The sequence below is a fragment of the Amblyomma maculatum genome, chromosome 1 (assembly GCF_055883805.1).
Source record: "Amblyomma maculatum isolate TAMU_Amacu chromosome 1, ASM5588380v1, whole genome shotgun sequence".
Classification (NCBI taxonomy): Eukaryota; Metazoa; Arthropoda; class Arachnida; order Ixodida; family Ixodidae; genus Amblyomma; species Amblyomma maculatum.
The window spans coordinates 274,440,426-274,584,604 of record NC_139344.1 but is presented as its reverse complement, the minus strand read 5'-3'; positions in this window follow the sequence as shown (position 1 = coordinate 274,584,604).

The window sequence follows — 144,179 nt, the reverse complement described above, 5'->3', positions numbered from 1 at the left end:
GTCGGGTTATTTTTTTTTTCTCTTATCATTTATTTCTTTGTCTTTATCAATATCTTGTCGTGGCGTTGTATTCTCTTTCATTGTACTCTATTATTATCAGTGTAATTTTGGTCTGCTATTTATAAACCTTCAATTGTTTGTAAAAGAAAGTGACCTATTTGTACTTATTCCTCAATCGCACACCGACACACGTGCTTCACGGGTTGACCGGCCTAACTTTTAAATGTGTTCACAACCCTCATAGAGGAACGACGAGTAATCGTAAAGAGGATCCCGCACCTCTTGTGACCGTAAAGGCGGGGGTTTGTGACATAATTGGCGTCCGCGAACAGGACTGGTCAACCAAGTGTCGGTGAGGGAGAGAGGAGTAGGTGCAATTTTTTTAGTGTTGTATCCTAGCACTGCATAATGCTTTCCACCTAACATGGCTGATGCAGAGTTAGAACGGCTTGTTGAGTATGGCCGAACTTTTGGCTTTGAGGGTCAAGAGCTGCTCAAATGGGTAGATCAGGAGCGAGCTCGTCGCAGAGAAGAACGCAATGAGGAACGTACGCGGCGGAAAGAGGAGGCAGAACTAGAATCTAAACTCCGGATGGCGGAGATGGAGAAAGAAAAGGAGTTACGGATGGCGGAGATGGAAAAAGAAAAGGAGTTACTGATACTCCGACGAGACCTACCTAATAATCCGGCAACTGACGCTAACAGCACCGGAGAGACAAGGTCAGAAACGGGGGAGAGTCAAGCTGCTCGGCCCGAACGCATAAGCCCGCACAAGCTGATGCCGGTTTTTAATGAGGGCAGGGACGACCTTGACGCTTACCTCATGCGTTTCGAACGCGTCGCTGAGAGTCAGAATTGGCCTCGCGACCAGTGGGCTACAGCCCTTAGTCTATGTTTAAGCGGCGAAGCGCTCAGCGTTTTTAGTCGCATGTCTGCGTCCGAGTGCTTGGACTACAACAAGCTCCGGCAGGCACTCATGATTCGCTTCCGTATGACAGAGGAAGGGTTCAGAGAAAAATTCAGGTCTGCTAGTCCCCGGAACGAGGAAACGTGTTCACAGTTCGTGACGCGTCTTCAGAACTTCCTAGACAGATGGATAGAGCTGTCGGACACAAAGAAAGAGTACGCAGATCTCTTTGACCTGATTCTAAAGGAACAGTTCCTTTCTAACTGCGCCACTCCGCTACAAATGTTTTTGAAAGAAAAGAAGGACACATCCTTCTCTGAAACAGTAGCAAGGGCAGAAAAGTATGTGGAGGCCCATGGCTGGTCAAACTTCGGAAAGCGAAGCACCCCGAAGAATAAGGCAGAAAACGCCGTCTCCAAGACGACCGAGAGAAGGGAAACTTTGCTTCAATCATCGGATGCGAAGAGCAGCGATGAAAAGAAATGTTTTATTTGTTCACGCACGGGACACCGCCCCGAAAATTGCCGGGCCGCCCCATCCGACGGATCGGGACCGCCCAAGAAATGCCACAAATGCGGAAAACCAGGTCATCCAAGCTGGAGATGCTGGGCAAATGGGGCCCCGAAACAGAGAGAAGAAAATCGGGAGTCCGCTGCAGTATGTGTTGAGAACGGATACCTCGAACTTAAGGATGGAGGGAAGATCCCCGTCATCAACGCTGGGTTCACCAGTAAAGAATGCGCCGTCAGGGAATGCCCAGACGGCCATAGACGTCCGACGGTCGACCGACGGACGTCCTTTTTCGGACCTTCGGACATCCGACGGAAGTCCGGTTATGTTCGATATACGTACAGCGGACGTCCGTCGGACTATCGTTCGTGGATCCGGATCGCGTCCCACGGACGTCCGACGGGCAGCCGGAGGCGGACATTCGGACGTTTCCCGGAACATGCTTGCAGGGCCCGCTATTGGTGTAAAAACTTGCCAATAACATTCGTGTAAAGCTCAGCAAGCATGTGCCATGGAAATTTCAGTCACATACTAGTGCTCAATGCCTTTGTCGTGAGAGTAAAGCAGACAATAGAATATGCAACAGGTTCAAGTTTCCTGTTGTCTGCTTTACTTTCACACACAAAGCACTGAACAGTAGTGTGCAATTAAAACTTCCATCAAAGAGGCACATATGCTAGCTGAGCTTTACACAAATGCACCATTCCTGAAAACATGCTAAGTGCATAGGCATACCAGCATGCGTGGTTGTAAAAACAGCATTTTTTTTTTGCTTTATTGCAAAAACTGCATGCATAAATAGTCTACACTAAAAAAATATCGATGTTAAGGAATGGCATGGTAAAATGCAGACCGACTGGAGTATTAAGAATCTGCTTGAATAATTTTTTTTAATTATCCTTGGCCGTGACAGCTCTTCCCTTGGGGAGGTGGTGGAGGAAAAGGTATTTATTGAAACCTAATATTTCGGAATTAGCGAGGAGATGATCGAGTTCTCTGTGGGCGGCCTCCGCAGGCCGGGATTCCAGGAGCAGTTACTATCCTGTGCATTTGCTCGATCAGCTGTTGCTGGTCTTTCAGGCCTAAGATGGAAAGAGCAGGCTGGGCTCCTCCTGCAATAGAAGGGAAAATGAAATTCAAGTTATCTGTGCTGAACTTTGATTACACATCTCCAAGGGCAACTGCCAGTTTCTTTCAATTGCTTTTTCCAGGTGGCACTGTACGCATGCATCTCCATTCAGAACTGTCACATACTATATAGAAAGGTCATATAACTGCAGCAAAACCCATGCAGAATAACAAAAGATACAAACGTAGTTTGACCAGAACCTGGCATTCAGTATTTTAATGTTTTTATGTCGTCTTTTTGAACATGCCACTCTGACCAAACATGGCATGTTATGCTTGCTGCTATGCGCCCTCAGCAATGCCCAAGACATGGAGTGCACATGCAGAGAAACTAAGCATAAAGGATGCTGTATATGAACATAAAGCACAGCCAGAGCTTTGCAGTATTACACAGGTACGCACTGGCGGCAGAAACCTGCATTTTGAGCGGTTTAACAGGCAGATTTCTAAAGTCATTGTTCCTGCTCTGAAAAGAAGTGATCAATAATAACATCATTTAAAATTGTTACCTTTTTGTTCTGTAAACTGCACATTTCGCTGGTTTCCATGTGCCCTCTACCGAAGACATTCCCTGGGCGTGTCGGGGGTATATCGACACCAACATCTAGGCTACAAGCGTCTAGAAAGCGTCTCCTTAGAGCAGCTGCGACGAAGTAACTTATCTGATAACATGCAAGCTGCTGCAGCAGAATAAAGATAGACATTTGACATGTGGCTAAAGCCCAATGTGGATGCATAGCCCGCGGCAGTGATTGCGCAGTGTTCATGCTTCTACAAGAGTTAAAAGTAAAGTTAAAAGTAAAGTTATTTGTTTACCCACAGCGCTATATGTGACATTAAAATAGCAAGGCTTATAGTCACACAAAACACAAAAAGCTGACAACCACAAGCTCCTGATGTATTACCGGAAGCATGCAGCATGGATGTTAGTTACTGAAATATGGCTGCACAATTCTGGCAACCAGCTGTGCATGTATGTCATGGATTTCTCAACTACGCACAACAAATTACAAAAAAAATAATGGTATTTATAAATGGAGCCAGCTGTTCACAAGAAACACTGTAGCTTATTTATGGGGAAGGTAGTGGGCGCCAAAGAAACTGCCCCTGTAAAGGCGCCTAATTTGCCCCTATGTAATATCGGGGACAAGTGTATGGACTACACAAACTGCAATCAAAGCACATAACTTTCACATCGACCAGGAAACTCTGATCATACTTGTCGATGTGAAAGTTGAACGTTAGTTCTTTCATGTGTGCAAGAGAAATAAGGTCACAATTCGTTTACATCGCGATTCTAGTCCAAAATCTACACATACTGTCCAGAGACTTTCACCCCCGCAGTATAAGCCACCACTTGGGTAAGAGATTAGTAAAAGAAGTGTATAAAAGACATTAGTGCTGTTGGACAGCCTTAGCTATAAAAATGGTATTGACATTGGAGTACTGCCTTAAGGCGGGGCCTAGGGCATTACAAAAGCAAGAGTTAGTGTCCGCTGGTCCTCATTTGAACGAACAAAAAGAGGGGGGGGGGGGGGAAGAAATCTACCTCAACTACATGTTGTGAGTGACACCAAGCCGCAGTTAGTATTAAAGATATCACACAGTTTTGTGGAAGATTTGGGAGCGCTTTGCTGCTTTCTTACAGGATTGGACAAAAGAGCTCACCATCTTCAGAAAGGCACGTTATATAGAAATGAAAATAGTGAATTTACTGCATCTGGCCACAACAACTTGCACACGGAGAGGAAGATGAACTGAAAATTTTATACATGAATGTACGTATTTACAACAGGTGAAAAAATGACCATGATCTATGCCGAAGAGGAAAGAGATCAAAATTTAGCTCAGAATGAGTTCTCCAGGCCGCGGGGCCGTTTCATTAACTTCGGGACTCCGCCCACATTTCTCATCCCCAATGACAACGAACTCACACATGACTGGCTAACAAACATTTTGGCATGTCTTTCCACTTTCATAAGTTCTTCACCCTCTCCCTAATTACAAGCAATGCAAAAGGGACAACAAATTCATTTCACAACAAACAGAATTTAGAGAATGGACCTCGAAATGATTGGCTCACTAGGTCACATGCCAAACTCTCTCCCCTAGGAAAAAAAAAAAATTAGAACCCATCAAAACGGCGTCCCACGTGCGCAACCATTGCCCAAAGCTTGCATCCTTGGCGGCTCCTTTTACAGGGCAATTATTGCAATTATTGGCGTCCGAGTCAGCACCATTGCGGACCAAATCAGAAGAGCCAACCCACATCCTCCCGCTCCGCATCATACCGTCACTGTTACACACTTGCCCTTTTTCAACGCCGCCATCTCCCACCATTGTTGACATCCAGGGTTGGAATCCTCAACGAGACCCCACTCAGCGCGCCTGCACTGAATAATTGTCACTTTTATGGGCTCCCCAATAAGGAAGCGGGCCTTACACCCTTCAACCTGACAGTGTTTTTTCTTTGAACGATAAGCAGTTCTTCCAAAAGAGGTGCTCGTTTCAAAGCTGTGCTGCCTTCGGGTGATGGGTCCAGTCAGCGTACTAAGGACCCCTTAGTACGCTTAGTACTAAGGACCCCTTAGTTGTATACTGTTCGTCAGTTCAGTTCAGGCGTTCAGTCGTGTCCGACTCTTCGTGACCCTGTGGACCATGTCACGCCACGCTTTCCGGTCTCTCACTATCTTCTTAACATCACATAGCTTCATCTGCAATGCCTCGAGAACGCCATCTAACCATCGCGTTCGCTGCCTACCCCTTCTCCGGCGACCCTCAACCTTTCCCAACATCAAATCTTTCTCCAGCGACTCCTCTCTTCTCATCAGATGACCAAAGTAGCTGAGCTTTAACTTTAGAATTTGACCCTCCAATGAGCAGTCAGGGTTTATGGTCGACAATATCGACTGATTTGATCTTCTGGCAGTCCAAGGAACTCTTAAGAGTCTTCGCCAGCACCACAATTCAAACGCGTCAATTCTTCGGCGGTCAGCCTTTTTCACAGTCCAACTAAAGCTCCTTAAATAAAAATGAGCCCCCTACATGACACAGCAACGAGAACAAACTGCCTGTCCCCGCGTCTTCGAGTGCGACAGCAAAGTCCTCGGAAGAGGGGACTTCTTTCCCTCTCTGCCTACGTTTCCGTTAAGCACTGTAGCTGCCTCTCTGTGCGCGTCTCTCCGCCTCCTGTCCGAGGGCAAGTGGGAGACGGCCGCAGCTGGGCATTGAACAGGTGACTCAAAAAGAGCAGACTAATAATGGTGCCTAGCATACCCACCGATACCTTACAGAAATCATTAAAGAAATGAAAGCAACACATCAGATAACGCTACAATGTTTCTAAGTGCAAAGTCGACAACTCCAAGCCATATAAATATATGTACATCTCCGCACATTAACTAGACAGAAACAGTGCAGAGTAAACTAATAATTCAGTGTCTAGCAACACTATTAAAAGGGGATAAAGGCCATGGGGGGCTGCGATTATTAGTACCGTTTTGCCTTTAAACTACAATAACATACTTGTTGCAAGCTTAAAATCAAAGATTCACACCTGTCCCACCCACAGCAATGGAACACACATCTGACTCAAGTCTGCAGAGAAAGAGCAAGCTAGACTATTGCAGATGCACCCTTGGTTATTTTTCTGGCATTTCTGAGGGTGAAGAATCTGACTTGTCAGTAGCATGTATATGAATAAGAATCCTATGACAGTAAATGCATCAGATTTTCTGGAGTGGCTTTTTTTTGCTGACCACATATGAGGTGAGCTATAATTTATCCAACTTGGCCTAGGTTTATTCTATGAATAACAAAGCTATAGCAGGTACACAGTCGTCCACTCAGGCTGAACATGCGAGTGCGTGGCATGCACTTTTTGAGATGCCACTGCATCCATCGCAGCTGCGCACCATAGCGAAGAGGCAGACAGCGTGAAGTACCAGCCTCTAGTCCCTCTACCACCACTGGGGTCCCAAACTAGGGACCCCTTGTTTTTGTCAGGACAGGCCCCCTCAGGGTCAGCTAGTGAGTAACCTCCTGTATTTGTATCTGACGGCAATGTTTTCCACCACCACCCACAATACGCAGCTGCGCATCATAGCAGATGTGAAGCAACAGTTCCTGGTCCTTCTATGCATAAGCTAGTTTGCCTTGATGCATGTCTGCGCACGATAGTAAAGAGGCAGACGACATGACGCAGCAGCTCATGGTACCTTTACACATGAGCCCCCCCCACTGTACTTCAATATGCACCATAGCAAATATACAGACTACGCCACACAGCAGCTCCTGGTCCCTCTATGCATAAGCCATTTTGCCTCAATACGCACCTGCATACCTGAGCGAAGAGGCAGACGTGAAGCTGCAGCTCCTGGGCCCTCCATGCACAAGCCACTTAGCATCAATGCACGGCTGTGCACTGTAGTAAAGAGGCGAAGAACGTTAAGCAGCAGCTCCTAGTCCCTCTACACATCAGCCATTTTGCCTCAATGTGCATCTGCACACCGTAACAAACAGCCAGATGTGACAAAGAAGCTCCTGGTTTCTCTACACATAAACCACTTTGCCTCAATGCACGTCTGCACACCGGAGCAAAGAGGCAGATGACGTGAAGCTGGAGCGGCTAGTCCCTCTACGCACAAGCCACTTAGCCTTGATGCATGGCTGCGACGGATGCATTGCTATTTTGCAAACTGCATGCCACACATTCCCATTCAAGCTAAGAGTGGACGACTGTGTAAACGTAAAATACTGGTTATTTACTTCTCCCTCCTCCAGTCACCGAACGGACAATGACAAAAAGTAACATGGTGGACAATGTAAAAAGAATTTGCTGCATAAAGTTTGTTGAAACCAGTTCTACATCCTACATGTAAACAAGCTAAAACCTTAATGTCGAAGGGATGTCCTGTGTGTTTAAAATCATCACGCTCAAACAACTTCAACACTGACAATCATGATTCAATATTAATAATATAGATAATGATACTATACTCACTTTTAGCCATACCAAAGAAATGAGAATGCAAAGGGATGTTGCTGTTTTTCCCCCGTGGATGACAGTTTTCCATGTTCAAAGTGCTGCTTCCTGTTGGCTTACGAAATCGGCTACAGCAAATGGCATCTGAAAAATTTTTGGAAGCCTCATGCTAGTCTTCAACGAGAAAAACATTGCCATACAGAAGCAGAACACAAATACTTTTACAACACACTAAAAGCACCAACTGCGGTGCTGTTTTTAGGATGACTAGGTAGAGGTTTTGCTGTAGCAAGCCAAATGTTAGCCTTCAATAAGGAAAGCATTCCCATACAGAAACAGAACACAAAAACTTTTACAACACATTAAAAGCATCAATTGCACAAATGCTTGTAAGATGACCAGGTACAGGTTTCTGCTATAGCCCACATCATGTGACCAGCGGTTATCAGAAGCCTTGTATGTGAGCATGATGCCCTAGATTCAATTTATGGCTATCACTGTATTAACAAGCATGGGTTTAAAGCTACTTTAATATGATAATCTAAGAACATGGTAAGAGCTTTCAGTGCGAGACATAAGCTCAGTACCATGCACTATAAGGTGCTGCATGGCTCTAGTGTAGCTTTGGCATTATCTTGCTGTCAATAATGCAATGAAGTTCTGAGGAGCCTTTGAATATCTGTAAGGACAAAGCAACAACAATTTTGTTTTCATCTCACTTTTGCTCAACTCGTTTGTTTTTGTTTTTTTTTTTCTTTTGAGCCCGCGGCTTGCATGGCCTCCCAGTATGCCTGTTTTGCATAAAAGAAGGCGTTGCAGGCACCAGAGCTCACAGCCCAACTGTGTCGCGGCGGCGGTATGTCAAATTCCTGCCAGAACCGCGCAGAACAACGGGTCAAGAAAAAGACAAGTGCTGACTTTTTTTTTTCTCTCATCTCCTTGTCCGGTTGTTCTGCGCGGTTCGGTCCCACATGCATAACCAACATGCGCAAGGTGCTGTCCTGGTTTGTCAAAGCTGAAGAAGAGTACTAAACCTTTAGTTATTTAGTAGCTACAGCCGTTCCTTCTAGAAACTGTAGTTGCCGTAAAGCTCGAGAGAAAGATGAGCGGCTGTCCATAAAAAAAAAAAAAAAAAAAAAAAAAAAAAAAAAAAAAAAAAACGCGCGACGTTTTCACAAGTGTAGGCATGTCGCACGATAGGCTCGCGGAGTGCAAAAGTTTTCTCGTATAGTTTTTACAACTCAGCACGTTGTGCATGGTTAACAAATTAACTCCTTTAAAGCTCGGGCAGGCACTCCTTTATCAGAGACAGAGAAGTTGCGCGGCTTACTGGCGCAGCGTCCAGTAATGCCGAGAAAGATGGCCCTCAGACTTGAGGCTGCAATTTAGTTAGTCGGCGCGGAGCCATCCTGTCAGTCTCGCCTAAAACACTCGACCGTTCGGCTGCTGTACAGAGCTGTTTCCTTATCCAAAAGCTCAGCACCATTGGTGCATCGAAAAGTTCCACTAAAGAAACAAAAGTTCGGTGAAATACTTACTTTGGAATCGGCGGGTGAACAAAGTGTGCCAGCCGCACCAAGCCACAGCAAAAACAATGCTAGCAGTGCATTACAGCCGTAGGTATTTGTAACTGCGCAGAAAATGCAGAACACGGAAACGTGAAGCCATCTCCCATGACTAAACTTCAACTTGTCAGGTGGATTGGATTGGCTCATTTCAGATTTTTTTGAGGATAGGTTCGGTTTCGTTCTTTTTGAGCTTGCTGCTTGCTGCGTCTATTCAGCCACTGATTAAAATTTCACTGAAGCATCATGATAGAAAAATGTTTAATGGTCATCTAACTTTTCATCAAAAATTTTTGATGGAAAAATTCAACGATGAAACATGCGGAAAATAAAAAAAAAGCTGTTTAATGGAAACGCTTTCTATCGCATCGATTCGCTCTGGCATCATATAATGGACTTGACGGCATTACTGATTTATACGCAGTTCAGATGAGCACGACGACTACAAACTATATCATAGCTGTGTAAAAGCAAATCCAGTGGCGGACGTACGGCGGCTGTCCGCTGGGCGAACGGATTCGACCATCCGCTTTCGTACGTACGCCGGAATTCCGGCGGACGTCCGAAATCGGCCGCCGAGTTGAGGCCGAGTTCGGTTGTCCGTCGGACGTCAGTGGCCGTCTGGGTGCTTACCTGTCGTAGCCGGCATGATCGGAGGCCAGACAGTCCGAGTCCTGAGAGACACAGGCTGCAACACGGTGGTGGTAAGAAAGGACTTGGTACGGAAAGAAGATATCACCGATACGAAGTCTCCAGTTTACCTACTTGACCGCTCAGTCCTAATGCTCCCAGAAGCTTGGGTCGATGTCGACACCCCGTACTTTCAGGGACGACTTCTCGCTAAGTGTATGGAGAATCCCTTGTACGATTTGGTGCTGGGAAATGTGGAAGGTGCTAGGCCAGCAGACGACCCCGATCCGAACTGGCACAAGACAACAGAAAGCGAGACTACGAAGTCCACTGCAGTAAAAGTTGAAGAGCTAGCGCCTGACACCGAGAGCCCCGCACCCATTTCGGATGCCGTTGAAGCTTGTCCGGTAGTGACTAGAGCGCAGGCGTGCAGGGATAAAACGCTGAAAAAGCTTAAAGTCCTACAAGGCCTCCCTAGTGTATGCCGCGAAGAGTTGGTTCAAGAGCAAGAGAATGACGCGACCCTACGTTCGTGTTTCGATCGCGTAGGCCCGCCGCAAGCGAAGAAAGGAAAGGGTAGCCACCAGTTTTTCATTGCTAACGGCGTCCTTCAAAGGAAATACGTCGCCGAGTCGGGCGGGGAGTACACTCAAGTTGTTGTGCCCCAAAAGTACAGATCAGCTATTCTCAAGCTGGCACATGATGGGTTGATGGGAGGCCACCAAGGCGCGAAGAAAACCCTACTGAAGCTTCAGACAGAATTCTTCTGGCCAGCAATGCAGGCTGACGCTAAGCGGTTCGTTGCCTCTTGCGATCTGTGCCAACGCACAACTCCGAAGGGTCACACCACACGAGCGCCTTTGGTTCGAGTGCCCGTCATTGAGACACCGTTTCAAAGGGTGGCGATCGACATCGTTGGTCCACTCAACCCGAAGTCCGCTCAAGGCAATCGGTACATCCTGACCATGGTGGACTATGCCACTCGGTACCCTGATGCAGTCGCACTTCCTAGCGTCGAGACCGAAAGGGTAGCCGAAGCACTTGTCGAAATGTTTTCCCGTGTAGGAGTGCCCAGAGAGGTCCTCAGTGACAGGGGCACGAATTTTACGTCCGAAGTAATGAAGGAGGTTAGCCGTCTGTTGTCAGTAAAACAGCTGCATACCTCTCCCTACCACCCGATAGCGAACGGCCTAGTCGAACGGTTTAACGGCACGCTTAAACAAATGCTCAAGCGCATGTGTCAAGAGAGACCAACCGATTGGGATCGCTACCTGGCTCCACTTTTGTTTGCATACAGGGAAGTGCCCCAAGAAAGCCTCGGCTTTTCCCCATTCGAACTGTTATATGGGCGAAATGTGCGTGGACCCCTGGCTGTACCTAGAGAGCTTTGGACGAATGCAACCATCCCTAACGAGTTGCGAACGACGTACGAGTATGTGCTTGCTCTACGGGACAGACTGGAAAATACCTGTAAACTTGCCCACGAAGAGCTAGAGCGCGCAGGAGAGCGTTACAGCCGCTACTACAACATCAAGAGCCGCAAACGCTCACTCAAACCGGGAGAGAAGGTTCTTATTCTTCTTCCCACAGAGCACAATAAGCTGCTCATGCAATGGAAGGGTCCCTTTTCGGTCATCAGCCGCAGGGGCGATGTCGACTATGAAGTGGATTTGGGCCATGCCACAAAAATATTCCACATCAATATGCTGAAGAGATACCAGCAAAGGAAAGACGACCCCATTGTTGCAGCTGTCGGTGCAGTAATATCGGCAGAAGAAGACACAGACGCTGGAGAGATTGAGCTTCCTAAGCCCTCCCAGACACAGTCTATCGGGGATGTACACATTTCCGAGAGATTGAGCCACGTACAGCAGAATGAAGCCAAGAAACTTCTGCAACAGTACGAAGGTATATTTTCGGACCTTCCGGGAAAGACCACGCTAATCGAGTGCCAACTGAAGTTACAGAGCGACCGGCCGATAAATGTAAAACAATATCCGCTACCGTACGCTTTGAGACAGGCAATTGCATCAGAAGTGGACGACTTGCTCCGATTAGACATCATTGAGCCATCGGAGTCGCCCTACAATTCCCCTGTGATCGCCGTACGCAAGCCCGACGGGACGCATCGGCTATGCATTGACTTTCGGAAGTTAAACGAAGTCATCGCAGACGACGCCGAGCCCTTACCACGTGCGGACGACCTTATCGCCTCGGTAGGCCGCAAGAAATTCTTTTCCAAGCTGGACTTATCCAAGGGATATTGGCAAGTACCGTTGTCACCCGATTCAAAGGCGATGACTGCTTTCACGGTTGGCACGGGGCGCTTTCAATTCCGATATATGCCCTTCGGTATTAAGACGGCGCCAGCCATTTTTACGAAGCTGATGCGGAACGTCTTGGCCGATATTCCCGACGTGGCGTACTACTTCGACGATGTTCTCATTGCCAGTGCGACATGGGAACAGCATCTCCAAACATTGTACGAGGTCTTTGCGCGAATTGAAGCGGCTGGTCTCACCATCAAACCGCTGAAATGCGAGATCGGAATGGAAACCGTCGCATTCCTGGGCCACCAAATTGCGTCCGGAGAATTGTCACCCCTCACCAAGACCCTACAGAAGATACAAGAAGCTTCACGGCCGACAACAAAGAAGCAGGTCCGATCCTTCTTAGGACTCACGGGTTACTACCGTGATTTCATCCCAAACTATGCTGACCTAACCTGTCCTCTGTCAGATCTAACACGGAAAGGTCAACCTTCAGTCGTGAGCTGGGGCCCCGAGCAAGAACGGGCTTTCAAGAACTTGCGGGAAAAACTGGCTGAGGCACCAATTCTGAAATTGCCAGACTTTGACCGGGAATTCGTCCTGCGAACAGATGCTTCTGATAGAGGTGTTGGAGCCGTTCTGCTTCAATCGCATGACGGAATCCTGCACCCAGCTTCCTATGCGAGCCGCAAGTTGCTCCCTCGAGAGGTAGCCTATTCAACCACTGAGAAAGAGGCTTTAGCGCTCGTTTGGGGAATCGAGAAATTTCAAGTCTGCCTCTAAGGGAGAAGGTTTCTCGTCCAGACGGATCACCAGCCTTTGAAGTTCATAAAAGAAACAAAATCTGCAAACAGCCGCGTTCTTCGCTGGAGTATTAAGCTTCAGGAATACAACTTCCGTGTCGAGTATATTAAAGGCAGCGAGAACGTGGGAGCAGATTACATTAGCCGGCTGGAATAGTTGTTAAGCTTGCACTACTGCATAGCTGCATTGTGTTGATTGTGTAATGAAAATCGTACACGATGTGCCTGTATATATGTGCACTTGATTGTTATCAGTGATCCGTGACTTGTGAAATGTGTGCAAGACATGACTGAAGAACTACAGTGTTGTGGTGTGTGCGGGTTCAGATCAGTGCGTATATGGTGCGCGTCATGAACGGTAGTGAGTGACGAACGATCTTCAGTGCACTGAACGGACCCAATCTACTGCACCCCTCTATAGGGGCGTAATAACATCGTTCTCGGCGCTTGTGGAGTTCTAGAATATTCCGAGGCAATATTCTTCAGTGGGGGGCAGTGTCACAAGCTGCCTCACCTATTATACAGCGGAAGATGCGGGAGCTTATGGCTGGAATATAGAGCGAAATTCACGGGACTCCGTCGCTCCTCTGGACAAGATTCGACAAGCCGATGGGGCAGTGACCGCCTGTCCTTGACGCGGCTGCTGCGTAGTCGGCCGAGGGTATAAAATAACCGACAGCAGAACGCCCTCACCAGTGCGTTTGGGAAGATTCAAACTTCCGGCCACTCCGCGGTGCTCCGAAAGCGTATTGTGTTCTTCGGGCCCGCGATCGACGCATCGTCCTCTGCACCTGTACGGCCGCCGCTACCGAGCAACACAGCCTTCGACGCCTCAGCAAACAAGAAAGACGTGAGAACTTCGGACTGTTGTTCAATCGAACATTATTTTCGCTTTGTTAACTTTTGACCTAACTTAGTAGTATTTTACGCTGTGTTCTTATGTAACTTTTGCTCATACTTATAATATCTGAAATACCTGCTTTATTATCTTTATAGTCTTCATATTTTTATCACAGTGTTTTGTTCATTGTCGGGTTATTTTTTTTTCTCTTATCATTTATTTCTTTGTCTTTATCAATATCTTGTCGTGGCGTTGTATTCTCTTTCATTGTACTCTATTATTATCAGTGTAATTTTGGTCTGCTATTTATAAACCTTCAATTGTTTGTAAAAGAAAGTGACCTATTTGTACTTATTCCTCAATCGCACACCGACACACGTGCTTCACGGGTTGACCGGCCTAACTTTTAAATGTGTTCACAACCCTCATAGAGGAACGACGAGTAATCGTAAAGAGGATCCCGCACCTCTTGTGACCGTAAAGGCGGGGGTTTGTGACATAGACCCAGCTGGAGCTTAAAGAGTTGTACAATGCATGCATGTTTATAACCAGCGCTCGGTCAGGTTTACAGACATTGCCTGCGTTGCAGAGAGCACGGAGCCATCATGCACAGCAGCAGGTTTTTTTTTTACTTCTAGACCCAGCTGGAGCTTAAGGAGTTGTACTATGCATGCATGTTTATAACCAGCGCTCGGTCAGGTTTACAGACATTGCCTGTGTTGAAGAGAGCACAGAGTCTTCATGCACAGCAGGAGGTTTTTTTTGTTTATTTACTTCAAGACCCAGCTGGAGCTCCAAGAGTTGTACTATGCATGCATGTTTATAACCAGCGCTCGGTCAGGTTTACAGACATTGCCTGTGTTGCAGAGAGCACAGAGCCTTCATGCACAGCAGAAGATTTTCTTTTTTACGTCTAGATCCAGTTGCAGCTCCAATAGTTGTACTATGCAAGCATGTTTATAACCAGCGCTCGGCTGGATTACGGACATTGCCTGTGTTGCAGAGAGCACGGAGCCTTCATGCACAGAAGGAGGATTTTTCCTTTTTTTTTCCTTCTAGACCCAGCTGGAGCTCCAAGAGTTGTACTATGCATGCATGTGTATAACCAGCGCTCGGTCAGGTTTACAGACATTGCGTGTGTTGCAGAGGGCACAGAGTATTCATGCACTGCTGCAGGTTTTTTTTTTTACTTCTTGACCCAGCTTGAGCTCCAAGAGTTGTACTATGCATGCATGTTTATAACCAGCGCTCGGTCAGGTTTACAGACATTGCCTGTGTTGCAGAGAGCACGGAGCCTTCATGCACAGCAGCAGGTTTTTTTTTACTTCTAGACCCAGCTCGAGCTTAAAGAGTTGTACAATGCATGCATGTTTATAACCAGCGCTCGGTCAGGTTTACGGACATTGCCTGTGTTAGAGAGAGCACGGAGCCTTCATGCAGTGCAGGAGGTTTCTTTTTTTTTACTTCTAGACCCGTCTGGAGCTTAAGGAGTTGCACTATGCATGCATGTTTATAACTAGTGCTCGGTCAGGTTTACAGACATTGCCTGTGTTGCAGAGATCACGGAGCCTTAATGCACTGCAGCAGGTTTTTTTTTTTACTTCTAGACCCAGCTGGAGCTTAAGAGTTGTACTATGCATGCATGCTTATAACCAGCGCTCGGTCAGGTTTACAGACATTACCTGTGTTGCAGAGAGCACGGAGCCTTCATGCACAGCAGCAGGGTTTTTTTTACTTCTAGACCCAGCTGGAGCTTAAAGAGTTGTAGAATGCATGCATGTTTATAACCAGCGCTCGGTCAGGTTTACGGACATTGCCTGTGTTAGAGAGAGCACGGAGCCTTCATGCACAGCAGGAGGTTTCTTTTTTTTTACTCCTAGACCCAGCTGGAGCTTAAGGAGTTGTACTATGCATGCATGTTTATAACTAGCGCTCGGTCAGGTTTACAGACAATCCCTTTGTTGCAGAGAGCGCGGAGTATTCTACACAGCAGCAGGTTTTTTTTTTACTTCTAGACCCAGCTGGAGCTTAAAGAGTTGTACTATGCATGCATGTTTATAACCAGCGCTCGGTCAGGTTTACAGACATTACCTGTGTTGCAGAGAGCACGGAGCCTTCATGCACAGTAGGAGTTTTTTTTTTACTTCTAGACCCAGCTGGTGCTTAAGGAGTTGTACTATACATGCATGTTTATAACTAGCGCTCGGTAAGGTTTAGACATTGCCTGTGTTGCAGAGAGCACGGAGCCTTCGTGCACAGCAGCAGGTTTTTTTTTTTTACTTCTAGACCCAGCTGGAGCTTAAAGAGTTGTACTATGCATGCATGTTTATAACCAGCGCTCGGTCAGGTCTACGGACATTGCCTGTGTTAGAGAGAGCACGGAGCCTTCATGCACAGCAGGAGGTTTCTTTTTTTTTACTCCTAGACCCAGCTGGAGCTTAAGGAGTTGTACTATGCATGCATGTTTATAACCAGCGCTCGGTCAGGTTTACAGACATTACCTGTGTTGCAGAGAGCACGGAGCCTTCATGCACAGCAGGAGGTTTTTTTTTCTTTACTTCTTGACCCAGCTGGAGCTTAAAGAGTTGTACTATGCATGCATGTTTATAACCAGCGCTCGGTCAGGTCTACGGACATTGCCTGTGTTAGAGAGAGCACGGAGCCTTCATGCACAGCAGGTGGTTTTTTTTTACTTCTAGACCCAGCTGGAGCTTAAGGAGTTGTACTATGCATGCATGTTTATAACTAGCGCTCGGTCAGGTTTACAGACATTACCTGTGTTGAAGACAGCACGGAGTCTTCATGCACAGCAGGAGGTTTTTTTTGTTTATTTACTTCAAGACCCAGCTGGAGCTCCAAGAGTTGCACTATGCATGCATGTTTATAACCAGTGCTCGGTCAGGTTTACAGACATTGCCTGTGTTGCAGAGAGCATGGAGCCTTCATGCACAGCAGGAGGTTTTTTTTACTTCTAGACCCAGATGGAGCTCCAAGAGTTGTACTATGCATGCATGTTTATAACCAGCGCTCGGTCAGGTTTACAAACATTGGCTGTGTTGCAGAGAGCACGGAGCCTTCATGCACAGAAGGAGGATTTTTCCTTTTTTTTCCTTCTAGACCCAGCTGGAGCTCCAAGAGTTGTACTATGCATGCATGTGTATAACCAGCGCTCGGTCAGGTTTAGACATTGCCTGTGTTGCAGAGAGCACAGAGTATTCATGCACTGCTGCAGGTTTTTTTTTTACTTCTTGACCCAGCTGGAGCTTCAAGAGTTGTACTATGCATGCATGTTTATAACCAGCGCTCGGTCAGGTTTACAGACATTGCCTGCGGTGCAGAGAGGAAAGGAAATAACAAGAAGAATAAGATTGGGATGGTGCGCATTTGGCAAGCACTCCCAGATTATGACTAGCAGCTTACCGGTATCGCTCAAGAGGAAAGTATACAACAGTTGCATCTTGCCTGTACTCACCTATGGGGCTGAAACGTGGAGGCTAACCAAGAGAGTTCTACTTAAGTTGAGGACAACCCAGAGGGCTATGGAACGAAAAATGGTAGGGGTAACATTAAGAGATAGAAAGCTGTGCAGAGTGGGTCAGAGAAATAACTCAAGTTACCGACATTCTAGTGGAAATTAAGAAGAAGAAATGGACATGGGCAGGACACGTAGGGCGAAGAGAGGATAACCGATGGTCGCTGAGGGTAACAAACTGGATTCCAAGGGAAGGAAAGCGTAGCAGGGGGCGGCAGAAAGTTAGGTGGGCGGATGAGATTAAGAAGTTCGCAGGGGTCAAGTGGATGCAGCTAGCACAGAACCGGGTTAAGTGGAGAAATATGGGAGAGGCCTTCGCCCTGCAGTGGGTATAATATGGCTGATGATGATGATGATGATGCAGAGAGCATGGAGCCTTCATGCACAGCAGGTGGTTTTTTTTTACTTTTAGACCCAGCTGGAGCTTTAGGAGTTGTACTATGCATGCATGTTTATAACTAGCGCTCGGTCAGGTTTACAGACATTACCTGTGTTGCAGAGGGCATGGAGCCTTCATGCGCAGCAGCACTTTTTTTTACATCTAGACCCACCTGGAGCTTAAGAGTTGTACAATGCATGCATGTTTATAACCAGCGCTCGGTCAGCTTTACAGACATTGCCTGTGTTGCAGAGAGCACAGGGCCTTCATGCACAGCAGCAGGTTTTTTTTTTACTTCTAGACCCAGCTGGAGCTTAAAGAGTTGTACAATGCATGCTTGTTTATAACCAGCGCTCGGTCAGGTTTACAGACATTGCCTGCGTTGCAGAGAGCACGGAGCCATCATGCACAGCAGCAGGTTTCTTTTTTTACTTCTAGACAAAGCTAGAGCCTAAGGAGTTGTACTATGAATGCATGTTTATAACCAGCGCTCGGCCAGGTTTACAGACATTGCCTGCGTTGCAGAGAGCATGGAGCCTTCATGCACAGCAGGACGTTTTTTTTGTTTTTTACTTCCAGACCCAGCTGGAGCTTAAGGAGTTGTACAATGCATGCATGTTTATAACCAGCGCTCGGTCAGGCTTACAGACATTGCCTGCGTTGCAGAGAGCACGGAGCCATCATGCACAGCAGCCGGTTTCTTTTTTTACTTCTAGACAAAGCTAGAGCCTAAGGAGTTTTACTATGCATGCATGTTTATAACCAGCGCTCGGTCAGGTTTACAGACATTGCCTGCGTTGCAGAGAGCACTGAGCCATCATGCACAGCAGCAGGTTTCTTTTTTTACTTCTAGACAAAGCTAGAGCCTAAGGAGTTGTACTATGCATGCTTGTTTATAACCAGCGCTCGGTCAGGTTTACAGACATTGCCTGTGTTGCAGACAGCGCGGAGCCTTCATGCACAGTAGGAGTTTTTTTTTCTTTTTACTTCTAGACCCAGCTGGAGCTTAAGGAGTTGTACTATGCATGCATGTTTATAACCAGCGCACGGTGAGGTTTACAGACATTGCCTGTGTTGGAGAGAGCACGGAGTATTCATGCACAGCAGCAGGTTTTTTTTTACTTCTAGACCCAGCTGGAGCTTAAAGAGTTGTACTATGCATGCATGTTTATAACCAGCGCTCGCTCAGGTTTATGGACATTGCCTGTGTTAGAGAGAGCATGGAGCCTTCATGCACAGCAGGAGGTTTTTTTTTACTTCTAGACCCAGCTGGTGCTTAAGGAGTTGTACTATGCATGCATGTTTATAACTAGCGCTCGGTAAGGTTTAGACATTGCCTGTGTTGCAGAGAGCACGGAGCCTTCATGCACAGCAGCAGGTTTTTTTTACTTCTAGACCCAGCTGGAGCTTAAAGAGTTGTACAATGCATGCATGTTTATTACCAGTGCTCGGTCAGGTTTACGGACATTGCTTGTGTTAGATAGAGCACGGAGCCTTCATGCACAGCAGGAGGTTTCTTTTTTTTTTTACTTCTAGACCCAGCTGGAGCTTAAAGAGTTGTACAATGCATGCATGTTTAAAACCAGCGCTCGGTCAGGTTTAAGGACACTGCCTGTGTTGCAGAGAGCATGGAGCCTTCATGCACAGAAGGAGGTTTTTTTTTCTTTTTACTTCTAGACCCAGCTGGAGCTTAAGGAGTTGTACTATGCATGCATGTTTATAACCAGCGCTCTGTCAGGTTTACGGACATTGCCTGTGTTAGAGAGAGCACGGAGCCTTCATACACAGCAGGAGGCTTTTTTTTTACTTCTAGACCAAGCTGGAGCTTGTACTATGCATGCATGTTTATAACTAGCGCTCGGTCAGGTTTACAGACAATGCCTGTGTAGCGCACGTAGCCTTCATGCACAGCAGCAGGTTTTTTTCTTACTTCTAGACCCAGTGAGATTAAAGAGTTGTACAATGCATGCATGTTTATAACCAGCGCTCGGTCAGGTTTAAGGACACTGCCTGTGTTAGAGAGAGCACGGAGCCTTCATGCACAGCAGGAGGTTTTTTTTCTTTAATTCTAGACCCAGCTGGAGCTTAAAGAGTTGTACTATGCATGCATGTTTATAACCAGTGCTCGGTCAGGTTTACGGACATTGCCTGTGTTAGAGAGAGCATGGAGCCTTCATGCACAGCAGGAGGTTTTTTTTACTTATAGACCCAGCTGGTGCTTAAGGAGTTGTACGATGCATGCATGTTTATAACTAGCGCTCGGTCAGGTTTAGACATTGCGTGTGTTGCAGAGAGCATGGAGCCTTCATGCACAGCAGGAGGTGTTTTTTCTTTACTTCTAGACCCAGCTGGAGCATAAAGAGTTGTAATATGCATGCATGTTTATAACCAGCGCTCGGTCAGGTTTACGGACATTGCCTGTGTTAGAGAGAGCATGGAGCCTTCATGCACAGCAGGAGGTTTTTTTTTTACTTATAGACCCAGCTGGTGCTTAAGGAGTTGTACTATGCATGCATGTTTATAACTAGCGCTCGGTCAGGTTTAGACATTGCCTGTGTTGCAGAGAGCATGGAGCCTTCATGCACAGCAGGAGGTGTTTTTTCTTTACTTCTAGACCCAGCTGGAGCATAAAGAGTTGTAATATGCATGCATGTTTATAACCAGCGCTCGGTCAGGTTTATGGACATAGCCTGTGATAGAAAGAGCACAGAGCCTTCATGCACAGCAGGAGGTATTTTCTTTTTTTTTACGCCTAGGCCCAGTTGGAGCTCCAAGAGTTGTACTATGCATGCATGTTTATAACCAGCGCTCGGTCAGGTTTACGGACATTGCCTGTGTTAGAGAGAGCACGGAGCCTTCATGCACAGCAGGTGGTTTTTTTTTTTACTTCTAGACCCAGCTGGAGCTTAAGGAGTTGTACTATGCATGCATGTTCATAACTAGCGCTCGGTCAGGTTTACAGACGTTTCCTGTGTTGCAGAGGGCACGGAGCCTTCATGCACAGCAGGAGGTTTTTTTTTTCTTTTTTACGTCTAGGCCCAGTTGGAGCTCCAGGAGTTGTACTATACATTCATGTTTATAACCAGCGCTCGGACAGGTTTGCAGACATTGCCTGTGTTGCAGAGAGCATGGAGCCTTCATGCACAGCAGGAGGTTATTTTTTTTTTACTTCTATACCCTGCTGGAGCTCCAAGAGTTTTACTATGCATGCATGTTTATAACCAGCGCTTGGTAAGGTTTACAGACATTGCCTGTGTTGCAGAGAGAGCGGAGCCTTCATGCACAGCAGCAGGTTTTTTTTTTACTTCCAGACCCAGCTGGAGCTTAAAGAGTTGTACTATGCATGCATGTTTATAACCAGCGCTCGGTCAGGTTTACAGACATTGACTTTGTTGCAGAGAGCACGGAGCCTTCATGCAGTGCAGGAAGTTTTCTTTTATTAACCTTCTAGACACAGCTGGAGCTCCAAGAGTTGTACTGTGCATGCACATTTATAACCAGCACTCGCTTAGGTTTAAGACATTGCCTGTGTTGGAGAGAGCACGGAGCCTTCATGCACAGCAAGAGTTTTTTTTTCTTTTACTTCTAGACCCAGCTGGAGCTCCAAGAGTTGTACTATGCATGCATGGTTATAACCAGCGCTCGGACAGGTTTACAGACATTGCCTGTGTTGCAGAGAGCACGGAGCCTTGATGCACAACAGCAGGTTTTTTTTTACTTCTAGACCCAGCTGGAGCTTAAGAGTTGTACAATGCATGCATGTTTATAACCAGCGCTCGGTCAGCTTTACAGACATTGCCTGTGTTGCAGAGAGCACGGAGCCTTCATGCACAGCAGCAGGTTTTTTTTTTACTTCTAGACCCAGCTGGAGCTTAAAGAGTTGTACAATGCATGCATGTTTATAACCAGCGCTCGGTCAGGTTTACAGACATTGCCTGCGTTGCAGAGAGCACGGAGCCTTCATGCACAGCAGGACGCTTTTTTGTTTTTTACTTCTAGACCCAGCTGGAGCTTAAGAAGTTGTACTATGCATGCATGTTTATAACCAGCGCTCGGTCAGGTTTAAGGACACTGCCTGTGTTGCAGAGAGCATGGAGCCTTCATGCACAGAAGGAGGTTTTTTTTTTCTTTTTACTTCTAGACCCAGCTGGAGCTTAAGGAGTTGTACTATGCATGGATGTTTATAACCAGCGCTCGGTCAGGTTTGCGGACATTGCCTGTGTTAGAGAGAGCACAGAGCCTTCATACACAGCAGGAGGCTTTTTTTTACTTCTAGACCCAGATGGAGCTTGTACTATGCTTGCATGTTTATAACTAGCGCTCGGTCAGGTTTACAGACAATGCCTGTGTTGCAGAGAGCACGGAGACTTCATGCACAGCAGCAGGTTTTTTTTTTTACTTCTTGACCCAGCTGGAGCTTAAAGAGTTGTACAATGCATGCATGTTTATAACCAGCGCTCGGTCAGGTTTAAGGACATTGCTTGTGTTAGAGAGAGCACGGAGCCTTCATGAACAGCAGGAGGTTTTTTTTTCTTTACTCCTAGACCCAGCTGGAGCTTAAAGAGTTGTACTAAGCATGCATGTTTATAACCAGCGCTCGGCCTGGTTCACAGACATTGCCTGTTTTGGAGAGAGCACGGAGTATTCATGCACAGCAGCAGGTTTTTTTTACTTCTAGACCCAGCTGGAGCTTAAAAAGTTGTACTATGCATGCATGTTTATAACCAGCGCTCGCTCAGGTTTACGGACATTGCCTGTGTTAGAGAGAGCATGGAACCTTCATGCACAGCAGGAGGTTTTTTTTTACTTCTAGACCCAGCTGGTGCTTAAGGAGTTGTACTATGCATGCATGTTAATAACTAGCGCTCGGTCAGGTTTAGACATTGCCTGTTTTGTAGAGAGCACGGAGCCTTCATGCACAGCAGCAGGTTTTTATTTTACTTCTAGACCGAGCTGGAGCTTAAAGAGTTGTACAATGCATGCATGTTTATAACCAGCGCTCGGTCAGGTTTACAGACATTGCCTGTGTTGCAGAGAGCACGGAGCCTTCATGCACAGCAGCAGGTTTTTTTTACTTCTAGACCCAGCTGGAGCTTAAAGAGTTGTACAATGCATGCATGTTTATAACCAGCGCTCGGTCAGGTTTACGGACATTGCCTGTGTTAGAGAGAGCACGGAGCCTTCATGTACAGCAGGAGGTTTTCTTCATTTTTTTTACGCCTAGGCCCAGTTGGAGCTCCAAGAGTTGTACTATGCATGCATGTTTATAACCAGCGCTCGGTCAGGTTTACGGACATTGCCTGTGTTAGAGAGAGCACGGAGCCTTCATGCACAGCAGGTGGTTTTTTTTTACTTCTAGACCCAGCTGGAGCTTAAGGATTTGTACTATGCATGCATGTTTATAACTAGCGCTCGGTCAGGTTTACAGACATTGCCTGTGTTGCAGAGAGCACGGAGCCTTAATGCACAGCAGCAGGTTTTTTTTACTTCTAGACCACGCTGGAGCTTAAGAGTTGTACAATGCATGCATGTTTATAACCAGCGCTCGGTAAGCTTTACAGACATTGCCTGTGTTGCAGAGAGCACGGAGCCTTCATGCACAGCAGCAGGTTTTTTTTTACTTCTAGACCCAGCTGGAGCTTAAAGAGTTGTACAGTGCATGCATGTTTATAACCAGCGCTCGGCCAGGTTTACAGACATTGCCTGCGTTGCAGAGAGCACGGAGTATTCATGCACTGCTGCAGGTTTTTTTTTGCTTCTTGACCCAGCTGGAGCTCCAAGAGTTGTACTATGCATGCATGCTTATAACCAGCGCTCGGTAGTTTACAGACATTGCCTTTGTTGCAGAGAACACGGAGCCTTCATGCACAGCAGCAGGTTTTTTTTTTACTTCTAGACCCACCTGGAGCTTAAAGAGTTGTTCAATGCATGCATGTTTATAACCAGCGCTCGGTCAGGTTTACGGACATTGCCTTTGTTAGAGAGAACACGGAGCATTCATGCACAGCAGGAGGTTTCTTTTTTTACTTATAGACCCAGCTGGAGCTTAAGGAGTTGTACTATGCATGCATGTTTATAACTAGCGCTCGGTCAGGTTTACAGACATTGCCTGTGTTTCAGAGAGCACGGAGCCTTAATGGACAGCAGCAGTTTTTTTTACTTCTAGACCCAGCTGGAGCTTAAGAGTTGTACAATGCATGCATGTTTATAACCAGCGCTCGGTCAGCTTTACAGACATTGCCTGTGTTGCAGAGAGCACGGAGCCTTCATGCACAGCAGGAGGTTTTCTTTCCCTTTCTTTACTTCTAGACCCAGCTGGAGCTCCAAGAGTTGTACTATGTATGCATGTTTATAACCAGCGCTCGGTCAGGTTTACAGACATTGCCTGTGTTGCAGAGAGCACAGAGCCTTCATGCACAGCAGAAGATTTTCTTTTTTACGTCTAGATCCAGTTGCAGCTCCAATAGTTGTACTATGCATGCATGTTTATAACCAGCGCTCGGCTGGTTTACGGACATTGCCTGTGTTGCAGACAGCACGGAGCCTTCATGCACAGAAGGAGGATTTTTCCTTTTTTTTCCTTCTAGACCCAGCTGGAGCTCCAAGAGTTGTACTATGCATGCATGTGTATAACCAGCGCTCGGTCAGGTTTACAGACATTGCCTGTGTTGCAGAGAGCACAGAGTATTCATGCACTGCTGCAGGTTTTATTTTAAACTTCTTGACCAAGCTGGAGCTCCAAGAGTTTTACTATGCATGCATGTTTATAACCAGCGCTCGTTCAGGTTTACAGACATTGCCTGTGTTGCAGAGAGCACGGAGCCTTCATGCACAGCAGCAGGATTTTTTTACTTCTAGACCCAGCTGGAGCTTAAAGAGTTGTACAATGCATGCATGTTTATAACCACCGCTCGGTCAGGTTTACGGACATTGCCGCTGTTAGAGAGAGCACGGAGCCTTCATGCAGTGCAGGAGGTTTCTTTTTTTTTTTACTTCTAGACCCGTCTGGAGCTTAAGGAGTTGTACTATGCATGCATGTTTATAACCAGCGCTCGGTCAGGTTTACAGACATTGCCTGCGTTGCAGAGAGCACGGAGCCTGCATGCACAGCAGGACGTTTTTTTTTGTTTTTTACTTCTAGACCCAGCTGGAGCTTAAGGAGTTGTACTATGTATGCATGTTTATAACCAGCGCTCGGTCAGGTTTACAGACATTGCCTGTGTTGCAGAGAGCACGGAGCCTTCATGCACAGTAGGAGGTTTTTTTTTTCTTTTTACTTCTAGACCCAGCTGGAGCTTAAGGAGTTGTACTATGCATGAATTTTTAGAACCAGCGCTCGGTCAGGTTTGCGGACATTGCCTGTGTTAGAGAGAGCACAGAGCCTTCATACACAGCAGGAGGCTTTTTTTTACTTCTAGACCCAGATGGAGCTTGTACTATGCTTGCATGTTTATAACTAGCGCTCGGTCAGGTTTACAGACAATGCCTGTGTTGCAGAGAGCACGGAGACTTCATGCACAGCAGCAGGTTTTTTTTTACTTCTTGACCCAGCTGGAGCTTAAAGAGTTGTACAATGCATGCATGTTTATAACCAGCGCTCGGTCAGGTTTAAGGACATTGCCTGTGTTAGAGAGAGCACGGAGCCTTCATGAACAGCAGGAGGTTTTTTTTTCTTTACTCCTAGACCCAGCTGGAGCTTAAAGAGTTGTACTAAGCATGCATGTTTATAACCAGCGCTCGGCCTGGTTCACAGACATTGCCTGTTTTGGAGAGAGCACGGAGTATTCATGCACAGCAGCAGGTTTTTTTTACTTCTAGACCCAGCTGGAGCTTAAAAAGTTGTACTATGCATGCATGTTTATAACCAGCGCTCGCTCAGGTTTACGGACATTGCCTGTGTTAGAGAGAGCATGGAACCTTCATGCACAGCAGGAGGTTTTTTTTTACTTCTAGACCCAGCTGGTGCTTAAGGAGTTGTACTATGCATGCATGTTAATAACTAGCGCTCGGTCAGGTTTAGACATTGCCTGTTTTGTAGAGAGCACGGAGCCTTCATGCACAGCAGCAGGTTTTTATCTTACTTCTAGACCGAGCTGGAGCTTAAAGAGTTGTACAATGCATGCATGTTTATAACCAGCGCTCGGTCAGGTTTACAGACATTGCCTGTGTTGCAGAGAGCACGGAGCCTTCATGCACAGCAGCAGGTTTTTTTTTACTTCTAGACCCAGCTGGAGCTTAAAGAGTTGTACAATGCATGCATGTTTATAACCAGCGCTCGGTCAGGTTTACGGACATTGCCTGTGTTAGAGAGAGCACGGAGCCTTCATGCACAGCAGGAGGTTTTCTTCATTTTTTTTACGCCTAGGCCCAATTGGAGCTCCAAGAGTTGTACTATGCATGCATGTTTATAACCAGTGCTCGGTCAGGTTTACGGACATTGCCTGTGTTAGAGAGAGCACGGAGCCTTCATGCACAGCAGGTGGTTTTTTTTTACTTCTAGACCCAGCTGGAGCTTAAGGATTTGTACTATGCATGCATGTTTATAACTAGCGCTCGGTCAGGTTTACAGACATTGCCTGTGTTGCAGAGAGCACGGAGCCTTAATGCACAGCAGCAGGTTTTTTTTACTTCTAGACCACGCTGGAGCTTAAGAGTTGTACAATGCATGCATGTTTATAACCAGCGCTCGGTAAGCTTTACAGACATTGCCTGTGTTGCAGAGAGCACGGAGCCTTCATGCACAGCAGCAGGTTTTTTTTTTACTTCTAGACCCAGCTGGAGCTTAAAGAGTTGTACAGTGCATGCATGTTTATAACCAGCGCTCGGCCAGGTTTACAGACATTGCCTGCGTTGCAGAGAGCACGGAGTATTCATGCACTGCTGCAGGTTTTTTTTTTGCTTCTTGACCCAGCTGGAGCTCCAAGAGTTGTACTATGCATGCATGCTTATAACCAGCGCTCGGTAGTTTACAGACATTGCCTTTGTTGCAGAGAACACGGAGCCTTCATGCACAGCAGCAGGTTTTTTTTTTACTTCTAGACCCACCTGGAGCTTAAAGAGTTGTTCAATGCATGCATGTTTATAACCAGCGCTCGGTCAGGTTTACGGACATTGCCTTTGTTAGAGAGAACACGGAGCATTCATGCACAGCAGGAGGTTTCTTTTTTTACTTATAGACCCAGCTGGAGCTTAAGGAGTTGTACTATGCATGCATGTTTATAACTAGCGCTCGGTCAGGTTTACAGACATTGCCTGTGTTTCAGAGAGCACGGAGCCTTAATGGACAGCAGCAGTTTTTTTTTACTTCTAGACCCAGCTGGAGCTTAAGAGTTGTACAATGCATGCATGTTTATAACCAGCGCTCGGTCAGCTTTACAGACATTGCCTGTGTTGCAGAGAGCACGGAGCCTTCATGCACAGCAGGAGGTTTTCTTTCCCTTTCTTTACTTCTAGACCCAGCTGGAGCTCCAAGAGTTGTACTATGCATGCATGTTTATAACCAGCGCTCGCTCAGGTTTACAGACATTGCCTGTGTTGCAGAGAGCACAGAGCCTTCATGCACAGCAGAAGATTTTCTTTTTTACGTCTAGATCCAGTTGCAGCTCCAATAGTTGTACTATGCATGCATGTTTATAACCAGCGCTCGGCTGGTTTACGGACATTGCCTGTGTTGCAGACAGCACGGAGCCTTCATGCACAGAAGGAGGATTTTTCCTTTTTTTTCCTTCTAGACCCAGCTGGAGCTCCAAGAGTTGTACTATGCATGCATGTGTATAACCAGCGCTCGGTCAGGTTTACAGACATTGCCTGTGTTGCAGAGAGCACAGAGTATTCATGCACTGCTGCAGGTTTTATTTTAAACTTCTTGACCAAGCTGGAGCTCCAAGAGTTTTACTATGCATGCATGTTTATAACCAGCGCTCGTTCAGGTTTACAGACATTGCCTGTGTTGCAGAGAGCACGGAGCCTTCATGCACAGCAGCAGGATTTTTTTACTTCTAGACCCAGCTGGAGCTTAAAGAGTTGTACAATGCATGCATGTTTATAACCACCGCTCGGTCAGGTTTACGGACATTGCCGCTGTTAGAGAGAGCACGGAGCCTTCATGCAGTGCAGGAGGTTTCTTTTTTTTTTACTTCTAGACCCGTCTGGAGCTTAAGGAGTTGTACTATGCATGCATGTTTATAACCAGCGCTCGGTCAGGTTTACGGACATTGCCTGCGTTGCAGAGAGCACGGAGCCTGCATGCACAGCAGGACGTTTTTTTTTTGTTTTTTACTTCTAGACCCAGCTGGAGCTTAAGGAGTTGTACTATGTATGCATGTTTATAACCAGCGCTCGGTCAGGTTTACAGACATTGCCTGTGTTGCAGAGAGCACGGAGCCTTCATGCACAGTAGGAGGTTTTTTTTTTCTTTTTACTTCTAGACCCAGCTGGAGCTTAAGGAGTTGTACTATGCATGAATTTTTAGAACCAGCGCTCGGTCAGGTTTGCGGACATTGCCTGTGTTAGAGAGAGCACAGAGCCTTCATACACAGCAGGAGGCTTTTTTTTTACTTCTAGACCCAGATGGAGCTTGTACTATGCTTGCATGTTTATAACTAGCGCTCGGTCAGGTTTACAGACAATGCCTGTGTTGCAGAGAGCACGGAGACTTCATGCACAGCAGCAGGTTTTTTTTTACTTCTTGACCCAGCTGGAGCTTAAAGAGTTGTACAATGCATGCATGTTTATAACCAGCGCTCGGTCAGGTTTAAGGACATTGCCTGTGTTAGAGAGAGCACGGAGCCTTCATGAACAGCAGGAGGTTTTTTTTTCTTTACTCCTAGACCCAGCTGGAGCTTAAAGAGTTGTACTAAGCATGCATGTTTATAACCAGCGCTCGGCCTGGTTCACAGACATTGCCTGTTTTGGAGAGAGCACGGAGTATTCATGCACAGCAGCAGGTTTTTTTTACTTCTAGACCCAGCTGGAGCTTAAAAAGTTGTACTATGCATGCATGTTTATAACCAGCGCTCGCTCAGGTTTACGGACATTGCCTGTGTTAGAGAGAGCATGGAACCTTCATGCACAGCAGGAGGTTTTTTTTTACTTCTAGACCCAGCTGGTGCTTAAGGAGTTGTACTATGCATGCATGTTAATAACTAGCGCTCGGTCAGGTTTAGACATTGCCTGTTTTGTAGAGAGCACGGAGCCTTCATGCACAGCAGCAGGTTTTTATTTTACTTCTAGACCGAGCTGGAGCTTAAAGAGTTGTACAATGCATGCATGTTTATAACCAGCGCTCGGTCAGGTTTACAGACATTGCCTGTGTTGCAGAGAGCACGGAGCCTTCATGCACAGCAGCAGGTTTTTTTTTACTTCTAGACCCAGCTGGAGCTTAAAGAGTTGTACAATGCATGCATGTTTATAACCAGCGCTCGGTCAGGTTTACGGACATTGCCTGTGTTAGAGAGAGCACGGAGCCTTCATGCACAGCAGGAGGTTTTCTTCATTTTTTTTACGCCTAGGCCCAGTTGGAGCTCCAAGAGTTGTACTATGCATGCATGTTTATAACCAGTGCTCGGTCAGGTTTACGGACATTGCCTGTGTTAGAGAGAGCACGGAGCCTTCATGCACAGCAGGTGGTTTTTTTTTACTTCTAGACCCAGCTGGAGCTTAAGGATTTGTACTATGCATGCATGTTTATAACTAGCGCTCGGTCAGGTTTACAGACATTGCCTGTGTTGCAGAGAGCACGGAGCCTTAATGCACAGCAGCAGGTTTTTTTTACTTCTAGACCACGCTGGAGCTTAAGAGTTGTACAATGCATGCATGTTTATAACCAGCGCTCGGTAAGCTTTACAGACATTGCCTGTGTTGCAGAGAGCACGGAGCCTTCATGCACAGCAGCAGGTTTTTTTTTACTTCTAGACCCAGCTGGAGCTTAAAGAGTTGTACAGTGCATGCATGTTTATAACCAGCGCTCGGCCAGGTTTACAGACATTGCCTGCGTTGCAGAGAGCACGGAGTATTCATGCACTGCTGCAGGTTTTTTTTTTGCTTCTTGACCCAGCTGGAGCTCCAAGAGTTGTACTATGCATGCATGCTTATAACCAGCGCTCGGTAGTTTACAGACATTGCCTTTGTTGCAGAGAACACGGAGCCTTCATGCACAGCAGCAGGTTTTTTTTTTACTTCTAGACCCACCTGGAGCTTAAAGAGTTGTTCAATGCATGCATGTTTATAACCAGCGCTCGGTCAGGTTTACGGACATTGCCTTTGTTAGAGAGAACACAGAGCATTCATGCACAGCAGGAGGTTTCTTTTTTTACTTATAGACCCAGCTGGAGCTTAAGGAGTTGTACTATGCATGCATGTTTATAACTAGCGCTCGGTCAGGTTTACAGACATTGCCTGTGTTTCAGAGAGCACGGAGCCTTAATGGACAGCAGCAGTTTTTTTTTACTTCTAGACCCAGCTGGAGCTAAAGAGTTGTACAATGCATGCATGTTTATAACCAGCGCTCGGTCAGCTTTACAGACATTGCCTGTGTTGCAGAGAGCACGGAGCCTTCATGCACAGCAGGAGGTTTTCTTTCCCTTTCTTTACTTCTAGACCCAGCTGGAGCTCCAAGAGTTGTACTATGCATGCATGTTTATAACCAGCGCTCGCTCAGGTTTACAGACATTGCCTGTGTTGCAGAGAGCACAGAGCCTTCATGCACAGCAGAAGATTTTCTTTTTTACGTCTAGATCCAGTTGCAGCTCCAATAGTTGTACTATGCATGCATGTTTATAACCAGCGCTCGGCTGGTTTACGGACATTGCCTGTGTTGCAGACAGCACGGAGCCTTCATGCACAGAAGGAGGATTTTTCCTTTTTTTTCCTTCTAGACCCAGCTGGAGCTCCAAGAGTTGTACTATGCATGCATGTGTATAACCAGCGCTCGGTCAGGTTTACAGACATTGCCTGTGTTGCAGAGAGCACAGAGTATTCATGCACTGCTGCAGGTTTTATTTTAAACTTCTTGACCAAGCTGGAGCTCCAAGAGTTTTACTATGCATGCATGTTTATAACCAGCGCTCGTTCAGGTTTACAGACATTGCCTGTGTTGCAGAGAGCACGGAGCCTTCATGCACAGCAGCAGGATTTTTTTACTTCTAGACCCAGCTGGAGCTTAAAGAGTTGTACAATGCATGCATGTTTATAACCACCGCTCGGTCAGGTTTACGGACATTGCCGCTGTTAGAGAGAGCACGGAGCCTTCATGCAGTGCAGGAGGTTTCTTTTTTTTTTACTTCTAGACCCGTCTGGAGCTTAAGGAGTTGTACTATGCATGCATGTTTATAACCAGCGCTCGGTCAGGTTTACAGACATTGCCTGCGTTGCAGAGAGCACGGAGCCTGCATGCACAGCAGGACGTTTTTTTTTTGTTTTTTACTTCTAGACCCAGCTGGAGCTTAAGGAGTTGTACTATGTATGCATGTTTATAACCAGCGCTCGGTCAGGTTTACAGACATTGCCTGTGTTGCAGAGAGCACGGAGCCTTCATGCACAGTAGGAGGTTTTTTTTTTTCTTTTTACTTCTAGACCCAGCTGGAGCTTAAGGAGTTGTACTATGCATGAATTTTTAGAACCAGCGCTCGGTCAGGTTTGCGGACATTGCCTGTGTTGCAGAGAGCACGGAGTATTCATGCACTGCTGCAGGTTTTTTTTTTGCTTCTTGACCCAGCTGGAGCTCCAAGAGTTGTACTATGCATGCATGCTTATAACCAGCGCTCGGTAGTTTACAGACATTGCCTTTGTTGCAGAGAACACGGAGCCTTCATGCACAGCAGCAGGTTTTTTTTTTACTTCTAGACCCACCTGGAGCTTAAAGAGTTGTTCAATGCATGCATGTTTATAACCAGCGCTCGGTCAGGTTTACGGACATTGCCTTTGTTAGAGAGAACACGGAGCATTCATGCACAGCAGGAGGTTTCTTTTTTTACTTATAGACCCAGCTGGAGCTTAAGGAGTTGTACTATGCATGCATGTTTATAACTAGCGCTCGGTCAGGTTTACAGACATTGCCTGTGTTTCAGAGAGCACGGAGCCTTAATGGACAGCAGCAGTTTTTTTTTACTTCTAGACCCAGCTGGAGCTTAAGAGTTGTACAATGCATGCATGTTTATAACCAGCGCTCGGTCAGCTTTACAGACATTGCCTGTGTTGCAGAGAGCACGGAGCCTTCATGCACAGCAGGAGGTTTTCTTTCCCTTTCTTTACTTCTAGACCCAGCTGGAGCTCCAAGAGTTGTACTATGCATGCATGTTTATAACCAGCGCTCGCTCAGGTTTACAGACATTGCCTGTGTTGCAGAGAGCACAGAGCCTTCATGCACAGCAGAAGATTTTCTTTTTTACGTCTAGATCCAGTTGCAGCTCCAATAGTTGTACTATGCATGCATGTTTATAACCAGCGCTCGGCTGGTTTACGGACATTGCCTGTGTTGCAGACAGCACGGAGCCTTCATGCACAGAAGGAGGATTTTTCCTTTTTTTTCCTTCTAGACCCAGCTGGAGCTCCAAGAGTTGTACTATGCATGCATGTGTATAACCAGCGCTCGGTCAGGTTTACAGACATTGCCTGTGTTGCAGAGAGCACAGAGTATTCATGCACTGCTGCAGGTTTTATTTTAAACTTCTTGACCAAGCTGGAGCTCCAAGAGTTTTACTATGCATGCATGTTTATAACCAGCGCTCGTTCAGGTTTACAGACATTGCCTGTGTTGCAGAGAGCACGGAGCCTTCATGCACAGCAGCAGGATTTTTTTACTTCTAGACCCAGCTGGAGCTTAAAGAGTTGTACAATGCATGCATGTTTATAACCACCGCTCGGTCAGGTTTACGGACATTGCCGCTGTTAGAGAGAGCACGGAGCCTTCATGCAGTGCAGGAGGTTTCTTTTTTTTTTTACTTCTAGACCCGTCTGGAGCTTAAGGAGTTGTACTATGCATGCATGTTTATAACCAGCGCTCGGTCAGGTTTACAGACATTGCCTGCGTTGCAGAGAGCACGGAGCCTGCATGCACAGCAGGACGTTTTTTTTTGTTTTTTACTTCTAGACCCAGCTGGAGCTTAAGGAGTTGTACTATGTATGCATGTTTATAACCAGCGCTCGGTCAGGTTTACAGACATTGCCTGTGTTGCAGAGAGCACGGAGCCTTCATGCACAGTAGGAGGTTTTTTTTTTCTTTTTACTTCTAGACCCAGCTGGAGCTTAAGGAGTTGTACTATGCATGAATTTTTAGAACCAGCGCTCGGTCAGGTTTGCGGACATTGCCTGTGTTAGAGAGAGCACAGAGCCTTCATACACAGCAGGAGGCTTTTTTTTTACTTCTAGACCCAGATGGAGCTTGTACTATGCTTGCATGTTTATAACTAGCGCTCGGTCAGGTTTACAGACAATGCCTGTGTTGCAGAGAGCACGGAGACTTCATGCACAGCAGCAGGTTTTTTTTTACTTCTTGACCCAGCTGGAGCTTAAAGAGTTGTACAATGCATGCATGTTTATAACCAGCGCTCGGTCAGGTTTAAGGACATTGCCTGTGTTAGAGAGAGCACGGAGCCTTCATGAACAGCAGGAGGTTTTTTTTTCTTTACTCCTAGACCCAGCTGGAGCTTAAAGAGTTGTACTAAGCATGCATGTTTATAACCAGCGCTCGGCCTGGTTCACAGACATTGCCTGTTTTGGAGAGAGCACGGAGTATTCATGCACAGCAGCAGGTTTTTTTTACTTCTAGACCCAGCTGGAGCTTAAAAAGTTGTACTATGCATGCATGTTTATAACCAGCGCTCGCTCAGGTTTACGGACATTGCCTGTGTTAGAGAGAGCATGGAACCTTCATGCACAGCAGGAGGTTTTTTTTTACTTCTAGACCCAGCTGGTGCTTAAGGAGTTGTACTATGCATGCATGTTAATAACTAGCGCTCGGTCAGGTTTAGACATTGCCTGTTTTGTAGAGAGCATGGAGCCTTCATGCACAGCAGCAGGTTTTTATTTTACTTCTAGACCGAGCTGGAGCTTAAAGAGTTGTACAATGCATGCATGTTTATAACCAGCGCTCGGTCAGGTTTACAGACATTGCCTGTGTTGCAGAGAGCACGGAGCCTTCATGCACAGCAGCAGGTTTTTTTTTACTTCTAGACCCAGCTGGAGCTTAAAGAGTTGTACAATGCATGCATGTTTATAACCAGCGCTCGGTCAGGTTTACGGACATTGCCTGTGTTAGAGAGAGCACGGAGCCTTCATGCACAGCAGGAGGTTTTCTTCATTTTTTTTACGCCTAGGCCCAGTTGGAGCTCCAAGAGTTGTACTATGCATGCATGTTTATAACCAGTGCTCGGTCAGGTTTACGGACATTGCCTGTGTTAGAGAGAGCACGGAGCCTTCATGCACAGCAGGTGGTTTTTTTTTACTTCTAGACCCAGCTGGAGCTTAAGGATTTGTACTATGCATGCATGTTTATAACTAGCGCTCGGTCAGGTTTACAGACATTGCCTGTGTTGCAGAGAGCACGGAGCCTTAATGCACAGCAGCAGGTTTTTTTTACTTCTAGACCACGCTGGAGCTTAAGAGTTGTACAATGCATGCATGTTTATAACCAGCGCTCGGTAAGCTTTACAGACATTGCCTGTGTTGCAGAGAGCACGGAGCCTTCATGCACAGCAGCAGGTTTTTTTTTACTTCTAGACCCAGCTGGAGCTTAAAGAGTTGTACAGTGCATGCATGTTTATAACCAGCGCTCGGCCAGGTTTACAGACATTGCCTGCGTTGCAGAGAGCACGGAGTATTCATGCACTGCTGCAGGTTTTTTTTTTTGCTTCTTGACCCAGCTGGAGCTCCAAGAGTTGTACTATGCATGCATGCTTATAACCAGCGCTCGGTAGTTTACAGACATTGCCTTTGTTGCAGAGAACACGGAGCCTTCATGCACAGCAGCAGGTTTTTTTTTTACTTCTAGACCCACCTGGAGCTTAAAGAGTTGTTCAATGCATGCATGTTTATAACCAGCGCTCGGTCAGGTTTACGGACATTGCCTTTGTTAGAGAGAACACGGAGCATTCATGCACAGCAGGAGGTTTCTTTTTTTACTTATAGACCCAGCTGGAGCTTAAGGAGTTGTACTATGCATGCATGTTTATAACTAGCGCTCGGTCAGGTTTACAGACATTGCCTGTGTTTCAGAGAGCACGGAGCCTTAATGGACAGCAGCAGTTTTTTTTTACTTCTAGACCCAGCTGGAGCTTAAGAGTTGTACAATGCATGCATGTTTATAACCAGCGCTCGGTCAGCTTTACAGACATTGCCTGTGTTGCAGAGAGCACGGAGCCTTCATGCACAGCAGGAGGTTTTCTTTCCCTTTCTTTACTTCTAGACCCAGCTGGAGCTCCAAGAGTTGTACTATGCATGCATGTTTATAACCAGCGCTCGCTCAGGTTTACAGACATTGCCTGTGTTGCAGAGAGCACAGAGCCTTCATGCACAGCAGAAGATTTTCTTTTTTACGTCTAGATCCAGTTGCAGCTCCAATAGTTGTACTATGCATGCATGTTTATAACCAGCGCTCGGCTGGTTTACGGACATTGCCTGTGTTGCAGACAGCACGGAGCCTTCATGCACAGAAGGAGGATTTTTCCTTTTTTTTCCTTCTAGACCCAGCTGGAGCTCCAAGAGTTGTACTATGCATGCATGTGTATAACCAGCGCTCAGTCAGGTTTACAGACATTGCCTGTGTTGCAGAGAGCACAGAGTATTCATGCACTGCTGCAGGTTTTATTTTAAACTTCTTGACCAAGCTGGAGCTCCAAGAGTTTTACTATGCATGCATGTTTATAACCAGCGCTCGTTCAGGTTTACAGACATTGCCTGTGTTGCAGAGAGCACGGAGCCTTCATGCACAGCAGCAGGATTTTTTTACTTCTAGACCCAGCTGGAGCTTAAAGAGTTGTACAATGCATGCATGTTTATAACCACCGCTCGGTCAGGTTTACGGACATTGCCGCTGTTAGAGAGAGCACGGAGCCTTCATGCAGTGCAGGAGGTTTCTTTTTTTTTTACTTCTAGACCCGTCTGGAGCTTAAGGAGTTGTACTATGCATGCATGTTTATAACCAGCGCTCGGTCAGGTTTACAGACATTGCCTGCGTTGCAGAGAGCACGGAGCCTGCATGCACAGCAGGACGTTTTTTTTGTTTTTTACTTCTAGACCCAGCTGGAGCTTAAGGAGTTGTACTATGTATGCATGTTTATAACCAGCGCTCGGTCAGGTTTACAGACATTGCCTGTGTTGCAGAGAGCACGGAGCCTTCATGCACAGTAGGAGGTTTTTTTTTTTCTTTTTACTTCTAGACCCAGCTGGAGCTTAAGGAGTTGTACTATGCATGAATTTTTAGAACCAGCGCTCGGTCAGGTTTGCGGACATTGCCTGTGTTAGAGAGAGCACAGAGCCTTCATACACAGCAGGAGGCTTTTTTTTACTTCTAGACCCAGATGGAGCTTGTACTATGCTTGCATGTTTATAACTAGCGCTCGGTCAGGTTTACAGACAATGCCTGTGTTGCAGAGAGCACGGAGACTTCATGCACAGCAGCAGGTTTTTTTTAACTTCTTGACCCAGCTGGAGCTTAAAGAGTTGTACAATGCATGCATGTTTATAACCAGCGCTCGGTCAGGTTTAAGGACATTGCCTGTGTTAGAGAGAGCACGGAGCCTTCATGAACAGCAGGAGGTTTTTTTTTCTTTACTCCTAGACCCAGCTGGAGCTTAAAGAGTTGTACTAAGCATGCATGTTTATAACCAGCGCTCGGCCTGGTTCACAGACATTGCCTGTTTTGGAGAGAGCACGGAGTATTCATGCACAGCAGCAGGTTTTTTTTACTTCTAGACCCAGCTGGAGCTTAAAGAGTTGTACTATGCATGCATGTTTATAACCAGCGCTCGCTCAGGTTTACGGACATTGCCTGTGTTAGAGAGAGCATGGAACCTTCATGCACAGCAGGAGGTTTTTTTTTACTTCTAGACCCAGCTGGTGCTTAAGGAGTTGTACTATGCATGCATGTTAATAACTAGCGCTCGGTCAGGTTTAGACATTGCCTGTTTTGTAGAGAGCACGGAGCCTTCATGCACAGCAGCAGGTTTTTATTTTACTTCTAGACCGAGCTGGAGCTTAAAGAGTTGTACAATGCATGCATGTTTATAACCAGCGCTCGGTCAGGTTTACAGACATTGCCAGTGTTGCAGAGAGCACGGAGCCTTCATGCACAGCAGCAGGTTGTTTTTTAATTCTAGACCCAGCTGGAGCTTAAAGAGTTGTACAATGCATGCATGTTTATAACCAGCGCTCGGTCAGGTTTACGGACATTGCCTGTGTTAGAGAGAGCACGGAGCCTTCATGCACAGCAGGAGGTTTTCTTCATTTTTGTTACGCCTAGGCCCAGTTGGAGCTCCAAGATTTGTACTATGCATGCATGTTTATAACCAGCGCTCGGTCAGGTTTACGGACATTGCCTGTGTTAGAGAGAGCACGGAGCCTTCATGCACAGCAGGTGGTTTTTTTTTTACTTCTAGACCCAGCTGGAGCTTAAGGATTTGTACTATGCATGCATGTTTATAACTAGCGCTCGGTCAGGTTTACAGACATTGCCTGTGTTGCAGAGAGCACGGAGCCTTAATGCACAGCAGCAGGTTTTTTTTACTTCTAGACCACGCTGGAGCTTAAGAGTTGTACAATGCATGCATGTTTATAACCAGCGCTCGGAAAGCTTTACAGACATTGCCTGTGTTGCACAGAGCACGGAGCCTTCATGCACAGCAGCAGGTTTTTTTTACTTCTAGACCCAGCTGGAGCTTAAAGAGTTGTACAGTGCATGCATGTTTATAACCAGCGCTCGGCCAGGTTTACAGACATTGCCTGCGTTGCAGAGAGCACGGAGTATTCATGCACTGCTGCAGGTTTTTTTTTTGCTTCTTGACCCAGCTGGAGCTCCAAGAGTTGTACTATGCATGCATGCTTATAACCAGCGCTCGGTAGTTTACAGACATTGCCTGTGTTGCAGAGAACACGGAGCCTTCATGCACAGCAGCAGGTTTTTTTTTTACTTCTAGACCCACCTGGAGCTTAAAGAGTTGTTCAATGCATGCATGTTTATAACCAGCGCTCGGTCAGGTTTACGGACATTGCCTTTGTTAGAGAGAACACGGAGCATTCATGCACAGCAGGAGGTTTCTTTTTTTTACTTATAGACCCAGCTGGAGCTTAAGGAGTTGTACTATGCATGCATGTTTATAACTAGCGCTCGGTCAGGTTTACAGACATTGCCTGTGTTTGAGAGAGCACGGAGCCTTAATGGACAGCAGCAGTTTTTTTTTACTTCTAGACCCAGCTGGAGCTTAAGAGTTGTACAATGCATGCATGTTTATAACCAGCGCTCGGTCAGCTTTACAGACATTGCCTGTGTTGCAGAGAGCACGGAGCCTTCATGCACAGCAGGAGGTTTTCTTTCCCTTTCTTTACTTCTAGACCCAGCTGGAGCTCCAAGAGTTGTACTATGCATGCATGTTTATAACCAGCGCTCGGTCAGGTTTACAGACATTGCCTGTGTTGCAGAGAGCACAGAGCCTTCATGCACAGCAGAAGATTTTCTTTTTTACGTCTAGATCCAGTTGCAGCTACAATAGTTGTACTATGCATGCATGTTTATAACCAGCGCTCGGCTGGTTTACGGACATTGCCTGTGTTGCAGACAGCACGGAGCCTTCATGCACAGAAGGAGGATTTTTCCTTTTTTTTCCTTCTAGACCCAGCTGGAGCTCCAAGAGTTGTACTATGCATGCATGTGTATAACCAGCGCTCGGTCAGGTTTACAGACATTGCCTGTGTTGCAGAGAGCACAGAGTATTCATGCACTGCTGCAGGTTTTATTTTAAACTTCTTGACCAAGCTGGAGCTCCAAGAGTTTTACTATGCATGCATGTTTATAACCAGCGCTCGTTCAGGTTTACAGACATTGCCTGTGTTGCAGAGAGCACGGAGCCTTCATGCACAGCAGCAGGATTTTTTTACTTCTAGACCCAGCTGGAGCTTAAAGAGTTGTACATGCATGCATGTTTATAACCACCGCTCGGTCAGGTTTACGGACATTGCCGCTGTTAGAGAGAGCACGGAGCCTTCATGCAGTGCAGGAGGTTTCTTTTTTTTTACTTCTAGACCCGTCTGGAGCTTAAGGAGTTGTACTATGCATGCATGTTTATAACCAGCGCTCGGTCAGGTTTACAGACATTGCCTGCGTTGCAGAGAGCACGGAGCCTGCATGCACAGCAGGACGTTTTTTTTTTGTTTTTTACTTCTAGACCCAGCTGGAGCTTAAGGAGTTGTACTATGTATGCATGTTTATAACCAGCGCTCGGTCAGGTTTACAGACATTGCCTGTGTTGCAGAGACCACGGAGCCTTCATGCACAGTAGGAGGTTTTTTTTCTTTTTACTTCTAGACCCAGCTGGAGCTTAAGGAGTTGTACTATGCATGCATGTTTATAACCAGCGCTCGGTCAGGTTTACGGACATTGCCTGTGTTAGAGAGAGCATGGAGCCTTCAGACACTGCAGGAGGCTTTTTTTTTACTTCTAGACCAAGCTGGAGCTTGTACTATGCATGCAAGTTTATAACTAGCGCTCGGTCAGGTTTACAGACAATGCCTGTGTTGCAGAGAGCACGGAGCCTTCATGCACAGCAGCAGGTTTTTTTTGCTTCTACACCCAGGTGGAGCTTAAAGAGTGTTACAATGCATGCATGTTTATAACCAGCGCTCGGTCAGGTTTAAGGACATTGCCTGTGTTAGAGAGAGCACGGAGCCTTCATGCACAGCAGGAGGTTTTATTTTCTTTACTTCTAGACCCAGCTGGAGCTTAAAGAGTTACTATACATGCATGTTTATAACCAGCGCTCGGTCAGGTTTACAGACATTGCCTGTGTTTAGACAGCACGGAGTATTCATGCACAGCAGCAGGTTTTTTTTTACTTCTAGACCCAGCTGGAGCTTAAAGAGTTGTACTATGCATGCATATTTATAACCAGCGCTCGGTCAGGTTTACGGACATTGCCTGTGTTAGAGAGAGCATGGAGCCTTCACACAGCTGGTCCTTAAGGAGTTGTACTATACATGCATGCTTATAACCAGCGCTCGGTCAGGTTTAGACATTGCCTGTGTTGCGGAGAGAACGGAGCCTTCATGCACAGCAGCAGGTTTTTTCTTTACTTCTAGACCCAGCTGGAGCTCCAAGAGTTGTAATATGCATGCATGGTTATAACCAGCGCTCGGACAAGTTTACAGACATTGCCTGTGTTGCAGAGAGCACGGAGCCTTCATGCACAACAGCAGGTTTTTTTTTTTACTTCTAGACCCAGCTGGAGCTTAAGAGTTGTACAATGCATGCATGTTTATAACCAGCGCTAGGTCAGCTTTACAGACATTGCCTGTATTGCAGAGAGCACGGAGCCTTCATGCACAGCAGCAGGTTTTTTTTTTACTTCTAGACCCAGCTGGAGCTTAAAGAGTTGTACAATGCATGCATGTTTATAACCAGCGCTCGGTCAGGTTTGCAGACATTGCCTGCGTTGCAGAGAGCACGGAGCCATCATGCACAGCAGCAGGTTTTTTTTTACTTCTAGACCCAGCTGGAGCTTAAGGAGTTGTACTATGCATGCATGTTTATAACCAGCGCTCGGTCAGGTTTACAGACATTGCCTGCGTTGCAGAGAGCACGGAGCCTTCATGCACAGCAGGACGCTTTTTTGTTTTTTTTCTGCTAGACCCAGCTGGAGCTTAAGAAGTTGTACTATGCATGCATGTTTATAACCAGCGCTCGGTCAGGTTTACAGACATTGCCTGTGTTGCAGACAGCACGGAGCCTTCATGCACAGTAGGAGGTTTTTTTTTCTTTTTACTTCTAGACCCAGCTGGAGCTTAAGGAGTTGTACTATGCATGGATGTTTATAACCAGCGCTCGGTCAGGTTTGCGGACATTGCCTGTGTTAGAGAGAGCACAGAGCCTTCATACACAGCAGGAGGCTTTTTTTTTACTTCTAGACCCAGGTGGAGCTTGTACTATGCATGCATGTTTATAACTAGCGCTCGGTCAGGTTTACAGACAATGCCTGTGTTGCAGAGAGCACGGAGACTTCATGCACAGCAGCAGGTTTTTTTTACTTCTAGACCCAGCTGGAGCTTAAAGAGTTGTACTATGCATGCATGTTTATAAACAGCGCTCGCTCAGGTTTACGGACATTGCCTGTGTTAGAGAGAGCATGGAGCCTTCATGCACAGCAGGAGGTTTTTTTTTACTTCTAGACCCAGCTGGTGCTTAAGGAGTTGTACTATGCTTGCATGTTTATAACCAGCGCTCGGTCAGGTTTACGGACATTGCCTGTGATAGAAAGAGCACGGAGCCTTCATGCACAGCAGGAGGTTTTTTTCTTTTTTTTTATGCCTAGACCCAGCTGGAGCTTAAGGAGTTGTACTATGTATGCATGTTTATAACCAGCGCTTGGTCAGGTTTACAGACATTGCCTGTGTTGCAGAGACCACGGAGCCTTCATGCACAGTAGGAGGTTTTTTTTCTTTTTACTTCTAGACCCAGCTGGAGCTTAAGGAGTTGTACTATGCATGCATGTTTATAACCAGCGCTCGGTCAGGTTTACGGACATTGCCTGTGTTAGAGAGAGCATGGAGCCTTCAGACACTGCAGGAGGCTTTTTTTTACTTCTAGACCAAGCTGGAGCTTGTACTATGCATGCAAGTTTATAACTAGCGCTCGGTCAGGTTTACAGACAATGCCTGTGTTGCAGAGAGCACGGAGCCTTCATGCACAGCAGCAGGTTTTTTTTGCTTCTACACCCAGGTGGAGCTTAAAGAGTGTTACAATGCATGCATGTTTATAACCAGCGCTCGGTCAGGTTTAAGGACATTGCCTGTGTTAGAGAGAGCACGGAGCCTTCATGCACAGCAGGAGGTTTTATTTTCTTTACTTCTAGACCCAGCTGGAGCTTAAAGAGTTACTATACATGCATGTTTATAACCAGCGCTCGGTCAGGTTTACAGACATTGCCTGTGTTTAGACAGCACGGAGTATTCATGCACAGCAGCAGGTTTTTTTTTACTTCTAGACCCAGCTGGAGCTTAAAGAGTTGTACTATGCATGCATGTTTATAACCAGCGCTCGGTCAGGTTTACAGACATTGCCTGTGTTAGAGAGAGCATGGAGCCTTCACACAGCTGGTCCTTAAGGAGTTGTACTATACATGCATGCTTATAACCAGCGCTCGGTCAGGTTTAGACATTGCCTGTGTTGCGGAGAGAACGGAGCCTTCATGCACAGCAGCAGGTTTTTTCTTTACTTCTAGACCCAGCTGGAGCTCCAAGAGTTGTAATATGCATGCATGGTTATAACCAGCGCTCGGACAAGTTTACAGACATTGCCTGTGTTGCAGAGAGCACGGAGCCTTCATGCACAACAGCAGGTTTTTTTTTTACTTCTAGACCCAGCTGGAGCTTAAGAGTTGTACAATGCATGCATGTTTATAACCAGCGCTAGGTCAGCTTTACAGACATTGCCTGTATTGCAGAGAGCACGGAGCCTTCATGCACAGCAGCAGGTTTTTTTTTACTTCTAGACCCAGCTGGAGCTTAAAGAGTTGTACAATGCATGCATGTTTATAACCAGCGCTCGGTCAGGTTTGCAGACATTGCCTGCGTTGCAGAGAGCACAGAGCCATCATGCACAGCAGCAGGTTTTTTTTTTACTTCTAGACCCAGCTGGAGCTTAAGGAGTTGTACTATGCATGCATGTTTATAACCAGCGCTCGGTCAGGTTTACAGACATTGCCTGCGTTGCAGAGAGCACGGAGCCTTCATGCACAGCAGGACGCTTTTTTGTTTTTTTTCTTCTAGACCCAGCTGGAGCTTAAGAAGTTGTACTATGCATGCATGTTTATAACCAGCGCTCGGTCAGGTTTACAGACATTGCCTGTGTTGCAGACAGCACGGAGCCTTCATGCACAGTAGGAGGTTTTTTTTTCTTTTTACTTCTAGACCCAGCTGGAGCTTAAGGAGTTGTACTATGCATGGATGTTTATAACCAGCGCTCGGTCAGGTTTGCGGACATTGCCTGTGTTAGAGAGAGCACAGAGCCTTCATACACAGCAGGAGGCTTTTTTTTACTTCTAGACCCAGGTGGAGCTTGTACTATGCATGCATGTTTATAACTAGCGCTCGGTCAGGTTTACAGACAATGCCTGTGTTGCAGAGAGCACGGAGACTTCATGCACAGCAGCAGGTTTTTTTACTTCTAGACCCAGCTGGAGCTTAAAGAGTTGTACTATGCATGCATGTTTATAAACAGCGCTCGCTCAGGTTTACGGACATTGCCTGTGTTAGAGAGAGCATGGAGCCTTCATGCACAGCAGGAGGTTTTTTTTACTTCTAGACCCAGCTGGTGCTTAAGGAGTTGTACTATGCTTGCATGTTTATAACCAGCGCTCGGTCAGGTTTACGGACATTGCCTGTGATAGAAAGAGCACGGAGCCTTCATGCACAGCAGGAGGTTTTTTTCTTTTTTTTTATGCCTAGACCCAGTTGGAGCTCCAAGAGTTGTACTATGCATGCATGATTATAACCAGCGCTCTGTCAGGTTTACAGACATTGCCTGTGTTGCAGAGAGCACGGAGCCTTCATGCACAGCAGCAGGTTTTTTTTCCTTTACTTCTAGACCCAGCTGGAGCTCCAAGAGCTGTACTATGCATGCATGGTTATAACCAGCACTCGGACAGGTTTACAGACATTGCCTGTGTTGCAGAGAGCACGGAGCCTTCATGCACAGCAGCAGGTTTTTTTTTACTTCTAGACCCAGCTGGAGCTTAAAGAGTTGTACTATGCATGCATGTTTATAACCAGCGCTCGGTCAGCTTTACAGACATTGCCTGTGTTGCAGAGAGCAGAGAGCCTTCATGCACAGCAGCAGGTTTCTTTTTTTACTTCTAGACAAAGCTAGAGCCTAAGGAGTTGTACTATGCATGCATGTTTATAACCAGCGCTCGGTCAGGTTTACAGACATTGCCTGTGTTGCAGACAGCACGGAGCCTTCATGCACAGTAGGAGGTTTTTTTTCTTTTTACTTCTAGACCCAGCTGGAGCTTAAGGAGTTGTACTATGCACGCATGTTTATAACCAGCGCTCGGTGAGGTTTACAGACATTGCCTGTGTTGGAGAGAGCACGGAGTATTCATGCACAGCAGCAGGTTTTTTTTTACTTCTAGACCCAGCTGGAGCTTAAAGAGTTGTACTATGCATGCATGTTTATAACCAGCGCTCGCTCAGGTTTACGGACACTGCCTGTGTTAGAGAGAGCATGGAGCCTTCATGCACAGCAGGAGGTTTTTTTTTTACTTCTAGACCCAGCTGGTGCTTAAGGAGTTGTACTATGCATGCATGTTTATAATTAGCGCTCGGTAAGGTTTAGACATTGCCTGTGTTGCAGAGAGCACGGAGCCTTCATGCACAGTAGCAGGTTTTTTTTACTTCTAGACCCAGCTGGAGCTTAAAGAGTTGTAGAATGCATGCATGTTTATTACCAGTGCTCGGTCAGGTTTGCGGACATTGCCTGGGTTAGATAGAGCACGGAGCCTTCATGCACAGCAGGAGGTTTCTTTTTTTTCTTACTTCTAGACCCAGCTGGAGCGTAAGGAGTTGTACTATGCATGCATGTTTATAACTAGCGCTCGGTCAGGTTTACAGACATTGCCTGTGTTGCAGAGAGCACGGAGCCTTAATGCACAGCAGCAGGTTTTTTTTTTTACTTCTAGACCCAGCTGGAGCTTAAGAGTTGTACATTGCATACATGTTTATAACAAGCACTCGGTCAGCTTTACAGACATTGCCTGCGTTGCACAGAGCACGGAGCCATCATGCACAGCAGCAGGTTTTTTTTTTACTTCTAGACCCAGCTGGAGCTTAAGGAGTTGTACTATGCATGCATGTTTATAACCAGCGCTCGGTCAGGTTTACAGACATTGCCTGCGTTACAGAGAGCACGGAGCCTTCATGCACAGAAGGACGTTTTTTTGTTTTTTACTTCTAGACCCAGCTGGAGCTTAAGGAGTTGTACTATGCATGCATGTTTATAACCAGCGCTCGGTCAGGTTTACGGACATTGCCTGTGTTAGATAGAGCACGGAGCCTTCATACACAGCAGGAGGCTTTTTTTTACTTCTAGACCCAGCTGGAGCTTGTACTATGCATCATGTTTATAACTAGCGCCCGGTCAGGTTTACAGACAATACCTGTGTTGCAGAGAGCACGGAGCCTTCATGCACAGCAGCAGGTTTTTTGCTTACTTCTAGACCCAGCTGGAGCTTAAAGAGTTGTACTATGCATGCATGTTTATAACCAGCGCTCAGTCAGGTTTACGGACATTGCCTGTGTTAGAGAGAGCACGAAGCCTTCATGCACAGCAGCAGGTTTTTTTTTTTACTTCTAGACCCAGCTGCAGCTTAAAGAGTTGTACAATGCATGCATGTTTAAAACCAGCGCTCGGTCAGGTTTACAGACATTGCCTGTGTTTAGACAGCACGGAGTATTCATGCACAGCAGCAGGTTGTTTTTACTTCTAGACCCAGCTGGAGCTTAAAGAGTTGTACTATGCATGCATGTTTATAACCAGCGCTCGGTCAGGTTTACGGACATTGCCTGTGTTAGAGAGAGCATGGAGCCTTCACACAGCTGGTCCTTAAGGAGTTGTACTATACATGCATGTTTATAACCAGCGCTCGGTCAGGTTTAGACATTGCCTGTGTTGCGGAGAGCACGGAGCCTTCATGCACAGCAGCAGGTTTTTTCTTTACTTCTAGACCCAGCTGGAGCTTAAAGAGTTGTACTATGCATGCATGTTTATAACCAGCGCTCGGTCAGGTTTACGGACATGGCCTTTGTTAGAGAGAGCACGGAGCCTTCATGCACAGCAGGTGGTTTTTTTTTTACTTCTAGACCCAGCTGGAGCTTAAGGAGTTGTACTATGCATGCATGTTTATAACCAGCGCTCGGTCAGGTTTACAGACATTGCCTGCGTTGCAGAGAGCACGGAGCCTGCATGCACAGCAGGACGTTTTTTTTTGTTTTTTACTTCTAGACCCAGCTGGAGCTTAAGGAGTTGTACTATGTATGCATGTTTATAACCAGCGCTCGGTCAGGTTTACAGACATTGCCTGTGTTGCAGAGAGCACGGAGCCTTCATGCACAGTAGGAGGTTTTTTTTTCTTTTTACTTCTAGACCCAGCTGGAGCTTAAGGAGTTGTACTATGCATGAATTTTTAGAACCAGCGCTCGGTCAGGTTTGCGGACATTGCCTGTGTTAGAGAGAGCACAGAGCCTTCATACACAGCAGGAGGCTTTTTTTTACTTCTAGACCCAGATGGAGCTTGTACTATGCTTGCATGTTTATAACTAGCGCTCGGTCAGGTTTACAGACAATGCCTGTGTTAGAGAGAGCACGAAGCCTTCATGCACAGCAGCAGGTTTTTTTTTTTACTTCTAGACCCAGCTGCAGCTTAAAGAGTTGTACAATGCATGCATGTTTAAAACCAGCGCTCGGTCAGGTTTACAGACATTGCCTGTGTTTAGACAGCACGGAGTATTCATGCACAGCAGCAGGTTGTTTTTACTTCTAGACCCAGCTGGAGCTTAAAGAGTTGTACTATGCATGCATGTTTATAACCAGCGCTCGGTCAGGTTTACGGACATTGCCTGTGTTAGAGAGAGCATGGAGCCTTCACACAGCTGGTCCTTAAGGAGTTGTACTATACATGCATGTTTATAACCAGCGCTCGGTCAGGTTTAGACATTGCCTGTGTTGCGGAGAGCACGGAGCCTTCATGCACAGCAGCAGGTTTTTTCTTTACTTCTAGACCCAGCTGGAGCTTAAAGAGTTGTACTATGCATGCATGTTTATAACCAGCGCTCGGTCAGGTTTACGGACATGGCCTTTGTTAGAGAGAGCACGGAGCCTTCATGCACAGCAGGTGGTTTTTTTTTTACTTCTAGACCCAGCTGGAGCTTAAGGAGTTGTACTATGCATGCATGTTTATAACCAGCGCTCGGTCAGGTTTACAGACATTGCCTGCGTTGCAGAGAGCACGGAGCCTGCATGCACAGCAGGACGTTTTTTTTTGTTTTTTACTTCTAGACCCAGCTGGAGCTTAAGGAGTTGTACTATGTATGCATGTTTATAACCAGCGCTCGGTCAGGTTTACAGACATTGCCTGTGTTGCAGAGAGCACGGAGCCTTCATGCACAGTAGGAGGTTTTTTTTTCTTTTTACTTCTAGACCCAGCTGGAGCTTAAGGAGTTGTACTATGCATGCATGTTTATAACCAGCGCTCGGTCAGGTTTAAGGACATTGCCTGTGTTAGAGAGAGCACGGAGCCTTCATGCACAGCAGGAGGTTTTATTTTCTTTACTTCTAGACCCAGCTGGAGCTTAAAGAGTTACTATACATGCATGTTTATAACCAGCGCTCGGTCAGGTTTACAGACATTGCCTGTGTTTAGACAGCACGGAGTATTCATGCACAGCAGCAGGTTTTTTTTTACTTCTAGACCCAGCTGGAGCTTAAAGAGTTGTACTATGCATGCATATTTATAACCAGCGCTCGGTCAGGTTTACGGACATTGCCTGTGTTAGAGAGAGCATGGAGCCTTCACACAGCTGGTCCTTAAGGAGTTGTACTATACATGCATGCTTATAACCAGCGCTCGGTCAGGTTTAGACATTGCCTGTGTTGCGGAGAGAACGGAGCCTTCATGCACAGCAGCAGGTTTTTTCTTTACTTCTAGACCCAGCTGGAGCTCCAAGAGTTGTAATATGCATGCATGGTTATAACCAGCGCTCGGACAAGTTTACAGACATTGCCTGTGTTGCAGAGAGCACGGAGCCTTCATGCACAACAGCAGGTTTTTTTTTTTACTTCTAGACCCAGCTGGAGCTTAAGAGTTGTACAATGCATGCATGTTTATAACCAGCGCTAGGTCAGCTTTACAGACATTGCCTGTATTGCAGAGAGCACGGAGCCTTCATGCACAGCAGCAGGTTTTTTTTTTACTTCTAGACCCAGCTGGAGCTTAAAGAGTTGTACAATGCATGCATGTTTATAACCAGCGCTCGGTCAGGTTTGCAGACATTGCCTGCGTTGCAGAGAGCACGGAGCCATCATGCACAGCAGCAGGTTTTTTTTTACTTCTAGACCCAGCTGGAGCTTAAGGAGTTGTACTATGCATGCATGTTTATAACCAGCGCTCGGTCAGGTTTACAGACATTGCCTGCGTTGCAGAGAGCACGGAGCCTTCATGCACAGCAGGACGCTTTTTTGTTTTTTTTCTGCTAGACCCAGCTGGAGCTTAAGAAGTTGTACTATGCATGCATGTTTATAACCAGCGCTCGGTCAGGTTTACAGACATTGCCTGTGTTGCAGACAGCACGGAGCCTTCATGCACAGTAGGAGGTTTTTTTTTCTTTTTACTTCTAGACCCAGCTGGAGCTTAAGGAGTTGTACTATGCATGGATGTTTATAACCAGCGCTCGGTCAGGTTTGCGGACATTGCCTGTGTTAGAGAGAGCACAGAGCCTTCATACACAGCAGGAGGCTTTTTTTTTACTTCTAGACCCAGGTGGAGCTTGTACTATGCATGCATGTTTATAACTAGCGCTCGGTCAGGTTTACAGACAATGCCTGTGTTGCAGAGAGCACGGAGACTTCATGCACAGCAGCAGGTTTTTTTTACTTCTAGACCCAGCTGGAGCTTAAAGAGTTGTACTATGCATGCATGTTTATAAACAGCGCTCGCTCAGGTTTACGGACATTGCCTGTGTTAGAGAGAGCATGGAGCCTTCATGCACAGCAGGAGGTTTTTTTTTACTTCTAGACCCAGCTGGTGCTTAAGGAGTTGTACTATGCTTGCATGTTTATAACCAGCGCTCGGTCAGGTTTACGGACATTGCCTGTGATAGAAAGAGCACGGAGCCTTCATGCACAGCAGGAGGTTTTTTTCTTTTTTTTTTATGCCTAGACCCAGCTGGAGCTTAAGGAGTTGTACTATGTATGCATGTTTATAACCAGCGCTTGGTCAGGTTTACAGACATTGCCTGTGTTGCAGAGACCACGGAGCCTTCATGCACAGTAGGAGGTTTTTTTTCTTTTTACTTCTAGACCCAGCTGGAGCTTAAGGAGTTGTACTATGCATGCATGTTTATAACCAGCGCTCGGTCAGGTTTACGGACATTGCCTGTGTTAGAGAGAGCATGGAGCCTTCAGACACTGCAGGAGGCTTTTTTTTACTTCTAGACCAAGCTGGAGCTTGTACTATGCATGCAAGTTTATAACTAGCGCTCGGTCAGGTTTACAGACAATGCCTGTGTTGCAGAGAGCACGGAGCCTTCATGCACAGCAGCAGGTTTTTTTTGCTTCTACACCCAGGTGGAGCTTAAAGAGTGTTACAATGCATGCATGTTTATAACCAGCGCTCGGTCAGGTTTAAGGACATTGCCTGTGTTAGAGAGAGCACGGAGCCTTCATGCACAGCAGGAGGTTTTATTTTCTTTACTTCTAGACCCAGCTGGAGCTTAAAGAGTTACTATACATGCATGTTTATAACCAGCGCTCGGTCAGGTTTACAGACATTGCCTGTGTTTAGACAGCACGGAGTATTCATGCACAGCAGCAGGTTTTTTTTTACTTCTAGACCCAGCTGGAGCTTAAAGAGTTGTACTATGCATGCATGTTTATAACCAGCGCTCGGTCAGGTTTACAGACATTGCCTGTGTTAGAGAGAGCATGGAGCCTTCACACAGCTGGTCCTTAAGGAGTTGTACTATACATGCATGCTTATAACCAGCGCTCGGTCAGGTTTAGACATTGCCTGTGTTGCGGAGAGAACGGAGCCTTCATGCACAGCAGCAGGTTTTTTCTTTACTTCTAGACCCAGCTGGAGCTCCAAGAGTTGTAATATGCATGCATGGTTATAACCAGCGCTCGGACAAGTTTACAGACATTGCCTGTGTTGCAGAGAGCACGGAGCCTTCATGCACAACAGCAGGTTTTTTTTTTACTTCTAGACCCAGCTGGAGCTTAAGAGTTGTACAATGCATGCATGTTTATAACCAGCGCTAGGTCAGCTTTACAGACATTGCCTGTATTGCAGAGAGCACGGAGCCTTCATGCACAGCAGCAGGTTTTTTTTTACTTCTAGACCCAGCTGGAGCTTAAAGAGTTGTACAATGCATGCATGTTTATAACCAGCGCTCGGTCAGGTTTGCAGACATTGCCTGCGTTGCAGAGAGCACAGAGCCATCATGCACAGCAGCAGGTTTTTTTTTTACTTCTAGACCCAGCTGGAGCTTAAGGAGTTGTACTATGCATGCATGTTTATAACCAGCGCTCGGTCAGGTTTACAGACATTGCCTGCGTTGCAGAGAGCACGGAGCCTTCATGCACAGCAGGACGCTTTTTTGTTTTTTTTCTTCTAGACCCAGCTGGAGCTTAAGAAGTTGTACTATGCATGCATGTTTATAACCAGCGCTCGGTCAGGTTTACAGACATTGCCTGTGTTGCAGACAGCACGGAGCCTTCATGCACAGTAGGAGGTTTTTTTTTCTTTTTACTTCTAGACCCAGCTGGAGCTTAAGGAGTTGTACTATGCATGGATGTTTATAACCAGCGCTCGGTCAGGTTTGCGGACATTGCCTGTGTTAGAGAGAGCACAGAGCCTTCATACACAGCAGGAGGCTTTTTTTTACTTCTAGACCCAGGTGGAGCTTGTACTATGCATGCATGTTTATAACTAGCGCTCGGTCAGGTTTACAGACAATGCCTGTGTTGCAGAGAGCACGGAGACTTCATGCACAGCAGCAGGTTTTTTTACTTCTAGACCCAGCTGGAGCTTAAAGAGTTGTACTATGCATGCATGTTTATAAACAGCGCTCGCTCAGGTTTACGGACATTGCCTGTGTTAGAGAGAGCATGGAGCCTTCATGCACAGCAGGAGGTTTTTTTTACTTCTAGACCCAGCTGGTGCTTAAGGAGTTGTACTATGCTTGCATGTTTATAACCAGCGCTCGGTCAGGTTTACGGACATTGCCTGTGATAGAAAGAGCACGGAGCCTTCATGCACAGCAGGAGGTTTTTTTCTTTTTTTTTATGCCTAGACCCAGTTGGAGCTCCAAGAGTTGTACTATGCATGCATGATTATAACCAGCGCTCTGTCAGGTTTACAGACATTGCCTGTGTTGCAGAGAGCACGGAGCCTTCATGCACAGCAGCAGGTTTTTTTTCCTTTACTTCTAGACCCAGCTGGAGCTCCAAGAGCTGTACTATGCATGCATGGTTATAACCAGCACTCGGACAGGTTTACAGACATTGCCTGTGTTGCAGAGAGCACGGAGCCTTCATGCACAGCAGCAGGTTTTTTTTTTACTTCTAGACCCAGCTGGAGCTTAAAGAGTTGTACTATGCATGCATGTTTATAACCAGCGCTCGGTCAGCTTTACAGACATTGCCTGTGTTGCAGAGAGCAGAGAGCCTTCATGCACAGCAGCAGGTTTCTTTTTTTACTTCTAGACAAAGCTAGAGCCTAAGGAGTTGTACTATGCATGCATGTTTATAACCAGCGCTCGGTCAGGTTTACAGACATTGCCTGTGTTGCAGACAGCACGGAGCCTTCATGCACAGTAGGAGGTTTTTTTTCTTTTTACTTCTAGACCCAGCTGGAGCTTAAGGAGTTGTACTATGCACGCATGTTTATAACCAGCGCTCGGTGAGGTTTACAGACATTGCCTGTGTTGGAGAGAGCACGGAGTATTCATGCACAGCAGCAGGTTTTTTTTTACTTCTAGACCCAGCTGGAGCTTAAAGAGTTGTACTATGCATGCATGTTTATAACCAGCGCTCGCTCAGGTTTACGGACACTGCCTGTGTTAGAGAGAGCATGGAGCCTTCATGCACAGCAGGAGGTTTTTTTTTTACTTCTAGACCCAGCTGGTGCTTAAGGAGTTGTACTATGCATGCATGTTTATAATTAGCGCTCGGTAAGGTTTAGACATTGCCTGTGTTGCAGAGAGCACGGAGCCTTCATGCACAGTAGCAGGTTTTTTTTACTTCTAGACCCAGCTGGAGCTTAAAGAGTTGTAGAATGCATGCATGTTTATTACCAGTGCTCGGTCAGGTTTGCGGACATTGCCTGGGTTAGATAGAGCACGGAGCCTTCATGCACAGCAGGAGGTTTCTTTTTTTTCTTACTTCTAGACCCAGCTGGAGCGTAAGGAGTTGTACTATGCATGCATGTTTATAACTAGCGCTCGGTCAGGTTTACAGACATTGCCTGTGTTGCAGAGAGCACGGAGCCTTAATGCACAGCAGCAGGTTTTTTTTTTTACTTCTAGACCCAGCTGGAGCTTAAGAGTTGTACATTGCATACATGTTTATAACAAGCACTCGGTCAGCTTTACAGACATTGCCTGCGTTGCACAGAGCACGGAGCCATCATGCACAGCAGCAGGTTTTTTTTTTACTTCTAGACCCAGCTGGAGCTTAAGGAGTTGTACTATGCATGCATGTTTATAACCAGCGCTCGGTCAGGTTTACAGACATTGCCTGCGTTACAGAGAGCACGGAGCCTTCATGCACAGAAGGACGTTTTTTTGTTTTTTACTTCTAGACCCAGCTGGAGCTTAAGGAGTTGTACTATGCATGCATGTTTATAACCAGCGCTCGGTCAGGTTTACGGACATTGCCTGTGTTAGATAGAGCACGGAGCCTTCATACACAGCAGGAGGCTTTTTTTTACTTCTAGACCCAGCTGGAGCTTGTACTATGCATCATGTTTATAACTAGCGCCCGGTCAGGTTTACAGACAATACCTGTGTTGCAGAGAGCACGGAGCCTTCATGCACAGCAGCAGGTTTTTTGCTTACTTCTAGACCCAGCTGGAGCTTAAAGAGTTGTACTATGCATGCATGTTTATAACCAGCGCTCAGTCAGGTTTACGGACATTGCCTGTGTTAGAGAGAGCACGAAGCCTTCATGCACAGCAGCAGGTTTTTTTTTTTACTTCTAGACCCAGCTGCAGCTTAAAGAGTTGTACAATGCATGCATGTTTAAAACCAGCGCTCGGTCAGGTTTACAGACATTGCCTGTGTTTAGACAGCACGGAGTATTCATGCACAGCAGCAGGTTGTTTTTACTTCTAGACCCAGCTGGAGCTTAAAGAGTTGTACTATGCATGCATGTTTATAACCAGCGCTCGGTCAGGTTTACGGACATTGCCTGTGTTAGAGAGAGCATGGAGCCTTCACACAGCTGGTCCTTAAGGAGTTGTACTATACATGCATGTTTATAACCAGCGCTCGGTCAGGTTTAGACATTGCCTGTGTTGCGGAGAGCACGGAGCCTTCATGCACAGCAGCAGGTTTTTTCTTTACTTCTAGACCCAGCTGGAGCTTAAAGAGTTGTACTATGCATGCATGTTTATAACCAGCGCTCGGTCAGGTTTACGGACATGGCCTTTGTTAGAGAGAGCACGGAGCCTTCATGCACAGCAGGTGGTTTTTTTTTTACTTCTAGACCCAGCTGGAGCTTAAGGAGTTGTACTATGCATGCATGTTTATAACCAGCGCTCGGTCAGGTTTACAGACATTGCCTGCGTTGCAGAGAGCACGGAGCCTGCATGCACAGCAGGACGTTTTTTTTTGTTTTTTACTTCTAGACCCAGCTGGAGCTTAAGGAGTTGTACTATGTATGCATGTTTATAACCAGCGCTCGGTCAGGTTTACAGACATTGCCTGTGTTGCAGAGAGCACGGAGCCTTCATGCACAGTAGGAGGTTTTTTTTTCTTTTTACTTCTAGACCCAGCTGGAGCTTAAGGAGTTGTACTATGCATGAATTTTTAGAACCAGCGCTCGGTCAGGTTTGCGGACATTGCCTGTGTTAGAGAGAGCACAGAGCCTTCATACACAGCAGGAGGCTTTTTTTTACTTCTAGACCCAGATGGAGCTTGTACTATGCTTGCATGTTTATAACTAGCGCTCGGTCAGGTTTACAGACAATGCCTGTGTTGCAGAGAGCACGGAGACTTCATGCACAGCAGCAGGTTTTTTTTTACTTCTTGACCCAGCTGGAGCTTAAAGAGTTGTACAATGCATGCATGTTTATAACCAGCGCTCGGTCAGGTTTAAGGACATTGCCTGTGTTAGAGAGAGCACGGAGCCTTCATGAACAGCAGGAGGTTTTTTTTTTCTTTACTCCTAGACCCAGCTGGAGCTTAAAGAGTTGTACTAAGCATGCATGTTTATAACCAGCGCTCGGCCTGGTTCACAGACATTGCCTGTTTTGGAGAGAGCACGGAGTATTCATGCACAGCAGCAGGTTTTTTTTACTTCTAGACCCAGCTGGAGCTTAAAAAGTTGTACTATGCATGCATGTTTATAACCAGCGCTCGCTCAGGTTTACGGACATTGCCTGTGTTAGAGAGAGCATGGAACCTTCATGCACAGCAGGAGGTTTTTTTTTACTTCTAGACCCAGCTGGTGCTTAAGGAGTTGTACTATGCATGCATGTTAATAACTAGCGCTCGGTCAGGTTTAGACATTGCCTGTTTTGTAGAGAGCACGGAGCCTTCATGCACAGCAGCAGGTTTTTATTTTACTTCTAGACCGAGCTGGAGCTTAAAGAGTTGTACAATGCATGCATGTTTATAACCAGCGCTCGGTCAGGTTTACAGACATTGCCTGTGTTGCAGAGAGCACGGAGCCTTCATGCACAGCAGCAGGTTTTTTTTTTACTTCTAGACCCAGCTGGAGCTTAAAGAGTTGTACAATGCATGCATGTTTATAACCAGCGCTCGGTCAGGTTTACGGACATTGCCTGTGTTAGAGAGAGCACGGAGCCTTCATGCACAGCAGGAGGTTTTCTTCATTTTTTTTACGCCTAGGCCCAGTTGGAGCTCCAAGAGTTGTACTATGCATGCATGTTTATAACCAGCGCTCGGTCAGGTTTACGGACATTGCCTGTGTTAGAGAGAGCACGGAGCCTTCATGCACAGCAGGTGGTTTTTTTTTACTTCTAGACCCAGCTGGAGCTTAAGGATTTGTACTATGCATGCATGTTTATAACTAGCGCTCGGTCAGGTTTACAGACATTGCCTGTGTTGCAGAGAGCACGGAGCCTTAATGCACAGCAGCAGGTTTTTTTTCCTTCTAGACCACGCTGGAGCTTAAGAGTTGTACAATGCATGCATGTTTATAACCAGCGCTCGGTAAGCTTTACAGACATTGCCTGTGTTGCAGAGAGCACGGAGCCTTCATGCACAGCAGCAGGTTTTTTTACTTCTAGACCCAGCTGGAGCTTAAAGAGTTGTACAGTGCATGCATGTTTATAACCAGCGCTCGGCCAGGTTTACAGACATTGCCTGCGTTGCAGAGAGCACGGAGTATTCATGCACTGCTGCAGGTTTTTTTTTTGCTTCTTGACCCAGCTGGAGCTCCAAGAGTTGTACTATGCATGCATGCTTATAACCAGCGCTCGGTAGTTTACAGACATTGCCTTTGTTGCAGAGAACACGGAGCCTTCATGCACAGCAGCAGGTTTTTTTTTTACTTCTAGACCCACCTGGAGCTTAAAGAGTTGTTCAATGCATGCATGTTTATAACCAGCGCTCGGTCAGGTTTACGGACATTGCCTTTGTTAGAGAGAACACGGAGCATTCATGCACAGCAGGAGGTTTCTTTTTTTACTTATAGACCCAGCTGGAGCTTAAGGAGTTGTACTATGCATGCATGTTTATAACTAGCGCTCGGTCAGGTTTACAGACATTGCCTGTGTTTCAGAGAGCACGGAGCCTTAATGGACAGCAGCAGTTTTTTTTTACTTCTAGACCCAGCTGGAGCTTAAGAGTTGTACAATGCATGCATGTTTATAACCAGCGCTCGGTCAGCTTTACAGACATTGCCTGTGTTGCAGAGAGCACGGAGCCTTCATGCACAGCAGGAGGTTTTCTTTCCCTTTCTTTACTTCTAGACCCAGCTGGAGCTCCAAGAGTTGTACTATGCATGCATGTTTATAACCAGCGCTCGGTCAGGTTTACAGACATTGCCTGTGTTGCAGAGAGCACAGAGCCTTCATGCACAGCAGAAGATTTTCTTTTTTACGTCTAGATCCAGTTGCAGCTCCAATAGTTGTACTATGCATGCATGTTTATAACCAGCGCTCGGCTGGTTTACGGACATTGCCTGTGTTGCAGACAGCACGGAGCCTTCATGCACAGAAGGAGGATTTTTCCTTTTTTTTCCTTCTAGACCCAGCTGGAGCTCCAAGAGTTGTACTATGCATGCATGTGTATAACCAGCGCTCGGTCAGGTTTACAGACATTGCCTGTGTTGCAGAGAGCACAGAGTATTCATGCACTGCTGCAGGTTTTATTTTAAACTTCTTGACCAAGCTGGAGCTCCAAGAGTTTTACTATGCATGCATGTTTATAACCAGCGCTCGTTCAGGTTTACAGACATTGCCTGTGTTGCAGAGAGCACGGAGCCTTCATGCACAGCAGCAGGATTTTTTTACTTCTAGACCCAGCTGGAGCTTAAAGAGTTGTACAATGCATGCATGTTTATAACCACCGCTCGGTCAGGTTTACGGACATTGCCACTGTTAGAGAGAGCACGGAGCCTTCATGCAGTGCAGGAGGTTTCTTTTTTTTTACTTCTAGACCCGTCTGGAGCTTAAGGAGTTGTACTATGCATGCATGTTTATAACCAGCGCTCGGTCAGGTTTACAGACATTGCCTGCGTTGCAGAGAGCACGGAGCCTGCATGCACAGCAGGACGTTTTTTTTTTGTTTTTTACTTCTAGACCCAGCTGGAGCTTAAGGAGTTGTACTATGTATGCATGTTTATAACCAGCGCTCGGTCAGGTTTACAGACATTGCCTGTGTTGCAGAGAGCACGGAGCCTTCATGCACAGTAGGAGGTTTTTTTTTTTCTTTTTACTTCTAGACCCAGCTCGAGCTTAAGGAGTTGTACTATGCATGAATTTTTAGAACCAGCGCTCGGTCAGGTTTGCGGACATTGCCTGTGTTAGAGAGAGCACAGAGCCTTCATACACAGCAGGAGGCTTTTTTTTACTTCTAGACCCAGATGGAGCTTGTACTATGCTTGCATGTTTATAACTAGCGCTCGGTCAGGTTTACAGACAATGCCTGTGTTGCAGAGAGCACGGAGACTTCATGCACAGCAGCAGGTTTTTTTTAACTTCTTGACCCAGCTGGAGCTTAAAGAGTTGTACAATGCATGCATGTTTATAACCAGCGCTCGGTCAGGTTTAAGGACATTGCCTGTGTTAGAGAGAGCACGGAGCCTTCATGAACAGCAAGGGGTTTTTTTTTCTTTACTCCTAGACCCAGCTGGAGCTTAAAGAGTTGTACTAAGCATGCATGTTTATAACCAGCGCTCGGCCTGGTTCACAGACATTGCCTGTTTTGGAGAGAGCACGGAGTATTCATGCACAGCAGCAGGATTTTTTACTTCTAGACCCAGCTGGAGCTTAAAGAGTTGTACTATGCATGCATGTTTATAACCAGCGCTCGCTCAGGTTTACGGACATTGCCTGTGTTAGAGAGAGCATGGAACCTTCATGCACAGCAGGAGGTTTTTTTTTACTTCTAGACCCAGCTGGTGCTTAAGGAGTTGTACTATGCATGCATGTTAATAACTAGCGCTCGGTCAGGTTTAGACATTGCCTGTTTTGTAGAGAGCACGGAGCCTTCATGCACAGCAGCAGGTTTTTATTTTACTTCTAGACCGAGCTGGAGCTTAAAGAGTTGTACAATGCATGCATGTTTATAACCAGCGCTCGGTCAGGTTTACAGACATTGCCAGTGTTGCAGAGAGCACGGAGCCTTCATGCACAGCAGCAGGTTGTTTTTTAATTCTAGACCCAGCTGGAGCTTAAAGAGTTGTACAATGCATGCATGTTTATAACCAGCGCTCGGTCAGGTTTACGGACATTGCCTGTGTTAGAGAGAGCACGGAGCCTTCATGCACAGCAGGAGGTTTTCTTCATTTTTTTTACGCCTAGGCCCAGTTGGAGCTCCAAGATTTGTACTATGCATGCATGTTTATAACCAGCGCTCGGTCAGGTTTACGGACATTGCCTGTGTTAGAGAGAGCACGGAGCCTTCATGCACAGCAGGTGGTTTTTTTTTACTTCTAGACCCAGCTGGAGCTTAAGGATTTGTACTATGCATGCATGTTTATAACTAGCGCTCGGTCAGGTTTACAGACATTGCCTGTGTTGCAGAGAGCACGGAGCCTTAATGCACAGCAGCAGGTTTTTTTTACTTCTAGACCACGCTGGAGCTTAAGAGTTGTACAATGCATGCATGTTTATAACCAGCGCTCGGTAAGCTTTACAGACATTGCCTGTGTTGCACAGAGCACGGAGCCTTCATGCACAGCAGCAGGTTTTTTTTACTTCTAGACCCAGCTGGAGCTTAAAGAGTTGTACAGTGCATGCATGTTTATAACCAGCGCTCGGCCAGGTTTACAGACATTGCCTGCGTTGCAGAGAGCACGGAGTATTCATGCACTGCTGCAGGTTTTTTTTTTGCTTCTTGACCCAGCTGGAGCTCCAAGAGTTGTACTATGCATGCATGCTTATAACCAGCGCTCGGTAGTTTACAGACATTGCCTGTGTTGCAGAGAACACGGAGCCTTCATGCACAGCAGCAGGTTTTTTTTTACTTCTAGACCCACCTGGAGCTTAAAGAGTTGTTCAATGCATGCATGTTTATAACCAGCGCTCGGTCAGGTTTACGGACATTGCCTTTGTTAGAGAGAACACGGAGCATTCATGCACAGCAGGAGGTTTCTTTTTTTTACTTATAGACCCAGCTGGAGCTTAAGGAGTTGTACTATGCATGCATGTTTATAACTAGCGCTCGGTCAGGTTTACAGACATTGCCTGTGTTTCAGAGAGCACGGAGCCTTAATGGACAGCAGCAGTTTTTTTTTACTTCTAGACCCAGCTGGAGCTTAAGAGTTGTACAATGCATGCATGTTTATAACCAGCGCTCGGTCAGCTTTACAGACATTGCCTGTGTTGCAGAGAGCACGGAGCCTTCATGCACAGCAGGAGGTTTTCTTTCCCTTTCTTTACTTCTAGACCCAGCTGGAGCTCCAAGAGTTGTACTATGCATGCATGTTTATAACCAGCGCTCGGTCAGGTTTACAGACATTGCCTGTGTTGCAGAGAGCACAGAGCCTTCATGCACAGCAGAAGATTTTCTTTTTTACGTCTAGATCCAGTTGCAGCTCCAATAGTTGTACTATGCATGCATGTTTATAACCAGCGCTCGGCTGGTTTACGGACATTGCCTGTGTTGCAGACAGCACGGAGCCTTCATGCACAGAAGGAGGATTTTTCCTTTTTTTTCCTTCTAGACCCAGCTGGAGCTCCAAGAGTTGTACTATGCATGCATGTGTATAACCAGCGCTCGGTCAGGTTTACAGACATTGCCTGTGTTGCAGAGAGCACAGAGTATTCATGCACTGCTGCAGGTTTTATTTTAAACTTCTTGACCAAGCTGGAGCTCCAAGAGTTTTACTATGCATGCATGTTTATAACCAGCGCTCGTTCAGGTTTACAGACATTGCCTGTGTTGCAGAGAGCACGGAGCCTTCATGCACAGCAGCAGGATTTTTTTACTTCTAGACCCAGCTGGAGCTTAAAGAGTTGTACAATGCATGCATGTTTATAACCACCGCTCGGTCAGGTTTACGGACATTGCCGCTGTTAGAGAGAGCACGGAGCCTTCATGCAGTGCAGGAGGTTTCTTTTTTTTTACTTCTAGACCCGTCTGGAGCTTAAGGAGTTGTACTATGCATGCATGTTTATAACCAGCGCTCGGTCAGGTTTACAGACATTGCCTGCGTTGCAGAGAGCACGGAGCCTGCATGCACAGCAGGACGTTTTTTTTTGTTTTTTACTTCTAGACCCAGCTGGAGCTTAAGGAGTTGTACTATGTATGCATGTTTATAACCAGCGCTCGGTCAGGTTTACAGACATTGCCTGTGTTGCAGAGACCACGGAGCCTTCATGCACAGTAGGAGGTTTTTTTTCTTTTTACTTCTAGACCCAGCTGGAGCTTAAGGAGTTGTACTATGCATGCATGTTTATAACCAGCGCTCGGTCAGGTTTACGGACATTGCCTGTGTTAGAGAGAGCATGGAGCCTTCAGACACTGCAGGAGGCTTTTTTTTTACTTCTAGACCAAGCTGGAGCTTGTACTATGCATGCAAGTTTATAACTAGCGCTCGGTCAGGTTTACAGACAATGCCTGTGTTGCAGAGAGCACGGAGCCTTCATGCACAGCAGCAGGTTTTTTTTGCTTCTACACCCAGGTGGAGCTTAAAGAGTGTTACAATGCATGCATGTTTATAACCAGCGCTCGGTCAGGTTTAAGGACATTGCCTGTGTTAGAGAGAGCACGGAGCCTTCATGCACAGCAGGAGGTTTTATTTTCTTTACTTCTAGACCCAGCTGGAGCTTAAAGAGTTACTATACATGCATGTTTATAACCAGCGCTCGGTCAGGTTTACACACATTGCCTGTGTTTAGACAGCACGGAGTATTCATGCACAGCAGCAGGTTTTTTTTTACTTCTAGACCCAGCTGGAGCTTAAAGAGTTGTACTATGCATGCATATTTATAACCAGCGCTCGGTCAGGTTTACGGACATTGCCTGTGTTAGAGAGAGCATGGAGCCTTCACACAGCTGGTCCTTAAGGAGTTGTACTATACATGCATGCTTATAACCAGCGCTCGGTCAGGTTTAGACATTGCCTGTGTTGCGGAGAGAACGGAGCCTTCATGCACAGCAGCAGGTTTTTTCTTTACTTCTAGACCCAGCTGGAGCTCCAAGAGTTGTAATATGCATGCATGGTTATAACCAGCGCTCGGACAAGTTTACAGACATTGCCTGTGTTGCAGAGAGCACGGAGCCTTCATGCACAACAGCAGGTTTTTTTTTTTACTTCTAGACCCAGCTGGAGCTTAAGAGTTGTACAATGCATGCATGTTTATAACCAGCGCTAGGTCAGCTTTACAGACATTGCCTGTATTGCAGAGAGCACGGAGCCTTCATGCACAGCAGCAGGTTTTTTTTTACTTCTAGACCCAGCTGGAGCTTAAAGAGCTGTACAATGCATGCATGTTTATAACCAGCGCTCGGTCAGGTTTGCAGACATTGCCTGCGTTGCAGAGAGCACGGAGCCATCATGCACAGCAGCAGGTTTTTTTTTACTTCTAGACCCAGCTGGAGCTTAAGGAGTTGTACTATGCATGCATGTTTATAACCAGCGCTCGGTCAGGTTTACAGACATTGCCTGCGTTGCAGAGAGCACGGAGCCTTCATGCACAGCAGGACGCTTTTTTGTTTTTTTTCTGCTAGACCCAGCTGGAGCTTAAGAAGTTGTACTATGCATGCATGTTTATAACCAGCGCTCGGTCAGGTTTACAGACATTGCCTGTGTTGCAGACAGCACGGAGCCTTCATGCACAGTAGGAGGTTTTTTTTTCTTTTTACTTCTAGACCCAGCTGGAGCTTAAGGAGTTGTACTATGCATGGATGTTTATAACCAGCGCTCGGTCAGGTTTGCGGACATTGCCTGTGTTAGAGAGAGCACAGAGCCTTCATACACAGCAGGAGGCTTTTTTTTTACTTCTAGACCCAGGTGGAGCTTGTACTATGCATGCATGTTTATAACTAGCGCTCGGTCAGGTTTACAGACAATGCCTGTGTTGCAGAGAGCACGCAGACTTCATGCACAGCAGCAGGTTTTTTTTACTTCTAGACCCAGCTGGAGCTTAAAGAGTTGTACTATGCATGCATGTTTATAAACAGCGCTCGCTCAGGTTTACGGACATTGCCTGTGTTAGAGAGAGCATGGAGCCTTCATGCACAGCAGGAGGTTTTTTTTTTACTTCTAGACCCAGCTGGTGCTTAAGGAGTTGTACTATGCTTGCATGTTTATAACCAGCGCTCGGTCAGGTTTACGGACATTGCCTGTGATAGAAAGAGCACGGAGCCTTCATGCACAGCAGGAGGTTTTTTTCTTTTTTTTTATGCCTAGACCCAGCTGGAGCTTAAGGAGTTGTACTATGTATGCATGTTTATAACCAGCGCTTGGTCAGGTTTACAGACATTGCCTGTGTTGCAGAGACCACGGAGCCTTCATGCACAGTAGGAGGTTTTTTTTCTTTTTACTTCTAGACCCAGCTGGAGCTTAAGGAGTTGTACTATGCATGCATGTTTATAACCAGCGCTCGGTCAGGTTTACGGACATTGCCTGTGTTAGAGAGAGCATGGAGCCTTCAGACACTGCAGGAGGCTTTTTTTTTTACTTCTAGACCAAGCTGGAGCTTGTACTATGCATGCAAGTTTATAACTAGCGCTCGGTCAGGTTTACAGACAATGCCTGTGTTGCAGAGAGCACGGAGCCTTCATGCACAGCAGCAGGTTTTTTTTGCTTCTACACCCAGGTGGAGCTTAAAGAGTGTTACAATGCATGCATGTTTATAACCAGCGCTCGGTCAGGTTTAAGGACATTGCCTGTGTTAGAGAGAGCACGGAGCCTTCATGCACAGCAGGAGGTTTTATTTTCTTTACTTCTAGACCCAGCTGGAGCTTAAAGAGTTACTATACATGCATGTTTATAACCAGCGCTCGGTCAGGTTTACAGACATTGCCTGTGTTTAGACAGCACGGAGTATTCATGCACAGCAGCAGGTTTTTTTTTACTTCTAGACCCAGCTGGAGCTTAAAGAGTTGTACTATGCATGCATGTTTATAACCAGCGCTCGGTCAGGTTTACGGACATTGCCTGTGTTAGAGAGAGCATGGAGCCTTCACACAGCTGGTCCTTAAGGAGTTGTACTATACATGCATGCTTATAACCAGCGCTCGGTCAGGTTTAGACATTGCCTGTGTTGCGGAGAGAACGGAGCCTTCATGCACAGCAGCAGGTTTTTTCTTTACTTCTAGACCCAGCTGGAGCTCCAAGAGTTGTAATATGCATGCATGGTTATAACCAGCGCTCGGACAAGTTTACAGACATTGCCTGTGTTGCAGAGAGCACGGAGCCTTCATGCACAACAGCAGGTTTTTTTTTTACTTCTAGACCCAGCTGGAGCTTAAGAGTTGTACAATGCATGCATGTTTATAACCAGCGCTAGGTCAGCTTTACAGACATTGCCTGTATTGCAGAGAGCACGGAGCCTTCATGCACAGCAGCAGGTTTTTTTTTACTTCTAGACCCAGCTGGAGCTTAAAGAGTTGTACAATGCATGCATGTTTATAACCAGCGCTCGGTCAGGTTTGCAGACATTGCCTGCGTTGCAGAGAGCACGGAGCCATCATGCACAGCAGCAGGTTTTTTTTTACTTCTAGACCCAGCTGGAGCTTAAGGAGTTGTACTATGCATGCATGTTTATAACCAGCGCTCGGTCAGGTTTACAGACATTGCCTGCGTTGCAGAGAGCACGGAGCCTTCATGCACAGCAGGACGCTTTTTTGTTTTTTTTCTTCTAGACCCAGCTGGAGCTTAAGAAGTTGTACTATGCATGCATGTTTATAACCAGCGCTCGGTCAGGTTTACAGACATTGCCTGTGTTGCAGACAGCACGGAGCCTTCATGCACAGTAGGAGGTTTTTTTTTCTTTTTACTTCTAGACCCAGCTGGAGCTTAAGGAGTTGTACTATGCATGGATGTTTATAACCAGCGCTCGGTCAGGTTTGCGGACATTGCCTGTGTTAGAGAGAGCACAGAGCCTTCATACACAGCAGGAGGCTTTTTTTTTACTTCTAGACCCAGGTGGAGCTTGTACTATGCATGCATGTTTATAACTAGCGCTCGGTCAGGTTTACAGACAATGCCTGTGTTGCAGAGAGCACGGAGACTTCATGCACAGCAGCAGGTTTTTTTTACTTCTAGACCCAGCTGGAGCTTAAAGAGTTGTACTATGCATGCATGTTTATAAACAGCGCTCGCTCAGGTTTACGGACATTGCCTGTGTTAGAGAGAGCATGGAGCCTTCATGCACAGCAGGAGGTTTTTTTTACTTCTAGACCCAGCTGGTGCTTAAGGAGTTGTACTATGCTTGCATGTTTATAACCAGCGCTCGGTCAGGTTTACGGACATTGCCTGTGATAGAAAGAGCACGGAGCCTTCATGCACAGCAGGAGGTTTTTTTCTTTTTTTTTATGCCTAGACCCAGTTGGAGCTCCAAGAGTTGTACTATGCATGCATGATTATAACCAGCGCTCTGTCAGGTTTACAGACATTGCCTGTGTTGCAGAGAGCACGGAGCCTTCATGCACAGCAGCAGGTTTTTTTTCCTTTACTTCTAGACCCAGCTGGAGCTCCAAGAGCTGTACTATGCATGCATGGTTATAACCAGCACTCGGACAGGTTTACAGACATTGCCTGTGTTGCAGAGAGCACGGAGCCTTCATGCACAGCAGCAGGTTTTTTTTTTACTTCTAGACCCAGCTGGAGCTTAAAGAGTTGTACTATGCATGCATGTTTATAACCAGCGCTCGGTCAGCTTTACAGACATTGCCTGTGTTGCAGAGAGCAGAGAGCCTTCATGCACAGCAGCAGGTTTCTTTTTTTACTTCTAGACAAAGCTAGAGCCTAAGGAGTTGTACTATGCATGCATGTTTATAACCAGCGCTCGGTCAGGTTTACAGACATTGCCTGTGTTGCAGACAGCACGGAGCCTTCATGCACAGTAGGAGGTTTTTTTTCTTTTTACTTCTAGACCCAGCTGGAGCTTAAGGAGTTGTACTATGCACGCATGTTTATAACCAGCGCTCGGTGAGGTTTACAGACATTGCCTGTGTTGGAGAGAGCACGGAGTATTCATGCACAGCAGCAGGTTTTTTTTTACTTCTAGACCCAGCTGGAGCTTAAAGAGTTGTACTATGCATGCATGTTTATAACCAGCGCTCGCTCAGGTTTACGGACATTGCCTGTGTTAGAGAGAGCATGGAGCCTTCATGCACAGCAGGAGGTTTTTTTTTTACTTCTAGACCCAGCTGGTGCTTAAGGAGTTGTACTATGCATGCATGTTTATAATTAGCGCTCGGTAAGGTTTAGACATTGCCTGTGTTGCAGAGAGCACGGAGCCTTCATGCACAGTAGCAGGTTTTTTTTACTTCTAGACCCAGCTGGAGCTTAAAGAGTTGTAGAATGCATGCATGTTTATTACCAGTGCTCGGTCAGGTTTGCGGACATTGCCTGGGTTAGATAGAGCACGGAGCCTTCATGCACAGCAGGAGGTTTCTTTTTTTTCTTACTTCTAGACCCAGCTGGAGCGTAAGGAGTTGTACTATGCATGCATGTTTATAACTAGCGCTCGGTCAGGTTTACAGACATTGCCTGTGTTGCAGAGAGCACGGAGCCTTAATGCACAGCAGCAGGTTTTTTTTTTACTTCTAGACCCAGCTGGAGCTTAAGAGTTGTACAATGCATACATGTTTATAACAAGCACTCGGTCAGCTTTACAGACATTGCCTGCGTTGCACAGAGCACGGAGCCATCATGCACAGCAGCAGGTTTTTTTTTTACTTCTAGACCCAGCTGGAGCTTAAGGAGTTGTACTATGCATGCATGTTTATAACCAGCGCTCGGTCAGGTTTACAGACATTGCCTGCGTTACAGAGAGCACGGAGCCTTCATGCACAGAAGGACGTTTTTTTGTTTTTTACTTCTAGACCCAGCTGGAGCTTAAGGAGTTGTACTATGCATGCATGTTTATAACCAGCGCTCGGTCAGGTTTACGGACATTGCCTGTGTTAGATAGAGCACGGAGCCTTCATACACAGCAGGAGGCTTTTTTTTACTTCTATACCCAGCTGGAGCTTGTACTATGCATCATGTTTATAACTAGCGCCCGGTCAGGTTTACAGACAATACCTGTGTTGCAGAGAGCACGGAGCCTTCATGCACAGCAGCAGGTTTTTTGCTTACTTCTAGACCCAGCTGGAGCTTAAAGAGTTGTACTATGCATGCATGTTTATAACCAGCGCTCAGTCAGGTTTACGGACATTGCCTGTGTTAGAGAGAGCACGAAGCCTTCATGCACAGCAGCAGGTTTTTTTTTTTACTTCTAGACCCAGCTGCAGCTTAAAGAGTTGTACAATGCATGCATGTTTAAAACCAGCGCTCGGTCAGGTTTACAGACATTGCCTGTGTTTAGACAGCACGGAGTATTCATGCACAGCAGCAGGTTTTTTTTACTTCTAGACCCAGCTGGAGCTTAAAGAGTTGTACTATGCATGCATGTTTATAACCAGCGCTCGGTCAGGTTTACGGACATTGCCTGTGTTAGAGAGAGCATGGAGCCTTCACACAGCTGGTCCTTAAGGAGTTGTACTATACATGCATGTTTATAACCAGCGCTCGGTCAGGTTTAGACATTGCCTGTGTTGCGGAGAGCACGGAGCCTTCATGCACAGCAGCAGGTTTTTTCTTTACTTCTAGACCCAGCTGGAGCTTAAAGAGTTGTACTATGCATGCATGTTTATAACCAGCGCTCGGTCAGGTTTACGGACATGGCCTTTGTTAGAGAGAGCACGGAGCCTTCATGCACAGCAGGTGGTTTTTTTTACTTCTAGACCCAGCTGGAGCTTAAGGAGTTGTACTATGCATGCATGTTTATAACCAGCGCTCGGTCAGGTTTACAGACATTGCCTGCGTTGCAGAGAGCACGGAGCCTGCATGCACAGCAGGACGTTTTTTTTTGTTTTTTACTTCTAGACCCAGCTGGAGCTTAAGGAGTTGTACTATGTATGCATGTTTATAACCAGCGCTCGGTCAGGTTTACAGACATTGCCTGTGTTGCAGAGAGCACGGAGCCTTCATGCACAGTAGGAGGTTTTTTTTTCTTTTTACTTCTAGACCCAGCTGGAGCTTAAGGAGTTGTACTATGCATGAATTTTTAGAACCAGCGCTCGGTCAGGTTTGCGGACATTGCCTGTGTTAGAGAGAGCACAGAGCCTTCATACACAGCAGGAGGCTTTTTTTTACTTCTAGACCCAGATGGAGCTTGTACTATGCTTGCATGTTTATAACTAGCGCTCGGTCAGGTTTACAGACAATGCCTGTGTTGAAGAGAGCACGGAGACTTCATGCACAGCAGCAGGTTTTTTTTACTTCTTGACCCAGCTGGAGCTTAAAGAGTTGTACAATGCATGCATGTTTATAACCAGCGCTCGGTCAGGTTTAAGGACATTGCCTGTGTTAGAGAGAGCACGGAGCCTTCATGAACAGCAGGAGGTTTTTTTTTCTTTACTCCTAGACCCAGCTGGAGCTTAAAGAGTTGTACTAAGCATGCATGTTTATAACCAGCGCTCGGCCTGGTTCACAGACATTGCCTGTTTTGGAGAGAGCACGGAGTATTCATGCACAGCAGCAGGTTTTTTTTACTTCTAGACCCAGCTGGAGCTTAAAAAGTTGTACTATGCATGCATGTTTATAACCAGCGCTCGCTCAGGTTTACGGACATTGCCTGTGTTAGAGAGAGCATGGAACCTTCATGCACAGCAGGAGGTTTTTTTTTACTTCTAGACCCAGCTGGTGCTTAAGGAGTTGTACTATGCATGCATGTTAATAACTAGCGCTCGGTCAGGTTTACAGACATTGCCTGTGTTGCAGAGAGCACGGAGCCTTCATGCACAGCAGCAGGTTTTTTTTTACTTCTAGACCCAGCTGGAGCTTAAAGAGTTGTACAATGCATGCATGTTTATAACCAGCGCTCGGTCAGGTTTACGGACATTGCCTGTGTTAGAGAGAGCACGGAGCCTTCATGCACAGCAGGAGGTTTTCTTCATTTTTTTTACGCCTAGGCCCAGTTGGAGCTCCAAGAGTTGTACTATGCATGCATGTTTATAACCAGCGCTCGGTCAGGTTTACGGACATTGCCTGTGTTAGAGAGAGCACGGAGCCTTCATGCACAGCAGGTGGTTTTTTTTTACTTCTAGACCCAGCTGGAGCTTAAGGATTTGTACTATGCATGCATGTTTATAACTAGCGCTCGGTCAGGTTTACAGACATTGCCTGTGTTGCAGAGAGCACGGAGCCTTAATGCACAGCAGCAGGTTTTTTTTACTTCTAGACCACGCTGGAGCTTAAGAGTTGTACAATGCATGCATGTTTATAACCAGCGCTCGGTAAGCTTTACAGACATTGCCTGTGTTGCAGAGAGCACGGAGCCTTCATGCACAGCAGCAGGTTTTTTTTACTTCTAGACCCAGCTGGAGCTTAAAGTGTTGTACAGTGCATGCATGTTTATAACCAGCGCTCGGCCAGGTTTACAGACATTGCCTGCGTTGCAGAGAGCACGGAGTATTCATGCACTGCTGCAGGTTTTTTTTTTTTGCTTCTTGACCCAGCTGGAGCTCCAAGAGTTGTACTATGCATGCATGCTTATAACCAGCGCTCGGTAGTTTACAGACATTGCCTTTGTTGCAGAGAACACGGAGCCTTCATGCACAGCAGCAGGTTTTTTTTTTACTTCTAGACCCACCTGGAGCTTAAAGAGTTGTTCAATGCATGCATGTTTATAACCAGCGCTCGGTCAGGTTTACGGACATTGCCTTTGTTAGAGAGAACACGGAGCATTCATGCACAGCAGGAGGTTTCTTTTTTTACTTATAGACCCAGCTGGAGCTTAAGGAGTTGTACTATGCATGCATGTTTATAACTAGCGCTCGGTCAGGTTTACAGACATTGCCTGTGTTTCAGAGAGCACGGAGCCTTAATGGACAGCAGCAGTTTTTTTTTACTTCTAGACCCAGCTGGAGCTTAAGAGTTGTACAATGCATGCATGTTTATAACCAGCGCTCGGTCAGCTTTACAGACATTGCCTGTGTTGCAGAGAGCACGGAGCCTTCATGCACAGCAGGAGGTTTTCTTTCCCTTTCTTTACTTCTAGACCCAGCTGGAGCTCCAAGAGTTGTACTATGCATGCATGTTTATAACCAGCGCTCGGTCAGGTTTACAGACATTGCCTGTGTTGCAGAGAGCACAGAGCCTTCATGCACAGCAGAAGATTTTCTTTTTTACGTCTAGATCCAGTTGCAGCTCCAATAGTTGTACTATGCATGCATGTTTATACCCAGCGCTCGGCTGGTTTACGGACATTGCCTGTGTTGCAGACAGCACGGAGCCTTCATGCACAGAAGGAGGATTTTTCCTTTTTTTTCCTTCTAGACCCAGCTGGAGCTCCAAGAGTTGTACTATGCATGCATGTGTATAACCAGCGCTCGGTCAGGTTTACAGACATTGCCTGTGTTGCAGAGAGCACAGAGTATTCATGCACTGCTGCAGGTTTTATTTTAAACTTCTTGACCAAGCTGGAGCTCCAAGAGTTTTACTATGCATGCATGTTTATAACCAGCGCTCGTTCAGGTTTACAGACATTGCCTGTGTTGCAGAGAGCACGGAGCCTTCATGCACAGCAGCAGGATTTTTTTACTTCTAGACCCAGCTGGAGCTTAAAGAGTTGTACAATGCATGCATGTTTATAACCACCGCTCGGTCAGGTTTACGGACATTGCCGCTGTTAGAGAGAGCACGGAGCCTTCATGCAGTGCAGGAGGTTTCTTTTTTTTTTTACTTCTAGACCCGTCTGGAGCTTAAGGAGTTGTACTATGCATGCATGTTTATAACCAGCGCTCGGTCAGGTTTACAGACATTGCCTGCGTTGCAGAGAGCACGGAGCCTGCATGCACAGCAGGACGTTTTTTTTTTGTTTTTTACTTCTAGACCCAGCTGGAGCTTAAGGAGTTGTACTATGTATGCATGTTTATAACCAGCGCTCGGTCAGGTTTACAGACATTGCCTGTGTTGCAGAGAGCACGGAGCCTTCATGCACAGTAGGAGGTTTTTTTTTTCTTTTTACTTCTAGACCCAGCTGGAGCTTAAGGAGTTGTACTCTGCATGAATTTTTAGAACCAGCGCTCGGTCAGGTTTGCGGACATTGCCTGTGTTAGAGAGAGCACAGAGCCTTCATACACAGCAGGAGGCTTTTTTTTTACTTCTAGACCCAGATGGAGCTTGTACTATGCTTGCATGTTTATAACTAGCGCTCGGTCAGGTTTACAGACAATGCCTGTGTTGCAGAGAGCACGGAGACTTCATGCACAGCAGCAGGTTTTTTTTTACTTCTTGACCCAGCTGGAGCTTAAAGAGTTGTACAATGCATGCATGTTTATAACCAGTGCTCGGTCAGGTTTAAGGACATTGCCTGTGTTAGAGAGAGCACGGAGCCTTCATGAACAGCAGGAGGTTTTTTTTTCTTTACTCCTAGACCCAGCTGGAGCTTAAAGAGTTGTACTAAGCATGCATGTTTATAACCAGCGCTCGGCCTGGTTCACAGACATTGCCTGTTTTGGAGAGAGCACGGAGTATTCATGCACAGCAGCAGGTTTTTTTTACTTCTAGACCCAGCTGGAGCTTAAAGAGTTGTACTATGCATGCATGTTTATAACCAGCGCTCGCTCAGGTTTACGGACATTGCCTGTGTTAGAGAGAGCATGGAACCTTCATGCACAGCAGGAGGTTTTTTTTTACTTCTAGACCCAGCTGGTGCTTAAGGAGTTGTACTATGCATGCATGTTAATAACTAGCGCTCGGTCAGGTTTAGACATTGCCTGTTTTGTAGAGAGCACGGAGCCTTCATGCACAGCAGCAGGTTTTTATTTTACTTCTAGACCGAGCTGGAGCTTAAAGAGTTGTACAATGCATGCATGTTTATAACCAGCGCTCGGTCAGGTTTACAGACATTGCCAGTGTTGCAGAGAGCACGGAGCCTTCATGCACAGCAGCAGGTTTTTTTTTACTTCTAGACCCAGCTGGAGCTTAAAGAGTTGTACAATGCATGCATGTTTATAACCAGCGCTCGGTCAGGTTTACGGACATTGCCTGTGTTAGAGAGAGCACGGAGCCTTCATGCACAGCAGGAGGTTTTCTTCATTTTTTTTACGCCTAGGCCCAGTTGGAGCTCCAAGATTTGTACTATGCATGCATGTTTATAACCAGCGCTCGGTCAGGTTTACGGACATTGCCTGTGTTAGAGAGAGCACGGAGCCTTCATGCACAGCAGGTGGTTTTTTTTTACTTCTAGACCCAGCTGGAGCTTAAGGATTTGTACTATGCATGCATGTTTATAACTAGCGCTCGGTCAGGTTTACAGACATTGCCTGTGTTGCAGAGAGCACGGAGCCTTAATGCACAGCAGCAGGTTTTTTTTACTTCTAGACCACGCTGGAGCTTAAGAGTTGTACAATGCATGCATGTTTATAACCAGCGCTCGGTAAGCTTTACAGACATTGCCTGTGTTGCACAGAGCACGGAGCCTTCATGCACAGCAGCAGGTTTTTTTTACTTCTAGACCCAGCTGGAGCTTAAAGAGTTGTACAGTGCATGCATGTTTATAACCAGCGCTCGGCCAGGTTTACAGACATTGCCTGCGTTGCAGAGAGCACGGAGTATTCATGCACTGCTGCAGGTTTTTTTTTGCTTCTTGACCCAGCTGGAGCTCCAAGAGTTGTACTATGCATGCATGCTTATAACCAGCGCTCGGTAGTTTCCAGACATTGCCTGTGTTGCAGAGAACACGGAGCCTTCATGCACAGCAGCAGGTTTTTTTTTTACTTCTAGACCCACCTGGAGCTTAAAGAGTTGTTCAATGCATGCATGTTTATAACCAGCGCTCGGTCAGGTTTACGGACATTGCCTTTGTTAGAGAGAACACGGAGCATTCATGCACAGCAGGAGGTTTCTTTTTTTTACTTATAGACCCAGCTGGAGCTTAAGGAGTTGTACTATGCATGCATGTTTATAACTAGCGCTCGGTCAGGTTTACAGACATTGCCTGTGTTTCAGAGAGCACGGAGCCTTAATGGACAGCAGCAGTTTTTTTTTACTTCTAGACCCAGCTGGAGCTTAAGAGTTGTACAATGCATGCATGCTTATAACCAGCGCTCGGTCAGCTTTACAGACATTGCCTGTGTTGCAGAGAGCACGGAGCCTTCATGCACAGCAGGAGGTTTTCTTTCCCTTTCTTTACTTCTAGACCCAGCTGGAGCTCCAATAGTTCTACTATGCATGCATGTTTATAACCAGCGCTCGGCTGGTTTACGGACATTGCCTGTGTTGCAGACAGCACGGAGCCTTCATGCACAGAAGGAGGATTTTTCCTTTTTTTTCCTTCTAGACCCAGCTGGAGCTCCAAGAGTTGTACTATGCATGCATGTGTATAACCAGCGCTCGGTCAGGTTTACAGACATTGCCTGTGTTGCAGAGAGCACAGAGTATTCATGCACTGCTGCAGGTTTTATTTTAAACTTCTTGACCAAGCTGGAGCTCCAAGAGTTTTACTATGCATGCATGTTTATAACCAGCGCTCGTTCAGGTTTACAGACGTTGCCTGTGTTGCAGAGAGCACGGAGCCTTCATGCACAGCAGCAGGATTTTTTTACTTCTAGACCCAGCTGGAGCTTAAAGAGTTGTACAATGCATGCATGTTTATAACCACCGCTCGGTCAGGTTTACGGACATTGCCGCTGTTAGAGAGAGCACGGAGCCTTCATGCAGTGCAGGAGGTTTCTTTTTTTTTACTTCTAGACCCGTCTGGAGCTTAAGGAGTTGTACTATGCATGCATGTTTATAACCAGCGCTCGGTCAGGTTTACAGACATTGCCTGCGTTGCAGAGAGCACGGAGCCTGCATGCACAGCAGGACGTTTTTTTTTTGTTTTTTACTTCTAGATCCAGCTGGAGCTTAAGGAGTTGTACTATGTATGCATGTTTATAACCAGCGCTCGGTCAGGTTTACAGACATTGCCTGTGTTGCAGAGACCACGGAGCCTTCATGCACAGTAGGAGGTTTTTTTTCTTTTTACTTCTAGACCCAGCTGGAGCTTAAGGAGTTGTACTATGCATGCATGTTTATAACCAGCGCTCGGTCAGGTTTACGGACATTGCCTGTGTTAGAGAGAGCATGGAGCCTTCAGACACTGCAGGAGGCTTTTTTTTTACTTCTAGACCAAGCTGGAGCTTGTACTATGCATGCAAGTTTATAACTAGCGCTCGGTCAGGTTTACAGACAATGCCTGTTGCAGAGAGCACGGAGCCTTCATGCACAGCAGCAGGTTTTTTTTGCTTCTACACCCAGGTGGAGCTTAAAGAGTGTTACAATGCATGCATGTTTATAACCAGCGCTCGGTCAGGTTTAAGGACATTGCCTGTGTTAGAGAGAGCACGGAGCCTTCATGCACAGCAGGAGGTTTTATTTTCTTTACTTCTAGACCCAGCTGGAGCTTAAAGAGCTACTATACATGCATGTTTATAACCAGCGCTCGGTCAGGTTTACGGACATTGCCTGTGTTAGAGAGAGCATGGAGCCTTCACACAGCTGGTCCTTAAGGAGTTGTACTATACATGCATGCTTATAACCAGCGCTCGGTCAGGTTTAGACATTGCCTGTGTTGCGGAGAGAACGGAGCCTTCATGCACAGCAGCAGGTTTTTTCTTTACTTCTAGACCCAGCTGGAGCTCCAAGAGTTGTAATATGCATGCATGGTTATAACCAGCGCTCGGACAAGTTTACAGACATTGCCTGTGTTGCAGAGAGCACGGAGCCTTCATGCACAACAGCAGGTTTTTTTTTTTACTTCTAGACCCAGCTGGAGCTTAAGAGTTGTACAATGCATGCATGTTTATAACCAGCGCTAGGTCAGCTTTACAGACATTGCCTGTATTGCAGAGAGCACGGAGCCTTCATGCACAGCAGCAGGTTTTTTTTTACTTCTAGACCCAGCTGGAGCTTAAAGAGTTGTACAATGCATGCATGTTTATAACCAGCGCTCGGTCAGGTTTGCAGACATTGCCTGCGTTGCAGAGAGCACGGAGCCATCATGCACAGCAGCAGGTTTTTTTTTACTTCTAGACCCAGCTGGAGCTTAAGGAGTTGTACTATGCATGCATGTTTATAACCAGCGCTCGGTCAGGTTTACAGACATTGCCTGCGTTGCAGAGAGCACGGAGCCTTCATGCACAGCAGGACGCTTTTTTGTTTTTTTTCTTCTAGACCCAGCTGGAGCTTAAGAAGTTGTACTATGCATGCATGTTTATAACCAGCGCTCGGTCAGGTTTACAGACATTGCCTGTGTTGCAGACAGCACGGAGCCTTCATGCACAGTAGGAGGTTTTTTTTCTTTTTACTTCTAGACCCAGCTGGAGCTTAAGGAGTTGTACTATGCATGGATGTTTATAACCAGCGCTCGGTCAGGTTTGCGGACATTGCCTGTGTTAGAGAGAGCACAGAGCCTTCATACACAGCAGGAGGCTTTTTTTTTACTTCTAGACCCAGGTGGAGCTTGTACTATGCATGCATGTTTATAACTAGCGCTCGGTCAGGTTTACAGACAATGCCTGTGTTGCAGAGAGCACGGAGACTTCATGCACAGCAGCAGGTTTTTTTTACTTCTAGACCCAGCTGGAGCTTAAAGAGTTGTACTATGCATGCATGTTTATAAACAGCGCTCGCTCAGGTTTACGGACATTGCCTGTGTTAGAGAGAGCATGGAGCCTTCATGCACAGCAGGAGGTTTTTTTTTACTTCTAGACCCAGCTGGTGCTTAAGGAGTTGTACTATGCTTGCATGTTTATAACCAGCGCTCGGTCAGGTTTACGGACATTGCCTGTGATAGAAAGAGCACGGAGCCTTCATGCACAGCAGGAGGTTTTTTTCTTTTTTTTTTATGCCTAGACCCAGCTGGAGCTTAAGGAGTTGTACTATGTATGCATGTTTATAACCAGCGCTCGGTCAGGTTTACAGACATTGCCTGTGTTGCAGAGACCACGGAGCCTTCATGCACAGTAGGAGGTTTTTTTTCTTTTTACTTCTGGACCCAGCTGGAGCTTAAGGAGTTGTACTATGCATGCATGTTTATAACCAGCGCTCGGTCAGGATTACGGACATTGCCTGTGTTAGAGAGAGCATGGAGCCTTCAGACACTGCAGGAGGCTTTTTTTTACTTCTAGACCAAGCTGGAGCTTGTACTATGCATGCAAGTTTATAACTAGCGCTCGGTCAGGTTTACAGACAATGCCTGTGTTGCAGAGAGCACGGAGCCTTCATGCACAGCAGCAGGTTTTTTTTGCTTCTACACCCAGGTGGAGCTTAAAGAGTGTTACAATGCATGCATGTTTATAACCAGCGCTCGGTCAGGTTTAAGGACATTGCCTGTGTTAGAGAGAGCACGGAGCCTTCATGCACAGCAGGAGGTTTTATTTTCTTTACTTCTAGACCCAGCTGGAGCTTAAAGAGTTACTATACATGCATGTTTATAACCAGCGCTCGGTCAGGTTTACAGACATTGCCTGTGTTTAGACAGCACGGAGTATTCATGCACAGCAGCAGGTTTTTTTTTACTTCTAGACCCAGCTGGAGCTTAAAGAGTTGTACTATGCATGCATGTTTATAACCAGCGCTCGGTCAGGTTTACGGACATTGACTGTGTTAGAGAGAGCATGGAGCCTTCACACAGCTGGTCCTTAAGGAGTTGTACTATACATGCATGCTTATAACCAGCGCTCGGTCAGGTTTAGACATTGCCTGTGTTGCGGAGAGAACGGAGCCTTCATGCACAGCAGCAGGTTTTTTCTTTACTTCTAGACCCAGCTGGAGCTCCAAGAGTTGTAATATGCATGCATGGTTATAACCAGCGCTCGGACAAGTTTACAGACATTGCCTGTGTTGCAGAGAGCACTGAGCCTTCATGCACAACAGCAGGTTTTTTTTTTACTTCTAGACCCAGCTGGAGCTTAAGAGTTGTACAATGCATGCATGTTTATAACCAGCGCTAGGTCAGCTTTACAGACATTGCCTGTATTGCAGAGAGCACGGAGCCTTCATGCACAGCAGCAGGTTTTTTTTTACTTCTAGACCCAGCTGGAGCTTAAAGAGTTGTACAATGCATGCATGTTTATAACCAGCGCTCGGTCAGGTTTGCAGACATTGCCTGCGTTGCAGAGAGCACGGAGCCATCATGCACAGCAGCAGGTTTTTTTTTTACTTCTAGACCCAGCTGGAGCTTAAGGAGTTGTACTATGCATGCATGTTTATAACCAGCGCTCGGTCAGGTTTACAGACATTGCCTGCGTTGCAGAGAGCACGGAGCCTTCATGCACAGCAGGACGCTTTTTTGTTTTTTTTCTTCTAGACCCAGCTGGAGCTTAAGAAGTTGTACTATGCATGCATGTTTATAACCAGCGCTCGGTCAGGTTTACAGACATTGCCTGTGTTGAAGACAGCACGGAGCCTTCATGCACAGTAGGAGGTTTTTTTTTCTTTTTACTTCTAGAACCAGCTGGAGCTTAAGGAGTTGTACTATGCATGGATGTTTATAACCAGCGCTCGGTCAGGTTTGCGGACATTGCCTGTGTTAGAGAGAGCACAGAGCCTTCATACACAGCAGGAGGCTTTTTTTTTACTTCTAGACCCAGGTGGAGCTTGTACTATGCATGCATGTTTATAACTAGCGCTCGGTCAGGTTTACAGACAATGCCTGTGTTGCAGAGAGCACGGAGACTTCATGCACAGCAGCAGGTTTTTTTTACTTCTAGACCCAGCTGGAGCTTAAAGAGTTGTACTATGCATGCATGTTTATAAACAGCGCTCGCTCAGGTTTACGGACATTGCCTGTGTTAGAGAGAGCATGGAGCCTTCATGCACAGCAGGAGGTTTTTTTTTACTTCTAGACCCAGCTGGTGCTTAAGGAGTTGTACTATGCTTGCATGTTTATAACCAGCGCTCGGTCAGGTTTACGGACATTGCCTGTGATAGAAAGAGCACGGAGCCTTCATGCACAGCAGGAGGTTTTTTTCTTTTTTTTTATGCCTAGACCCAGCTGGAGCTTAAGGAGTTGTACTATGTATGCATGTTTATAACCAGCGCTCGGTCAGGTTTACAGACATTGCCTGTGTTGCAGAGACCACGGAGCCTTCATGCACAGTAGGAGGTTTTTTTTCTTTTTACTTCTGGACCCAGCTGGAGCTTAAGGAGTTGTACTATGCATGCATGTTTATAACCAGCGCTCGGTCAGGTTTACGGACATTGCCTGTGTTAGAGAGAGCATGGAGCCTTCAGACACTGCAGGAGGCTTTTTTTTTTACTTCTAGACCAAGCTGGAGCTTGTACTATGCATGCAAGTTTATAACTAGCGCTCGGTCAGGTTTACAGACAATGCCTGTGTTGCAGAGAGCACGGAGCCTTCATGCACAGCAGCAGGTTTTTTTTGCTTCTACACCCAGGTGGAGCTTAAAGAGTGTTACAATGCATGCATGTTTATAACCAGCGCTCGGTCAGGTTTAAGGACATTGCCTGTGTTAGAGAGAGCACGGAGCCTTCATGCACAGCAGGAGGTTTTATTTTCTTTACTTCTAGACCCAGCTGGAGCTTAAAGAGTTACTATACATGCATGTTTATAACCAGCGCTCGGTCAGGTTTACAGACATTGCCTGTGTTTAGACAGCACGGAGTATTCATGCACAGCAGCAGGTTTTTTTTTACTTCTAGACCCAGCTGGAGCTTAAAGAGTTGTACTATGCATGCATGTTTATAACCAGCGCTCGGTCAGGTTTACGGACATTGACTGTGTTAGAGAGAGCATGGAGCCTTCACACAGCTGGTCCTTAAGGAGTTGTACTATACATGCATGCTTATAACCAGTGCTCGGTCAGGTTTAGACATTGCCTGTGTTGCGGAGAGAACGGAGCCTTCATGCACAGCAGCAGGTTTTTTCTTTACTTCTAGACCCAGCTGGAGCTCCAAGAGTTGTAATATGCATGCATGGTTATAACCAGCGCTCGGACAAGTTTACAGACATTGCCTGTGTTGCAGAGAGCACTGAGCCTTCATGCACAACAGCAGGTTTTTTTTTTACTTCTAGACCCAGCTGGAGCTTAAGAGTTGTACAATGCATGCATGTTTATAACCAGCGCTAGGTCAGCTTTACAGACATTGCCTGTATTGCAGAGAGCACGGAGCCTTCATGCACAGCAGCAGGTTTTTTTTTTACTTCTAGACCCAGCTGGAGCTTAAAGAGTTGTACAATGCATGCATGTTTATAACCAGCGCTCGGTCAGGTTTGCAGACATTGCCTGCGTTGCAGAGAGCACGGAGCCATCATGCACAGCAGCAGGTTTTTTTTTTACTTCTAGACCCAGCTGGAGCTTAAGGAGTTGTACTATGCATGCATGTTTATAACCAGCGCTCGGTCAGGTTTACAGACATTGCCTGCGTTGCAGAGAGCACGGAGCCTTCATGCACAGCAGGACGCTTTTTTGTTTTTTTTCTTCTAGACCCAGCTGGAGCTTAAGAAGTTGTACTATGCATGCATGTTTATAACCAGCGCTCGGTCAGGTTTACAGACATTGCCTGTGTTGCAGACAGCACGGAGCCTTCATGCACAGTAGGAGGTTTTTTTTTCTTTTTACTTCTAGAACCAGCTGGAGCTTAAGGAGTTGTACTATGCATGGATGTTTATAACCAGCGCTCGGTCAGGTTTGCGGACATTGCCTGTGTTAGAGAGAGCACAGAGCCTTCATACACAGCAGGAGGCTTTTTTTTTACTTCTAGACCCAGGTGGAGCTTGTACTATGCATGCATGTTTATAACTAGCGCTCGGTCAGGTTTACAGACAATGCCTGTGTTGCAGAGAGCACGGAGACTTCATGCACAGCAGCAGGTTTTTTTTACTTCTAGACCCAGCTGGAGCTTAAAGAGTTGTACTATGCATGCATGTTTATAAACAGCGCTCGCTCAGGTTTACGGACATTGCCTGTGTTAGAGAGAGCATGGAGCCTTCATGCACAGCAGGAGGTTTTTTTTACTTCTAGACCCAGCTGGTGCTTAAGGAGTTGTACTATGCTTGCATGTTTATAACCAGCGCTCGGTCAGGTTTATGGACATTGCCTGTGATAGAAAGAGCACGGAGCCTTCATGCACAGCAGGAGGTTTTTTTCTTTTTTTTTATGCCTAGACCCAGTTGGAGCTCCAAGAGTTGTACTATGCATGCATGATTATAACCAGCGCTCTGTCAGGTTTACAGACATTGCCTGTGTTGCAGAGAGCACGGAGCCTTCATGCACAGCAGCAGGTTTTTTTTCCTTTACTTCTAGACCCAGCTGGAGCTCCAAGAGCTGTACTATGCATGCATGGTTATAACCAGCACTCGGACAGGTTTACAGACATTGCCTGTGTTGCAGAGAGCACGGAGCCTTCATGCACAGCAGCAGGTTTTTTTTTTACTTCTAGACCCAGCTTGAGCTTAAAGAGTTGTACTATGCATGCATGTTTATAACCAGCGCTCGGTCAGCTTTACAGACATTGCCTGTGTTGCAGAGAGCAGAGAGCCTTCATGCACAGCAGCAGGTTTCTTTTTTTACTTCTAGACAAAGCTAGAGCCTAAGGAGTTTTACTATGCATGCATGTTTATAACCAGCGCTCGGTCAGGTTTACAGACATTGCCTGTGTTGCAGACAGCACGGAGCCTTCATGCACAGTAGGAGGTTTTTTTTCTTTTTACTTCTAGACCCAGCTGGAGCTTAAGGAGTTGTACTATGCACGCATGTTTATAACCAGCGCTCGGTGAGGTTTACAGACATTGCCTGTGTTGGAGAGAGCACGGAGTATTCATGCACAGCAGCAGGTTTTTTTTTACTTCTAGACCCAGCTGGAGCTTAAAGAGTTGTACTATGCATGCATGTTTATAACCAGCGCTCGCTCAGGTTTACGGACATTGCCTGTGTTAGAGAGAGCATGGAGCCTGCATGCACAGCAGGAGGTTTTTTTTTTACTTCTAGACCCAGCTGGTGCTTAAGGAGTTGTACTATGCATGCATGTTTATAATTAGCGCTCGGTAAGGTTTAGACATTGCCTGTGTTGCAGAGAGCACGGAGCCTTCATGCACAGTAGCAGGTTTTTTTTACTTCTAGACCCAGCTGGAGCTTAAAGAGTTGTAGAATGCATGCATGTTTATTACCAGTGCTCGGTCAGGTTTGCGGACATTGCCTGGGTTAGATAGAGCACGGAGCCTTCATGCACAGCAGGAGGTTTCTTTTTTTTCTTACTTCTAGACCCAGCTGGAGCGTAAGGAGTTGTACTATGCATGCATGTTTATAACTAGCGCTCGGTCAGGTTTACAGACATTGCCTGTGTTGCAGAGAGCACGGAGCCTTGATGCACAGCAGCAGGTTTTTTTTTTACTTCTAGACCCAGCTGGAGCTTAAGAGTTGTACAATGCATACATGTTTATAACAAGCACTCGGTCAGCTTTACAGACATTGCCTGCGTTGCACAGAGCACGGAGCCATCATGCACAGCAGCAGGTTTTTTTTTTACTTCTAGACCCAGCTGGAGCTTAAGGAGTTGTACTATGCATGCATGTTTATAACCAGCGCTCGGTCAGGTTTACAGACATTGCCTGCGTTACAGAGAGCACGGAGCCTTCATGCACAGAAGGACGTTTTTTTGTTTTTTACTTCTAGACCCAGCTGGAGCTTAAGGAGTTGTACTATGCATGCATGTTTATAACCAGCGCTCGTTCAGGTTTACGGACATTGCCTGTGTTAGATAGAGCACGGAGCCTTCATACACAGCAGGAGGCTTTTTTTTACTTCTAGACCCAGCTGGAGCTTGTACTATGCATCATGTTTATAACTAGCGCCCGGTCAGGTTTACAGACAATACCTGTGTTGCAGAGAGCACGGAGCCTTCATGCACAGCAGCAGGTTTTTTGCTTACTTCTAGACCCAGCTGGAGCTTAAAGAGTTGTACTATGCATGCATGTTTATAACCAGCGCTCAGTCAGGTTTACGGACATTGCCTGTGTTAGAGAGAGCACGAAGCCTTCATGCACAGCAGCAGGTTTTTTTTTTACTTCTAGACCCAGCTGCAGCTTAAAGAGTTGTACAATGCATGCATGTTTAAAACCAGCGCTCGGTCAGGTTTACAGACATTGCCTGTGTTTAGACAGCACGGAGTATTCATGCACAGCAGCAGGTTTTTTTTACTTCTAGACCCAGCTGGAGCTTAAAGAGTTGTACTATGCATGCATGTTTATAACCAGCGCTCGGTCAGGTTTACGGACATTGCCTGTGTTAGAGAGAGCATGGAGCCTTCACACAGCTGGTCCTTAAGGAGTTGTACTATACATGCATGTTTATAACCAGCGCTCGGTCAGGTTTAGACATTGCCTGTGTTGCGGAGAGCACGGAGCCTTCATGCACAGCAGCAGGTTTTTTCTTTACTTCTAGACCCAGCTGGAGCTTAAAGAGTTGTACTATGCATGCATGTTTATAACCAGCGCTCGGTCAGGTTTACGGACATGGCCTTTGTTAGAGAGAGCACGGAGCCTTCATGCACAGCAGGTGGTTTTTTTTTTACTTCTAGACCCAGCTGGAGCTTAAGGAGTTGTACTATGCATGTATGTTTATAACTAGCGCTCGGACAGGTTTACAGACATTGCCTGTGTTGCAGAGAGCACGGAGCCTTCATGCACAACAGCAGGTTTTTTTTTTACTTCTAGACCCAGCTGGAGCTTAAGAGTTGTACAATGCATGCATGTTTATAACCAGCGCTCGGTCAGCTTTACAGACATTGCCTGTGTTGCAGAGAGCACGGAGCCTTCATGCACAGCAGCAGGTTTTTTTTACTTCTAGACCCAGCTGGAGCTTAAAGAGTTGTACAATGCATGCATGTTTATAACCAGCGCTCGGTCAGGTTTGCAGACATTGCCTGCGTTGCAGAGAGCACGGAGCCATCATGCACAGCAGCAGGTTTTTTTTTACTTCTAGACCCAGCTGGAGCTTAAGGAGTTGTACTATGCATGCATGTTTATAACCAGCGCTCGGTCAGGTTTACAGACATTGCCTGTGTTGCAGACAGCACGGAGCCTTCATGCACAGTAGGAGGTTTTTTTTTCTTTTTACTTCTAGACCCAGCTGGAGCTTAAGGAGTTGTACTATGCATGGATGTTTATAACCAGCGCTCGGTCAGGTTTGCGGACATTGCCTGTGTTAGAGAGAGCACAGAGCCTTCATACACAGCAGGAGGCTTTTTTTTTACTTCTAGACCCAGGTGGAGCTTGTACTATGCATGCATGTTTATAACTAGCGCTCGGTCAGGTTTACAGACAATGCCTGTGTTGCAGAGAGCACGGAGACTTCATGCACAGCAGCAGGTTTTTTTACTTCTAGACCCAGCTGGAGCTTAAAGAGTTGTACTATGCATGCATGTTTATAAACAGCGCTCGCTCAGGTTTACGGACATTGCCTGTGTTAGAGAGAGCATGGAGCCTTCATGCACAGCAGGAGGTTTTTTTTTACTTCTAGACCCAGCTGGTGCTTAAGGAGTTGTACTATGCTTGCATGTTTATAACCAGCGCTCGGTCAGGTTTACGGACATTGCCTGTGATAGAAAGAGCACGGAGCCTTCATGCACAGCAGGAGGTTTTTTCTTTTTTTTTATGCCTAGACCCAGTTGGAGCTCCAAGAGTTGTACTATGCATGCATGATTATAACCAGCGCTCTGTCAGGTTTACAGACATTGCCTGTGTTGCAGAGAGCACGGAGCCTTCATGCACAGCAGCAGGTTTTTTTTCCTTTACTTCTAGACCCAGCTGGAGCTCCAAGAGCTGTACTATGCATGCATGGTTATAACCAGCACTCGGACAGGTTTACAGACATTGCCTGTGTTGCAGAGAGCACGGAGCCTTCATGCACAGCAGCAGGTTTTTTTTTTACTTCTAGACCCAGCTGGAGCTTAAAGAGTTGTACTATGCATGCATGTTTATAACCAGCGCTCGGTCAGCTTTACAGACATTGCCTGTGTTGCAGAGAGCAGAGAGCCTTCATGCACAGCAGCAGGTTTCTTTTTTTACTTCTAGACAAAGCTAGAGCCTAAGGAGTTGTACTATGCATGCATGTTTATAACCAGCGCTCGGTCAGGTTTACAGACATTGCCTGTGTTGCAGACAGCACGGAGCCTTCATGCACAGTAGGAGATTTTTTTTCTTTTTACTTCTAGACCCAGCTGGAGCTTAAGGAGTTGTACTATGCACGCATTTTTATAACCAGCGCTCGGTGAGGTTTACAGACATTGCCTGTGTTGGAGAGAGCACGGAGTATTCATGCACAGCAGCAGGTTTTTTTTTACTTCTAGACCCAGCTGGAGCTTAAAGAGTTGTACTATGCATGCATGTTTATAACCAGCGCTCGCTCAGGTTTACGGACATTGCCTGTGTTAGAGAGAGCATGGAGCCTTCATGCACAGCAGGAGGTTTTTTTTTTACTTCTAGACCCAGCTGGTGCTTAAGGAGTTGTACTATGCATGCATGTTTATAATTAGCGCTCGGTAAGGTTTAGACATTGCCTGTGTTGCAGAGAGCACGGAGCCTTCATGCACAGTAGCAGGTTTTTTTTACTTCTAGACCCAGCTGGAGCTTAAAGAGTTGTAGAATGCATGCATGTTTATTACCAGTGCTCGGTCAGGTTTGCGGACATTGCCTGGGTTAGATAGAGCACGGAGCCTTCATGCACAGCAGGAGGTTTCTTTTTTTTCTTACTTCTAGACCCAGCTGGAGCGTAAGGAGTTGTACTATGCATGCATGTTTATAACTAGCGCTCGGTCAGGTTTACAGACATTGCCTGTGTTGCAGAGAGCACGGAGCCTTAATGCACAGCAGCAGGTTTTTTTTTTACTTCTAGACCCAGCTGGAGCTTAAGAGTTGTACAATGCATACATGTTTATAACATGCACTCGGTCAGCTTTACAGACATTGCCTGCGTTGCACAGAGCACGGAGCCATCATGCACAGCAGCAGGTTTTTTTTTTTACTTCTAGACCCAGCTGGAGCTTAAGGAGTTGTACTATGCATGCATGTTTATAACCAGCGCTCGGTCAGGTTTACAGACATTGCCTGCGTTACAGAGAGCACGGAGCCTTCATGCACAGAAGGACGTTTTTTTGTTTTTTACTTCTAGACCCAGCTGGAGCTTAAGGAGTTGTACTATGCATGCATGTTTATAACCAGCGCTCGGTCAGGTTTACGGACATTGCCTGTGTTAGATAGAGCACGGAGCCTTCATACACAGCAGGAGGCTTTTTTTTACTTCTAGACCCAGCTGGAGCTTGTACTATGCATCATGTTTATAACTAGCGCCCGGTCAGGTTTACAGACAATACCTGTGTTGCAGAGAGCACGGAGCCTTCATGCACAGCAGCAGGTTTTTTGCTTACTTCTAGACCCAGCTGGAGCTTAAAGAGTTGTACTATGCATGCATGTTTATAACCAGCGCTCAGTCAGGTTTACGGACATTGCCTGTGTTAGAGAGAGCACGAAGCCTTCATGCACAGCAGCAGGTTTTTTTTTTTACTTCTAGACCCAGCTGCAGCTTAAAGAGTTGTACAATGCATGCATGTTTAAAACCAGCGCTCGGTCAGGTTTACAGACATTGCCTGTGTTTAGACAGCACGGAGTATTCATGCACAGCAGCAGGTTTTTTTTACTTCTAGACCCAGCTGGAGCTTAAAGAGTTGTACTATGCATGCATGTTTATAACCAGCGCTCGGTCAGGTTTACGGACATTGCCTGCGTTGCAGAGAGCACGGAGCCTTCATGCACAGCAGGACGCTTTTTTTGTTTTTTACTTCTAGACCCAGCTGGAGCTTAAGAAGTTGTACTATGCATGCATGTTTATAACCAGCGCTCGGTCAGGTTTACAGACATTGCCTGTGTTGCAGACAGCACGGAGCCTTCATGCACAGTAGGAGGTTTTTTTTTCTTTTTACTTCTAGACCCAGCTGGAGCTTAAGGAGTTGTACTATGCATGGATGTTTATAACCAGCGCTCGGTCAGGTTTGCGGACATTGCCTGTGTTAGAGAGAGCACAGAGCCTTCATACACAGCAGGAGGCTTTTTTTTTACTTCTAGACCCAGGTGGAGCTTGTACTATGCATGCATGTTTATAACTGGCGCTCGGTCAGGTTTACAGACAATGCCTGTATGTTTATAACCAGCGCTCGGTCAGGTTTACAGACATTGCCTGTGTTGCAGAAAGCACGGAGCCTTCATGCACTGCAGGAGGATTTTTTTTTTTTTACTCCAAGAGTTGTACTATGCATGCATGTTTATAACCAGCGCTCGGTCAGGTTTACAGACATTGCCTGTGTTGCAGAAAGCACAGAGCCTTCATGCACTGCAGGAGGATTTTTTTTTTTACTCCAAGAGTTGTACTATGCATGCATGTTTATAACCAGCGCTCGGTCAGGTTTACAGACATTGCCTGTGTTGCAGAAAGCACGGAGCCTTCATGCACTGCAGGAGGATTTTTTTTTTTACTCCAAGAGTTGTACTATGCATGCATGTTTATAACCAGCGCTCGGTCAGGTTTACAGACATTGCCTGTGTTGCAGAAAGCACGGAGCCTTCATGCACTGCAGGAGGGTTTTTTTTTTTACTCCAAGAGTTGTACTATGCATGCATGTTTATAACCAGCGCTCGGTCAGGTTTACAGACATTTCCTGTGTTGCAGAAAGCACGGAGCCTTCATGCACTGCAGGAGGGTTTTTTTTTTTTTACTCCAAGAGTTGTACTATGCATGCATGTTTATAACCAGCGCTCGGTCAGGTTTACAGACATTTCCTGTGTTGCAGAAAGCACGGAGCCTTCATGCACTGCAGGAGGGTTTTTTTTTTACTCCAAGAGTTGTACTATGCATGCATGTTTATAACCAGCGTTCGGTCAGGTTTACAGACATTTCCTGTGTTGCAGAAAGCACGGAGCCTTCATGCACTGCAGGAGGGTTTTTTTTTTTACTCCAAGAGTTGTACTATGCATGCATGTTTATAACCAGCGCTCGGTCAGGTTTACAGACATTTCCTGTGTTGCAGAAAGCACGGAGCCTTCATGCACTGCAGGAGGATTTTTTTTATATTACTCCAAGAGTTGTACTATGCATGCATGTTTATAACCAGCGCTCGGTCAGGTTTACAGACATTGCCTGTGTTGCAGAAAGCACAGAGCCTTCATGCACTGCAGGAGGATTTTTTTTTTTTACTCCAAGAGTTGTACTATGCATGCATGTTTATAACCAGCGCTCGGTCAGGTTTACAGACATTGCCTGTGTTGCAGAAAGCACGGAGCCTTCATGCACTGCAGGAGGATTTTTTTTTTTTACTCCAAGAGTTGTACTATGCATGCATGTTTATAACCAGCGCTCGGTCAGGTTTACAGACATTGCCTGTGTTGCAGAAAGCACGGAGCCTTCATGCACTGCAGGAGGGTTTTTTTTTTTTACTCCAAGAGTTGTACTATGCATGCATGTTTATAACCAGCGCTCGGTCAGGTTTACAGACATTTCCTGTGTTGCAGAAAGCACGGAGCCTTCATGCACTGCAGGAGGGTTTTTTTTTTACTCCAAGAGTTGTACTATGCATGCATGTTTATAACCAGCGCTCGGTCAGGTTTACAGACATTGCCTGTGTTGCAGAAAGCACGGAGCCTTCATGCACTGCAGGAGGGTTTTTTTTTTTACTCCAAGAGTTGTACTATGCATGCATGTTTATAACCAGCGCTCGGTCAGGTTTACAGACATTTCCTGTGTTGCAGAAAGCACGGAGCCTTCATGCACTGCAGGAGGATTTTTTTTTATATTACTCCAAGAGTTGTACTATGCATGCATGTTTATAACCAGCGCTCGGTCAGGTTTACAGACATTGCCTGTGTTGCAGAAAGCACGGAGCCTTCATGCACTGCAGGAGGGTTTTTTTTTTTACTCCAAGAGTTGTACTATGCATGCATGTTTATAACCAGCGCTCGGTCAGGTTTACAGACATTTCCTGTGTTGCAGAAAGCACGGAGCCTTCATGCACTGCAGGAGGGTTTTTTTTTTACTCCAAGAGTTGTACTATGCATGCATGTTTATAACCAGCGCTCGGTCAGGTTTACAGACATTTCCTGTGTTGCAGAAAGCACGGAGCCTTCATGCACTGCAGGAGGGTTTTTTTTTTTTACTCCAAGAGTTGTACTATGCATGCATGTTTATAACCAGCGCTCGGTCAGGTTTACAGACATTTCCTGTGTTGCAGAAAGCACGGAGCCTTCATGCACTGCAGGAGGGTTTTTTTTTTTACTCCAAGAGTTGTACTATGCATGCATGTTTATAACCAGCGCTCGGTCAGGTTTACAGACATTTCCTGTGTTGCAGAAAGCACGGAGCCTTCATGCACTGCAGGAGGATTTTTTTTTATATTACTCCAAGAGTTGTACTATGCATGCATGTTTATAACCAGCGCTCGGTCAGGTTTACAGACATTTCCTGTGTTGCAGAAAGCACGGAGCCTTCATGCACTGCAGGAGGGTTTTTTTTTTTTACTCCAAGAGTTGTACTATGCATGCATGTTTATAACCAGCGCTCGGTCAGGTTTACAGACATTTCCTGTGTTGCAGAAAGCACGGAGCCTTCATGCACTGCAGGAGGGTTTTTTTTTTTACTCCAAGAGTTGTACTATGCATGCATGTTTATAACCAGCGCTCGGTCAGGTTTACAGACATTTCCTGTGTTGCAGAAAGCACGGAGCCTTCATGCACTGCAGGAGGGTTTTTTTTTTTTACTCCAAGAGTTGTACTATGCATGCATGTTTATAACCAGCGCTCGGTCAGGTTTACAGACATTTCCTGCGTTGCAGAAAGCACGGAGCCTTCATGCACTGCAGGAGGGTTTTTTTTTTTTACTCCAAGAGTTGTACTATGCATGCATGTTTATAACCAGCGCTCGGTCAGGTTTACAGACATTGCCTGTGTTGCAGAAAGCACGGAGCCTTCATGCACTGCAGGAGGGTTTTTTTTTTTTACTCCAAGAGTTGTACTATGCATGCATGTTTATAACCAGCGCTCGGTCAGGTTTACAGACATTTCCTGTGTTGCAGAAAGCACGGAGCCTTCATGCACTGCAGGAGGATTTTTTTTTATATTACTCCAAGAGTTGTACTATGCATGCATGTTTATAACCAGCGCTCGGTCAGGTTTACAGACATTGCCTGTGTTGCAGAAAGCACGGAGCCTTCATGCACTGCAGGAGGGTTTTTTTTTTTTTACTCCAAGAGTTGTACTATGCATGCATGTTTATAACCAGCGCTCGGTCAGGTTTACAGACATTGCCTGTGTTGCAGAAAGCACGGAGCCTTCATGCACTGCAGGAGGGTTTTTTTTTTTTACTCCAAGAGTTGTACTATGCATGCATGTTTATAACCAGCGCTCGGTCAGGTTTACAGACATTGCCTGTGTTGCAGAAAGCACGGAGCCTTCATGCACTGCAGGAGGGTTTTTTTTTTTTACTCCAAGAGTTGTACTATGCATGCATGTTTATAACCAGCGCTCGGTCAGGTTTACAGACATTGCCTGTGTTGCAGAAAGCACGGAGCCTTCATGCACTGCAGGAGGGTTTTTTTTTTTTACTCCAAGAGTTGTACTATGCATGCATGTTTATAACCAGCGCTCGGTCAGGTTTACAGACATTGCCTGTGTTGCAGAAAGCACGGAGCCTTCATGCACTGCAGGAGGGTTTTTTTTTTTTTTACTCCAAGAGTTGTACTATGCATGCATGTTTATAACCAGCGCTCGGTCAGGTTTACAGACATTGCCTGTGTTGCAGAAAGCACGGAGCCTTCATGCACTGCAGGAGGGTTTTTTTTTTTTTACTCCAAGAGTTGTACTATGCATGCAAGTTTATAACCAGCGCTCGGTCAGGTTTACAGACATTTCCTGTGTTGCAGAAAGCACGGAGCCTTCATGCACTGCAGGAGGATTTTTTTTTATATTACTCCAAGAGTTGTACTATGCATGCATGTTTATAACCAGCGCTCGGTCAGGTTTACAGACATTGCCTGTGTTGCAGAAAGCACGGAGCCTTCATGCACTGCAGGAGGGTTTTTTTTTTTACTCCAAGAGTTGTACTATGCATGCATGTTTATAACCAGCGCTCGGTCAGGTTTACAGACATTTCCTGTGTTGCAGAAAGCACGGAGCCTTCATGCACTGCAGGAGGATTTTTTTTTTTTTACTCCAAGAGTTGTACTATGCATGCATGTTTATAACCAGCGCTCGGTCAGGTTTACAGACATTGCCTGTGTTGCAGAAAGCACAGAGCCTTCATGCACTGCAGGAGGGTTTTTTTTTTTACTCCAAGAGTTGTACTATGCATGCATGTTTATAACCAGCGCTCGGTCAGGTTTACAGACATTGCCTGTGTTGCAGAAAGCACGGAGCCTTCATGCACTGCAGGAGGGTTTTTTTTTTTTACTCCAAGAGTTGTACTATGCATGCATGTTTATAACCAGCGCTCGGTCAGGTTTACAGACATTTCCTGTGTTGCAGAAAGCACGGAGCCTTCATGCACTGCAGGAGGATTTTTTTTTTTTTACTCCAAGAGTTGTACTATGCATGCATGTTTATAACCAGCGCTCGGTCAGGTTTACAGACATTTCCTGTGTTGCAGAAAGCACGGAGCCTTCATGCACTGCAGGAGGATTTTTTTTTTTTACTCCAAGAGTTGTACTATGCATGCATGTTTATAACCAGCGCTCGGTCAGGTTTACAGACATTGCCTGTGTTGCAGAAAGCACAGAGCCTTCATGCACTGCAGGAGGGTTTTTTTTTTTTACTCCAAGAGTTGTACTATGCATGCATGTTTATAACCAGCGCTCGGTCAGGTTTACAGACATTGCCTGGGTTGCAGAAAGCACGGAGCCTTCATGCACTGCAGGAGGGTTTTTTTTTTTTTACTCCAAGAGTTGTACTATGCATGCATGTTTATAACCAGCGCTCGGTCAGGTTTACAGACATTGCCTGTGTTGCAGAAAGCACAGAGCCTTCATGCACTGCAGGAGGGTTTTTTTTTTTTTACTCCAAGAGTTGTACTATGCATGCATGTTTATAACCAGCGCTCGGTCAGGTTTACATACATTGCCTGTGTTGCAGAAAGCACGGAGCCTTCATGCACTGCAGGAGGGTTTTTTTTTTTTACTCCAAGAGTTGTACTATGCATGCATGTTTATAACCAGCGCTCGGTCAGGTTTACAGACATTGCCTGTGTTGCAGAAAGCACGGAGCCTTCATGCACTGCAGGAGGGTTTTTTTTTTTACTCCAAGAGTTGTACTATGCATGCATGTTTATAACCAGCGCTCGGTCAGGTTCACAGACATTGCCTGTGTTGCAGAAAGCACGGAGCCTTCATGCACTGCAGGAGGGTTTTTTTTTTTTTACTCCAAGAGTTGTACTATGCATGCATGTTTATAACCAGCGCTCGGTCAGGTTTACAGACATTGCCTGTGTTGCAGAAAGCACGGAGCCTTCATGCACTGCAGGAGGGTTTTTTTTTTTTTTACTCCAAGAGTTGTACTATGCATGCATGTTTATAACCAGCGCTCGGTCAGGTTTACAGACATTGCCTGTGTTGCAGAAAGCACGGAGCCTTCATGCACTGCAGGAGGTTTTTTTTATATTACTCCAAGAGTTGTACTATGCATGCATGTTTATAACCAGCGCTCGGTCAGGTTTACAGATTCCTGTGTTGCAGAAAGCACGGAGCCTTCATGCACTGCAGGAGGGTTTTTTTTTTTTACTCCAAGAGTTGTACTATGCATGCATGTTTATAACCAGCGCTCGGTCAGGTTTACAGACATTGCCTGTGTTGCAGAAAGCACGGAGCCTTCATGCACTGCAGGAGGGTTTTTTTTTTTTACTCCAAGAGTTGTACTATGCATGCATGTTTATAACCAGCGCTCGGTCAGGTTTACAGACATTTCCTGTGTTGCAGAAAGCACGGAGCCTTCATGCACTGCAGGAGGGTTTTTTTTTTTTTTACTCCAAGAGTTGTACTATGCATGCATGTTTATAACCAGCGCTCGGTCAGGTTTACAGACATTGCCTGTGTTGCAGAAAGCACGGAGCCTTCATGCACTGCAGGAGGGTTTTTTTTTTTTACTCCAAGAGTTGTACTATGCATGCATGTTTATAACCAGCGCTCGGTCAGGTTTACAGACATTTCCTGTGTTGCAGAAAGCACGGAGCCTTCATGCACTGCAGGAGGGTTTTTTTTTTTTTACTCCAAGAGTTGTACTATGCATGCATGTTTATAACCAGCGCTCGGTCAGGTTTACAGACATTTCCTGTGTTGCAGAAAGCACGGAGCCTTCATGCACTGCAGGAGGGTTTTTTTTTTTACTCCAAGAGTTGTACTATGCATGCATGTTTATAACCAGCGCTCGGTCAGGTTTACAGACATTTCCTGTGTTGCAGAAAGCACGGAGCCTTCATGCACTGCAGGAGGGTTTTTTTTTTTTACTCCAAGAGTTGTACTATGCATGCATGTTTATAACCAGCGCTCGGTCAGGTTTACAGACATTGCCTGTGTTCCAGAAAGCACGGAGCCTTCATGCACTGCAGGAGGGTTTTTTTTTTTTACTCCAAGAGTTGTACTATGCATGCATGTTTATAACCAGCGCTCGGTCAGGTTTACAGACATTTCCTGTGTTGCAGAAAGCACGGAGCCTTCATGCACTGCAGGAGGGTTTTTTTTTTTTACTCCAAGAGTTGTACTATGCATGCATGTTTATAACCAGCGCTCGGTCAGGTTTACAGACATTGCCTGTGTTGCAGAAAGCACGGAGCCTTCATGGACTGCAGGAGGGTTTTTTTTTTTACTCCAAGAGTTGTACTATGCATGCATGTTTATAACCAGCGCTCGGTCAGGTTTACAGACATTTCCTGTGTTGCAGAAAGCACGGAGCCTTCATGCACTGCAGGAGGGTTTTTTTTTTTTTACTCCAAGAGTTGTACTATGCATGCATGTTTATAACCAGCGCTCGGTCAGGTTTACAGACATTGCCTGTGTTGCAGAAAGCACGGAGCCTTCATGCACTGCAGGAGGGTTTTTTTTTTTACTCCAAGAGTTGTACAATGCATGCATGTTTATAACCAGCGCTCGGTCAGGTTTACAGACATTGCCTGTGTTGCAGAAAGCACGGAGCCTTCATGCACTGCAGGAGGGGTTTTTTTTTTTACTCCAAGAGTTGTACTATGCATGCATGTTTATAACCAGCGCTCGGTCAGGTTTACAGACATTTCCTGTGTTGCAGAAAGCACGGAGCCTTCATGCACTGCAGGAGGGTTTTTTTTTTTACTCCAAGAGTTGTACTATGCATGCATGTTTATAACCAGCGCTCGGTCAGGTTTACAGACATTGCCTGTGTTGCAGAAAGCACGGAGCCTTCATGCACTGCAGGAGGGTTTTTTTTTTTTACTCCAAGAGTTGTACTATGCATGCATGTTTATAACCAGCGCTCGGTCAGGTTTACAGACATTTCCTGTGTTGCAGAAAGCACGGAGCCTTCATGCACTGCAGGAGGGTTTTTTTTTTTACTCCAAGAGTTGTACTATGCATGCATGTTTATAACCAGCGCTCGGTCAGGTTTACAGACATTGCCTGTGTTGCAGAAAGCACGGAGCCTTCATGCACTGCAGGAGGGTTTTTTTTTTTTACTCCAAGAGTTGTACTATGCATGCATGTTTATAACCAGCGCTCGGTCAGGTTTACAGACATTTCCTGTGTTGCAGAAAGCACGGAGCCTTCATGCACTGCAGGAGGGTTTTTTTTTTTTTACTCCAAGAGTTGTACTATGCATGCATGTTTATAACCAGCGCTCGGTCAGGTTTACAGACATTGCCTGTGTTGCAGAAAGCACGGAGCCTTCATGCACTGCAGGAGGGTTTTTTTTTTTTTACTCCAAGAGTTGTACTATGCATGCATGTTTATAACCAGCGCTCGGTCAGGTTTACAGACATTTCCTGTGTTGCAGAAAGCACGGAGCCTTCATGCACTGCAGGAGGGTTTTTTTTTTTTTTCTCCAAGAGTTGTACTATGCATGCATGTTTATAACCAGCGCTCGGTCAGGTTTACAGACATTTCCTGTGTTGCAGAAAGCACGGAGCCTTCATGCACTGCAGGAGGGTTTTTTTTTTTACTCCAAGAGTTGTACTATGCATGCATGTTTATAACCAGCGCTCGGTCAGGTTTACAGACATTTCCTGTGTTGCAGAAAGCACGGAGCCTTCATGCACTGCAGGAGGGTTTTTTTTTTTTTACTCCAAGAGTTGTACTATGCATGCATGTTTATAACCAGCGCTCGGTCAGGTTTACAGACATTTCCTGTGTTGCAGAAAGCACGGAGCCTTCATGCACTGCAGGAGGGTTTTTTTTTTTTACTCCAAGAGTTGTACTATGCATGCATGTTTATAACCAGCGCTCGGTCAGGTTTACAGACATTTCCTGTGTTGCAGAAAGCACGGAGCCTTCATGCACTGCAGGAGGGTTTTTTTTTTTTTACTCCAAGAGTTGTACTATGCATGCATGTTTATAACCAGCGCTCGGTCAGGTTTACAGACATTGCCTGTGTTGCAGAAAGCACGGAGCCTTCATGCACTGCAGGAGGGTTTTTTTTTTTTTACTCCAAGAATTGTACTATGCATGCATGTTTATAACCAGCGCTCGGTCAGGTTTACAGACATTTCCTGTGTTGCAGATAGCACGGAGCCTTCATGCACTGCAGGAGGGTTTTTTTTTTTTTACTCCAAGAGTTGTACTATGCATGCATGTTTATAACCAGCGCTCGGTCAGGTTTACAGACATTTCCTGTGTTGCAGAAAGCACGGAGCCTTCATGCACTGCAGGAGGGTTTTTTTTTTTTTTTTTACTCCAAGAGTTGTACTATGCATGCATGTTTATAACCAGCGCTCGGTCAGGTTTACAGACACTTCCTGTGTTGCAGAAAGCACGGAGCCTTCATGCACTGCAGGAGGGTTTTTTTTTTTTTACTCCAAGAGTTGTACTATGCATGCATGTTTATAACCAGCGCTCGGTCAGGTTTACAGACATTTCCTGTGTTGCAGAAAGCACGGAGCCTTCATGCACTGCAGGAGGGTTTTTTTTTTTTACTCCAAGAGTTGTACTATGCATGCATGTTTATAACCAGCGCTCGGTCAGGTTTACAGACATTGCCTGTGTTGCAGAAAGCACGGAGCCTTCATGCACTGCAGGAGGGTTTTTTTTTTTTACTCCAAGAGTTGTACTATGCATGCATGTTTATAACCAGCGCTCGGTCAGGTTTACAGACATTTCCTGTGTTGCAGAAAGCACGGAGCCTTCATGCACTGCAGGAGGGTTTTTTTTTTTTACTCCAAGAGTTGTACTATGCATGCATGTTTATAACCAGCGCTCGGTCAGGTTTACAGACATTTCCTGTGTTGCAGAAAGCACGGAGCCTTCATGCACTGCAGGAGGGTTTTTTTTTTTTTACTCCAAGAGTTGTACTATGCATGCATGTTTATAACCAGCGCTCGGTCAGGTTTACAGACATTGCCTGTGTTGCAGAAAGCACGGAGCCTTCATGCACTGCAGGAGGGTTTTTTTTTTTTACTCCAAGAGTTGTACTATGCATGCATGTTTATAACCAGCGCTCGGTCAGGTTTACAGACATTTCCTGTGTTGCAGAAAGCACGGAGCCTTCATGCACTGCAGGAGGATTTTTTTTTTTTACTCCAAGAGTTGTACTATGCATGCATGTTTATAACCAGCGCTCGGTCAGGTTTACAGACATTGCCTGTGTTGCAGAAAGCACGGAGCCTTCATGCACTGCAGGAGGGTTTTTTTTTTTTACTCCAAGAGTTGTACTATGCATGCATGTTTATAACCAGCGCTCAGTCAGGTTTACAGACATTGCCTGTGTTGCAGAAAGCACGGAGCCTTCATGCACTGCAGGAGGATTTTTTTTTTTTACTCCAAGAGTTGTACTATGCATGCATGTTTATAACCAGCGCTCGGTCAGGTTTACAGACATTGCCTGTGTTGCAGAAAGCACGGAGCCTTCATGCACTGCAGGAGGATTTTTTTTTTTACTCCAAGAGTTGTACTATGCATGCATGTTTATAACCAGCGCTCGGTCAGGTTTACAGACAGTGCCTGTGTTGCAGAAAGCACGGAGCCTTCATGCACTGCAGGAGGGGTTTTTTTTTTTTTTTACTCCAAGAGTTGTACTATGCATGCATGTTTATAACCAGCGCTCGGTCAGGTTTACAGACATTGCCTGTGTTGCAGAAGGCACGGAGCCTTCATGCACTGCAGGAGGATTTTTTTTTTTTTACTCCAAGAGTTGTACTATGCATGCATGTTTATAACCAGCGCTCGGTCAGGTTTACAGACATTGCCCGTGTTGCAGAAAGCACGGAGCCTTCATGCACTGCAGGAGGGTTTTTTTTTTATATTACTCCAAGAGTTGTACTATGCATGAATGTTTATAACCAGCGCTCGGTCAGGTTTACAGACATTGCCTGTGTTGCAGAAAGCACGGAGCCTTCATGCACTGCAGGAGGGTTTTTTTTTTTTACTCCAAGAGTTGTACTATGCATGCATGTTTATAACCAGCGCTCGGTCAGGTTTACAGACATTGCCTGTGTTGCAGAAAGCACGGAGCCTTCATGCACTGCAGGAGGGTTTTTTTTTTTTACTCCAAGAGTTGTACTATGCATGCATGTTTATAACCAGCGCTCGGTCAGGTTTACAGACATTGCCTGTGTTGCAGAAAGCACGGAGCCTTCATGGACTGCAGGAGGGTTTTTTTTTTTACTCCAAGAGTTGTACTATGCATGCATGTTTATAACCAGCGCTCGGTCAGGTTTACAGACATTTCCTGTGTTGCAGAAAGCACGGAGCCTTCATGCACTGCAGGAGGGTTTTTTTTTTTTTACTCCAAGAGTTGTACTATGCATGCATGTTTATAACCAGCGCTCGGTCAGGTTTACAGACATTGCCTGTGTTGCAGAAAGCACGGAGCCTTCATGCACTGCAGGAGGGTTTTTTTTTTTACTCCAAGAGTTGTACAATGCATGCATGTTTATAACCAGCGCTCGGTCAGGTTTACAGACATTGCCTGTGTTGCAGAAAGCACGGAGCCTTCATGCACTGCAGGAGGGTTTTTTTTTTTTACTCCAAGAGTTGTACTATGCATGCATGTTTATAACCAGCGCTCGGTCAGGTTTACAGACATTTCCTGTGTTGCAGAAAGCACGGAGCCTTCATGCACTGCAGGAGGGTTTTTTTTTTTTACTCCAAGAGTTGTACTATGCATGCATGTTTATAACCAGCGCTCGGTCAGGTTTACAGACATTGCCTGTGTTGCAGAAAGCACGGAGCCTTCATGCACTGCAGGAGGGTTTTTTTTTTTTACTCCAAGAGTTGTACTATGCATGCATGTTTATAACCAGCGCTCGGTCAGGTTTACAGACATTTCCTGTGTTGCAGAAAGCACGGAGCCTTCATGCACTGCAGGAGGGTTTTTTTTTTTACTCCAAGAGTTGTACTATGCATGCATGTTTATAACCAGCGCTCGGTCAGGTTTACAGACATTGCCTGTGTTGCAGAAAGCACGGAGCCTTCATGCACTGCAGGAGGGTTTTTTTTTTTTTACTCCAAGAGTTGTACTATGCATGCATGTTTATAACCAGCGCTCGGTCAGGTTTACAGACATTTCCTGTGTTGCAGAAAGCACGGAGCCTTCATGCACTGCAGGAGGGTTTTTTTTTTTTTACTCCAAGAGTTGTACTATGCATGCATGTTTATAACCAGCGCTCGGTCAGGTTTACAGACATTGCCTGTGTTGCAGAAAGCACGGAGCCTTCATGCACTGCAGGAGGGTTTTTTTTTTTTACTCCAAGAGTTGTACTATGCATGCATGTTTATAACCAGCGCTCGGTCAGGTTTACAGACATTTCCTGTGTTGCAGAAAGCACGGAGCCTTCATGCACTGCAGGAGGGTTTTTTTTTTTTTTTTACTCCAAGAGTTGTACTATGCATGCATGTTTATAACCAGCGCTCGGTCAGGTTTACAGACATTTCCTGTGTTGCAGAAAGCACGGAGCCTTCATGCACTGCAGGAGGGTTTTTTTTTTTTACTCCAAGAGTTGTACTATGCATGCATGTTTATAACCAGCGCTCGGTCAGGTTTACAGACATTTCCTGTGTTGCAGAAAGCACGGAGCCTTCATGCACTGCAGGAGGGTTTTTTTTTTTTACTCCAAGAGTTGTACTATGCATGCATGTTTATAACCAGCGCTCGGTCAGGTTTACAGACATTTCCTGTGTTGCAGAAAGCACGGAGCCTTCATGCACTGCAGGAGGGTTTTTTTTTTTTACTCCAAGAGTTGTACTATGCATGCATGTTTATAACCAGCGCTCGGTCAGGTTTACAGACATTTCCTGTGTTGCAGAAAGCACGGAGCCTTCATGCACTGCAGGAGGGTTTTTTTTTTTTTACTCCAAGAGTTGTACTATGCATGCATGTTTATAACCAGCGCTCGGTCAGGTTTACAGACATTGCCTGTGTTGCAGAAAGCACGGAGCCTTCATGCACTGCAGGAGGGTTTTTTTTTTTACTCCAAGAATTGTACTATGCATGCATGTTTATAACCAGCGCTCGGTCAGGTTTACAGACATTTCCTGTGTTGCAGAAAGCACGGAGCCTTCATGCACTGCAGGAGGGTTTTTTTTTTTTTACTCCAAGAGTTGTACTATGCATGCATGTTTATAACCAGCGCTCGGTCAGGTTTACAGACATTTCCTGTGTTGCAGAAAGCACGGAGCCTTCATGCACTGCAGGAGGGTTTTTTTTTTTTTTACTCCAAGAGTTGTACTATGCATGCATGTTTATAACCAGCGCTCGGTCAGGTTTACAGACACTTCCTGTGTTGCAGAAAGCACGGAGCCTTCATGCACTGCAGGAGGGTTTTTTTTTTTTACTCCAAGAGTTGTACTATGCATGCATGTTTATAACCAGCGCTCGGTCAGGTTTACAGACATTTCCTGTGTTGCAGAAAGCACGGAGCCTTCATGCACTGCAGGAGGGTTTTTTTTTTTTACTCCAAGAGTTGTACTATGCATGCATGTTTATAACCAGCGCTCGGTCAGGTTTACAGACATTGCCTGTGTTGCAGAAAGCACGGAGCCTTCATGCACTGCAGGAGGGTTTTTTTTTTTTTACTCCAAGAGTTGTACTATGCATGCATGTTTATAACCAGCGCTCGGTCAGGTTTACAGACATTTCCTGTGTTGCAGAAAGCACGGAGCCTTCATGCACTGCAGGAGGGTTTTTTTTTTTTACTCCAAGAGTTGTACTATGCATGCATGTTTATAACCAGCGCTCGGTCAGGTTTACAGACATTTCCTGTGTTGCAGAAAGCACGGAGCCTTCATGCACTGCAGGAGGGTTTTTTTTTTTACTCCAAGAGTTGTACTATGCATGCATGTTTATAACCAGCGCTCGGTCAGGTTTACAGACATTGCCTGTGTTGCAGAAAGCACGGAGCCTTCATGCACTGCAGGAGGGTTTTTTTTTTTTTACTCCAAGAGTTGTACTATGCATGCATGTTTATAACCAGCGCTCGGTCAGGTTTACAGACATTTCCTGTGTTGCAGAAAGCACGGAGCCTTCATGCACTGCAGGAGGGTTTTTTTTTTTTACTCCAAGAGTTGTACTATGCATGCATGTTTATAACCAGCGCTCGGTCAGGTTTACAGACATTTCCTGTGTTGCAGAAAGCACGGAGCCTTCATGCACTGCAGGAGGGTTTTTTTTTTTTACTCCAAGAGTTGTACTATGCATGCATGTTTATAACCAGCGCTCGGTCAGGTTTACAGACATTGCCTGTGTTGCAGAAAGCACGGAGCCTTCATGCACTGCAGGAGGGTTTTTTTTTTTACTCCAAGAGTTGTACTATGCATGCATGTTTATAACCAGCGCTCGGTCAGGTTTACAGACATTGCCTGTGTTGCAGAAAGCACGGAGCCTTCATGCACTGCAGGAGGGTTTTTTTTTTTACTCCAAGAGTTGTACTATGCATGCATGTTTATAACCAGCGCTCGGTCAGGTTTACAGACATTGTCTGTGTTGCAGAAAGCACGGAGCCTTCATGCACTGCAGGAGGGTTTTTTTTTTTTACTCCAAGAGTTGTACTATGCATGCATGTTTATAACCAGCGCTCGCTCAGGTTTACAGACATTTCCTGTGTTGCAGAAAGCACGGAGCCTTCATGCACTGCAGGAGGGTTTTTTTTTTTTTACTCCAAGAGTTGTACTATGCATGCATGTTTATAACCAGCGCTCGGTCAGGTTTACAGACATTGCCTGTGTTGCAGAAAGCACGGAGCCTTCATGCACTGCAGGAGGGTTTTTTTTTTTTACTCCAAGAGTTGTACTATGCATGCATGTTTATAACCAGCGCTCGGTCAGGTTTACAGACATTTCCTGTGTTGCAGAAAGCACGGAGCCTTCATGCACTGCAGGAGGATTTTTTTTTTTTTTACTCCAAGAGTTGTACTATGCATGCATGTTTATAACCAGCGCTCGGTCAGGTTTACAGACATTGCCTGTGTTGCAGAAAGCACGGAGCCTTCATGCACTGCAGGAGGGTTTTTTTTTTATTACTCCAAGAGTTGTACTATGCATGCATGTTTATAACCAGCGCTCGGTCAGGTTTACAGACATTGCCTGTGTTGCAGAAAGCACGGAGCCTTCATGCACTGCAGGAGGGTTTTTTTTTTTACTCCAAGAGTTGTACTATGCATGCATGTTTATAACCAGCGCTCGGTCAGGTTTACAGACATTGCCTGTGTTGCAGAAAGCACGGAGCCTTCATGCACTGCAGGAGGATTTTTTTTTTTTACTCCAAGAGTTGTACTATGCATGCATGTTTATAACCAGCGCTCGGTCAGGTTTACAGACATTTCCTGTGTTGCAGAAAGCACGGAGCCTTCATGCACTGCAGGAGGATTTTTTTTTTTTACTCCAAGAGTTGTACTATGCATGCATGTTTATAACCAGCGCTCGGTCAGGTTTACAGACATTGCCTGTGTTGCAGAAAGCACGGAGCCTTCATGCACTGCAGGAGGGTTTTTTTTTTTTTTACTCCAAGAGTTGTACTATGCATGCATGTTTATAACCAGCGCTCGGTCAGGTTTACAGACATTGCCTGTGTTGCAGAAAGCACGGAGCCTTCATGCACTGCAGGAGGGTTTTTTTTTTTACTCCAAGAGTTGTACTATGCATGCATGTTTATAACCAGCGCTCGGTCAGGTTTACAGACATTGCCTGTGTTGCAGAAAGCACGGAGCCTTCATGCACTGCAGGAGGATTTTTTTTTTTACTCCAAGAGTTGTACTATGCATGCATGTTTATAACCAGCGCTCGGTCAGGTTTACAGACATTGCCTGTGTTGCAGAAAGCACGGAGCCTTCATGCACTGCAGGAGGATTTTTTTTTTTACTCCAAGAGTTGTACTATGCATGCATGTTTATAACCAGCGCTCGGTCAGGTTTACAGACATTGCCTGTGTTGCAGAAAGCACGGAGCCTTCATGCACTGCAGGAGGGTTTTTTTTTTTTACTGCAAGAGTTGTACTATGCATGCATGTTTATAACCAGCGCTCGGTCAGGTTTACAGACATTGCCTGTGTTGCAGAAAGCACGGAGCCTTCATGCACTGCAGGAGGATTTTTTTTTTTTACTCCAAGAGTTGTACTATGTATGCATGTTTATAAGCAGCGCTCGGTCAGGTTTACAGACATTGCCTGTGTTGCAGAAAGCACGGAGCCTTAATGCACTGCAGGAGGATTTTTTTTTTTTTACTCCAAGAGTTGTACTATGCATGCATGTTTATAACCAGCGCTCGGTCAGGTTTACAGACATTGCCTGTGTTGCAGAAAGCACGGAGCCTTCATGCACTGCACGAGGATTTTTTTTTTTTTTTACTCCAAGAGTTGTACTATGCATGCATGTTTATAACCAGCGCTCGGTCAGGTTTACAGACATTGCCTGTGTTGCAGAAAGCACGGAGCCTTCATGCACTGCAGGAGGATTTTTTTTTTTTACTCCAAGAGTTGTACTATGCATGCATGTTTATAACCAGCGCTCGGTCAGGTTTACAGACATTGCCTGTGTTGCAGAAAGCACGGAGCCTTCATGCACTGCAGGAGGATTTTTTTTTTTTTTTTTACTCCAAGAGTTGTACTATGCATGCATGTTTATAACCAGCGCTCGGTCAGGTTTACAGACATTGCCTGTGTTGCAGAAAGCACGGAGCCTTCATGCACTGCAGGAGGGTTTTTTTTTTTTTACTCCAAGAGTTGTACTATGCATGCATGTTTATAACCAGCGCTCAGTCAGGTTTACAGACATTGCCTGTGTTGCAGAAAGCACGGAGCCTTCATGCACTGCAGGAGGATTTTTTTTTTTTTACTCCAAGAGTTGTACTATGCATGCATGTTTATAACCAGCGCTCGGTCAGGTTTACAGACATTGCCTGTGTTGCAGAAAGCACGGAGCCTTCATGCACTGCAGGAGGGTTTTTTTTTTTTACTCCAAGAGTTGTACTATGCATGCATGTTTATAACCAGCGCTCAGTCAGGTTTACAGACATTGCCTGTGTTGCAGAAAGCACGGAGCCTTCATGCACTGCAGGAGGATTTTTTTTTTTTACTCCAAGAGTTGTACTATGCATGCATGTTTATAACCAGCGCTCGGTCAGGTTTACAGACATTGCCTGTGTTGCAGAAAGCACGGAGCCTTCATGCACTGCAGGAGGATTTTTTTTTTTACTCCAAGAGTTGTACTATGCATGCATGTTTATAACCAGCGCTCGGTCAGGTTTACAGACAGTGCCTGTGTTGCAGAAAGCACGGAGCCTTCATGCACTGCAGGAGGGGTTTTTTTTTTTTTTACTCCAAGAGTTGTACTATGCATGCATGTTTATAACCAGCGCTCGGTCAGGTTTACAGACATTGCCTGTGTTGCAGAAGGCACGGAGCCTTCATGCACTGCAGGAGGATTTTTTTTTTTTTACTCCAAGAGTTGTACTATGCATGCATGTTTATAACCAGCGCTCGGTCAGGTTTACAGACATTGCCCGTGTTGCAGAAAGCACGGAGCCTTCATGCACTGCAGGAGGGTTTTTTTTTATATTACTCCAAGAGTTGTACTATGCATGCATGTTTATAACCAGCGCTCGGTCAGGTTTACAGACATTGCCTGTGTTGCAGAAGGCACGGAGCCTTCATGCACTGCAGGAGGATTTTTTTTTTTTACTCCAAGAGTTGTACTATGCATGCATGTTTATAACCAGCGCTCGGTCAGGTTTACAGACATTGCCTGTGTTGCAGAAAGCACGGAGCCTTCATGCACTGCAGGAGGGTTTTTTTTTTTTACTCCAAGAGTTGTACTATGCATGCATGTTTATAACCAGCGCTCGGTCAGGTTTACAGACATTGCCTGTGTTGCAGAAAGCACGGAGCCTTCATGCACTGCAGGAGGGTTTTTTTTTTTACTCCAAGAGTTGTACTATGCATGCATGTTTATAACCAGCGCTCGGTCAGGTTTACAGACATTGCCTGTGTTGCAGAAAGCACGGAGCCTTCATGCACTGCAGGAGGGTTTTTTTTTTACTCCAAGAGTTGTACTATGCATGCATGTTTATAACCAGCGCTCGGTCAGGTTTACAGACATTGCCTGTGTTGCAGAAAGCACGGAGCCTTCATGCACTGCAGGAGGGTTTTTTTTTTTTACTCCAAGAGTTGTACTATGCATGCATGTTTATAACCAGCGCTCGGTCAGGTTTACAGACATTGCCTGTGTTGCAGAAAGCACGGAGCCTTCATGCACTGCAGGAGGGTTTTTTTTTTTTTTACTCCAAGAGTTGTACTATGCATGCATGTTTATAACCAGCGCTCGGTCAGGTTTACAGACATTGCCTGTGTTGCAGAAAGCACGGAGCCTTCATGCACTGCAGGAGGGTTTTTTTTTTTTTTTTACTCCAAGAGTTGTACTATGCATGCATGTTTATAACCAGCGCTCGGTCAGGTTTACAGACATTGCCTGTGTTGCAGAAAGCACGGAGCCTTCATGCACTGCAGGAGGATTTTTTTTTTACTGCAAGAGTTGTACTATGCATGCATGTTTATAACCAGCGCTCGGTCAGGTTTACAGACATTGCCTGTGTTGCAGAAAGCACGGAGCCTTCATGCACTGCAGGAGGGTTTTTTTTTTTTTACTCCAAGAGTTGTACTATGCATGCATGTTTATAACCAGCGCTCGGTCAGGTTTACAGACATTGCCTGTGTTGCAGAAAGCACGGAGCCTTCATGCACTGCAGGAGGATTTTTTTTTTACTGCAAGAGTTGTACTATGCATGCATGTTTATAACCAGCGCTCGGTCAGGTTTACAGACATTGCCTGTGTTGCAGAAAGCACGGAGCCTTCATGCACTGCAGGAGGATTTTTTTTTTTTTTACTCCAAGAGTTGTACTATGTATGCATGTTTATAAGCAGCGCTCGGTCAGGTTTACAGACATTGCCTGTGTTGCAGAAAGCACGGAGCCTTAATGCACTGCAGGAGGATTTTTTTTTTTTACTCCAAGAGTTGTACTATGCATGCATGTTTATACCAGCGCTCGGTCAGGTTTACAGACATTGCCTGTGTTGCAGAAAGCACGGAGCCTTCATGCACTGCACGAGGATTTTTTTTTTTTTACTCCAAGAGTTGTACTATGCATGCATGTTTATAACCAGCGCTCGGTCAGGTTTACAGACATTGCCTGTGTTGCAGAAAGCACGGAGCCTTCATGCACTGCAGGAGGATTTTTTTTTTTTACTCCAAGAGTTGTACTATGCATGCATGTTTATAACCAGCGCTCGGTCAGGTTTACAGACATTGCCTGTGTTGCAGAAAGCACGGAGCCTTCATGCACTGCAGGAGGATTTTTTTTTTTTTTTACTCCAAGAGTTGTACAATGCATGCATGTTTATAACCAGCCCTCGGTCAGGTTTACAGACATTGCCTGTGTTGCAGAAAGCACGGAGCCTTCATGCACTGCAGGAGGGTTTTTTTTTTTTTACTCCAAGAGTTGTACTATGCATGCATGTTTATAACCAGCGCTCAGTCAGGTTTACAGACATTGCCTGTGTTGCAGAAAGCACGGAGCCTTCATGCACTGCAGGAGGATTTTTTTTTTTTACTCCAAGAGTTGTACTATGCATGCATGTTTATAACCAGCGCTCGGTCAGGTTTACAGACATTGCCTGTGTTGCAGAAAGCACGGAGCCTTCATGCACTGCAGGAGGGTTTTTTTTTTTTTTACTCCAAGAGTTGTACTATGCATGCATGTTTATAACCAGCGCTCAGTCAGGTTTACAGACATTGCCTGTGTTGCAGAAAGCACGGAGCCTTCATGCACTGCAGGAGGATTTTTTTTTTTTTACTCCAAGAGTTGTACTATGCATGCATGTTTATAACCAGCGCTCGGTCAGGTTTACAGACATTGCCTGTGTTGCAGAAAGCACGGAGCCTTCATGCACTGCAGGAGGATTTTTTTTTTTACTCCAAGAGTTGTACTATGCATGCATGTTTATAACCAGCGCTCGGTCAGGTTTACAGACAGTGCCTGTGTTGCAGAAAGCACGGAGCCTTCATGCACTGCAGGAGGGGTTTTTTTTTTTTTTACTCCAAGAGTTGTACTATGCATGCATGTTTATAACCAGCGCTCGGTCAGGTTTACAGACATTGCCTGTGTTGCAGAAGGCACGGAGCCTTCATGCACTGCAGGAGGATTTTTTTTTTTTTTACTCCAAGAGTTGTACTATGCATGCATGTTTATAACCAGCGCTCGGTCAGGTTTACAGACATTGCCCGTGTTGCAGAAAGCACGGAGCCTTCAGGCACTGCAGGAGGGTTTTTTTTTATATTACTCCAAGAGTTGTACTATGCATGAATGTTTATAACCAGCGCTCGGTCAGGTTTACAGACATTGCCTGTGTTGCAGAAACCACGGAGCCTTCATGCACTGCAGGAGGGTTTTTTTTTTTACTCCAAGAGTTGTACTATGCATGCATGTTTATAACCAGCGCTCGGTCAGGTTTACAGACATTGCCTGTGTTGCAGAAAGCACGGAGCCTTCATGCACTGCAGGAGGGTTTTTTTTTTTACTCCAAGAGTAGTACTATGCATGCATGTTTATAACCAGCGCTCGGTCAGGTTTACAGACATTGCCTGTGTTGCAGAAAGCACGGAGCCTTCATGCACTGCAGGAGGGTTTTTTTTTTTACTCCAAGAGTTGTACTATGCATGCATGTTTATAACCAGCGCTCGGTCAGGTTTACAGACATTGCCTGTGTTGCAGAAAGCACGGAGCCTTCATGCACTGCAGGAGGGTTTTTTTTTTTTTTACTCCAAGAGTTGTACTATGCATGCATGTTTATAACCAGCGCTCGGTCAGGTTTACAGACATTGCCTGTGTTGCAGAAAGCACGGAGCCTTCATGCACTGCAGGAGGGTTTTTTTTTTTTTTTACTCCAAGAGTTGTACTATGCATGCATGTTTATAACCAGCGCTCGGTCAGGTTTACAGACATTGCCTGTGTTGCAGAAACCACGGAGCCTTCATGCACTGCAGGAGGGTTTTTTTTTTTACTCCAAGAGTTGTACTATGCATGCATGTTTATAACCAGCGCTCGGTCAGGTTTACAGACATTGCCTGTGTTGCAGAAAGCACGGAGCCTTCATGCACTGCAGGAGGGTTTTTTTTTTACTCCAAGAGTTGTACTATGCATGCATGTTTATAACCAGCGCTCGGTCAGGTTTACAGACATTGCCTGTGTTGCAGAAAGCACGGAGCCTTCATGCACTGCAGGAGGATTTTTTTTTTTACTCCAAGAGTTGTACTATGCATGCATGTTTATAACCAGCGCTCGGTCAGGTTTACAGACATTGCCTGTGTTGCAGAAAGCACGGAGCCTTCATGCACTGCAGGAGGGTTTTTTTTTTACTCCAAGAGTTGTACTATGCATGTATGTTTATAACCAGCGCTCGGTCAGGTTTACAGACATTGCCTGTGTTGCAGAAAGCACGGAGCCTTCATGCACTGCAGGAGGATTTGTTTTTTTTTTTTACTCCAAGAGTTGTACTATGCATGCATGTTTATAACCAGCGCTCGGTCAGGTTTACAGACATTGCCTGTGTGTCAGAAAGCACGGAGCCTTCATGCACTGCAGGAGGATTTTTTTTTTTTTACTCCAAGAGTTGTACTATGCATGCATGTTTATAACCAGCGCTCGGTCAGGTTTACAGACATTGCCTGTGTTGCAGAAAGCACGGAGCCTTCATGCACTGCAGGAGGATTTTTTTTTTTACTCCAAGAGTTGTACTATGCATGCATGTTTATAACCAGCGCTCGGTCAGGTTTACAGACATTGCCTGTGTTGCAGAGGGATTCTGCTTCCGGCCACGCCAGTGAACGGACGCAGGATGCAGGGCTCCTCAGGAGCGGCTTCAGCGGCCATGTCAGGCCGCGGTAACAGGACTGCTGAACAGGACAACACTTACCAGGTCGTTTTGCCTGCACTTCCAACAGGTCGGTTTGTTTTGAATACCGTTTTTTTGCACGCCGATATCAGGGCCCGCCCGTACCGGGTGGAAGATTTCCGGGATGCTTTAGCACAACACTCGCTAATCCCCGATGTTATCGCTATGGGGGCATATCGGATGAGCCACGTCTGGGCCGTCACTCTCAAGGATACTGAAGCCGTCAACAAGATTGTCAGTGTTGGTGAGCTGTCTGTGAAAAACGGTCGCTGTTTGGTGATTGACCCGGCGAACCAGGACGTGCGACTCAAGCTTCACTGGCTACTACACAACGTGCCAGATGAAGATGTTCGTGCTGCATTTGCGCCTTACGGAAAGGTGTCGGAAGTTTCCCGGGAGCGTTGGCGTGTTAAAGGTATGCTAGAAAAGGGCTCTACAACTAGACTCGTAACGCTGAAGCTGAAAGCTGGCATGAAGCTCGACGACCTGCCGCATCAGTTGAATGTTAGCGGTGAGCTCGCGCTCGTCATTGTGCCAGGCAGACCCCCGTTGTGCCTACGCTGCCGGGGTACGGGTCACATCCGCAAAGAGTGCCGGGTTCCTCGCTGCGGAACCTGTCGACGGTTCGGGCATGAAGACAGCCAGTGTGCACGAACCTACGCTAGCATTGCCGGACCTGGGACCAGCGAAGACTCGTCCGAGTTAATTATGGACGAGGCGGATGCTTAGGAGGCTGCTGACATTAGAGGTCAGTCAACGAAACAGGACGCGCCTTCCATGATGGTTTTAACAAAGGATAAGGTGACGGTCTCAAATGAAAAGAATGAACCTCGGCATGTCTTGAACGTTCCATCCCAGGACCATGAAAGCGCATCAAAGGAAGTGTCAGCAGACGTAGCCAAATTTTCCGACGCTGAGGATCATCTCAGTACTAAGCCTTCCTTTACTGATGCCATGGAGGTTGGGCCGGAGACAGCAGCCTTAATTGCCGCGAAACGTCCGCATGAGGAAAGCGTGGAGGAGACTCAGCTGCCAGGCGGTGTTTGTGGTGAGCCGCCGCCGAAAACTTCTGGCATCCGAAGAGCCACGTTAAGACCGAAGCCGAACTTCTCGGCCGACACGCGGCAGGCGGGGAAACCGCCTCCGTAGTTTTTGTGGTGCCCTGAACGATTTGTGGGTCGGCTGCCTACCGACCAGCGTCAGGAACCTTCTGCAACCAAGTGGTGCGTGTGTGAGCAAAAATGAAACAATGTGCTTGGACTTCGTTTGAATGCATCCCGACATTCTGCTGGGAGGACATTACATGCATACATACGCCGCTGTTCGTCAGAAGCAGAAGCCATGCAATCATGAAGGTAGGCACCATGCGGGTACGGGCGTCTCTCTCTAATACATGACTTTCAAGCTTAATTCGCCGTTACATGTAGCTACTTTGAATGTCAGAGGACTGGGAGCGAGAAGGCGACAATGCCAACTCAGTCGCCTCCTTTTGGATAATGATATAGATATAGCAGCTGTGCAAGAGTCAAAGATTGAGAGCCAAGAAAGCACTGACCGTATGGTGGCTTCTTTTCAAACAAACTTTTATGTGTGTGTATGCCATTCTGCTGGTGTATCGGGTGGATGCCTTTTATTTATACGCAACACGCTGGGAGTAAGCGTAGAGTCCGTTTTTGCCTGTCCAAGCGGTCGGCTTTTGGTTACCGATTTTACCTACTCTAATTTATGCTGGCGTGTTGTGTGTGTGTATGCTCCCAATTCAGGATGTGAGCGTGAATTGTTTTTTGAGTCTATTGAGGTGTGGCTGAAGACTGACAAAATCTTGCTTGTACTTGGTGACTACAACTGTGTGTGCGCAGCTGTGGACCGAGCGGCCAAGTGTAAACCTCGAAGAGACAGAAGCTCCGAGCTGTTGAATGCACTTGTGCATGAGTATGGCCTTGAGGATGTTGGTAGTGTGTTCTCCACTGGAAACCAGCCAGAGTTCACGCACTTTCAGCGTGACAGCCATGCTAGATTGGACAGGGTGTATGCCTCGGTAGATCTTGTTTCCCTATGTACTGCATATGAGGTCAAACCTGTGTCTTTCAGCGATCATTGTCTCGTGAGTGCAGTGTTTGGTCGCAAAGGAAAGAAATCGCGCTTTAACTGGTACCTATGGAAAATGAATGCCAAACTTCTTGCCGATGAAGAGTTCCTTACGGAAGTTAAGACCGAGTTTGAAAATCGTCTTGCTATGCGACCAGTAAGTTTTGCAGAGGAATGGGACAGCTTCAAAGAGTGGGTCAAATTGAAATCCATAGAAAAGAGCAGTAAGGTGCGGCATAAAGAGAAAGAAAAAGAAAAAGAACTGAATGAACAACTCCAGTTTTTTTTGAGCATGGAAAGTTCAGTGCCAGGGCATTTCGCCAGTAAAATACGAGAGATAAAAAGTGAGTTGGAAACAATCGACAGCGAAAGATACACAGCGGCTGTCATACGTGCAAGGGCTGAAAAACTTTGGGCTGGAGAAGTTCCGAAAAAACGAGCGCTAGCAGACGAGAAAAGATACGCCTGCCAGAAAGAAATAAGGAGTATAAGGTATGCCGGCCATATCACAGAAGATGCTAAAGATATTCAGCGTGCGGTAGCAGAGCACTTCGAAGAACTGCTTAGCGCTAAGCCTCAGACTGTAGGCGGCTTTCAAACAGATTTTCTGAGACTGATGCCTGCACTGGATGACGAAAGTAAAGCGCGCCTAGAAACACCGATAACGTTGCAGGAGATAGTATCTGCAATAGATGACCTGACAACTGGGAAGGCCCCTGGGCCGGATGGCCTAAGCGCTGCCTTCTTTAAAACGTTTCAGCAGTATGCGGCTCAGTTTTTGCTCTGTGTAATCACTGAAGCTTATGAACGTAATACTGTCCCATTGTCTTTCTCTACATCGCACATTGTTCTAATACCCAAGACAGATGATCCGGAGAAACGTCTGTTGGTGGGGTCATATCGACCGATTAGCCTCACCAATGTTGACTACAAGGTGTACATGAAGGTTTTAGCAAAACGACTGCAAAGCGTAATAAAGAAATTGGTTGGGTCTCATCAAACGTGCGGCATCAAGGGTCGATCCATTGCCACGAATATACATGTCGCAAAAACCGTACTAGAATGTGTTGATGCACTCGGTGGTCAGATAGCCATGATGCAGTTAGATTTGGCGAAAGCCTTTGACCGTGTTTCTCACGAAATTCTGTTTTCCATTTTGGAGCATTCTAACCTTGGTGACGTCATAGTGGAGGGTGTTAAAATGGCGTATGCGAACTGCACGACCCGTATTATAGTGAATGGTGAACTGACTGACAGCATCGCAGTACGTTCATCGGTAAGGCAGGGCTGCCCACTCTCACCCCTGCTGTTTGCACTGTATTTAGAGCCACTTTGCTTGGCTATCATTGATAGCGATCGCATATTAGGGTTCAAGCTGCAATCAGCACACGTGAAAATGCTAGCATATGCCGATGACATAGCAGTGTTTTGTGCAACTAGAAAGAGCATTTGTGAAGCCACGAGTGTCGTCCAAACATTTTGTGATCAAACGGGATGTAAGATCAATTGGGAGAAAAGCTCTGGGTTTTGGCACGGTGATTGGGACGTGACACCTGATTTCTTCTGTAAGCTGCGATGGTCTGCTCTCCCAACACGATATCTAGGCGTGCCTTTAGAATGTTATCACGATCCCAACGTTCACTGGATGGAAGAAACATCCAGAGCGAAAGAAAAAGCGGATGCCTGGCAAGGAAGGCAACTCTCAATATTTTCGCGCGCTTCTATTTGCAATGTTTTTCTTATTTCGAGGCTGTGGTACCTCATGAATGTGTTGTGTGTCTCACGAACCTCAATTCAGAAAATGCACCGCGTTTTTGCTGTTTTTATTTGGGCATCCACATGGGAAAAAACCGCCCGGACGAATTTGTTTATTTCTGTTAAAAGGGGCGGGCTTGGCCTTGCACATCTGTTCTTGCGTCAGGTGGTTTCGCGATTTATATTCCTCCGTGATCAAAAAGATACCTTTTTAAGAACCGTGATGCAAGTGCGATTACAGAGGCTGCTCCCTGAATGGATTGTGTCATGTGAAAACATGCCTGGTACTGTGACTGGCTACCTGCGCGAGGTTGTTTTTTCGTGCAAGTTGCTTGAAGTGCGGTTTTCTTTTGATTACCTTTACAACGTTCCTAGAAAAAAAACTGTATAAAGATCTCATTGACGTGATGCTGCCGGTGCCTTTTTATCGGGCATTACACTGTGGAGGCCCAGGGCAGGACGTTTTGAAAAGAGTTAAGAAGATGCCCGTGAGGCCATCAGCTAAAACATTCCTTTTCAAACTTCACTCTAATACGCTCCCTGTTAAAACCTGGCTGAATGAAAAAGGTATCTTCGTCCCATGGACAACAAATTGCCTGTTGTGCAAAAAACCGGAAACAATTGAACACGTTTTCTTACAGTGTTGGGATGCTGTCTTTCTATGGGACGTCCTCCAAAGGACAATTAAAAAGGAGCTTCCATTAACTCCTTACGGTATAAGATTTCTACCAGTGCAGAACGATGATGCACCTTATGATTTAATTATGCTTCTTGGCCTCCATAGTTTGTGGAAAACACGAATGCAGGTGCGTCATGCAGATATAGATACACGATCTTCGCGTGAAAACTTTATTGAAAGTGCTGTTTATATACGTGAAACTTTCATGAGGCAGCAGGATCCGCAACAATGGCATTGTCTCTTTGATGAGTTAGTGCACTTGAAAAGATTTTAGCCACTTACGCGTTAGCTCAAGTGTAGTTGACGTTTTTTATCATGTGTATTTTTGTTTTGTGTTTCACGGCAATAAAGAAAAAAAAAAAAAAGCCTGTGTTGCAGAAAGCACGGAGCCTTCATGCACTGCAGGAGGATTTTTTTTTTTTACTCCAAGAGTTGTACTATGCATGCATGTTTATAACCAGCGCTCGGTCAGGTTTACAGACATTGCCTGTGTTGCAGAAAGCACGGAGCCTTCATGCACTGCAGGAGGATTTTTTTTTTTTACTCCAAGAGTTGTACTATGCATGCATGTTTATAACCAGCGCTCGGTCAGGTTTACAGACATTGCCTGTGTTGCAGAAAGCACGGAGCCTTCATGCACTGCAGGAGGATTTTTTTTTTTACTCCAAGAGTTGTACTATGCATGCATGTTTATAACCAGCGCTCGGTCAGGTTTACATACATTGCCTGTGTTGCAGAAAGCACGGAGCCTTCATGCACTGCAGGAGGATTTTTTTTTTTTTACTCCAAGAGTGTTACTATGCATGCATGTTTATAACCAGCGCTCGGTCAGGTTTACAGACATTGCCTGTGTTGCAGAAAGCACGGAGCCTTCATGCACTGCAGGAGGGTTTTTTTTTTTTACTCCAAGAGTTGTACTATGCATGCATGTTTATAACCAGCGCTCGGTCAGGTTTACAGACATTGCCTGTGTTGCAGAAAGCACGGAGCCTTCATGCACTGCAGGAGGGTTTTTTTTTTTTTACTCCAAGAGTTGTACTATGCATGCATGTTTATAACCAGCGCTCGGTCAGGTTTACAGACATTGCCTGTGTTGCAGAAAGCACGGAGCCTTCATGCACTGCAGGAGGGTTTTTTTTTTTACTCCAAGAGTTGTACTATGCATGCATGTTTATAACCAGCGCTCGGTCAGGTTTACAGACATTGCCTGTGTTGCAGAAAGCACGGAGCCTTCATGCACTGCAGGAGGGTTTTTTTTTTTTACTCCAAGAGTTGTACTATGCATGCATGTTTATAACCAGCGCTCGGTCAGGTTTACAGACATTGCCTGTGTTGCAGAAAGCACGGAGCCTTCATGCACTGCAGGAGGGCTTTTTTTTTTTTTACTCCAAGAGTTGTACTATGCATGCATGTTTATAACCAGCGCTCGGTCAGGTTTACAGACATTGCCTGTGTTGCAGAAAGCACGGAGCCTTCATGCACTGCAGGAGGGTTTTTTTTTTTTACTCCAAGAGTTGTACTATGCATGCATGTTTATAACCAGCGCTCGGTCAGGTTTACAGACATTGCCTGTGTTGCAGAAAGCACGGAGCCTTCATGCACTGCAGGAGGGTTTTTTTTTTTTACTCCAAGAGTTGTACTATGCATGCATGTTTATAACCAGCGCTCGGTCAGGTTTACAGACATTGCCTGTGTTGCAGAAAGCACGGAGCCTTCATGCACTGCAGGAGGGTTTTTTTTTTTTTTACTCCAAGAGTTGTACTATGCATGCATGTTTATAACCAGCGCTCGGTCAGGTTTACAGACATTGCCTGTGTTGCAGAAAGCACGGAGCCTTCATGCACTGCAGGAGGATTTTTTTTTTTTACTCCAAGAGTTGTACTATGCATGCATGTTTATAACCAGCGCTCGGTCAGGTTTACATACATTGCCTGTGTTGCAGAAAGCACGGAGCCTTCATGCACTGCAGGAGGATTTTTTTTTTTACTCCAAGAGTTGTACTATGCATGCATGTTTATAACCAGCGCTCGGTCAGGTTTACATACATTGCCTGTGTTGCAGAAAGCACGGAGCCTTCATGCACTGCAGGAGGGTTTTTTTTTTTTTTTACTCCAAGAGTTGTACTATGCATGCATGTTTATAACCAGCGCTCGGTCAGGTTTACAGACATTGCCTGTGTTGCAGAAAGCACGGAGCCTTCATGCACTGCAGGAGGATTTTTTTTTTACTCCAAGAGTTGTACTATGCATGCATGTTTATAACCAGCGCTCGGTCAGGTTTACATACATTGCCTGTGTTGCAGAAAGCACGGAGCCTTCATGCACTGCAGGAGGATTTTTTTTTTACTCCAAGAGTGTTACTATGCATGCATGTTTATAACCAGCGCTCGGTCAGGTTTACAGACATTGCCTGTGTTGCAGAAAGCACGGAGCCTTCATGCACTGCAGGAGGGTTTTTTTTTTTTACTCCAAGAGTTGTACTATGCATGCATGTTTATAACCAGCGCTCGGTCAGGTTTACAGACATTGCCTGTGTTGCAGAAAGCACGGAGCCTTCATGCACTGCAGGAGGGTTTTTTTTTTTTTTTTACTCCAAGAGTTGTACTATGCATGCATGTTTATAACCAGCGCTCGGTCAGGTTTACAGACATTGCCTGTGTTGCAGAAAGCACGGAGCCTTCATGCACTGCAGGAGGGTTTTTTTTTTTTACTCCAAGAGTTGTACTATGCATGCATGTTTATAACCAGCGCTCGGTCAGGTTTACAGACATTGCCTGTGTTGCAGAAAGCACGGAGCCTTCATGCACTGCAGGAGGATTTTTTTTTTTACTCCAAGAGCTGTACTATGCATGCATGTTTATAACCAGCGCTCGGTCAGGTTTACAACATTGCCTGTGTTGCAGAAAGCACGGAGCCTTCATGCACTGCAGGAGGGTTTATTTTTAACTCCAAGAGTTGTACTATGCATGCATGTTTATAACCAGCGCTCGGTCAGGTTTACAGACATTGCCTGTGTTGCAGAAAGCACGGAGCCTTCATGCACTGCAGGAGGATTTTTTTTTTTTACTCCAAGAGTTGTACTATGCATGCATGTTTATAACCAGCGCTCGGTCAGGTTTACAGACATTGCCTGTGTTGCAGAAAGCACGGAGCCTTCATGCACTGCAGGAGGATTTTTTTTTTTTTGCTCCAAGAGTTATACTATGCATGCATGTTTATAACCAGCGCTCGGTCAGGTTTACAGACATTGCCTGTGTTGCAGAAAGCACGGAGCCTTCATGCACTGCAGGAGGATTTTTTTTTTTACTCCAAGAGTTGTACTATGCATGCATGTTTATAACCAGCGCTCGGTCAGGTTTACAGACATTGCCTGTGTTGCAGAAAGCACGGAGCCTTCATGCACTGCAGGAGGATTTTTTTTTTTTTACTCCAAGAGTTGTACTATGCATGCATGTTTATAACCAGCGCTCGGTCAGGTTCACAGACATTGCCTGTGTTGCAGAAAGCACGGAGCCTTCATGCACTGCAGGAGGGTTTTTTTTTTTTACTCCAAGAGTTGTACTATGCATGCATGTTTATAACCAGCGCTCGGTCAGGTTTACAGACATTGCCTGTGTTGCAGAAAGCACGGAGCCTTCATGCACTGCTGCAGGTTTTTTTTTTACTTCTTGACCCAGCTGGAGCTCCAAGAGTTGTACTATGCATGCATGTTTATAACCAGCGCTCGGTCAGGTTTACAGACATTGCCTGTGTTGCAGAGAGCACGGAGCCTTCATGCACAGCAGCAGGTTTTTTTTTTTACTTCTAGACCCAGCTCGAGTTTAAAGAGTTGTACAATGCATGCATGTTTATAACCAGCGCTCGGTCAGGTTTACGGACATTGCCTGTGTTAGAGAGAGCACGGAGCCTTCATGCAGTGCAGGAGGTTTCTTTTTTTTTACTTCTAGACCCGTCTGGAGCTTAAGGAGTTGCACTATGCATGCATGTTTATATCTAGTGCTCGGTCAGGTTTACAGACATTGCCTGTGTTGCAGAAAGCACGGAGCCTTCATGCACTGCAGGAGGGTTTTTTTTTTTTTACTCCAAGAGTTGTACTATGCATGCATGTTTATAACCAGCGCTCGGTCAGGTTTACAGACATTGCCTGTGTTGCAGAAAGCACGGAGCCTTCATGCACTGCAGGAGGATTTTTTTTTTTTTACTCCAAGAGTTGTACTATGCATGCATGTTTATAACCAGCGCTCGGTCAGGTTTACAACATTGCCTGTGTTGCAGAAAGCACGGAGCCTTCATGCACTGCAGGAGGGTTTTTTTTTTTACTCCAAGAGTTGTACTATGCATGCATGTTTATAACCAGCGCTCGGTCAGGTTTACAGACATTGCCTGTGTTGCAGAAAGCACGGAGCCTTCATGCACTGCAGGAGGATTTTTTTTTTTACTCCAAGAGTTGTACTATGCATGCATGTTTATAACCAGCGCTCGGTCAGGTTTACAGACATTGCCTGTGTTGCAGAAAGCACGGAGCCTTCATGCACTGCAGGAGGGTTTTTTTTTTACTCCAAGAGTTGTACTATGCATGTATGTTTATAACCAGCGCTCGGTCAGGTTTACAGACATTGCCTGTGTTGCAGAAAGCACGGAGCCTTCATGCACTGCAGGAGGATTTGTTTTTTTTTTTTTTTACTCCAAGAGTTGTACTATGCATGCATGTTTATAACCAGCGCTCGGTCAGGTTTACAGACATTGCCTGTGTGTCAGAAAGCACGGAGCCTTCATGCACTGCAGGAGGATTTTTTTTTTTTTACTCCAAGAGTTGTACTATGCATGCATGTTTATAACCAGCGCTCGGTCAGGTTTACAGACATTGCCTGTGTTGCAGAAAGCACGGAGCCTTCATGCACTGCAGGAGGATTTTTTTTTTACTCCAAGAGTTGTACTATGCATGCATGTTTATAACCAGCGCTCGGTCAGGTTTACAGACATTGCCTGTGTTGCAGAGGGATTCTGCTTCCGGCCACGCCAGTGAACGGACGCAGGATGCAGGGCTCCTCAGGAGCGGCTTCAGCGGCCATGTCAGGCCGCGGTAACAGGACTGCTGAACAGGACAACACTTACCAGGTCGTTTTGCCTGCACTTCCAACAGGTCGGTTTGTTTTGAATACCGTTTTTTTGCACGCCGATATCAGGGCCCGCCCGTACCGGGTGGAAGATTTCCGGGATGCTTTAGCACAACACTCGCTAATCCCCGATGTTATCGCTATGGGGGCATATCGGATGAGCCACGTCTGGGCCGTCACTCTCAAGGATACTGAAGCCGTCAACAAGATTGTCAGTGTAGGTGAGCTGTCTGTGAAAAACGGTCGCTGTTTGGTGATTGACCCGGCGAACCAGGACGTGCGACTCAAGCTTCACTGGCTACTACACAACGTGCCAGATGAAGATGTTCGTGCTGCATTTGCGCCTTACGGAAAGGTGTCGGAAGTTTCCCGGGAGCGTTGGCGTGTTAAAGGTATGCTAGAAAAGGGCTCTACAACTAGACTCGTAACGCTGAAGCTGAAAGCTGGCATGAAGCTCGACGACCTGCCGCATCAGTTGAATGTTAGCGGTGAGCTCGCGCTCGTCATTGTGCCAGGCAGACCCCCGTTGTGCCTACGCTGCCGGGGTACGGGTCACATCCGCAAAGAGTGCCGGGTTCCTCGCTGCGGAACCTGTCGACGGTTCGGGCATGAAGACAGCCAGTGTGCACGAACCTACGCTAGCATTGCCGGACCTGGGACCAGCGAAGACTCGTCCGAGTTAATTATGGACGAGGCGGATGCTTAGGAGGCTGCTGACATTAGAGGTCAGTCAACGAAACAGGACGCGCCTTCCATGATGGTTTTAACAAAGGATAAGGTGACGGTCTCAAATGAAAAGAATGAACCTCGGCATGTCTTGAACGTTCCATCCCAGGACCATGAAAGCGCATCAAAGGAAGTGTCAGCAGACGTAGCCAAATTTTCCGACGCTGAGGATCATCTCAGTACTGAGCCTTCCTTTACTGATGCCATGGAGGTTGGGCCGGAGACAGCAGCCTTAATTGCCGCGAAACGTCCGCATGAGGAAAGCGTGGAGGAGACTCAGCTGCCAGGCGGTGTTTGTGGTGAGCCGCCGCCGAAAACTTCTGGCATCCGAAGAGCCACGTTAAGACCGAAGCCGAACTTCTCGGCCGACACGCGGCAGGCGGGGAAACCGCCTCCGTAGTTTTTGTGGTGCCCTGAACGATTTGTGGGTCGGCTGCCTACCGACCAGCGTCAGGAACCTTCTGCAACCAAGTGGTGCGTGTGTGAGCAAAAATGAAACAATGTGCTTGGACTTCGTTTGAATGCATCCCGACATTCTGCTGGGAGGACATTACATGCATACATACGCCGCTGTTCGTCAGAAGCAGAAGCCATGCAATCATGAAGGTAGGCACCATGCGGGTACGGGCGTCTCTCTCTAATACATGACTTTCAAGCTTAATTCGCCGTTACATGTAGCTACTTTGAATGTCAGAGGACTGGGAGCGAGAAGGCGACAATGCCAACTCAGTCGCCTCCTTTTGGATAATGATATAGATATAGCAGCTGTGCAAGAGTCAAAGATTGAGAGCCAAGAAAGCACTGACCGTATGGTGGCTTCTTTTCAAACAAACTTTTATGTGTGTGTATGCCATTCTGTTGGTGTATCGGGTGGATGCCTTTTATTTATACGCAACACGCTGGGAGTAAGCGTAGAGTCCGTTTTTGCCTGTCCAAGCGGTCGGCTTTTGGTTACCGATTTTACCTACTCTAATTTATGCTGGCGTGTTGTGTGTGTGTATGCTCCCAATTCAGGATGTGAGCGTGAATTGTTTTTTGAGTCTATTGAGGTGTGGCTGAAGACTGACAAAATCTTGCTTGTACTTGGTGACTACAACTGTGTGTGCGCAGCTGTGGACCGAGCGGCCAAGTGTAAACCTCGAAGAGACAGAAGCTCCGAGCTGTTGAATGCACTTGTGCATGAGTATGGCCTTGAGGATGTTGGTAGTGTGTTCTCCACTGGAAACCAGCCAGAGTTCACGCACTTTCAGCGTGACAGCCATGCTAGATTGGACAGGGTGTATGCCTCGGTAGATCTTGTTTCCCTATGTACTGCATATGAGGTCAAACCTGTGTCTTTCAGCGATCATTGTCTCGTGAGTGCAGTGTTTGGTCGCAAAGGAAAGAAATCGCGCTTTAACTGGTACCTATGGAAAATGAATGCCAAACTTCTTGCCGATGAAGAGTTCCTTACGGAAGTTAAGACCGAGTTTGAAAATCGTCTTGCTATGCGACCAGTAAGTTTTGCAGAGGAATGGGACAGCTTCAAAGAGTGGGTCAAATTGAAATCCATAGAAAAGAGCAGTAAGGTGCGGCATAAAGAGAAAGAGAAAGAAAAAGAACTGAATGAACAACTCCAGTTTTTTTTGAGCACGGAAAGTTCAGTGCCAGGGCATTTCGCCAGTAAAATACGAGAGATAAAAAGTGAGTTGGAAACAATCGACAGCGAAAGATACACAGCGGCTGTCATACGTGCAAGGGCTGAAAAACTTTGGGCTGGAGAAGTTCCGACAAAACGAGCGCAAGCAGACGAGAAAAGATACGCCTGCCAGAAAGAAATAAGGAGTATAAGGTATGCCGGCCATATCACAGAAGATGCTAAAGATATTCAGCGTGCGGTAGCAGAGCACTTCGAAGAACTGCTTAGCGCTAAGCCTCAGACTGTAGGCGGCTTTCAAACAGATTTTCTGAGACTGATGCCTGCACTGGATGACGAAAGTAAAGCGCGCCTAGAAACACCGATAACGTTGCAGGAGATAGTATCTGCAATAGATGACCTGACAACTGGGAAGGCCCCTGGGCCGGATGGCCTAAGCGCTGCCTTCTTTAAAACGTTTCAGCAGTATGCGGCTCAGTTTTTGCTCTGTGTAATCACTGAAGCTTATGAACGTAATACTGTCCCATTGTCTTTCTCTACATCGCACATTGTTCTAATACCCAAGACAGATGATCCGGAGAAACGTCTGTTGGTGGGGTCATATCGACCGATTAGCCTCACCAATGTTGACTACAAGGTGTACATGAAGGTTTTAGCAAAACGACTGCAAAGCGTAATAAAGAAATTGGTTGGGTCTCATCAAACGTGCGGCATCAAGGGTCGATCCATTGCCACGAATATACATGTCGCAAAAACCGTACTAGAATGTGTTGATGCACTCGGTGGTCAGATAGCCATGATGCAGTTAGATTTGGCGAAAGCCTTTGACCGTGTTTCTCACGAAATTCTGTTTTCCATTTTGGAGCATTCTAACCTTGGTGACGTCATAGTGGAGGGTGTTAAAATGGCGTATGCGAACTGCACGACCCGTATTATAGTGAATGGTGAACTGACTGACAGCATCGCAGTACGTTCATCGGTAAGGCAGGGCTGCCCACTCTCACCCCTGCTGTTTGCACTGTATTTAGAGCCACTTTGCTTGGCTATCATTGATAGCGATCGCATATTAGGGTTCAAGCTGCAATCAGCACACGTGAAAATGCTAGCATATGCCGATGACATAGCAGTGTTTTGTGCAACTAGAAAGAGCATTTGTGAAGCCACGAGTGTCGTCCAAACATTTTGTGATCAAACGGGATGTAAGATCAATTGGGAGAAAAGCTCTGGGTTTTGGCACGGTGATTGGGACGTGACACCTGATTTCTTCTGTAAGCTGCGATGGTCTGCTCTCCCAACACGATATCTAGGCGTGCCTTTAGAATGTTATCAAGATCCCAACGTGCACTGGATGGAAGAAACATCCAGAGCGAAAGAAAAAGCGGATGCCTGGCAAGGAAGGCAACTCTCAATATTTTCGCGCGCTTCTATTTGCAATGTTTTTCTTATTTCGAGGCTGTGGTACCTCATGAATGTGTTGTGTGTCTCACGAACCTCAATTCAGAAAATGCACCGCGTTTTTGCTGTTTTTATTTGGGCATCCACATGGGAAAAAACCGCCCGGACGAATTTGTTTATTTCTGTTAAAAGGGGCGGGCTTGGCCTTGCACATCTGTTCTTGCGTCAGGTGGTTTCGCGATTTATATTCCTCCGTGATCAAAAAGATACCTTTTTAAGAACCGTGATGCAAGTGCGATTACAGAGGCTGCTCCCTGAATGGATTGTGTCATGTGAAAACATGCCTGGTACTGTGACTGGCTACCTGCGCGAGGTTGTTTTTTCGTGCAAGTTGCTTGAAGTGCGGTTTTCTTTTGATTACCTTTACAACGTTCCTAGAAAAAAAACTGTATAAAGATCTCATTGACGTGATGCTGCCGGTGCCTTTTTATCGGGCATTACACTGTGGAGGCCCAGGGCAGGACGTTTTGAAAAGAGTTAAGAAGATGCCCGTGAGGCCATCAGCTAAAACATTCCTTTTCAAACTTCACTCTAATACGCTCCCTGTTAAAACCTGGCTGAATGAAAAAGGTATCTTCGTCCCATGGACAACAAATTGCCTGTTGTGCAAAAAACCGGAAACAATTGAACACGTTTTCTTACAGTGTTGGGATGCTGTCTTTCTATGGGACGTCCTCCAAAGGACAATTAAAAAGGAGCTTCCATTAACTCCTTACGGTATAAGATTTCTACCAGTGCAGAACGATGATGCACCTTATGATTTAATTATGCTTCTTGGCCTCCATAGTTTGTGGAAAACACGAATGCAGGTGCGTCATGCAGATATAGATACACGATCTTCGCGTGAAAACTTTATTGAAAGTGCTGTTTATATACGTGAAACTTTCATGAGGCAGCAGGATCCGCAACAATGGCATTGTCTCTTTGATGAGTTAGTGCACTTGAAAAGATTTTAGCCACTTACGCGTTAGCTCAAGTGTAGTTGACGTTTTTTATCATGTGTATTTTTGTTTTGTGTTTCACGGCAATAAAGAAAAAAAAAAAAAAGCCTGTGTTGCAGAAAGCACGGAGCCTTCATGCACTGCAGGAGGATTTTTTTTTTTTACTCCAAGAGTTGTACTATGCATGCATGTTTATAACCAGCGCTCGGTCAGGTTTACAGACATTGCCTGTGTTGCAGAAAGCACGGAGCCTTCATGCACTGCAGGAGGATTTTTTTTTTTTACTCCAAGAGTTGTACTATGCATGCATGTTTATAACCAGCGCTCGGTCAGGTTTACAGACATTGCCTGTGTTGCAGAAAGCACGGAGCCTTCATGCACTGCAGGAGGATTTTTTTTTTTACTCCAAGAGTTGTACTATGCATGCATGTTTATAACCAGCGCTCGGTCAGGTTTACATACATTGCCTGTGTTGCAGAAAGCACGGAGCCTTCATGCACTGCAGGAGGATTTTTTTTTTTTACTCCAAGAGTGTTACTATGCATGCATGTTTATAACCAGCGCTCGGTCAGGTTTACAGACATTGCCTGTGTTGCAGAAAGCACGGAGCCTTCATGCACTGCAGGAGGGTTTTTTTTTTTACTCCAAGAGTTGTACTATGCATGCATGTTTATAACCAGCGCTCGGTCAGGTTTACAGACATTGCCTGTGTTGCAGAAAGCACGGAGCCTTCATGCACTGCAGGAGGGTTTTTTTTTTTTTTTACTCCAAGAGTTGTACTATGCATGCATGTTTATAACCAGCGCTCGGTCAGGTTTACAGACATTGCCTGTGTTGCAGAAAGCCCGGAGCCTTCATGCACTGCAGGAGGGTTTTTTTTTTTTTTTACTCCAAGAGTTGTACTATGCATGCATGTTTATAACCAGCGCTCGGTCAGGTTTACAGACATTGCCTGTGTTGCAGAAAGCACGGAGCCTTCATGCACTGCAGGAGGGTTTTTTTTTTTTTTTTTACTTCAAGAGTTGTACTATGCATGCATGTTTATAACCAGCGCTCGGTCAGGTTTACAGACATTGCCTGTGTTGCAGAAAGCACGGAGCCTTCATGCAATGCAGGAGGGTTTTTTTTTTTTTTTTACTCCAAGAGTTGTACTATGCATGCATGTTTATAACCAGCGCTCGGTCAGGTTTACAGACATTGCCTGTGTTGCAGAAAGCACGGAGCCTTCATGCACTGCAGGAGGGTTTTTTTTTTTTACTCCAAGAGTTGTACTATGCATGCATGTTTATAACCAGCGCTCGGTCAGGTTTACAGACATTGCCTGTGTTGCAGAAAGCATGGAGCCTTTATGTACTGCAGGAGGGTTTTTTTTTTTTACTCCAAGAGTTGTACTATGCATGCATGTTTATAACCAGCGCTCGGTCAGGTTTACAGACATTGCCTGTGTTGCAGAAAGCACGGAGCCTTCATGCACTGCAGGAGGGTTTTTTTTTTTTTTTACTCCAAGAGTTGTACTATGCATGCATGTTTATAACCAGCGCTCGGTCAGGTTTACAGACATTGCCTGTGTTGCAGAAAGCACGGAGCCTTCATGCACTGCAGGAGGGTTTTTTTTTTTTTTTACTCCAAGAGTTGTACTATGCATGCATGTTTATAACCAGCGCTCGGTCAGGTTTACAGACATTGCCTGTGTTGCAGAAAGCACGGAGCCTTCATGCACTGCAGGAGGGTTTTCTTTTTTTTACTCCAAGAGTTGTACTATGCATGCATGTTTATAACCAGCGCTCGGTCAGGTTTACAGACATTGCCTGTGTTGCAGAAAGCACGGAGCCTTCATGCACTGCAGGAGGTTTTTTTTTTTTTTTTTTTACTCCAAGAGTTGTACTATGCATGCATGTTTATAACCAGCGCTCGGTCAGGTTTACGGACATTGCCTGTGTTGTAGAAAGCACGGAGCCTTCATGCACTGCAGGAGGGTTTTTTTTTTTTTTACTCCAAGAGTTGTACTATGCATGCATGTTTATAACCAGCGCTCGGTCAGGTTTACAGACATTGCCTGTGTTGCAGAAAGCACGGAGCCTTCATGCACTCCAGGAGGTTTTTTTTTTTTTTTACTCCAAGAGTTGTACTATGCATGCATGTTTATAACCAGCGCTCGGACAGGTTTACAGACATTGCCTGTGTTGCAGAAAGCATGGAGCCTTTATGTACTGCAGGAGGGTTTTTTTTTTTTTTACTCCAAGAGTTGTACTATGCATGCATGTTTATAACCAGCGCTCGGTCAGGTTTACAGACATTGCCTGTGTTGCAGAAAGCACGGAGCCTTCATGCACTGCAGGAGGGTTTTTTTTTTTTTACTCCAAGAGTTGTACTATGCATGCATGTTTATAACCAGCGCTCGGTCAGGTTTACAGACATTGCCTGTGTTGCAGAAAGCACGGAGCCTTCATGCACTGCAGGAGGGTTTTTTTTTTTTTTTACTCCAAGAGTTGTACTATGCATGCATGTTTATAACCAGCGCTCGGTCAGGTTTACAGACATTGCCTGTGTTGCAGAAAGCACGGAGCCTTCATGCACTGCAGGAGGGTTTTCTTTTTTTTACTCCAAGAGTTGTACTATGCATGCATGTTTATAACCAGCGCTCGGTCAGGTTTACAGACATTGCCTGGGTTGCAGAAAGCACGGAGCCTTCATGCACTGCAGGAGGTTTTTTTTTTTTTTTTTTTACTCCAAGAGTTGTACTATGCATGCATGTTTATAACCAGCGCTCGGTCAGGTTTACGGACATTGCCTGTGTTGTAGAAAGCACGGAGCCTTCATGCACTGCAGGAGGGTTTTTTTTTTTTTACTCCAAGAGTTGTACTATGCATGCATGTTTATAACCAGCGCTCGGTCAGGTTTACAGACATTGCCTGTGTTGCAGAAAGCACGGAGCCTTCATGCACTCCAGGAGGTTTTTTTTTTTTTTTACTCCAAGAGTTGTACTATGCATGCATGTTTATAACCAGCGCTCGGTCAGGTTTACAGACATTGCCTGTGTTGCAGAAAGCATGGAGCCTTCATGTACTGCAGGAGGGTTTTTTTTTTTTTACTCCAAGAGTTGTACTATGCATGCATGTTTATAACCAGCGCTGGGTCAGGTTTACAGACATTGCCTGTGTTGCAGAAAGCACGGAGCCTTCATGCACTGCAGGAGGTTTTTTTTTTTTTTACTCCAAGAGTTGTACTATGCATGCATGTTTATAACCAGCGCTCGGTCAGGTTTACAGACATTGCCTGTGTTGCAGAAAGCACGGAGCCTTCATGCACTGCAGGAGGGTTTTTTTTTTTTTTTTTTTTTACTCCAAGAGTTGTACTATGCATGCATGTTTATAACCAGCGCTCGGTCAGGTTTACAGACATTGCCTGTGTTGCAGAAAGCATGGAGCCTTCATGCACTGCAGGAGGGTTTTTTTTTTTTTACTCCAAGAGTTGTACTATGCATGCATGTTTATAACCAGCGCTCGGTCAGGTTTACAGACATTGCCTGTGTTGCAGAAAGCACGGAGCCTTCATGCACTGCAGGAGGGTTTTTTTTTTTTTTTTTTTTACTCCAAGAGTTGTACTATGCATGCATGTTTATAACCAGCGCTCGGTCAGGTTTACAGACATTGCCTGTGTTGCAGAAAGCATGGAGCCTTCATGTACTGCAGGAGGGTTTTTTTTTTTTTACTCCAAGAGTTGTACTATGCATGCATGTTTATAACCAGCGCTCGGTCAGGTTTACAGACATTGCCTGTGTTGCAGAAAGCACGGAGCCTTCATGCACTGCAGGAGGTTTTTTTTTTTTTTACTCCAAGAGTTGTACTATGCATGCATGTTTATAACCAGCGCTCGGTTAGGTTTACGGACATTGCCTGTGTTGTAGAAAGCACGGAGCCTTCATGCACTGCAGGAGGGTTTTTTTTTTTTTTACTCCAAGAGTTGTACTATGCATGCATGTTTATAACCAGCGCTCGGTCAGGTTTACAGACATTGCCTGTGTTGCAGAAAGCACGGAGCCTTCATGCACTGCAGGAGGGTTTTTTTTTTTTACTCCAAGAGTTGTACTATGCATGCATGTTTATAACCAGCGCTCGGTCAGGTTTACAGACATTGCCTGTGTTGCAGAAAGCACGGAGCCTTCATGCACTGCAGGAGGGTTTTTTTTTTTTTTTTACTCCAAGAGTTGTACTATGCATGCATGTTTATAACCAGCGCTCGGTCAGGTTTACAGACATTGCCTGTGTTGCAGAAAGCACGGAGCCTTCATGCACTGCAGGAGGGTTTTCTTTTTTTTACTCCAAGAGTTGTACTATGCATGCATGTTTATAACCAGCGCTCGGTCAGGTTTACAGACATTGCCTGTGTTGCAGAAAGCACGGAGCCTTCATGCACTGCAGGAGGGTTTTTTTTTTTTTTTTTTTACTCCAAGAGTTGTACTATGCATGCATGTTTATAACCAGCGCTCGGTCAGGTTTACAGACATTGCCTGTGTTGCAGAAAGCACGGAGCCTTCATGCACTGCAGGAGGGTTTTTTTTTTTTTTTTTTACTCCAAGAGTTGTACTATGCATGCATGTTTATAACCAGCGCTCGGTCAGGTTTACAGACATTGCCTGTGTTGCAGAAAGCATGGAGCCTTCATGTACTGCAGGAGGGTTTTTTTTTTTTTACTCCAAGAGTTGTACTATGCATGCATGTTTATAACCAGCGCTCGGTCAGGTTTACAGACATTGCCTGTGTTGCAGAAAGCACGGAGCCTTCATGCACTGCAGGAGGTTTTTTTTTTTTTTACTCCAAGAGTTGTACTATGCATGCATGTTTATAACCAGCGCTCGGTTAGGTTTACGGACATTGCCTGTGTTGTAGAAAGCACGGAGCCTTCATGCACTGCAGGAGGGTTTTTTTTTTTTTTACTCCAAGAGTTGTACTATGCATGCATGTTTATAACCAGCGCTCGGTCAGGTTTACAGACATTGCCTGTGTTGCAGAAAGCACGGAGCCTTCATGCACTGCAGGAGGGTTTTTTTTTTTTACTCCAAGAGTTGTACTATGCATGCATGTTTATAACCAGCGCTCGGTCAGGTTTACAGACATTGCCTGTGTTGCAGAAAGCACGGAGCCTTCATGCACTGCAGGAGGGTTTTTTTTTTTTTTTTACTCCAAGAGTTGTACTATGCATGCATGTTTATAACCAGCGCTCGGTCAGGTTTACAGACATTGCCTGTGTTGCAGAAAGCACGGAGCCTTCATGCACTGCAGGAGGGTTTTCTTTTTTTTACTCCAAGAGTTGTACTATGCATGCATGTTTATAACCAGCGCTCGGTCAGGTTTACAGACATTGCCTGTGTTGCAGAAAGCACGGAGCCTTCATGCACTGCAGGAGGTTTTTTTTTTTTTTTTTTTACTCCAAGAGTTGTACTATGCATGCATGTTTATAACCAGCGCTCGGTCAGGTTTACGGACATTGCCTGTGTTGTAGAAAGCACGGAGCCTTCATGCACTGCAGGAGGGTTTTTTTTTTTTTTACTCCAAGAGTTGTACTATGCATGCATGTTTATAACCAGCGCTCGGTCAGGTTTACAGACATTGCCTGTGTTGCAGAAAGCACGGAGCCTTCATGCACTCCAGGAGGTTTTTTTTTTTTTTTACTCCAAGAGTTGTACTATGCATGCATGTTTATAACCAGCGCTCGGTCAGGTTTACAGACATTGCCTGTGTTGCAGAAAGCATGGAGCCTTTATGTACTGCAGGAGGGTTTTTTTTTTTTTTTACTCCAAGAGTTGTACTATGCATGCATGTTTATAACCAGCGCTCGGTCAGGTTTACAGACATTGCCTGTGTTGCAGAAAGCACGGAGCCTTCATGCACTGCAGGAGGGTTTTTTTTTTTTTTACTCCAAGAGTTGTACTATGCATGCATGTTTATAACCAGCGCTCGGTCAGGTTTACAGACATTGCCTGTGTTGCAGAAAGCACGGAGCCTTCATGCACTGCAGGAGGGTTTTTTTTTTTTTTTACTCCAAGAGTTGTACTATGCATGCATGTTTATAACCAGCGCTCGGTCAGGTTTACAGACATTGCCTGTGTTGCAGAAAGCACGGAGCCTTCATGCACTGCAGGAGGGTTTTCTTTTTTTTACTCCAAGAGTTGTACTATGCATGCATGTTTATAACCAGCGCTCGGTCAGGTTTACAGACATTGCCTGGGTTGCAGAAAGCACGGAGCCTTCATGCACTGCAGGAGGTTTTTTTTTTTTTTTTTTTACTCCAAGAGTTGTACTATGCATGCATGTTTATAACCAGCGCTCGGTCAGGTTTACGGACATTGCCTGTGTTGTAGAAAGCACGGAGCCTTCATGCACTGCAGGAGGGTTTTTTTTTTTTTACTCCAAGAGTTGTACTATGCATGCATGTTTATAACCAGCGCTCGGTCAGGTTTACAGACATTGCCTGTGTTGCAGAAAGCACGGAGCCTTCATGCACTCCAGGAGGTTTTTTTTTTTTTTTACTCCAAGAGTTGTACTATGCATGCATGTTTATAACCAGCGCTCGGTCAGGTTTACAGACATTGCCTGTGTTGCAGAAAGCATGGAGCCTTCATGTACTGCAGGAGGGTTTTTTTTTTTTTACTCCAAGAGTTGTACTATGCATGCATGTTTATAACCAGCGCTGGGTCAGGTTTACAGACATTGCCTGTGTTGCAGAAAGCACGGAGCCTTCATGCACTGCAGGAGGTTTTTTTTTTTTTTACTCCAAGAGTTGTACTATGCATGCATGTTTATAACCAGCGCTCGGTCAGGTTTACAGACATTGCCTGTGTTGCAGAAAGCACGGAGCCTTCATGCACTGCAGGAGGGTTTTTTTTTTTTTTTTTTTTACTCCAAGAGTTGTACTATGCATGCATGTTTATAACCAGCGCTCGGTCAGGTTTACAGACATTGCCTGTGTTGCAGAAAGCATGGAGCCTTCATGCACTGCAGGAGGGTTTTTTTTTTTTTACTCCAAGAGTTGTACTATGCATGCATGTTTATAACCAGCGCTCGGTCAGGTTTACAGACATTGCCTGTGTTGCAGAAAGCACGGAGCCTTCATGCACTGCAGGAGGGTTTTTTTTTTTTTTTTTTTACTCCAAGAGTTGTACTATGCATGCATGTTTATAACCAGCGCTCGGTCAGGTTTACAGACATTGCCTGTGTTGCAGAAAGCATGGAGCCTTCATGTACTGCAGGAGGGTTTTTTTTTTTTTTACTCCAAGAGTTGTACTATGCATGCATGTTTATAACCAGCGCTCGGTCAGGTTTACAGACATTGCCTGTGTTGCAGAAAGCACGGAGCCTTCATGCACTGCAGGAGGTTTTTTTTTTTTTTACTCCAAGAGTTGTACTATGCATGCATGTTTATAACCAGCGCTCGGTTAGGTTTACGGACATTGCCTGTGTTGTAGAAAGCACGGAGCCTTCATGCACTGCAGGAGGGTTTTTTTTTTTTTTACTCCAAGAGTTGTACTATGCATGCATGTTTATAACCAGCGCTCGGTCAGGTTTACAGACATTGCCTGTGTTGCAGAAAGCACGGAGCCTTCATGCACTGCGGGAGGGTTTTTTTTTTTTTACTCCAAGAGTTGTACTATGCATGCATGTTTATAACCAGCGCTCGGTCAGGTTTACAGACATTGCCTGTGTTGCAGAAAGCACGGAGCCTTCATGCACTGCAGGAGGGTTTTTTTTTTTTTTTACTCCAAGAGTTGTACTATGCATGCATGTTTATAACCAGCGCTCGGTCAGGTTTACAGACATTGCCTGTGTTGCAGAAAGCACGGAGCCTTCATGCACTGCAGGAGGGTTTTTTTTTTTTACTCCAAGAGTTGTACTATGCATGCATGTTTATAACCAGCGCTCGGTCAGGTTTACAGACATTGCCTGTGTTGCAGAAAGCACGGAGCCTTCATGCACTGCAGGAGGGTTTTTTTTTTTTTTTTTACTCCAAGAGTTGTACTATGCATGCATGTTTATAACCAGCGCTCGGTCAGGTTTACAGACATTGCCTGTGTTGCAGAAAGCACGGAGCCTTCATGCACTGCAGGAGGGTTTTTTTTTTTTTTACTCCAAGAGTTGTACTATGCATGCATGTTTATAACCATCGCTCGGTCAGGTTTACAGACATTGCCTGTGTTGCAGAAAGCACGGAGCCTTCATGCACTGCAGGAGGGTTTTTTTTTTTTTTTACTCCAAGAGTTGTACTATGCATGCATGTTTATAACCAGCGCTCGGTCAGGTTTAAAGACATTGCCTGTGTTGCAGAAAGCACGGAGCCTTCATGCACTGCAGGAGGGTTTTTTTTTTTTTTTTTACTCCAAGAGTTGTACTATGCATGCATGTTTATAACCAGCGCTCGGTCAGGTTTACAGACATTGCCTGTGTTGCAGAAAGCACGGAGCCTTCATGTACTGCAGGAGGGTTTTTTTTTTTTTACTCCAAGAGTTGTACTATGCATGCATGTTTATAACCAGCGCTCGGTCAGGTTTACAGACATTGCCTGTGTTGCAGAAAGCACGGAGCCTTCATGCACTGCAGGAGGGTTTTTTTTTTTTACTCCAAGAGTTGTACTATGCATGCATGTTTATAACCAGCGCTCGGTCAGGTTTACAGACATTGCCTGTGTTGCAGAAAGCACGGAGCCTTCATGCACTGCAGGAGGGTTTTTTTTTTTACTCCAAGAGTTGTACTATGCATGCATGTTTATAACCAGCGCTCGGTCAGGTTTACAGACATTGCCTGTGTTGCAGAAAGCACGGAGCCTTCATGCACTGCAGGAGGGTTTTTTTTTTTTTACTCCAAGAGTTGTACTATGCATGCATGTTTATAACCATCGCTCGGTCAGGTTTACAGACATTGCCTGTGTTGCAGAAAGCACGGAGCCTTCATGCACTGCAGGAGGGTTTTTTTTTTTTTTTTTACTCCAAGAGTTGTACTATGCATGCATGTTTATAACCAGCGCTCGGTCAGGTTTACAGACATTGCCTGTGTTGCAGAAAGCACAGAGCCTTCATGCACTGCAGGAGGGTTTTTTTTTTTTTACTCCAAGAGTTGTACTATGCATGCATGTTTATAACCAGCGCTCGGTCAGGTTTACAGACATTGCCTGTGTTGCAGAAAGCACGGAGCCTTCATGTACTGCAGGAGGGTTTTTTTTTTTTTTTTTACTCCAAGAGTTGTACTATGCATGCATGTTTATAACCAGCGCTCGGTCATGTTTACAGACATTGCCTGTGTTGCAGAAAGCACGGAGCCTTCATGCACTGCAGGAGGTTTTTTTTTTTTTACTCCAAGAGTTGTACTATGCATGCATGTTTATAACCAGCGCTCGGTCAGGTTTACGGACATTGCCTGTGTTGCAGAAAGCACGGAGCCTTCATGCACAGCAGGAGGGTTTTTTTTTTTTTCTTTTACTCCAAGAGTTGTACTATGCATGCATGTTTATAACCAGCGCTCGGTCAGGTTTACAGACATTGCCTGTGTTGCAGAAAGCACGGAGCCTTCATGCACTGCAGGAGGGTTTTTTTTTTTTTTTACTCCAAGAGTTGTACTATGCATGCATGTTTATAACCAGCGCTCGGTAAGGTTTACAGACATTGCCTGTGTTGCAGAAAGCACGGAGCCTTCATGCACTGCAGGAGGGTATTTTTTTTTTTTTACTCCAAGAGTTGTACTATGCATGCATGTTTATAACCAGCGCTCGGTCAGGTTTACTGACATTGCCTGTGTTGCAGAAAGCACGGAGCCTTCATGCACTGCAGAAGGGTTTTTTTTTTTTTTTTACTCCAAGAGTTGTACTATGCATGCATGTTTATAACCAGCGCTCGGTCAGGTTTACAGACATTGCCTGTGTTGCAGAAAGCACGGAGCCTTCATGCACTGCAGGAGGGTTTTTTTTTTTTTTTACTCCAAGAGTTGTACTATGCATGCGTGTTTATAACCAGCGCTCGGTCAGGTTTACAGACATTGCCTGTGTTGCAGAAAGCACGGAGCCTTCATGCACTGCAGGAGGGTTTTTTTTTTTTTTTTACTCCAAGAGTTGTACTATGCATGCATGTTTATAACCAGCGCTCGGTCAGGTTTACAGACATTGCCTGTGTTGCAGAAAGCACGGAGCCTTCATGCACTGCAGGAGGGTTTTTTTTTTTTTACTCCAAGAGTTGTACTATGCATGCATGTTTATAACCAGCGCTCGGTCAGGTTTACAGGCATTGCCTGTGTTGCAGAAAGCACGGAGCCTTCATGCACTGCAGGAGGGTTTTTTTTTTTTTTTACTCCAAGAGTTGTACTATGCATGCATGTTTATAACCAGCGCTCGGTCAGGTTTACAGACATTGCCTGTGTTGCAGAAAGCACGGAGCCTTCATGCACTGCAGGAGGGTTTTTTTTTTTTTTTACTCCAAGAGTTGTACTATGCATGCATGTTTATAACCAGCGCTCGGTCAGGTTTACAGACATTGCCTGTGTTGCGGAAAGCACGGAGCCGTCATGCACTGCAGGAGGGTTTTTTTTTTTTTTACTCCAAGAGTTGTACTATGCATGCATGTTTATAACCAGCGCTCGGTCAGGTTTACAGACATTGCCTGTGTTGCAGAAAGCACGGAGCCTTCATGCACTGCAGGAGGGTTTTTTTTTTTTTTTTACTCCAAGAGTTGTACTATGCATGCATGTTTATAACCAGCGCTCGGTCAGGTTTACAGACATTGCCTGTATTGCAGAAAGCACGGAGCCTTCATGCACTGCAGGAGGGTTTTTTTTTTTTTACTCCAAGAGTTGTACTATGCATGCATGTTTATAACCAGCGCTCGGTCAGGTTTACGGACATTGCCTGTGTTGCAGAAAGCACGGAGCCTTCATGCACTGCAGGAGGGTTTTTTTTTTTCTTTTACTCCAAGAGTTGTACTATGCATGCATGTTTACAACCAGCGCTCGGTCAGGTTTACTGACATTGCCTGTGTTGCAGAAAGCACGGAGCCTTCATGCACTGCAGGAGGGTTTTTTTTTTTTTTTTACTCCAAGAGTTGTACTATGCATGCATGTTTATAACCAGCGCTCGGTCAGGTTTACAGACATTGCCTGTATTGCAGAAAGCACGGAGCCTTCATGCACTGCAGGAGGGTTTTTTTTTTTTTTACTCCAAGAGTTGTACTATGCATGCATGTTTATAACCAGCGCTCGGTCAGGTTTACTGACATTGCCTGTGTTGCAGAAAGCACGGAGCCTTCATGCACTGCAGGAGGGTTTTTTTTTTCTTTTACTCCAAGAGTTGTACTATGCATGCATGTTTATAACCAGCGCTCGGTCAGGTTTACTGACATTGCCTGTGTTGCAGAAAGCACGGAGCCTTCATGCACTGCAGGAGGGTTTTTTTTTTCTTTTACTCCAAGAGTTGTACTATGCATGCATGTTTATAACCAGCGCTCGGTAAGGTTTACAGACATTGCCTGTGTTGCAGAAAGCACGGAGCCTTCATGCACTGCAGGAGGGTTTTTTTTTTTTTACTCCAAGAGTTGTACTATGCATGCATGTTTATAACCAGCGCTCGGTCAGGTTTACAGACATTGCCTGTGTTGCAGAAAGCACGGAGCCTTCATGCACTGCAGAAGGGTTTTTTTTTCTTTTTTTTTACTCCAAGAGTTGTACTATGCATGCATGTTTATAACCAGCGCTCGGTCAGGTTTACAGACATTGCCTGTGTTGCAGAAAGCACGGAGCCTTCATGCACTGCAGGAGGGTTTTTTTTTTTTTTTTTACTCCAAGAGTTGTACTATGCATGCATGTTTATAACCAGCGCTCGGTCAGGTTTACGGACATTGCTTGTGTTGCAGAAAGCACGGAGCCTTCATGCACTGCAGGAGGGTTTTTTTTTTTTTACTCCAAGAGTTGTACTATGCATGCATGTTTATAACCAGCGCTCGGTCAGGTTTACAGACATTGCCTGTGTTGCAGAAAGCACGGAGCCTTCATGCACTGCAGGAGTTTTTTTTTTTTTTTTTTTCTCCAAGAGTTGTACTATGCATGCATGTTTATAACCAGCGCTCGGTCAGGTTTACAGACATTGCCTGTGTTGCAGAAAGCACGGAGCCTTCATGCACTGCAGGAGGGTTTTTTTTTTTTTTTTACTCCAAGAGTTGTACTATGCATGCATGTTTATAACCAGCGCTCGGTCAGGTTTACGGACATTGCTTGTGTTGCAGAAAGCACGGAGCCTTCATGCACTGCAGGAGGGTTTTTCTTTTTACTCCAAGAGTTGTACTATGAATGCATGTTTATAACCAGCGCTCGGTCAGGTTTACAGACATTGCCTGTGTTGCAGAAAGCACGGAGCCTTCATGCACTGCAGGAGTTTTTTTTTTTTTTTTTTTTACTCCAAGAGTTGTACTATGCATGCATGTTTATAACCAGCGCTCGGTCAGGTTTACAGACATTGCCTGTGTTGCAGAAAGCACGGAGCCTTCATGCACTGCAGGAGGGTTTTTTTTTTTTTACTCCAAGAGTTGTACTATGCATGCATGTTTATAACCAGCGCTCGGTCAGGTTTACGGACATTGCCTGTGTTGCAGAAAGCACGGAGCCTTCATGCACTGCAGGAGGGTTTTTTTTTTTCTTTTACTCCAAGAGTTGTACTATGCATGCATGTTTATAACCAGCGCTCGGTCAGGTTTACTAACATTGCCTGTGTTGCAGAAAGCACGGAGCCTTCATGCACTGCAGGAGGGTTTTTTTTTTTTTTTTTACTCCAAGAGTTGTACTATGCATGCATGTTTATAACCAGCGCTCGGTCAGGTTTACAGACATTGCCTGTATTGCAGAAAGCACGGAGCCTTCATGCACTGCAGGAGGGTTTTTTTTTTTTACTCCAAGAGTTGTACTATGCATGCATGTTTATAACCAGCGCTCGGTCAGGTTTACTGACATTGCCTGTGTTGCAGAAAGCACGGAGCCTTCATGCACTGCAGGAGGGTTTTTTTTTTTCTTTTACTCCAAGAGTTGTACTATGCATGCATGTTTATAACCAGCGCTCGGTCAGGTTTACTGACATTGCCTGTGTTGCAGAAAGCACGGAGCCTTCATGCACTGCAGGAGGGTTTTTTTTTTTTCTTTTACTCCAAGAGTTGTACTATGCATGCATGTTTATAACCAGCGCTCGGTAAGGTTTACAGACATTGCCTGTGTTGCAGAAAGCACGGAGCCTTCATGCACTGCAGGAGGGTTTTTTTTTTTTTTTTACTCCAAGAGTTGTACTATGCATGCATGTTTATAACCAGCGCTCGGTCAGGTTTACAGACATTGCCTGTGTTGCAGAAAGCACGGAGCCTTCATGCACTGCAGAAGGGTTTTTTTTTCTTTTTTTTTACTCCAAGAGTTGTACTATGCATGCATGTTTATAACCAGCGCTCGGTCAGGTTTACAGACATTGCCTGTGTTGCAGAAAGCACGGAGCCTTCATGCACTGCAGGAGGGTTTTTTTTTTTTCTTTTACTCCAAGAGTTGTACTATGCATGCATGTTTATAACCAGCGCTCGGTCAGGTTTACTAACATTGCCTGTGTTGCAGAAAGCACGGAGCCTTCATGCACTGCAGGAGGGTTTTTTTTTTTTTTTTTACTCCAAGAGTTGTACTATGCATGCATGTTTATAACCAGCGCTCGGTCAGGTTTACAGACATTGCCTGTATTGCAGAAAGCACGGAGCCTTCATGCACTGCAGGAGGGTTTTTTTTTTTTTACTCCAAGAGTTGTACTATGCATGCATGTTTATAACCAGCGCTCGGTCAGGTTTACTGACATTGCCTGTGTTGCAGAAAGCACGGAGCCTTCATGCACTGCAGGAGGGTTTTTTTTTTTCTTTTACTCCAAGAGTTGTACTATGCATGCATGTTTATAACCAGCGCTCGGTCAGGTTTACTGACATTGCCTGTGTTGCAGAAAGCACGGAGCCTTCATGCACTGCAGGAGGGTTTTTTTTTTTTCTTTTACTCCAAGAGTTGTACTATGCATGCATGTTTATAACCAGCGCTCGGTAAGGTTTACAGACATTGCCTGTGTTGCAGAAAGCACGGAGCCTTCATGCACTGCAGGAGGGTTTTTTTTTTTTTTTACTCCAAGAGTTGTACTATGCATGCATGTTTATAACCAGCGCTCGGTCAGGTTTACAGACATTGCCTGTGTTGCAGAAAGCACGGAGCCTTCATGCACTGCAGAAGGGTTTTTTTTTCTTTTTTTTTACTCCAAGAGTTGTACTATGCATGCATGTTTATAACCAGCGCTCGGTCAGGTTTACAGACATTGCCTGTGTTGCAGAAAGCACGGAGCCTTCATGCACTGCAGGAGGGTTTTTTTTTTTTTTTTTTACTCCAAGAGTTGTACTATGCATGCATGTTTATAACCAGCGCTCGGTCAGGTTTACGGACATTGCTTGTGTTGCAGAAAGCACGGAGCCTTCATGCACTGCAGGAGGGTTTTTTTTTTTTTACTCCAAGAGTTGTACTATGCATGCATGTTTATAACCAGCGCTCGGTCAGGTTTACAGACATTGCCTGTGTTGCAGAAAGCACGGAGCCTTCATGCACTGCAGGAGGGTTTTTTTTTTTTTTACTCCAAGAGTTGTACTATGCATGCATGTTTATAACCAGCGCTCGGTCAGGTTTACAGACATTGCCTGTGTTGCAGAAAGCACGGAGCCTTCATAAACTGCAGGAGGGTTTTTTTTTTTTTTTTTTTTACTCCAAGAGTTGTACTATGCATGCGTGTTTATAACCAGCGCTCGGTCAGGTTTACAGACATTGCCTGTGTTGCAGAAAGCACGGAGCCTTCATGCACTGCAGGAGGGTTTTTTTTTTTTTTTTACTCCAAGAGTTGTACTATGCATGCATGTTTATAACCAGCGCTCGGTCAGGTTTACAGACATTGCCTGTGTTGCAGAAAGCACGGAGCCTTCATGCACTGCAGGAGGGTTTTTTTTTTTTACTCCAAGAGTTGTACTATGCATGCATGTTTATAACCAGCGCTCGGTCAGGTTTACAGGCATTGCCTGTGTTGCAGAAAGCACGGAGCCTTCATGCACTGCAGGAGGGTTTTTTTTTTTTTTACTCCAAGAGTTGTACTATGCATGCATGTTTATAACCAGCGCTCGGTCAGGTTTACAGACATTGCCTGTGTTGCAGAAAGCATGGAGCCTTTATGTACTGCAGGAGGGTTTTTTTTTTTTACTCCAAGAGTTGTACTATGCATGCATGTTTATAACCAGCGCTCGGTCAGGTTTACAGACATTGCCTGTGTTGCAGAAAGCACGGAGCCTTCATGCACTGCAGGAGGGTTTTTTTTTTTTTTTTACTCCAAGAGTTGTACTATGCATGCATGTTTATAACCAGCGCTCGGTCAGGTTTACAGACATTGCCTGTGTTGCAGAAAGCACGGAGCCTTCATGCACTGCAGGAGGGTTTTCTTTTTTTTACTCCAAGAGTTGTACTATGCATGCATGTTTATAACCAGCGCTCGGTCAGGTTTACAGACATTGCCTGTGTTGCAGAAAGCACGGAGCCTTCATGCACTGCAGGAGGTTTTTTTTTTTTTTACTCCAAGAGTTGTACTATGCATGCATGTTTATAACCAGCGCTCGGTCAGGTTTACAGACATTGCCTGTGTTGCAGAAAGCACGGAGCCTTCATGCACTGCAGGAGGGTTTTCTTTTTTTTACTCCAAGAGTTGTACTATGCATGCATGTTTATAACCAGCGCTCGGTCAGGTTTACGGACATTGCCTGTGTTGTAGAAAGCACGGAGCCTTCATGCACTGCAGGAGGGTTTTTTTTTTTTTACTCCAAGAGTTGTACTATGCATGCATGTTTATAACCAGCGCTCGGTCAGGTTTACAGACATTGCCTGTGTTGCAGAAAGCACGGAGCCTTCATGCACTCCAGGAGGTTTTTTTTTTTTTTTACTCCAAGAGTTGTACTATGCATGCATGTTTATAACCAGCGCTCGGTCAGGTTTACAGACATTGCCTGTGTTGCAGAAAGCATGGAGCCTTCATGTACTGCAGGAGGGTTTTTTTTTTTTTACTCCAAGAGTTGTACTATGCATGCATGTTTATAACCAGCGCTGGGTCAGGTTTACAGACATTGCCTGTGTTGCAGAAAGCACGGAGCCTTCATGCACTGCAGGAGGTTTTTTTTTTTTTTACTCCAAGAGTTGTACTATGCATGCATGTTTATAACCAGCGCTCGGTCAGGTTTACAGACATTGCCTGTGTTGCAGAAAGCACGGAGCCTTCATGCACTGCAGGAGGGTTTTTTTTTTTTTTTTTTTACTCCAAGAGTTGTACTATGCATGCATGTTTATAACCAGCGCTCGGTCAGGTTTACAGACATTGCCTGTGTTGCAGAAAGCATGGAGCCTTCATGCACTGCAGGAGGGTTTTTTTTTTTTTACTCCAAGAGTTGTACTATGCATGCATGTTTATAACCAGCGCTCGGTCAGGTTTACAGACATTGCCTGTGTTGCAGAAAGCACGGAGCCTTCATGCACTGCAGGAGGGTTTTTTTTTTTTTTTTTTTTACTCCAAGAGTTGTACTATGCATGCATGTTTATAACCAGCGCTCGGTCAGGTTTACGGACATTGCCTGTGTTGTAGAAAGCACGGAGCCTTCATGCACTGCAGGAGGGTTTTTTTTTTTTTTTTACTCCAAGAGTTGTACTATGCATGCATGTTTATAACCAGCGCTCGGTCAGGTTTACAGACATTGCCTGTATTGCAGAAAGCACGGAGCCTTCATGCACTGCAGGAGGGTTTTTTTTTTTTACTCCAAGAGTTGTACTATGCATGCATGTTTATAACCAGCGCTCGGTCAGGTTTACAGACATTGCCTGTGTTGCAGAAAGCACGGAGCCTTCATGCACTGCAGGAGGGTTTTTTTTTTTTACTCCAAGAGTTGTACTATGCATGCATGTTTATAACCAGCGCTCGGTCAGGTTTACAGACATTGCCTGTGTTGCAGAAAGCACGGAGCCTTCATGCACTGCAGGAGGGTTTTTTTTTTTTACTCCAAGAGTTGTACTATGCATGCATGTTTATAACCAGCGCTCGGTCAGGTTTACAGACATTGCCTGTGTTGCAGAAAGCACGGAGCCTTCATGCACTGCAGGAGGGTTTTTTTTTTTTTTTTTTACTCCAAGAGTTGTACTATGCATGCATGTTTATAACCAGCGCTCGGTCAGGTTTACAGACATTGCCTGTGTTGCAGAAAGCACGGAGCCTTCATGCACTGCAGGAGGGTTTTTTTTTTTTTTTTTACTCCAAGAGTTGTACTATGCATGCATGTTTATAACCATCGCTCGGTCAGGTTTACAGACATTGCCTGTGTTGCAGAAAGCACGGAGCCTTCATGCACTGCAGGAGGGTTTTTTTTTTTTTTTACTCCAAGAGTTGTACTATGCATGCATGTTTATAACCAGCGCTCGGTCAGGTTTAAAGACATTGCCTGTGTTGCAGAAAGCACGGAGCCTTCATGCACTGCAGGAGGGTTTTTTTTTTTTTTTACTCCAAGAGTTGTACTATGCATGCATGTTTATAACCAGCGCTCGGTCAGGTTTACAGACATTGCCTGTGTTGCAGAAAGCACGGAGCCTTCATGTACTGCAGGAGGGTTTTTTTTTTTTACTCCAAGAGTTGTACTATGCATGCATGTTTATAACCAGCGCTCGGTCAGGTTTACAGACATTGCCTGTGTTGCAGAAAGCACGGAGCCTTCATGCACTGCAGGAGGGTTTTTTTTTTTACTCCAAGAGTTGTACTATGCATGCATGTTTATAACCAGCGCTCGGTCAGGTTTACAGACATTGCCTGTGTTGCAGAAAGCACGGAGCCTTCATGCACTGCAGGAGGGTTTTTTTTCTTACTCCAAGAGTTGTACTATGCATGCATGTTTATAACCAGCGCTCGGTCAGGTTTACAGACATTGCCTGTGTTGCAGAAAGCACGGAGCCTTCATGCACTGCAGGAGGGTTTTTTTTTTTTTTTACTCCAAGAGTTGTACTATGCATGCATGTTTATAACCATCGCTCGGTCAGGTTTACAGACATTGCCTGTGTTGCAGAAAGCACGGAGCCTTCATGCACTGCAGGAGGGTTTTTTTTTTTTTTTTTTTTACTCCAAGAGTTGTACTATGCATGCATGTTTATAACCAGCGCTCGGTCAGGTTTACAGACATTGCCTGTGTTGCAGAAAGCACGGAGCCTTCATGCACTGCAGGAGGGTTTTTTTTTTTTACTCCAAGAGTTGTACTATGCATGCATGTTTATAACCATCGCTCGGTCAGGTTTACAGACATTGCCTGTGTTGCAGAAAGCACGGAGCCTTCATGCACTGCAGGAGGGTTTTTTTTTTTTTTTTTTACTCCAAGAGTTGTACTATGCATGCATGTTTATAACCAGCGCTCGGTCAGGTTTAAAGACATTGCCTGTGTTGCAGAAAGCACGGAGCCTTCATGCACTGCAGGAGGGTTTTTTTTTTTTTTTACTCCAAGAGTTGTACTATGCATGCATGTTTATAACCAGCGCTCGGTCAGGTTTACAGACATTGCCTGTGTTGCAGAAAGCACGGAGCCTTCATGTACTGCAGGAGGGTTTTTTTTTTTTTTTTACTCCAAGAGTTGTACTATGCATGCATGTTTATAACCAGCGCTCGGTCATGTTTACAGACATTGCCTGTGTTGCAGAAAGCACGGAGCCTTCATGCACTGCAGGAGGTTTTTTTTTTTTTACTCCAAGAGTTGTACTATGCATGCATGTTTATAACCAGCGCTCGGTCAGGTTTACGGACATTGCCTGTGTTGCAGAAAGCACGGAGCCTTCATGCACTGCAGGAGGGTTTTTTTTTTTTTTCTTTTACTCCAAGAGTTGTACTATGCATGCATGTTTATAACCAGCGCTCGGTCAGGTTTACAGACATTGCCTGTGTTGCAGAAAGCACGGAGCCTTCATGCACTGCAGGAGGGTTTTTTTTTTTTTTACTCCAAGAGTTGTACTATGCATGCATGTTTATAACCAGCGCTCGGTAAGGTTTACAGACATTGCCTGTGTTGCAGAAAGCACGGAGCCTTCATGCACTGCAGGAGGGTATTTTTTTTTTTTACTCCAAGAGTTGTACTATGCATGCATGTTTATAACCAGCGCTCGGTCAGGTTTACTGACATTGCCTGTGTTGCAGAAAGCACGGAGCCTTCATGCACTGCAGAAGGGTTTTTTTTTTTTTTACTCCAAGAGTTGTACTATGCATGCATGTTTATAACCAGCGCTCGGTCAGGTTTACAGACATTGCCTGTGTTGCAGAAAGCACGGAGCCTTCATGCACTGCAGGAGGGTTTTTTTTTTTTTTTACTCCAAGAGTTGTACTATGCATGCGTGTTTATAACCAGCGCTCGGTCAGGTTTACAGACATTGCCTGTGTTGCAGAAAGCACGGAGCCTTCATGCACTGCAGGAGGGTTTTTTTTTTTTTTACTCCAAGAGTTGTACTATGCATGCATGTTTATAACCAGCGCTCGGTCAGGTTTACAGACATTGCCTGTGTTGCAGAAAGCACGGAGCCTTCATGCACTGCAGGAGGGTTTTTTTTTTTTTTACTCCAAGAGTTGTACTATGCATGCATGTTTATAACCAGCGCTCGGTCAGGTTTACAGACATTGCCTGTGTTGCGGAAAGCACGGAGCCGTCATGCACTGCAGGAGGGTTTTTTTTTTTTTTTTACTCCAAGAGTTGTACTATGCATGCATGTTTATAACCAGCGCTCGGTCAGGTTTACAGACATTGCCTGTGTTGCAGAAAGCACGGAGCCTTCATGCACTGCAGGAGGGTTTTTTTTTTTTTTTTACTCCAAGAGTTGTACTATGCATGCATGTTTATAACCAGCGCTCGGTCAGGTTTACAGACATTGCCTGTATTGCAGAAAGCACGGAGCCTTCATGCACTGCAGGAGGGCTTTTTTTTTTTTACTCCAAGAGTTGTACTATGCATGCATGTTTATAACCAGCGCTCGGTCAGGTTTACGGACATTGCCTGTGTTGCAGAAAGCACGGAGCCTTCATGCACTGCAGGAGGGTTTTTTTTTTTCTTTTACTCCAAGAGTTGTACTATGCATGCATGTTTATAACCAGCGCTCGGTCAGGTTTACAGACATTGCCTGTGTTGCAGAAAGCACGGAGCCTTCATGCACTGCAGGAGGGTTTTTTTTTTTTTTTACTCCAAGAGTTGTACTATGCATGCATGTTTATAACCAGCGCTCGGTAAGGTTTACTGACATTGCCTGTGTTGCAGAAAGCACGGAGCCTTCATGCACTGCAGGAGGGTTTTTTTTTTTTTTTTACTCCAAGAGTTGTACTATGCATGCATGTTTATAACCAGCGCTCGGTCAGGTTTACAGACATTGCCTGTATTGCAGAAAGCACGGAGCCTTCATGCACTGCAGGAGGGTTTTTTTTTTTTTTTACTCCAAGAGTTGTACTATGCATGCATGTTTATAACCAGCGCTCGGTCAGGTTTACTGACATTGCCTGTGTTGCAGAAAGCACGGAGCCTTCATGCACTGCAGGAGGTTTTTTTTTTTCTTTTACTCCAAGAGTTGTACTATGCATGCATGTTTATAACCAGCGCTCGGTCAGGTTTACTGACATTGCCTGTGTTGCAGAAAGCACGGAGCCTTCATGCACTGCAGGAGGGTTTTTTTTTTCTTTTACTCCAAGAGTTGTACTATGCATGCATGTTTATAACCAGCGCTCGGTAAGGTTTACAGACATTGCCTGTGTTGCAGAAAGCACGGAGCCTTCATGCACTGCAGGAGGGTTTTTTTTTTTTTACTCCAAGAGTTGTACTATGCATGCATGTTTATAACCAGCGCTCGGTCAGGTTTACAGACATTGCCTGTGTTGCAGAAAGCACGGAGCCTTCATGCACTGCAGAAGGGTTTTTTTTTCTTTTTTTTTACTCCAAGAGTTGTACTATGCATGCATGTTTATAACCAGCGCTCGGTCAGGTTTACAGACATTGCCTGTGTTGCAGAAAGCACGGAGCCTTCATGCACTGCAGGAGGGTTTTTTTTTTTTTTTTACTCCAAGAGTTGTACTATGCATGCATGTTTATAACCAGCGCTCGGTCAGGTTTACGGACATTGCTTGTGTTGCAGAAAGCACGGAGCCTTCATGCACTGCAGGAGGGTTTTTTTTTTTTTACTCCAAGAGTTGTACTATGCATGCATGTTTATAACCAGCGCTCGGTCAGGTTTACAGACATTGCCTGTGTTGCAGAAAGCACGGAGCCTTCATGCACTGCAGGAGTTTTTTTTTTTTTTTTTTTTTCTCCAAGAGTTGTACTATGCATGCATGTTTATAACCAGCGCTCGGTCAGGTTTACAGACATTGCCTGTGTTGCAGAAAGCACGGAGCCTTCATGCACTGCAGGAGGGTTTTTTTTTTTTTTTTACTCCAAGAGTTGTACTATGCATGCATGTTTATAACCAGCGCTCGGTCAGGTTTACGGACATTGCTTGTGTTGCAGAAAGCACGGAGCCTTCATGCACTGCAGGAGGGTTTTTCTTTTTACTCCAAGAGTTGTACTATGAATGCATGTTTATAACCAGCGCTCGGTCAGGTTTACAGACATTGCCTGTGTTGCAGAAAGCACGGAGCCTTCATGCACTGCAGGAGTTTTTTTTTTTTTTTTTTTTACTCCAAGAGTTGTACTATGCATGCATGTTTATAACCAGCGCTCGGTCAGGTTTACAGACATTGCCTGTGTTGCAGAAAGCACGGAGCCTTCATGCACTGCAGGAGGGTTTTTTTTTTTTACTCCAAGAGTTGTACTATGCATGCATGTTTATAACCAGCGCTCGGTCAGGTTTACGGACATTGCCTGTGTTGCAGAAAGCACGGAGCCTTCATGCACTGCAGGAGGGTTTTTTTTTTTCTTTTACTCCAAGAGTTGTACTATGCATGCATGTTTATAACCAGCGCTCGGTCAGGTTTACTAACATTGCCTGTGTTGCAGAAAGCACGGAGCCTTCATGCACTGCAGGAGGGTTTTTTTTTTTTTTTTTTACTCCAAGAGTTGTACTATGCATGCATGTTTATAACCAGCGCTCGGTCAGGTTTACAGACATTGCCTGTATTGCAGAAAGCACGGAGCCTTCATGCACTGCAGGAGGGTTTTTTTTTTTTACTCCAAGAGTTGTACTATGCATGCATGTTTATAACCAGCGCTCGGTCAGGTTTACTGACATTGCCTGTGTTGCAGAAAGCACGGAGCCTTCATGCACTGCAGGAGGGTTTTTTTTTTCTTTTACTCCAAGAGTTGTACTATGCATGCATGTTTATAACCAGCGCTCGGTCAGGTTTACTGACATTGCCTGTGTTGCAGAAAGCACGGAGCCTTCATGCACTGCAGGAGGGTTTTTTTTTTTCTTTTACTCCAAGAGTTGTACTATGCATGCATGTTTATAACCAGCGCTCGGTAAGGTTTACAGACATTGCCTGTGTTGCAGAAAGCATGGAGCCTTCATGTACTGCAGGAGGGTTTTTTTTTTTTTACTCCAAGAGTTGTACTATGCATGCATGTTTATAACCAGCGCTCGGTCAGGTTTACAGACATTGCCTGTGTTGCAGAAAGCACGGAGCCTTCATGCACTGCAGAAGGGTTTTTTTTTCTTTTTTTTTACTCCAAGAGTTGTACTATGCATGCATGTTTATAACCAGCGCTCGGTCAGGTTTACAGACATTGCCTGTGTTGCAGAAAGCATGGAGCCTTCATGCACTGCAGGAGGGTTTTTTTTTTTTTACTCCAAGAGTTGTACTATGCATGCATGTTTATAACCAGCGCTCGGTCAGGTTTACAGACATTGCCTGTGTTGCAGAAAGCACGGAGCCTTCATGCACTGCAGGAGGGTTTTTTTTTTTTTTTTTTTTACTCCAAGAGTTGTACTATGCATGCATGTTTATAACCAGCGCTCGGTCAGGTTTACAGACATTGCCTGTGTTGCAGAAAGCATGGAGCCTTCATGTACTGCAGGAGGGTTTTTTTTTTTTTACTCCAAGAGTTGTACTATGCATGCATGTTTATAACCAGCGCTCGGTCAGGTTTACAGACATTGCCTGTGTTGCAGAAAGCACGGAGCCTTCATGCACTGCAGGAGGTTTTTTTTTTTTTTACTCCAAGAGTTGTACTAAGCATGCATGTTTATAACCAGCGCTCGGTCAGGTTTACGGACATTGCCTGTGTTGTAGAAAGCACGGAGCCTTCATGCACTGCAGGAGGGTTTTTTTTTTTTTTTACTCCAAGAGTTGTACTATGCATGCATGTTTATAACCAGCGCTCGGTCAGGTTTACAGACATTGCCTGTATTGCAGAAAGCACGGAGCCTTCATGCACTGCAGGAGGGTTTTTTTTTTTTTACTCCAAGAGTTGTACTATGCATGCATGTTTATAACCAGCGCTCGG